The sequence below is a fragment of the Carica papaya genome, chromosome 6 (genome assembly GCF_054855325.1).
Source record: "Carica papaya isolate Zhongbai chromosome 6, ASM5485532v1, whole genome shotgun sequence".
Taxonomy (NCBI): Eukaryota; Viridiplantae; Streptophyta; class Magnoliopsida; order Brassicales; family Caricaceae; genus Carica; species Carica papaya.
Genome location: NC_142314.1, coordinates 33,845,557 through 33,962,075, shown reverse-complemented (window position 1 = coordinate 33,962,075; position 116,519 = coordinate 33,845,557). Strand labels below are relative to the sequence as shown.

Sequence of the window (116,519 nt, the reverse complement as noted above, 5' to 3'; positions counted from 1 at the left end):
GCGGGTTATTACCGCCGGTTTGTCGAAGGGTTCTCCAGTCTAGCGGCCCCTCTAACCCGACTCACAAAGAAGAATGCAAAGTTTGATTGGAATGAGAACTGCGAAAGGAGTTTTTCCGAATTGAAGAAGCGACTGACTACTGCACCCGTGCTGGCTCTACCGAGTGGATCAGGAGGGTATACAGTCTATAGTGATGCCTCCTATCTGGGCTTGGGTTGTGTCCTAATGCAGCATGGAAAGGTTATAGCATATGGGTCTAGACAGCTAAAGAATCATGAGAAGAACTATCCTACCCATGACTTGGAGCTTGCCGCAATCATACACGCCTTGAAAATCTGGCGCCATTATTTGTATGGAGAGACCTTTCAGATCTACACCGATCATAAGAGCTTGAAGCACATCTTCACTCAGAAGGATCTCAACATGCGTCAGAGAAGGTGGATGGAACTCCTCAATGACTATGATTGTGACATCCTGTACCATCCAGGTAAGGGCAACGTAGTAGCCGATGCCCTCAGTAGGAAGAGTGCAGGCACCCTAGCCCATCTGATGGTTTCGGAATGCAGGTCCATTGGGGCTACGCAGCAGGTTCGACTGTAAGATCTGAAGAGGGCCACATGTTTGAGCCACCTAGCAGTCCAACCCGAGTTAATCCAAAGAATAAAGGAAGCCCAGTCAATCGACCCCGCCCTAGTAAACCGCAAGAAGGATGCAGAACAGGGAGTGAACTCAGAATTTCAGATCTCTGCTGACGGATTGATTCGTTTCAAGGACAGAATGTGTGTCCCAGACGACAATGAATTAAAAAGAGACATCATGACAGAGTCCCATAGTTCAAGGTTCGCCATGCATCCAGGAAGTACAAAAATGTACCAAACTATGCGACCCCGATTCTGGTGGAATGGGATGAAGAGAGATATAGCCGACTTTGTATCTAAGTGCTTGGTATGTCAGCAGGTCAAGGCAGAACATCAACGCCCAGGGGGGTTGCTTCAGCCTTTACCGATTCCAGGATGGAAGTGGGAACACATCACCATGGACTTCGTATCGGGACTACCCAAGGCACGATCGGGACACGATGCCATATGGGTAATTGTTGACCGACTCACTAAGTCTTCCCACTTCCTGGCCATCAGAATGACTGATTCGTTGGACAAGTTGGCAAGAATGTATGTCCGGGAAATAGTCAGACTGCATGGGGTCCCAGTAACAGTGGTGTCCGACAGAGATCCCAGATTTACTTCTCGGTTCTGGAATAGTTTCCAGCAAGCTATGGGAACAAAGCTGTCCCTTAGTACTGCCTTCCACCCCCAAACCGATGGACAATCAGAGAGGACAATCCGTACGCTGGAGGATATGCTCCGAGCTTGTGTCCTTGACTCCGGAGGCCATTGGGACGACCATCTACCCCTGATAGAGTTTGCCTACAACAACAGTTACCAAGCAAGCATCGGCATGGCCCCATACGAGGCGCTATACGGGCGTCCGTGCAGGTCACCGATTTGTTGGGAGGAAGTGGACGATAGAAGATTGTTTGGCCCGGATTTGGTGGAAGAAACCACGTCCAAGATAGTTAAGATCAAGAAGAACATCCAGACAGCTCAGAGTAGGCAGAAGAGCTATGCTGATACCCGGAGGAGAGACCTGGCCTTTGAGAAAGGTGACCGGGTGTTTCTTAAGGTCACCCCCTTCAAGGGAATTAGTAGGTTCGGCAGAAGGGGAAAATTAAACCCCAGATACATTGGACCCTTTGAAATCTTAGACAAGATTGGTACCACTGCCTATAGACTTGCACTGCCCCCTGAGCTCTCCCGGGTTCACAATGTGTTTCATGTATCTATGCTGCGCAAGTACAATCCGGACCCTTCTCATGTCGTGGCTCATGAACCGCTTTCACTCCGAGAGGACTTGTCTTATGAAGAAGTACCGGTCAGTATCACGGACCGAGAAAGCAGAATACTCCGTAACCGGGAAATATCATTTGTAAAAGTCTTGTGGCAGAACCACACGCCTAGGGAGACGACTTGGGAGCTGGAATCAGAATTTAGGACCCAATATCCTTATCTGTTTGATCAAGAGTAATGAGGCAAATTTGGGGACCAAATTTCTTTATCGGGGGGAGAGTTGTAGCACCTGGAAAGGAGGGAAAAAAAAAAAAAAAAAAAAAAAAGAAGGGGGGGCCACGTCAGCAGCCACGTCAGCAGGCCCGGTCAGCAGTCCCGGCCAACCGGGGCCTGCCACGTGGCAAGACCGCGTCACTCCGAAAGGAGCCACGTTGGCGATCCGCGTGGGTGCGATCCGACGGCCCAGATCAATCGCGCGATCGGACGGCCCAGATTCAATCAAAAACGAACGGCCCAGATTAAAACGAAATGAACGGCTGTGATCAAAAGGCAAGGGGTTATAAATAGAACCCCCACACCAGACCACAAACCCTAGCCGCCCGCCGCTCGCCGGAGAAGACGAACCAGAGGCCGACCCCCGCCACCCGCCGCCGCACCGGGGAAATTTCTGACCGCCGATCGAGGTAAATTTCATACCCCCGACTCGTTTTTCTCCGTTGATTCCTCCTATGGCCAAATTGAGGCCGAAATCCCGGCCAAACGGCCGGAATACGCGGCCGAAACCCAGCGGCGCCGCCGCGCCCCTCTCGGTTTTTGCCTCCGACGAGGTCCTTCCCGGCCTCCGTTCGATGCAATTTTTATATCACCGTGATCACCATTCTTTTCTCTACAGGTTGACCGAAGCCGAATCACCAAAACACGAACCTCGCCGGAGAGCCGTCGTACCCGAGAGCGCCGCCGCCGGTAAGCTCCGCTTTTCCGTGATTTTTGGCCCCCCCGGGGGCCCTAGGGTTGTTTTCTGACAAGGACCAATGCGAGTGTGGCCGAAAACAGCCAACCTGAGGCGACTCGCCGCCGCCAGCGGCGGCGCCGTCGCCGGAGCACGGCAGCGCCGCCGTGCCGGAGTTGCGATTTGGTCCGAAAGGGGCCCTGGGCCTAATTTGGATTTTTTTGGAACACGTGCAGGTACTGTTAGTGTGTTTCAGTTCCCCGGGAAAAATTCAGGGAAAATTAGGGACGGCCTGCAGGCGCACTGTGAATCGTATTCGGATCCCGAAAACAAGTAAGGACCCCTCACCCTATTTCCTATCACGGTATTAAAGTTCAAAATGATAAAACGGTATTTCTTGAATTAACGCATGTGTGAAATTGCTTAAGGTTGCTAATGGAGCCCGAGTCTAGTGTGATTGATGATTTACTGTTATTTGGCCTGTTTTACACTGTTTTACAGCTTTAAATGCATTATGGGGTTTGATGTGTTCATTTTATAGTTTCGAATGCATATATTACTGTTTTATTAATTATGGGTTGAATGACTGAAGAACTGATACTGTATGTTGTCTGTTCGGCATGAATTACGATTTGCTTGTTTAAATGTGAATTGATGATGCTTATTGAGGAAAAAGGGAAATGAAACATTGTATAGACTGATAATTGTATGATGGGGTCAGCCTGACTAGATATCCTGGGAGATGGTGGACGGACCGGGTCCGTAGGGAACCCTACCGGGATTGTGGTCTCACATGCCGGACGGGGTATGGGGATCTTATGGTTTTGGCGCCCATACCGGACGGGGTATGGGGACGGCCCTGGAAACTGATTATGAATGTTAAAGGTTAACGGGTAGCGGGACCCCTAGGGACCCCCATGGATACTAGTAGGCTGGTAAATGAGAAAAGGATATGTTGTATAATGATCGAATTACAAAAGGCGTGATAAGTGCTATGTTGTACAGCTTATATTATTCCATGATTGTGATAATGTTATTATTTTTTTTATATTGTTTTCATAAATTCCACCGAGGTAAGTGGATGGTAAAGGTTTTCATGTTAATAAACGAGTTTATTGTAAATTATGCTCCATTGGTCTTTTTGTGTTTTTCTACCCACCTTTACCTCCGTGACGGTGAGATATCGTGATGTTCTTACTGGGCTAGTGTAGCTCACTCCTTATTTAACCATTTCAGATCAGGAAGACATGGTTCCCGAGCCCGTTCCGCAGGAGGACGACGAAGGGGATACCTAGAGACTCTGTAGTCATACTCATAGTTTTATTTTCGAGTTTCTCTCTTAGTTAGTTTAATCTTTTATATTTTAAGTACGTTTCTGGTTTTTCGTGTAAGGGATGTTAACTGAAATTTTGATCTCGCTTCCGCATTTGATATATTTAAATACTCATTTCATTTTAATATTTCCGGGGCCGTTACAAAAATTGTATTGTCCAACCCGTAGACTTCTGCCACAAAGTCAATAAATTGTGCTTGCCATCTTGGTACCACAAAGTTTTCACTAGTTCATCATCTTTTTCATACAGAAAGGTAGAAAAGTTGCATGACTAATTGAGCAATAAGGTTTGCCTCATTAATCTGGTCTCACATTAAGTCATATATCCTTCTACAATAAAGAAGAAGAATCATCTCCACTTTATATTAAATATCACAGAATCTTGGGTTTATTCCAAAATACATGTCATAGCACATCATTTAGCTTCCTTTTAAATTGCATATCTTGTGGTCAAAATTACTTTTTGAAAACTATTGAAATTTGTTTTAGAAGTGAAGACTGTTAGACAAATAGAGAAAGTTTAATTTCTGTTTATTCGAGTGCCAGGAAGCTGAATTTATGATCACTTGACAAAAAACAAGGTACTTGGAGACACCTCGAGGATAAAATCTGAAGTGACTTGGGTTCATATAAGCTCTACATAAATTTTGTTATTTTCACGGATAGATTTTGTTTGACGATGAAGTTTTAGTTGGTGAAAATAGTGTAAATTAAAGTAATTTGATGGTATCGGAGTAGTGATATCCTTATGACAGCAATAGTAGGTAGTTTAAAACAATGCAAGTCATATGGCCAAGATGTGTAGTATTACTTTGATTTGTTTTCACTGCTTGTCCCTTTATACTGGATTATCTTGGCTTCTGAGATGCTTTCTCCTGGAAAAACATTGAAAAAATATTATGAATGGTATGGTGAACTATTAGTTAATAAAATCCGAAGTCTGATTAAATCTTTATTTTGGTACTCTATTTTTTGGTGCAATTCATTAGTACATTAGCACTTAATTCAGTCAGAAGATTATATCCGCTATGTTCATAACAAGTTTAACATTTATATGAATTACTTATTTTAAAAAAGTAATAAGAGTATATTTAAAATAACAAAAATTCAATTTTTATGAAATTACATATGCAATTACAAAATATTTTTAATATTATTATTTTTGATAGAATTTGAAATATATTGTTTCAATATCATCTAGAACTTGACACATACTCAAAAATTTTTTTTAATAAAATTTAAGTAGACTCTAATTATTTTCTAGTTACATTATAATTCATAATGTTTTGAATAATTAATAGAGAACTTATATTTTTATTCTAAAAATAGTAAATACAACCCATCAATTATAATTTTACAAATTACCCATAGAGATTTGGTAAAATCTTCTTATAAAAGAGAAACCTTAAATTATAGTTTAGGAAAAATCAAAATAAATTGGAGTGAATATCAAGCCTTTATATGGAAGGGTCTTAGTGCGATTATGCATCCCGTATAAATTTAATATGATATTAGAGATTAATTTTTTTTTTTGAAAAAAAATTATAATTTAAAATATTATAATTTTTAATATTATAGTTGAAATAAGTAAACTTAATATAAAAATTTTAATATTTTATGTTATGATTGTTTCAAACCATGAATTTTTTATTTTGAAATATATTTTGTGTGGAATTGGACGAGTGTGTTTTAAATTTATCAAAATTGAATTTGAAAAAATATAAAATGATTCGAAAATTGTACGCATAATAAATAAATAATATATAATTAATTTAATTTCTGAAAAATGACGGGTAAATTCTGAATTTTTAATTTCTAAAAAAATTATATTTTTAATTGGAAATGAGAGCGGGGGGGCCTCTTGACTTTTTGACTTTTTGAAGTATTTTGACTGTGCGCCCATTCGAATATAGCGCGGTACAAAACGGCGGGAAGTACAAATACATATACATATATTGGAAGACGAAATTACCATGTGTGAAATGACCAAAATACCCCTCCCCAGGTCCAAACATTTTGACCGACTGGCTGTTTTTATTACACAAACGAAACAAACAGATGAGATGATGATGATGAGGCACGCGATCCAATTTGCGTCCGGTCCACGTGTCCAGCCACCTCATCAATTCAGCTTTCCGTTATTTAAAAATGATAATAAATCTAATATATCATATAGTATTTAATAATTTATTTAACAAATTTGGTCCAACATAATATTTAATATGTATATATATAAACGTCATGTGGTATTTAAATAAAAAATACTTAAATAATTGCTTTGCAACACTTTTAAATTAAAAATAAAAAATTAAATTCCGAAAAATAAAATCAATTTTTTTAAAGATAAAAAAAAAAATTGAAAAACCCGATCCGGCTTTTTTTTTTTTTTTTTTAATGTAGAGGTGCGTGCCAAACACATCCGGACTGTCACCATTTGTCGTTATTAGTTCGTATCAGAAAGAAAAGGGTATTATCGTCAAATCAGTCTAGCGGGAAATGGGCCCCACCTAAATTAGGGATAGCGGTGGAAATAAATAGAAAGATTTGAATTTCAACGTATATTCTCAAAGCTTTGGTTTTTTTTTTTTTTTTTTTGTACATATCTTAAGAAATAAAAAAAATTTTAAAATTGACAATCCCCAAAACACGGAGATAATAAATGAAATAAAATCTGACAGAGAGAAAAATGCGAAAACCCTCATCAAACCCTCCCATTTAAGCCCACACCTGTTCTTTTTTCTTAATTTTACGTTCGAAAGTCTTGAAATTTAGAAGCTTTTGCTTTTCTTGGTTTACGTTGACAAAAGATAAGGGAGGAGTGAAGCAGCAGGAATATTGCCAGTAAATGAAAAGAGTGGAAGCAGATTCAACAGACTGCTCCGGAAAGAGGTAAGCTTTCTTTTTAAGTTTCGATTCTCTGTGGTTGTCCTGATGTTCATTGTTTGTCAACAGGGATTGTTGAATGTTCGTTTCTTGATTTTGGTTTCTTCTTTGTGATTTCAGTTAGAGAGCAGGGTTTTCCTGTTTTTCTGGGTTTTGAAATTCTCGGGCTTTCTGTGATTTAAGTCTATCCGGCGATACCCATATGCTAATCTGAGCTCTTGGTTTGTGATTTCACTTGATTTTAGCGTATTGCGGTGTTTTCTGTTTGCTTAAGTTCTGTTTGCCATTTTAGCTTAAACCCTTATATACCCATTTGGGACTCTTGATTATTGTTTTTGGATTTTACCTTCTCTGTTTTCCTCATGTAGTCTGATTCGTCATGTTTGGTTATGGGAAAATTATAGTGCAGAAAATTTCCACTTCTATTTTCAGGATTTCTGACTTTTGGTTTGTTGTTTCTTTTTCAGTTTCCTGATCCTTTCTGGGTCAATTCTCAGAGTACTTTTAGGTTTCTACTGTAGTAACTTGGTAAATTTCTTTACGGATTGTCTCAACAATCCTTTGTGTTATTTTGATTCAGGATGGTTACGGGTAGAAATCTTAGTCCAATATTACGGCGAGAGTTGGCAAATCTTGATAAAGATGCTGATAGCCGTAAATCAGCAATGAAGGCACTGAAATCATATGTGAAAGATTTGGATTCAAAGGCAATCCCTGTCTTTCTTGCACAAGTTTCTGAAACCAAAGAAACGGGATCCTTGTCTGGGGAATACACAATATCCCTTTATGAAGTTCTTGCTCGTGTCCATGGAGTCAACATTGTTCCTCAGATCGATAGTATTATGACTACTATTATAAAGACACTGGCCTCAAGTGCAGGGTCTTTCCCTCTTCAGCAGGCATGCTCAAAGGTGGTGCCGGCAATTGCTAGGTATGGGATTGACCCAACAATGCCAGAAGACAAGAAAAGGCACATAATTCACTCTCTTTGCAATCCTCTTTCATACTCTCTCTTAGGTTCCCAAGAGAGCCTTACTTCAGGGGCTGCACTTTGCTTAAGGGCACTTGTGGACTGTGATAACTGGCGATTTGCTTCTGATGAAATGGTAAATAAGGTTTGCCAGAATGTGGCTGTGGCTTTGGAGGTGAAAACCAATCAGACAAATTCACATTTGGGTCTTGTTATGTCTCTGGCCAAGCATAATGCTCTAATAGTTGAAGCGTATGCAAGACTGTTAATACAATCTGGATTGAGAATATTAAATGCTGGTGTTGCAGAAGGAAATTCTCAGAAAAGATTGTCTGCCATTCAAATGTTGAACTTTCTAATGAAGTGTTTGGATCCAAGGAGCATATTCTCTGAGGTGGAGGTGATAATTGAAGAGATGGAAAAGTGTCAATCTGATCAAATGGCATTTGTCAAAGGAGCTGCTTATGAAGCTTTGCAAACTGCAAAGCGAATAGCAGGGGAGAAGGAATCAAAATTTGAGAAATGTTCTGTTTCAGTTACTGGTTCCAACTTTGGTAGGAGAGACCACAGTAGGAGAAACTTATCTGTGGCTGGTGATTCCTCTCCTGCATCTGTGTCACCTGAATCACAAACCCTTGATTCCTTTATGGAATACGATTCTTTAGTTGAGTCACCCTTATCAATGACTCAGGCTTCCAACAATTTAGACTACGATTGTAGGAGTGTGAACCGGAAGCTTTGGAGCTTTGAAAATGGAGGGGTAGATGTGTCTCTGAAGGATGGTTTCTTCTCAGAGGTGGCTCAAGGAAGTTCCATTTCTGATTCACCTTTGGTGGACCATGTATATACTGATAATGGTGCAGGTTACTCACATGAGTTTGCTGGGTTTCTGCAAAGAAGTCCTAGAAATAGGCTGCTGAGAAGTGCTACTCCCAGTCCTCAGGTAAAATGCTTTCACTTATTTTTAGATTTGCTTTGCTGAGACATCCTTATCTGAAGTGTAATATCAGCAATAGAATTATATCATGATTGCTTGAATATGACTAGAAGCATGATTGATGAGTTTCTGCTGTTGGCTGGCGCTGTAGAAAATAAAATCTAATAAAAAGTTTTCTAAAAAAATAGCAATAGAACTACCCACATATGCCTAAATAGTAAACAACAAATTTGGTGCCTGGCCAATTTTAAGAAGGTCCATTCATTTAGTTTATTGGTAGTGAGTGTTGCTTATAGGATTGTGAAGCAGTGATGCTTAACTGCTGGATAATATAGCAGTTAAAATTACAATTCTACTAGTAGTCACTTGCAATAGGTTCAGCATAGCAGCTTGTTCAATTCACAGCTTTATGGTGTTGAACTTTTCTGACAGTATTAGTCTTATGCTAACTTCATTTCTGTTTCATTTTGCATCGGATGTATGCTGTTATGACATGAACATTTTGCTCTGTTTTAATTTCTGATGTTGATGCTAATTGCTAATATAAATTGTGTTTCTCAATCTTCTGCTTCAGAGATCACGTTCTAGGATTAATGTTGACAACGTTAACATCTTTACGACTCCAAGGAAGCTTATTCACTCTCTTCAGGATCCTACTGATATCGACTCAGACTTCTCAGGGAGACAACCTCGGAGATTCAGAAGTCCATGTTCAAGAAACTTTGATAGGAAACCAAAACTACACCAAGACTGTTTTCAGCATGATTCAGTTCATGACTTCGAAGGGAATGGGAATCCTTGTAATGCTGGTGAGCAATCTCGATGTGTATCTGAATCAGTGTCATCAACAGATGAGGTTCCTCTTGATGCTGATGCACAAATCCCCCACAAGGCTATTCCTCAAAATGTAACCGAAGTGCAGAAAATTTGCATGGGAAAGGCCTATGGAAAGGCTGTTTCAAGATTAGTTTTTGGCTTCTTCATTCTACTTGCTGTTCTTGCTTCACTTTTCTGGATTGATGGTCATGAGGAACATTATCTTGTTCCAACTTGATTAACCTGTCTATTGTGTTAGATTCTTTTCTTATTTTAGTAAACTAGTGTACGTTAGTGTAAGGAACCTTTCTCCAATAGATCAACAAGCGTTTATAATGTCAATCTTTCATGTTTTTGTAACAATGTTCAATACTAATGATTTGGCCATGAGTTGGCTGTTTGATTAATGTGCTAAATAGATGAATTTATGTTTATTTCTTTCTTGTGTTCCTCAAGCAATTTCTAGTGAAGACGAGACAATAAATTTAGATTTTAACTAAAAGTAGTAATATTAATCTTATTTTACTTGAAAATAGTGTGGTTTGTTATTGGCTGATGAGAAGTGTGGAAGAATAGATATAATGTTGGAAGATTGAATTTTGGATATCTCCATATGAAAATACTCTGCTGAAGCGTTGGACTATTAGAATTCTTTCTTCTATGCCAAATTCTTCTGTGATCTCTATTCCCAACTCTTAACTCCAAGCTCTTAATCAATTTGTATAACAAAAAAGCTAGTTTTTGTATTTAATATATGATTACTTATTGCATATATTATTCCTTTAATCTTCATTCCCTCGTCTGCATCCAAAAGCTTTGTTTATTTTGCATGTTGTTGTGGTAAGCCTAGGAATGGTGAAAATCAGTTCTAGAATAATCTAGATGAATTCATAGTTGATTCACTAAAGAAGTTGATTTGATTCTCATCTATTCCTTCCTTTTTCCCAACTCAAAATAATTTCTAAATTTTCTCTCTATTTTTCTCCTATCTACTTTCAGTATCACAGGGTCCTGACAGCTTGATATCGGAACCCTGCAATTTGGATAAACCATCGCTTCAACTGCTGCTATCGCGGAAAATAAAGGGAAAATAACAGTCATCGATCAACAGCATAGTCAGCAGCTAGATTAGTTGCGTAAGGCTTTTGTATCAGAAACTGAGATGTTATATTATGATACATACATTGCGAGCAGCCTCGAATCAACTCCATGAGATGCAACCAGAAGATCAATCACAACTGTAACAATGTTTTGATCATTTTACGAAAAATTATGCATATGTTGGAGATGAATATTCAGGTGCATTGAGTCTCCTAAGCTTTTAATTCTGCTAGGGGAATTTTGCCCACTCCTCGAACCCAAAAAGGCTGGTGGTAATAAATATAGCCTGAATTCTTCCTTTAAGCCTCCCGGGAATAATGCTCCATAGTTGGAGATCCCATTGTTTGATGGCAAAAATCCCAGGGTTTGGGAAAGGAGATGTCAGAAGTATTTTCATCATACGCTTCCTAGACAACCAGAAGGTTGAGCTTGCAACTTTGTTTTTGGCGATAGAGTCAACTTGGTACCAAGGCTGGCAAGTTCAACAGGTTGAATTTAAATGGAAAGACCTTGTGGAAGATCAACAATGGAAGTAGTGGAGAAATTTGATGAACAAAGAATCTATCCTCAGTTATCAAAAACAATTTGGGTAGTTAATTAGAACAATACATCTCAAGCTTCATCACTGAATGTTTAAAGCTGGAACCCTCAGTTTAGCCTTTGAATCAGCTTAACTGCAATGCAAGCCATTGATTCATACTGAAGGACCATAAGTTTCCCAGAAACTTGTTTATACATCCACCCAGAAACCTTCTCCATACACTCTTAAACACCTAACATGATTCTAGGGGTGAATTTCATTGAAGTAGTTCAACCCTGTATAATTTGGCCTTGTGCATAAGATATTAGTGTGCCATTTAAAAGTTTGGAAGGAAGTTAGAACTGAAAATGAGAACATCCATTATATAGATGACATCACAAACATAAGTGAAACATGTTCAAGCATGATTCAAAGATTTGGGTTGTGTAAATGTTGCACTCCTCTCCATACATCACCAGCTTTCAAGGTAATTGGTTTCAGCATGGCTGATTGGCCTATACATACAAACGCATACTTGCTGTAGTATTCATGGCTTGACCCAGGACTGAACATGTACACTTCATCCAACCCTTCTCTTCCCACTACAACTGAGCTTCTCCTACCCTGTTCCATTATAACAAAAATCGTATTGATGTTACTAACCCATATAGGCATCCCCATAAAGATGATTGGTGCAAGACAAGTAGATGAGATAGAAGTTTCCGAAAAAATTTTGAATCTTCAAAATTATTTGCATATGTATATAAAATGAGTATTGTGATTGTTTCAATTTTGAATCTTTCTAGTTTTTAATCAAGTCGAAGGATATAGAAGAAAGTTACCCTGTCAATTAGTGTGAAGCTCTGAGGTGCACTTGTATAAATCCTGCTCATTTTCTCATGCAACTGCTTATAGTTTTCGTTCTCTTCACATTCATTTCCTTCTTCACTTTTTCTTCTGGTGTTTTCTAGTTCATTAGCACTACTTTTTGCACTTGAGACCAAACCAGAAAAAGGTCCTTTATGAACAATTTCATCCCACAATTGGCCAAAACCAAGCTTTTCTTCTTCTTGAGGAACTATACCAAATTTTGACAGAAATGGTGGCCTGCTGATGAAATTAGACCCTTCTAATCCGACTGCATACGTGGCATCCGGTGTGCTTACTGTCAGATGGCTTAAGAAAGACCCTGACAATTGGAGTGCTGAAGAAATTTTGTTTGTGATCACAAGCTCTGTGCTTAGGATGTCTTCTTGGAGATTTATAATGTGTTTCATTTCAACCTTCTCTTTGTGAGTACTAATCAGCTCGACCTGCATTCGTCCAATTCAAAATTGACGTTTTAGTCCTCAAGTTCCAGTCAGCAGCGATGAAGAAAGGAAGACAGGAAGAGGGGTAATTAAGAAGTCAAAGAAAGACCAAAGTGAACTAATTTTATGGCTGATTAAAATAAGCCAATTCACAAGACTCCTTAGCTGACAAATGGCGAAAGAAACTTGCCAAAACCTACAATGATATTTGAGAAGTAACCTGAATAGATTCTTGTGAATTTCCTCTAATATCATGAAGAGCCCAAGTAGTTGGATACCATGAATTTTCACCATCACTTTCAAACTTGAAGGCTAAGGACACCCCGCCTTCTATCACAGCACCACCATCCTCTCCTTCAGAGACTGATGTGTGCAGCAGCTCGACTTTGCCTCCATGCCACATGGGAACTTTGTAAGAGGTGATCAAGCCACTCGGAAGCATTAAGCTGGCTGTGCTGCCGTTTTCTAGCACCAGCTTTGCGATGCAGCTGTCAACAATATCCTTAAAGGTGACTCCGTGGCCGCTGAATTCTCTCTCCAGGTAATCTACATTGATGGGTTGATATGGGATTGATGCCACTGATGGCAGGGGGAATTCTCTCTTGGTTTTTATGCATTGGAGGTGAAAAGGATGCTGAGGATGGAAAGAAGAAACGTTCTCAGTAGGCCTTTTAGAAGAGATATGAATAATTCTGGATGAGAAGAGAGCAGTATAAACCATTTTTATGCTTTCCTCAAACTACAATTCTTTTTTTGGTCTTATACGTATGGCATTAGCAGGTAGGTGACAAGTGACTTGGAAAAGGAAGAGGAGAGGAGGTCCCCTTATCCTTACTAGGCCTCTTTTTGGTTGGTTCTGGTTAATTAATGACTTAAAAGATATTTTTTTGAAAAACCCTTTTATCCTTGGAAATTTTGACAGGTTCTTTGTCTCTTTTGATTTCTTTTTTTTACAGCTTCAGTTTGCTTCTTTTGGTGCTATTCAAATACCAAAACTCAGAGCCAAGCAATCCAACGTTATCCTTTCAGATAGGAGAAAGAAGCATTTGGTGGCACTTTATTTTCACCCCTTTCTCAAATTTGTATTTATCTTTCTCAATGTGTAGAAATCAACAAAGAAGCTAAAATAAAATGTGTTTCTTCTGTGTTTTCTCATTACCATAACAGCTAAAATGCTGTAATTTCATCACTTTTGTGTTTTTCCATTTGGGGCCATTTTAATATATTTAGGCAGCCAGTTGAAAAAATGGTTCAAATGGAAAATGCATATCAACAAGAACTTGAACCGTTTAATACATTTTATAAGCATAAACCTCTTTGATTTCTACATTGATGATGACCCAAGAAAGCTTGGGATTACAGTATTGGTTTCAGAAAGGAAAAACTAATTCTACTCCCCTGCAAGCAGGAAAAAATGAAGAGAAAAGAAGAAATATTTTGGTATATGTAAGTGAAAGCTATAATTACAAGTTGTCATGCTCAATGACCTGTGCTCCTTTCCACTTCTCACTGGGTTTGATAACCACAGGAACCAACATTGAAGCAGGGCCTGTGCAGATAAAATAGTCCTTCCCATATTTTTCTGAGATTGAACCAGGGCTTGACAAGTATATATCTTCAAAACCCATCCGAATCATCCTGAAGAAAAGTTCTCGCCCCTGAAATTTGAAGGTAGCCAGTGACAAATATGAGTAAAGCTGCAGATTATGCTAACAATCTTCTGATACACAATATGCAGAGAATGATTACTACATTGAACTTTTAAGGTACATGGGTAAGAGCCAATGAAGCTGAATGATGTGATCTTATCAAAGAAGATGGAGCAGACAAGACGAATTTTCATCCTCAATCCTGTGTTCTGCAATTACCCTTGTGACAAACTGTAACTAAATGGTAATAAGGTTGGTTATGATATTTCTTCATAAAATATCCAAATGTTGCAGTAATGTTAAGGCCTTGGATGATAATATAAGACAAACTATGTGATCAAGCCACAATTTTCATTGTCGATTATTATAGCATCCACTCTGAACATAATTAGAAGGAAAGAAAAAGATACTAGGTACTTAAACCAAAACTATATTGCATCTCTGAATATAATTAGAAGGAAAGAAAAAGATACTAGGTACTTAAACCAAAACTATATTGCATCCTATTAATCTCGAACATTCTGGAAAAAGAAAATGTCGATGTTACCTGATCGAGGGTTTCGTATTTTGATGGTGGAGTGTTATAAATTGCCTTCAGTCTCTCTGATGGAGGAGCAGCATACACTCTGCTAAGTTTATTCTTCAAAATGGTCATTGGTACATCTTGGACAGTCCATGAACCTGGTTTCTCTTCAGGGTCAAAGGAAAACCATCCAGAAGACTCAGATTTCATTGCCTCAGCTGGGGATATTAGTTCAAAAGGCGAAGACAACGGAGGATGCGAACAATAAGAACATCCGCGTAGTCCTTGAATAGCCGATCCCCCTCTTTTCTTGAATTTCAAATGGCTAAGTATGGCACTTTTGAGTGTCACATCCTTCCGGCCATTGTTCTTCACTATTACTGCTGTTGCCATGCTAAGTGGATAGAGGGAAACCACATAGGTTATATCAAGAGTTCCAGTAGTGCAGCTCAATTCAACCTACAAACAAGCCAGACGAAAAGAAAAAACCATTTTCCTCTTCAGTTTTCAGCAATGCCAAAGAAGAACAATTCTTTCTATTCAGTATTTCATATGCTGGGAATGGACAATCTCTCTATGGCAATTCTATATATCACCATCATGATTTGGATTGAGTAGAAGAACTGGCTACTAAATCTTATCAAAAAAAGATAAGCTGCTTCCCAAGAAATGATTAGCCAGTAGAGCTTTTCTCAAATGGTAAACTGGGTAGATGTAAATCTTCACTTATTTTGCTTCATTATACTAACAACGCTACTACAGATCAATATATCTCCATTTATCCCAGATTTTCTGACATACCCATTTGCCAAAAAGCAGAATTCAAACCAGAGAATATGAAAACAATAGTGGAGTACCTGGAGAGCATCAATGGCGTCAGAATCAGTGTCCTTAACAGTCCAATCAGATGCAGAGAAGAGAGAGGTTTTTGAAGCTGATTCAGATGCATCATTGATAACCAAACCAATCCCACCCTTGGATTTGGTAGAGTCTTCCCCACCAGCAGGAACAGTGTAAAGCACCTCCTCAAAGCCATCGTCTTTCCAGTAGACTTTAGGCCTGTAGGAAGTGAGATGAGCATCCGGAATTCGAAGCCTTAACGAGCTGCCATTTCTAACAGTCAGCTCAACGAATGGAACCTTGTTAAACTCCAAGAACTTGATGCCCTTCTTGCCAAATTTTTCTTCAAGGCTCTCTGGAATTGATGACGTAGAGGTAGATAAAGCAGAAGAAGAAGCTTTGGTTAAGTTTGGTTTAGGAAGAGAGAAGGAAAGAAGAGCAGCCATTGGTGGAAAAAAGTGTTCTGCAGCTTCCACAGACACACCAGTGGAGTAGTGAGCAAAGCTCATCCCTTAAGAAATATTTTGTTTGAACTTGTATTTTGGCTTTATTCCTTTTATTACTTTTACTATTATTATTATTTTCGGCCATCAAAATACCAGAGAATCGTACTTGAAATTATTTAAAATTAAATTATGCAAAAAGGTATAGTTTTACTATCAGATCTGATCTTATTGTAATTCAATTTAAGTAAATACATTATATGTATTAAAATAAATTAAAAAAATCAAAAGAAAAAAATTAAAATATATCAGTTGTTTTTTGGGTACACAAATTTTGTAAATTTTTTCAGCTACTAAACATCTGCCATGAACAACTTAATTACCCTATTGCATGATTATAACAAACAAAAAGGTAATAGTTGAAATAAGAATACTGGGACATAATATATATATATATATATAACATGACTATAAATCTTAATTACAGCTGTTCTTCAAGAAACAATTTCTATTTATATGTTTTTATTGAATTTTTTTTTTTTAAAAAAAGATATGATTATATTTTATAATAATACTTTGTCTAAATATCTAACTACTTAAATAAAAATTTATTTATTTATTTAAAAATAATAATAACTCTAAGCACTCCTTTAAACACATTCTTTTCTTCAATCCAAAATCTAAAAAAAAATTCTCTCGACAAACAGTAAATCTCTCCCAGACCCAGGGCAAGCATTCAATAGACCTAGTAATAGAACCTTCTTGTCAAGTTTTACCAACTAATATGCAGTTTATGACAGACTGAAAATAATTTATCATCTACTGACATCAAGCTCTAGATGGGAGTACAACAACAGCTCTTTTCTGGTGAATCCTACAGATATATAACTATCCAACCAAAAGAAAAATAAGACTCCTAGCTTAACAATATCCGAAGCTGTAAACAAGGAGACAATCCACCCTTAAAAAAGAAAGCATACTTCCCTTTTAAAAAAAGGGAACTACTAAAAATTAGTACCAAAATCGACCAGGGCACTCACTTGCCAGGATTTCAATTTCAAGACTACGACACGATCATACCACTGATTTTCCACATAAACCTTGTCTTAGAGGTGGAATATACAAGCATCAAATGTTAACCCTTCTCTATCACTAAACAAAATTTTCTCTGACATGTTTTCGGTCTCAGAAAGGGAAACAAATAAATGCTTAACCAACTCAAAGGCAACCAACAAGGGTACAAGACAATTAAATGACAGAATGACACTAGTCCTCGTCCATCCCTGCAGGTTGTTCTCTCTTTGGGCCACCTGCTGGTTTTGCCATTATAATCTGCAACATGCAAGACGTGGTTAAATAGCTAAAGAGGACAAGGAGGAATTACAACTAAAAGAGAAACTTGATGGCTTCTATATTTGATTTTAGTTGATGAACTTTAATTCCTAGTTGATCTAAAGCAGAGATGAAAATCTATTAGTCTCAATAAAGGTCCTTCCATGGAAGAAATTCACTTCATCATCGCCCATCATAACCATGACGAGTACAGAAAATAGGCCAAGGCACAATATAGAGAATCACCACTATTTAGGTGAGTAAATGAAATAACAAAGAACACATCCAATTATCACAGTTTAGTACCTGGTCTACACGTAACACCGTGCAGGCAGCATCTGCAGCATATTTGAGAGAAAAGAACCTGCCAACAAATTCACCAGTACAATTTGTTTACTGAATACACATTCTTAAGAAAGGGCAGCTTAATTCTGGTTCTGAAATTTATTATTGTTAGACAAGTAACATAGATCTGCCTAACTCTTCCAGATAAACAAATTGCACTAGGTAAAAATAAATGAAATAGAACAGGAAAAACTCAGAAGCAGAAGAATCAAATTTCAGTTTCAGCAACATGAACTATCTGAAGCAATATTAATTAGAAGTCTTCCTAATTGATCTTGCCTCATAATTGTTTCCACTGAACAATATGACTGACGACTACACCCACATATCCAATCAGGACTTTTTCTTTTTTTTTTTGTGAGAGAAAATAGAATTACATTAACATCCTACCAAGGAGAGTGCCACCCAATTACAAAGTTATTCCTGTGCAACAACGCACTGCATGCACTTAAGCAATGCATTTACCAGGATAGATACACTCCAAGTATGAATCCTGGATTGCCAAAAACTAAGAAAGCAGAAATAAAATACTTATTCTTGTCAAGGACTTCTAATATCCATAGGAACTTACTTGGTGACATAGAGATCCCAGATATTCATTTCTGACATATCCTTACATGTGCCTTCCTCCAAATCAATGCCCACTTTTGCCTTTCCAGATGCATGTTCAGCATAAAGAGACGATATAATCTCCATTGCATTTAGCCCAGCATTCTCAGCTAGGGTTTTTGGCACCATCTCAAAACTTTCAGCAAATTTGGAAATAGCATACTGATCCAATCTGAATAGCAAATACAAAATAACATTATAAACATGTCCAGACTATGTCTAACCAAATTAAATGCAAACAGACAGGTCATGAACTAAAATCTGGAGGGAATATTTATGCAAATTTTATTAGCTAATAGAGATTGAATAAGTTACATTAGAAACATGTTTAAGCATACGGAATGCAATTAGCAGACACAATTCCAGCTAAAGGAGAGAAGATGAAGCCTTAGCTCATCATGTTATCTAGAAAATACTGACATACCTAAAACAGTTCTATCAAATTCCTAAGCCACAATTTGATATGTCCCATGAATACACTCATCCATCCTCCTGAGAACTAAATATATACATGGTCATCTCTTCCTGTTGTGTTTTCTCTATCCACTGTTCTGCTCTCTCTCATGAGTTTTCAAAATGGATAGAGAGAGGAATTGGTGTAGAATGGATTAGACTTAAAATTTATAAATAGATTGCCAACTGTTTCTAGCTAATGTACAATCTCTTGTCATAATGCGAGTAAGATTAGGTTTGTTCATTGTTTAAATTCTTTTGAGTTCTAAATTTTCTATCAGAATCCTATAATCATAATTAGATCAAAGTTTTATATTTAATTGTATAAATGCCTTTTATTACTTTATAAATCATTTTGAAAGTTTGCCTATATCTTGGTTGTGAGATGCAATCATGTCTTAAGCATGATGCTTAAGAACCCTCTTTTTTAGGAATGATGTCTACATTTATCACAAATTCCTAAATAAGTTAATCAACTCCAATTTGTCATTTATATGGTTTGGACAAGGATTAATTTTACCCAAAAATTTGGAAAAAAAAATCTAGGTACCACACGTAGAGTTCTTAAATATTACATCTAAGATTTGATTGAATCACACACTTAGGTATTGAGAAATTCTCAAAATATTTTACTGAATAACCGAACAATGATCTTAAAGAAGATTGAGAATACTTATATACTGCCAAGTAATCCTTTCCCAAATAGTATTAGACCAAGAATTACTAATACTAATGAAATCAGAAATGCTATTCCTAATAAAGATTGGAAAAGAAAACATAAATAAACTGGAAAACTTAGAAAAATAACTTCAATGATATAATTTTTAAATAGTCAATTCCTTCTATTCCTCTGTGTAATCAATTTACCAATTGGTATGAAAACCCAAAGTTCTTACACACGAAATCCCAAAAACCTCCATCAAAACAGATCCCAAACATCTGAGAGGGAAAAATTCTTTTTTCTGAAATAGAGAGGGAAAAAATTCTTATACGTAAAATCCCAAAAACCTCCATCAAAACAGATCCTAATTCATCTAGCCAAAAAAGAAAAACCCACAAAGCCTAAAGATAGTCAACCTCCTATCAGCCGCCAATAGCAAATCATCAACAATCAAACGACAGGGGCTCATGCACCAGGGCCACCAGCTTCAGACCAGATTAATTGACCCTTCCCCAATCTCAGGCCTCAAAAACCATCAGGAATCACAGCACTAGCCACCACAAATTCAGCAAGCTGCTGCACCACCAGATTACCATAGTAATGGCCAAATCACTGCACACAGCCTGCAAATCTGTAACCACCACCCCAAGCCAAGCCTATCACCAGAAACCTGATTTGCCATCCAGTGACTGGAAACCCACAAGTCAGCATGCATAGCTGCAAACAGGATTTGTCAATCTACTTTATTTTGACCCTTTACCACCCAGGTTTGACCAGACTGGTTCACCCTCTTCCAAAATGGCTTTCATTGGTTCAGACTAGTTCCCAAGTGCTTTTGTATTTTTGTTTTTTTGCAGCTGATTTTATAAGATTCTCACTCTACAATCCTCTTTTAAAGAAGGTCTTGAATATTGAAACATGATGACAATTGAGGAAGGGAATTAGCAATACCTTAGAGAAAGTAGACTTGATACTTCTTTCTTGACTGTAGTTAAACATAACTAAGCAGCTAAGGTGACAGAAGATTCGAAGCATCTCCAATTTTTCAAACCATAAGTTGTTTCGGACATCAAAATAAAAAGACTGTTATTCAGGAAGACTATTGCATGAATGAATCTTGTTTCAATCTTTACAGTTGAATGGCACAATCACAAAATAACCACATTGACAATCGTAGAAACAAGCATGGATGAGCATTCCCATAACTCAACAATGTCTTATTTCTATGCTGTGGTGCTTTCAGCAATGAAATCATGTGTCATGTGGTCCCAAGAATGGCCATGCATATTCATCTAGGTGAATCTTGGCACTATGAAGAAGTTGGAACCATCAACGTCAAATTTTGATCAATATGTCAGGATGGAGCAAGAAAAGAGTCCCCAGCAGATGCCAATGAAGACAAACTCTCACCTAAAGAGGTTAAACATAGGACGAAATCCACGGGTATCAATTGGGATGTCCAGCGCAAGAAGGAACTCACCAGTTTCTCAATTCATTGATTTTATGTTATCTTTAGGTTTCATACGCCTAGCGAGTTGTATGTTTCTGTTATTGGCTCCTGGTGAGCTTAACAAAACTTGAAGTTTGCCAAAATTATTTTTGGATGTTTCAAGGTTCTGTTTTTGGATACTTCTACCCTTCAAGACTTGAGGTGGGTTTTCTCTAAGCAGGGAGAATGATGTAGAATCTTAGACAGGATTTCTAGTTTTTTAAGATATTGCATCTCAGCTAATTTACAATTTATTGTAATAGTAAACTTTATTAAGTTTTTAGTAGCTTTGGGATTTTATTCTAACTAATTCACCGTCATAATTTCACTGTTGAGATAAGCCATGAGTGAACAAATGATTCTGAGACTTCTCCATACTGCTTGATGCAATCATATCTTTTGATGCTCAGGAACCACTTTGTTTAGATATCATGTCTAAGAAACTCGAAATGCAATTTCTAAGTTCATCCCAAATTCCTAAGAAGGCAAATTACCCTTAGTTCTAGATAAAAATGCTCTCCTTCCTATCATCGTGTTATGAAATTAATGGCAGAGAATGTCCATCAAGAAGCATATTTACCCTGTTTCTTTAAAAGAAAATTCCTTCAGTCTTCTAGCCAACTCTATTTCAGTAGCAGCACCACCAGGTACTATCCGACTGTCCCTGCACATGGCCTGAGTAAACAAACCATTCAGAAAATGCAATCATAGAGAGGAACCAAAGCAACATGCATTTGAATAACAGAAAAAACTGATATTTAACATCTATCACCTTATATGTATTCACTCCATCATCAACTGCTCTTTCAAGGTCATCTAATATGCTATCAGTACTTCCCCGCAAAACCACAGTAGAAATAGAGTTTCCACCTTCTTCATTTCTCACAATAGTAACCTACATGACATTATTTTCAAAGGAAATACTACATGGTTAAAAGCCAAAACATAAAATGAAAGATAAAAATAAACAAAATGGGAACCAATGATTAGCCCCAAATTCTTTAACATACCCTTGAACCACCAATTTCCTCAACTGATATTGAATCAACATACCCCAAGTCATCTGGGTTTGGTTGGCTAAGCTTCAACTGTCAGATGAATAATGAGTATTAGAAACCAAAAAAGCAAAAGAAACAAGCTTGCTCCTCCATGAACAGTGTAACTTACAATAGCAACCGCTCCTGTTGTACGGCAAAATCGTCGTAATTCAAACTTCGAGCTGATTTTAATGACCATTAGCCTAAAAAGTCCAAAAAGTAAAATTAGAAATGAAACTAAGTATCTGGCTCGGTAAACAACACTTGCACATCACAATATGATCCAAATTTCTTCAAATTAAATATTACGTGATTTTATGCAACAAGTAACCTATCTCATGTATAAGCATGCTTGAGATGATAACAAAACCTATAAAGGTAGAAAGACAAAGGATCACGTACTTATAACGCTCACAGAAGTGTAACGCCATTTCTCCAACTGCTGCCCCGCTAACGATAACTTTAGCACCTGAATCTGCGACTGCTTTGATGAGCTGCTCCACTTTAGCCTCTTCAGTTTTTGCATAGTTCTCTAGCTACAAGAAGATATCAAGGTAAATGGTGTTAGCATCGCATAGAAAAGAAGCCTTCCATTCAATCACTAAAATGAGATACTGAAGTCAAATCCCAATAAAACAAGAAATTTCAATTATAACAGTCATCCTTAAAATTCCAAGAAAACCAATTTCAATCCAGTAATTAAATAATTATAAGTTCCCAGATAACCAGAAGTTTACAGTATTTAAATGGTCAGAAATCTCCAGAATTTCAAGATTGTTCCAGTGAGATATCTTTCTCTTTTTTTTTTTTTTGAAAAATATTCCATTTGCTATGTGAACAATATATCAATTTACATGTAACTGCAAAGGCGGGGAAACCTCATCAGCCATGATAGAAAAATCAGCTTAAACCTAGCTAATAAAAAAAGAAAACTGGAGCCAATTTGTAATAAAAATTTAGCTACAGACTGCATTGAAGAATAATGAGAAGAAAGTAGAATCAAATTATCACCTAAGCGCACAAAAGAAATAGTAGAAGTTAAATCCTCAGAAAGCCGCTAAAATCTAAACTAAAAATCGAATTCCCACCCAAAATAAATCAACTATGCTTCAGAAACTTGGCCTTTGGGCCAAGTGGTATCTCTCCATCTCCACAAGTCGGAGCTTCGAGGTCTCAATGCCTGAGATCTTGAGTACATTAGAAATGGATTTTGATGAAACAAAGATCCATGTGTTATTGATCCTTCAAAAGAAGGTTCATTTTCTAAATGTATGCATATTTTCCCAAATTTTCAGTGAACAAAAAGGAGAAAGGATTCCTCATTGCAAACTCACATTAAGCTTAAGAGTTATGTTAGTACCCATGAGGAATGAAATTTGTATGAGACCATTGTCCATAGAAATCTAAAGGAAAAACAGAAAATTAACAATTACCAATACATACAGATTCTGATTGTTGTAATAGGTATTCAGCACCAGAACCTTAATGGCTACAGAGAATCATGGTCAGAATGGAATTAAACTTTGAACTATTTCTATCTACCAAAGGCATTCAAAACTATATCTATATATAGTGAGTTCCAGAACTCAATTGAGTAACCAAATATTGTATGTTAATGTTCCTCAAAAAATAAAATCATGTTACACAGATAAAGGTTAGTGGAACCTACTTTATTTATCAGAAGGCATGTTATGTTGAACTAACCTCATATGAAGAAAAAGAATATAGAACATCTAATAATTGGAAGTTTGAAATGTTCAAAGCATCAATAAAAAATCATGTTGAAAAGCTGCATGTAAGGAAAATGGTCTACAGAGCTTACTCTAATTGACTATAAATAATTCTTAGCTTGAACTTGATATCATTTAGCTTACTTGCTTTGAATAGGTCTAACTATTAGTAAGATTTCCATTCAGGCCAGAAAAAGGTTTTAAAATTGGGTTGTACCACAGAAATAAATCAAACTAACTTGACAACCCAGTTGACAGTAGATGGCAGAATTAATAAAAGTAATGAGATATTCCTAGAGATCAGGACAGGTGGAAAAAGTAGTTGTTCACAACTCAGACTGCAGAGTAACATCTAGAGAGCAGAGCGCGGTAGGGTTGGGTTTGACGCAATTCCAGAACTGCCCATTACTATCTCTAACTGAAAAATTACAAATATTTTATACTATCTAAGAAGAGCTACTAAAATATACCTGCTCAGCACTGTGAATTAAGACAGTGCCTTTTGTTTCAGTTGCAGAGGTATCAACACCACTGGCAAACACAGCAACCTGAGAAAAGGGCAATTAAAAAAAAATAAGTACATGCCTTTCACCTTCAATTCACATACTAGCATGAGAAGAGATAGGAAAATCGATAGTTAACATGAAAATGTGATGCAACAAACCAACTAGATTTGGTAAAACATATTAATGGTGCACCGGAATCAATGAACATAGGAAGGTAGGATCCAAACTATAAGCAACAAAGAGAGACAATCAGAATAGAGAGCTATGCTTAACCATTGATAAGTGCCTATATACAAATTGAATTTATCAATCTCAGCAGAAGTACAAAGAATCTAATCATAGAACCACAGGATTATCAAGATGACCAAACCATCACCACAAATCATATTTTGTAGGCAGCAATCTTCCACCACCAGTAAACATGCCTCCAATATAAATCGCAGGCAATTTCTTCTCCATGCATATTTTAATTATCATGTTCTCTAATTACCACATTCAAACAAAGTTTGTGCAATCTTTATGGAGACAAGATGTGACCAGACATTCATTACTCCACTAACACTCTAGTTTTTGTTACATAAAAAAAAGGTCACTGCATCCTAGAAGTTGGTCCCTTGATGGAAAACAACCATTCATGCAAATACCCAGTCTGAATATCAAGCTTAAAAATCAAAAGATATCCACATATTATTTCCAAAAAAAAAAGACATCCACGAATATACAGGTACAAGATGAAAGTTGAGAGAGTGAAGCAAAATTTATATTTTCTCTCAGAAGAAAACCAGTAAGTAAAGTTTTCATATACAACGGAATATAAGGAAGATTAAAATGCATCCCAACCTTTGCCTTTTCCATCCGCTTTATGCTCCCTTGAGCATCACCTTTCATAACCATCCCTCTAACTATTGTACAATCATGCAAGCCACCTCCCAAAAGCTTTGCAACACGAACGTTATCCACATTGAAGTTAGCTGGATTCTTTGGGCAAACTTGGATACATGCCTGCATATAAAAATAATTTAAACAGGAAAAAGAGTTGTCACTTTCAAGGAAAGAAGATACAGCAATTAAATAGTGCAGATTTAAAAAGACAGAGTCAACATAATTACATCCGCTATAAGAGAACATAAAATGTCTTCTTGGCCAAATTGCTTGCTTGCAACAGCAGATTTCATCCGATAAACAACTTCTTCCTTGTTACGCACATCCATATTTTCAGAACCTTGCTCAACGAGCTCATCCAAGATTTTAATGGTCTGCATGTGTCCCAAAAAAGGATTATGAGAATGACTTCAATGTAAATTTCCCAAACCAAGAGAAAAGTTCATCTAATCTATAATGGAAAAATATTAGGGGACCTCATTGATTGCTTTGGAATATCCAATAATGATCTCACTTGGATGCAGACCCATCCTGATAAGCTCCTCGGCATTTTGCAGAAGCTCCCCGGCAAATGAAATTGTCAAATTTGCTCCATCACCTATTTCTTCTTGTTGGGCCTTGCCAGCTAATACCAAAATCTTGGCTGCTGGATGCTGAACCTCAAGTTCATTCACAATGGTAGCAGCATCATTTGTGACAAAGAGCTTGTCCAAATGATTGATAACCATCTTATTCATACCTGCGCACATGATAGTTTGATAAATAGCTTAAAAGATTAATAACTTAAATTTTCTCCAAAAATTTCAATTTCAGTGACTACTTAGGGAAGCACAACCCTTCTCCAAAACAAGGGAATAAAAAATTAAAAAAAAAAGAAGAAGAAATCCTGCATTAGACCTCATTCCATTTCCTTTCCTCTTCTGAAAGGGAAAACTTATTTTCTAATTTGCAACTTCGAAACTTCCAGTTAAAACTATCTAGGAAATAGCGCGTTCCAAGCTCCATTAATAGTAAGTTACAATAGGACCTGCCAGTCCATCGTCTTTGCGAAGAGTAATATGATCATTGAACCAGCTTGTGAACCATAGTACTTAGAAAAACAAAACGATGAAGTTCACATAATTCCCCAAAATTATTTCATCCAACAGCGACTTGGACTAGGCACTAAACAAAAACACCAAAGCACCAAAAAAACAAAATATCCGGTGATCCAGATTTCCACCTTCCTCCCTTAAGCAGTAAAAAGTGAACAAAACACAATAGAACCTGTGAAATAACCAAAATGCACAATGGCTAATAGATCGTGAAGAGAAATAACTACCATTGGGGCCAAGAGAAGTGCGGGTAATTCCGGCAAGGCTCTTGCACGCATCGATGTTCTTGAGCACTGCCTCTTCAAGACCAGAGAGGTGTCTGTACCCTTCTTTAAGCATCGATTGTATTCCATATGGTTGCATTGAGAACCCCATTTCCTACTTCTCTTTTTCCTTTTTACTTTTCGCTTGCTTCCTTCTCCTTCGTCAACGAAATAACCGAGAATCCCCAACCCTAACCTTCGAAATGAGCTACCAGCGCTTGCGAGTGAAGTGAAACCAGAGAACCAACAAGTCAGATTGTCTCTCTCTTATAACCAGGAATGCCCTAGAAGTTGCTCCCTTTTTAGTTTAAAATGGCTTTATTGTACTGGGTTGAAATGACGTCGTTTTAAGCGTCAGTTCACGAAAATGCAATTTATTTATGAATACTACGTAAAAACTCACTAAATTTTACTACATGTACCACTTCAAATTAAAACAGTTAACAAATTAATGTAAAATTTATATTTCGCCATTGAAGAAAAATATTTAAACTAGTTAACAAGTTTTTTTAATTTGATGTATTTATACGATGCATGTTGAAAATATAAATTTTATTATTCAATTAAAATTTTGGACATTATTTTTTATATATTTAAAAAAATATTTAAATTTTTAAATAATATTTAAATTATTTAATATTGTATACTCAAATAATTATAATTTGCTTACTAACTAAATTACTATAAGAAAATATTTATATATAGATATTAGAAAAACTTTTATAACCAAACTATATTTATTTTAGCATAGTTTTTAGTTCATGTATTTAGAATAACATTAGATGGACATAAAGATTCATTGAAAATAAATACTAAGATCCATTTTTTAGATTCTAAAGATGAATTTATATATAAAAAAATTATATACGTGGATTAAGATCTTAAAATTTTAAAGTTAACGATCATATTGATATATTTTGTCAATAAATATCGCCAACAGTTGATTGGTATATTATATTTATGTCAAGTATAAAAAGAAAATGATATTACAAGTTTAATTTGAAGTGTTTTAACAGTTCATTGTTAAATCAACATAAAACTTAATTTAATTTTAATTTGAACATAACACTATTAAATCTATCAAAACTAAAATTAAACTAAGTATCATATTGAATATTACATTCACATATAAAATTTTTAAAGAATACATATTTTCATAGTTTAACATATTAATTTATCATATTCTATTTTTTATATTTAATTTAGTGTCTAACTTTATTTCTCATCGAGTCGATATTTGTACTTTCATAAAATGTTCGCATTAATATATTTTCATTAGTTGTTTACTGAATGTAATATTATCTGATATCCATTATTACTAATCGTAATACGTAACAATTTTTAGTTGATCAAAATTGTTACGTATACTCAAACCTATTTAAAAAATAAAATATATGGTATTAACTAGTTTCAGACCAATACATTTCACTTAATATTTAACATAAATAAACTACAGTTAATATCATTCGACATCATGTGTTAAAAGGTGTTAGCGATAACCGATAAAAAAACTAACTCGATCTTTCTTTTTTTTTTTTTTTGAAAGTAAATAAAAGTAATTTATCGCAAAATCGAGACAGAATTCCATATGTCCAATAGATTGCTAAATTCCTTAATTTTCTCTTTTCTTTTGTTTATAATGCTTGTGAGAAGCATCATGAAAAGGCAACAGAAACTCCTGCCTTCAATTTCCATTAGAAGAACTAACAGAGTTTTTTTATGCTCAACTAGTAAAACTGGTGGGGAACAAAAAACGAAGGGAGATAAACGGCAAGTTTTGAAAAAAGAAAAGAAAAACATAGAATTTGGTCTCCATATGCTAAACACTAGTAATTGCAAGCTAATTTGCAGCCAAGATTGATTTCTTTCAAAAAAACAGAAAAATAAAAACTACAACTCTATGCTAAACTGAAATCAATATACTGTGAGAAAATTAGCAAGCACTAGCAACTCCACTAGCAACTCCATTTGAAGTAACTTTCTTCTCAGACAACACAACGTTTACAGCACCCTCCGTTGTTTCTTCAACATCCTTGGTGGATACGCCATTCTGTTCGAGCAGCCTAGGTTTCCCATTTGCCTCAATTACTTTAGCTGGTGTTTCACCTACCAGTTCCTTTTGCGGTGTTCCATCCAAAGATTTTTGCAAACTTTCTTTTCCTAAAGATGTATCTTTAATCCTATCATTCTTTTCTACGCTATTATCAGTCTTCCCATCTAAAACCTGTTTCAGAGTATCAAAGTTTCTGGTCAGACAATTTAACAATCAAGACTGCATCCAACTTCTAAAAAATCAATAGGAGCAAATGTCAGATGCAAATTTATGAAAAAACATCCATCTCTTACCTGTGTCTTTAAATGCTGCTGCTTAGCCTTTTTCTCCTGAATCTTCTTCTGCCGATCTTCATAAAATTCAAAATCATCAAGGATGGAGGTCTTGCTTGAATGATCCTTGAATATTTTGATAACTTGTATACCCTTCTCAAAGTTAACCTGCATGAACCAGAAGGCCAACACCAGACTTAGTATGGTTATAACATCCAGCAACAGCATACAGGAAGAAGAGATAAATCTCTGAAGAACAGAGAAGTACATAGAGTGAACTACGAAAGAGAAAAAGCCACAAACCTCCTGAGTATCCCTGCTATTTGTGACTGGTTTATTCTCATTGTTTTCAAGAGTTATGTGCCTCAATAAATTGTTTGGTACATCCTTAATCAGATGCCACTTCACGGGGAAGCAACCAATCCACTTGTCCTGTTGCCAGTACTCCACTGTTTTGTTAAAATCAACAGGTCCTACCATCTCTGCTATTCCAACAAATTGTCCACTGGTGTTTACCTGGAAGATACAGCATGACTCAGAATGATGGCCAAATCTAACATAATAGCCAAGTCACACCTCCAAATGACACCAAGTTAATCATACTTACAGAGAAAAATAGAAATACAGGACACCCATCTGGTTTCTCTTTTGCTTCATGATAAGCTGCATCCAGCTTTTTATTGCCATTTGGTGTGCTGGACCATACATTATACTTGATGCTCTTATGGATGTCATCCTCACTGTAGGATTTGATGACAAAGAACTTTGCATTTAAGTAATCCCCAGGAAAATCCTCTCGGTTGTACTGTTGCGTATCAAGAAGAGGCATATTATTTTCTTTGAACGTTTCACTCGCTGGAAATTTCTGCTCTTTAGCCGTAAGTGCTACAGGTCCAACACCTTCTTGGTTCCTAAAGCCCTTTGCTCTAGGTCCTCGGTTTAGCTCATTTAATCCATCCATATTCTCTTTTCCATAGCCGATAACACCATAACCGCGACTCCGGTTTTTGTATTTATTATCAGCACCCCATCCTTGCCCATTTTTCCAAGAAGAATCATATGCATAAGATCCAAAGCCAGAACCAGCACTTATCATGTTTCCATAATGTCCATACATCCCGTGACTAGGGTACATGTGATTCATGTATGCATATGACTGGCCCAAACCAGATGCCGGTCGAGCATGAGACGCATTCTGCAATCAAATTGAAACTAGCTATAAATAACATAACAAAATTAAACATCAAACCACAGAATTAGATGAGTACATTCCTCAATCGCACACAAGAGTATGAGTAACTAAATTACAGTTGCCAAACATATAACTAAATTAATATTCAGGAAAATGGGAAACAGGGATTTAAACATATATATACACACACACATAAGCTAAATATTGAGACCACACAGGACAATAGATCAATCTATTTATAATGCTATGTAAAGGGAGCTTCAATAAAATTAGTACAACGTTAGCATGCAGATCTAGCATACCAAGAAGTGTGGAAAGAGATGAAGATTGTTATTCCTCCCAGAAGCAAGGTGACTCCCGTCAAAACTCATCCTTGGATCTTGATAAGTTGGAGAAGGAACACCTGTTTGGTAGCCTCCTCTTCTGTAGGAACTGTTTGCATTTAAAGATGAGTTCTGGTAAACTGGTCTCGGTTGGTTTGGCCCCTTATTTCCACTCACACTTCCACCATTTAGTACAACATTTGGTTTTCCTTTAGTTCCTTCAACTGATAAAGATGCTTGATCAGCTGCTAGTGACACTGGAGCCTCCACAAGAGGAGCACCGGCTTGGTTAGGACCTGAAGGCCTAATGTTTTGAGTTGATGACTGGTAATAAGGACTTGGATAGTGATATTCTTGTAAGCCAAGCACTTGACCGTCATTTCCGATAGCAGGAACAGATGAAGCTGGAGAAGCATATGCTCCATATGGCACAGCACCATAATTCTGCTGGTAGGTGAGAGAGCCATTCTCACCATAAATGGCCTGAAAAAGACACATTTTAAATGCAATATTCACTAAATGCAAAAATGAACAAAAACTGTACCAACCACCAAAAAAAAAGAGATACAACTTGCAACCACCTACTTCCCCCAACAAAAGTAAGTGGTTTTCAGGAAGAAAGACTTTTCTCCTTAAAGTATAAAGAGGTTAGTGTTATTATTCTTCTCAAGGTTGAGAACTTCTCCATTCAGCCATAAAGATAGAATTTTGCTAGAAGTTCCCACAAATTAGTTTCGCTGCATGCCTCCATGATTAAAATTCAGTTAGAATACAACCAGCATCCTTGTTCTATCCCAGACTCATCATATCATCAGTAAAAAATTGACGAATAGACATAATATGGGATATAAAGAAATAGGTCATCCAAATCCTAGCATAATAAATCTAGAGCAGCACTCATCACTAACTCTAGAAACCTGAAGAAGAAGGAACATTCACAATCCATAGTTCATCTCCTATTTCATTACTAGTCAATTCCTAGTCCAAAATTTCTTATAAATCTTGACATGCAGAATTACAAGATGTTTATTATATGTTGGTTACCTTAATTCCACTTTGAATTCCCTGAAAGTGAAAACAAAATTCTTGCTTTCCAAAGTAGAAATTGAACTCCCTTACTCCAGGAATTCGATGAAGGCAGTTTGGTAAATATTTTTTAGAGGGGATGGGGGGTAGTTCAAATATAACAAATCATTTTGTAATTATGCACATTAAGACTAATATAAAAATTATAACTTGGAATTAACTAGGATTTGAATGAAAATGAACCAAATGAAACCTCAAGTCCTTCAAGAGAAAGGCCAGTATAAAAATATTAAAATTGATGAATTAGTTGGAACCACTATTCCATTTACATGGGAGACACAAACTAAAAAAATCTGGAGTAACAACATTATCTTCATTATGGACTCACAGGTCTTAGGTACGGGTACATTACAGAGTGTACGACTCATCTTTTCATGTAAACCTCAAAACCATCTACATGATCCAAGGAAATAATCTATATATTCAGATCTATGTCAACATAGTAAATAGAGATAAAACAAGGTTGATGGAAGTCCTACATCTTAGTATAAGTGAACAAATTGAAGAGACTATCCAAGTCAATGTTACTAATTTTCTAAAAACTAAACAATTGGCTTTTCATACAATCAGGCAAGTCAACTGAAGCATAATATAAAGAAATATATATGCATGTACAAGATCAATAGTTCAACTATAAAGGTAATACCTCATTTGTGGCCTCAGGAACTTCAACAGCCTTATTCTCTGAATCCAATGACAACTTTTGCAGCAAATCTGCAGCTTCTGTAAGAATGAAAGTGAAGGAATACACAACCATGATTCCACAAACCAACCTCACATTTCACAAGTATCTGAATTTCAAACATGAACATACCACCTTACCCCAAATCTATTGCTCAGAAGTAATCCAAAACGGTGAAAAATCGGAAAGAGAAATCCATACGATTCCCACAAAATCAATCAACAATCTGAACACGAGAACTATTACAGGGGCGGTTTAACACACAGCCAAGATAAACACTCTTCTAGATAATCCAGTAATCGCCAAAGGAAACAAAAGACCATATCGACTGATTTCAATAGACCCACATATTAAGAACATACGAGTACTCGATAAATCTATGCATAAACCCTCATAAAACCCTTACACATAAACACATCAGAGACAAGAAATTCACCACAAAAGAGCGAATTTCAATACGCAAACACATCAAACACCAAAGAAATGCCTCCATCCGCACATATAAACGCAAGAATTACATACATGTATACGTTATTCATAAGCGTGCGTGCGTGCGTGAATAAGAGCATACCCAGATTTGGGAAGCTAGCAAGGATACGATCAGAGGATGAATTAACAGCATCCATGGCGAGATCAGTGAATGGAGATTTAGTCTAGAAAGAGAAAGAGAAAGAGAAAGAGAAAGAGAAGAATAAGAAGAAAATGAGAGAGAGAGAGAGAGAGAGAGAGAGAGAGAGAGAGAGAGGGGTGGTAGAGAGAGAAAAACCCTAGAAATTTAGAGTGACAGTTTACTCAATAATGGGGGTTTCTCGCTAAATCTTGGGAAAGGAGGTAGCCGCCAAAACACCCCCCCCTCCCCCCTAAAGACTTTTAAAGGAGTCCCCTAAACTGAGCTCTTTTATTTTACTTCTGAAACCTGACGCGTAAATTAACAACTACTTTTTTTTTTTTTTTTTGTCTTTCTTAATTAATTTTGATTAAATTATTATTATTTTTTCTTCATAAATATAAATTAATTAAAACATTTGAAAAATGAAATTAATTTAAAATTTATATTAAAAATTACGAGAAATTAAAGGCTCTGCTTTCCAAGAAAAGGATATTTTATTTTTTTTTATAGGTTTTCTGGTTACTTCTTCTGGGACTTTATGGGCTTTGAAGTGGGACCCACAGTCCGCTGTCAACGACCACATTGCCATAAATGAGGGCACCCATTGGGCCGATTTTGATGGCCCGGGCCCAGGCCTTTTTAATAGTGGGGGCAAAAAATCAAATTCTGTTTTTTTTTTAATTTTTTTTTTTGTGTATTTATTTATTTTATTCCCACGAGGAATAAAAACAGTAGACAAAAAATTATATTGGGAGCCATGCCCAAATGATGAGGGCAATTAATTTCCATGGGAATAAAAATAATATTTCTGGCTTTTTTTTTTTTTAATAATAATAATAAGAATAAGAGAAAGGCATATTAAGAATTATAGCGGAATGCATCAATAAGAATATATAAATATTTTTCGTATATATCTAAAGTTTTCATTTTTTGATAATTTGTTAACTAGCTGCTAAAAATGTTGATGATATCAAATAATCTTTTACGTCTTTAGATTAATGGGAGATTGTTATCACAGCGCCAAAGTCTCGAAGATAACGTACAATTTTCGTAGAACGATGAGTAACAAGAATATCTTGTAATAATATGCTTAAATGAAAAGGGTATTGTTCTAAATTTTCCATAATGTTGCAATTTTATTTGATGCTTTCTTCTTTTATTGCTCAGACATTCTTGTTCTAACCTCTCCCATTGAGATTTTATGCAAAATTTGGTAAGGTTTTACTGAACGCACGGGAATCACCATAAAGCATTGGATGCCATTTTGCCACATCAACTTTCTGAATCCATCGGGCTCCTACCCATCATGACATTTGAAAATAAATAAATAAATTTGGAGATATTAAGCAAAAGATATTTCAATCCATGAAATCCACCACTATAAACACTTTTCCCATTTATTGCGTTTTTAGTTCTATAAACTAAAGCAACAAAGGTTGAGGAGGGGGGACATGGGAAACTTTTTCCATCTGCAAGCTTCCACTGAAAAAGATTGTTCACTTTTTTCGTTGCCTGCAAATTACAATCGATGAGCTTCATCCTTCTGTGTATACAAATCGAGGGTACAGAAAATAATCAATAATTGCACTCTCAAAAAGAGAGAGAGGGAGAGCGAACACTTTTATTCGTGTGATTTAGGTGCTAACGCACGATTACGACTAGTTAAACCACTAATTTGGAACATTAACTTCTCTCAAAACTTTAGCTGCATCCTCAGGGAAAACAGGATTTATGTAACATCCTGTTCCAATCTCAAAGCCCCCTACAACACCCAGCTGAGGCACTATCTGTAAGAACCAGTGATAGTATGGTAACTGCGAGTCTGTAACTTTAAGGGGAGAAGTGTGAATCGCGAAATTGAATGGTGGATTATTTAACTGAACAGACATCTTTCTTAGCATGAGTTTCAACAATCCTCCAAGATCGACTGCCTGCAAGATTCGACATAAACTTACAAATCATGAAAAAAAAGGATGAATCCAAGAAAGATTTAATTTTTGAAGTAGCAGTATTGGCAAAATGGAACTAATCCTTTCTACAGCTTCCTTATCCATACAAAACCTTTAGTTTTTGTTTATGTTTTAATATCAGAACCCTTTTTTCTTTCCTAATAATTCAGAGCTCATAACTCATAACTCCACTTTTTTATCCAACGATAGTTACACGTAACATTCTTCCATTTCGATACAAACACCATATACTGTGCCGTTCCATCTCTGCAGGTCTTTGGAACAATCTATTGCCATTGCTCACATTAATGTAATTACACTGACCTTTTTACCCATTCTTTAGGTGGTTACTAGTTGTCACAATTTCAAGCAGCAAAGCATTCAAGTTTGCATTTGGAAGTTTAAAGCCATTCTTCCAAGGGAAATTCTTTAGTGTTCCATCTAATAACAAACAAGAGACAAAAGCATAAAGTACTTAATCCAATCTAGTTCCCATGAAGTTAATATGCAAGAAAGCAGAAGTGAGAAACAGAAAGCAAGGACGATTTACCTTTTCGACATCCAGATCATGGAAATGAGAAGAGTGATACTGGGGAACAATCCAGATCTCAAATGGAAACGCAGCAGCAAAAGGAACAATTGAAATGAAATAGCTTGATTTGTCAATCACAATGTTCTCTGGTTTAACTTCACAAAGGCTACATCTCCCTGTCTGATCAAAATATTCCTTCATACCATCAAGCCGGGAAGAGACGGTGGGAGGAACAGTTGGGAGAGACAGTATCTGGCTGTGAGAGTGACTCATTGATGCTCCAGCTGATGCTCCGTGGTTCTTGAACACCTTTAAGAGCATTACACGAAACATTATTTACAGATTACAAATACAGGCGAAAGAAAGGCAATTCACTCAAAAAGCACGCGCTTGTGTATGAATAATGAGAAAGCATGCATGTAGAGAAGCAAATATTGGCAGACATGGGTTGATTATAGTGCTTCATGAAAATAGTAAAAATAAAAAAACAGGAAATTTTATGTTCATCATTTTAAGTGCCTATTGCCGGGGCTTTTGTTTCTATTTTTACTGCCAGAAGCAAAAATCTAGCCAAACATCAAAGGAAAGAAGCATTTTAGATAAAAAGCAAAATTTGTTTTTGCCTTTTGATAAGGATGAATTACAGCTGAAAGTAGATATTTTTAATATATGACCTGTGATATAGGAAGTAAATAATATTTTAATGTTTCTTAACTTTATGTTTTAATAATTCAATAATTTAATATTTTTATATAAAAAATATAATATTAATTTATTGTTGTTGATTTGTATTTAGTTATAAAGTATTTAGATAATTTTATTTTGAAAGAGATATTAAATTAAAATAAATGTTTTTAAATAATTTAAATTATTAGAATAATTTTTTATTATAATGCAACTTTTTTCATTTGAAAGTTCATATTAATTTCATAAAATAAATAATTAAAACATGATATTACATTTTTTTTAAATACAAAAGATTCCATGATTAGAAAATATGTGGAACAATCTATCTCGCACTGCTAAAATTCTGGCAGTCGAGAGCTGGTTATGCAGACCAATTTTGATGTCGCAGCTGTTTTAACTTACCGCCTGGGTAATACTAAACCCAGCCAGTTCGGCCAGCTGCGCATGATAGTACAGTTTATATTGAAAAGAACCAACAATTTTTTCTTATAAGAAACCAATATTCATGAGCATCAAGGGTTGCAATCATATAGAAAAGAAACTTATAGGTCAAACAAAATGTCTATAAGACCTCTTAAGTCCTTGCTAGAATACAACTGGTTACTCTCGAGCAAAAAGCTTAGAGTATAGAACCAATAATCTTTTGAGCTGTCAAAATTAGACTCTATATGCTAAAAAATGCTCCTCTTCCTCTCCTCTTTCTCTTCCTCTCCAGTGCCAATGCAAAATTTGCCAGGATGGACAGGGGAAGGTACTCCAATGTTTTAGCTAGGCCACATGGGAAGGGACCGTGGAAAAAGATACGCACGGGAAGAGACATCCGAGAGATATCAAATGGATGATCGGGAACGGGCAAAGAATTGGTTTTTGGAAGGATGTATGGATTGAAGGGGGAGCCTTCAAGGACAGATTTACTCAGATTTTTGCTATACCTAGATACAAGGATATTTTGGTCAAAGAGCCTATAAAGATAGAGGAGGAAGAAATTGCCATGTTGAGGTTTTGAGGAACCTCAACAATTGGGAAATTAGTGAATATGAACAGCTTTTGAGGTCTTTGTGCTCTGTATCTCTCAGCGAGAACCATGATCAACCGGTTTGGTCTCTTAGCACAACAGGGAACTTCACAGTTGGCTCTTTTGTAGACATTTAACAAAATATGAGGTCATTGATAACAATTTCCCATCCAGGCAGATTTGGAAGGTGAATGCACCTCCCAAGATCACTTTTTTTTTGCTTGGGAGGCATGTCGTGGATGTATTTTGATCATAGACAAGTTGATGAGAAGAGGGAAGGCCATGGTAAATTCGTTTTTTTATGTAAGAGAGCAGAAGAGACTTGTGATCACATTCTACATCGATGTCCCATAGCATATAGTTTATGGACAATCGCGTACGGGATCTTGGGATATAGTTGGGTCATGGCAGGTAGTGCAAGAGATTAATTTTAGGCCTGAATGGTATAACTGGGAAGAGAAAACAATTGGGAGTTATACCATTGAAAATTTTTTGGGTCTTATGGAAAGAAAGAAACAGGAGAATTTTTGATAGGGTAGAAGAGGATATTAATAAAATTAGAGCGACATGATTTCAGACCCTAGGTTTTTGTGTAGTGGGTCAACTTTTGTACACTATGGAGGAATTTGAGGATTTGATAGATAACATCACTGATTTGTAAATATTTTTGTACATGGGTTTGTACCCCCTTGGTGCTTATACTTAATGATAACTTATACTTTTTATTTCAAAAAAAAAAAAAAGAAAAGAAAACTCTCCTCTTTCTCTCATTTTATAGCAATTTTACTGAAACCTATACTGATTTCGCCTCAAAGCTGTTTTTACTAAAAAACTATTTTTGAAGTACCTTTAGCAGCTCATAACATAATCGCTACCTTGACAGAATGAACCAAATGTGGAAATAGGCATATTCATACTAGAAGAAGAGTATGTTTTCTGGGCAGGAGGGAGTGAATGTTATCATTCCATTTCCCTTTATTACACAGTATTCCTATTCTTCCAAGTTTCAGCGAAATGAACAAAACTCAACTTAAAAAATTTTAAGGGTAAATTTAACTTTGATTCTTCTTTTGTTTTATGGCTTTTTGACACAAGCAATCCCCCCTTCTTTGTTTCACACTGCTATTTTACCTTGCTTGGATATGGGGGTTTGTTGCTTTCAGATAGAACTGTCCTCCTTGATTCTGCATCTTTTCTCCCTTTCCTTTTATCAGATTTCACTGCCTGAGGTTTCCATTTCTTATTATTAGTTTTAATTTTTTAAGTTTTGTTTCTCATACTGACGTGCATGTTTGCTGGTTTGTCTGATCTGGTTTGATCATAACGATCTCTTGCTCCTTTTTCTACTTGAAGATTTGTTGGGTGAGAGGAAGAGATAGAGATAAAGAAGGTTCCATGCTTTTATAACTCCTTAAAAATCTTGGTTACTTGTAGAGCTTCACAAAAGCTGTAGAAGGGGAAAAAAAAGAAGGAAAAGGAAGAGGAGGAGGAGAAGGTTGAGAAACGGATGTCAAAAACATTGGCGGCTGATGACTTGGGAAACAGGGATCAAGATATTGGTGGCCATCGGTGAGGAACAGTGGTGAGGGAAAGCAAAAGGCTAATGCTGGTCATTATTGCTTTCCATCGTGAAGGAGAAGAATTAGAAAAAAAAAGAGAAATATGGAAGACCATGTACTTGAGGGTATGGGGATCACCATTTTGATGTTTTGCTTGTCCAACAACAAAATCTTTTATAGACCTTATAGATCTAACAACTACCCCAATAGATGTTTAGAAACACTGCTCCAAAAGCTTCCACAGCTATTTGCTAGTTATCAAACAAATCACTAAGTAAAACACGCTATTAAATAATTTATAAGCTTCTAAAAATAAGCTGAGCTAGACACATACAGTTGACATTATTCCACTTAAAGGTTCGATTACAGAACATTATACCATTAAAACAAAAAAAAAAAAAAAAAAACCTTTAGAATTCTACTCTTGACCAAACCTAGCTCACAAAAAAAAAAGCTTTAGAATTCTACTCTTAACCAAAACTAGATCAACTTACAACATCAAACTAACCAAAACTAGATCAACTTACAACATCAAACTATTACGCCTTTAAGCATATTTATGCGTGAATACATATAATGACGCCCCAGAATCAGTCCCTCATTGCTGCTAACCCGGAACCTCATTTTCCATTAAACATTAAATACTTGTCTCCCTATCCATGTCAGACGAGATCATGATCTGATCAACCAACGGATATTACTCATAAATAGTAATAATTAGACTTTCAAATGGGAGCTTGATAGTTCGAAACATAATGATGAGACTAGAGACTCTAAATCAAACTAAACCTAAAAGCACCCAGCCAATTCTAGTCAGAAAACACAGAGGAACAAATCTACCATCATACTAACATAACTAACCTGAACGTATTCAATGAGATCACAGCTCGCAATCTGCCCAATCCTCTTCTTATACGCAAGCAACACATCACCAACTTCACTCGGACCTAAATCCGACAACTGAACCGAATGATGCGGGTTTTCGATCACCACATCGTGGAAGCCAAACCCGACAAGGACTCTCCCTGACGTTCCGGTTTCTTCGCGCGGGTTATTTCTCTCGACAACTGGATTCTCGATATTCCTGCTCAGAGCAGGGTACAAATTCTCAATTACCCTAATCTTCCACTGCCGTTCGTCCGGTACTCTGAAAATCTCGGGAGCGCACTCGTGTTCGTGACCGACGCAGAAGGCGCATGAGGTAGGGTTAGGATTAGGGTTTTGTGGCGACTTGGACTTGAAATCGGTAGGTCTCTTGGCTCGAGCAGGTGAGAAAATGACCCACCGGTTGGTCACCGAGTCCTTCCTGAGTTGAGGAGAATGAGTGGCAGCTGCGTCGGTGCCGAGTTGCGTGGCTTGACTAGATGAACCCATTTTCGCTTCGTCAGGGTTTCAAATCTCAGTTCGTACTTTGCACTTTGCCCTGTCTCTACCATACCGAACCAGGGTCTGGGGCCGCAAAGTCTATACTCCATGCTTCGTGGAATATAAATATTTAAAAAAATGTAAAAAGATAAATAAATTTCTCTTTATTTTATATATATATATATATTTAAATAATATGTGATTATTTTTTATATGTATGTATGTATTAGGCTGAAAAACAACATGGGCCGATTTGGGTAATGGGCTTAAAATTAATTATATCCAATCACTTGCGGCTTATAATATATTTATATAACGACAAAATTCAACGTCTTAAATAAAATTTAAATTCGTAATATTTAATTAATTTAAATTATTATTTATATTTTTTTAAATATTTTTCATATTAATTAAAGTTTATTTTTGTTATTCTTTATTTTATTTATTTTACTAGAGTTATTTACTTTATTTTTTTTTTAACATTAAATGATTTTTCAATAATTTTGCTAACCCTATGTAACAATGTATTTCATAATATAATAAATTATATGGGTATGAGCTTGAAAGCTTTTTTTTGTTTTTTTTTTTTTAAATCCTTTGATCATTTTGTTTAGTTATATAAATTAGATGTCCTATTCATATGATGAATACATATAAATGCACACATTAATATATATACACATATATGTAGATAGCCATTCATATTTAATGCATATAATATTCATGTATGCACGTATATCCAAACCTACCACACACTATGGCACAAATTTTGAAATTCAATTCTCACATGGGTATCTTTGTCATTGTACACATGCATTATGTGTAGACAATATCAAGTCTTCCTTTATGTCTTTGCCAAGTCTATACAAACAACCCATTTATGATTTTTTGGTTATAAAGATGCCACATTTCAATGCTTTATTTTTATTATTTTTAAAAAAAAAATTCATACGAAGCTCATAAACTTAATTAAATTATCTTTAAAATCCCATAAATTCATTTCATAATTTAAAAAATATACGTGATAGTTAATAATAAAAATAATATTTAAAAGTGCTAAAAATTAGTATTTAAAATTAGTAGTTTTATATATGTTTTTTTATTAATGTATATATGTGTGTGAATTTCAAAAGTTAAAAAAAAAATATTTTAATATTATGTTAAACTAAATTTAAAAATGATGTAAAATTTATCTTAAATTATAAAAATTAAATTGATATAAATTTTATATTAAATTAAAACAATGCATTGTAAATTTCATTACATCTAATATGATTTATAATGTATTATTCTATTTAAATAAATTATACATAAATTTTAAATTTGTTCACAACGTAATATTAAATTATTAAACACGTACAAATAAAATCTTAAAAAAAAAAAAGAGAATCATCTAAAATTTTCAAAAAATCCACAAATATATATTTTTATTCTATAATTTTATAGGAATAGATTTTTTATTTAATTTTAGAATAAAAATATATTTTTTAATGATAAAAATTCAAAAAATTTAAATATATATATGTTTTTTTTTTTTTTCTCTTACTTTAATTTAAACACGGTAATGAGGGGAAGACACATCACACAAACAAGAAGAAGAAGAAGAAGAGCAGCATCACCTCCACCATCACACGCACACACATTCACATACACATGAGATAAAAAGGCCTCTCTGCCCAAATCTCCACCTACAAAAAAAAAAAAAAAAAAAATCAGATAAAAATTTTTTTCAATCAAATCTCTCTCTCTCTCTCTCTCTCTCTCTCTCTCCAAATTCCGTCCCTTTAACCCTAAATTTTCCGCATCTTCTTCTTTTCTTTTAGCTTACATTCAATAGAGGAGACCGTAGTTTCATCGTCTTGTCCGTTTCAGTTTCCCGTGGGAATGTGTTCACTCTACTTGACGAAGATCTAAGTTCTGATCGCTCTCGGTTTCCGTCTCTCTCCGATCATTCACTTTCTGCAGTTTTCGGTTTCAGGATCGATCTGTGAGTATTTTTTTTTCTTATTTTTTTTTTGTTTTTTTTTTTGAGTTATTCTGTGAAGAGTACGATGACTGATGAGTTATTTTCACGATCGGTTTAATTTTTTCGATTTTTTTGAGGAAGTTAGATTTTTATTTTTATTTTTCAATGATCGGATTAAAGATTTTTTGGTTTTTGGAGAATCCGTGTCGTTCCATGTCTGAAGTGTGATCTTTTGATTTTTTATCCTTCATGATGGTCGTTGCTGTTGCTTTGTTTGATTGTTTAGGTTGATCTGATTGTTGTATTCTTGGTATTAGACGCGTGTTTTTGATGTTTGTTTATGGATATGTCTGTTATAGAACCAAACATAATTGTTCGAGTGATTTTTGGTCAGTGTTTGTTTTTGGTCGAAATAATTATTAAACCTGAAGGAGGAGCCAAGTGGATTTCATAAACGGAATGCGTAAAATGCACAGATTCACGTATGCTTTTTAACTACATTAGGTTAATCATTTGCAGGGTGCGTGGAAGAATCATTCTTTTTATGTGTTTGTGGAAAATGGTACCTTTTGCTCAAGATTATTGTGTTTCTCAGCGCTGGAAGCCTTGGACCTTTGATGTTATGCATCTGATTCTCTATAGATAAAAAGCTAGTGAAAGAGTGGAAAATTCTGCTTCTTTCAGTTTTAATTTTTCTGACTTAGTCATTATTATTGTGATTTGAAATTCTACATTGTCGTTGCAAGAGGGGTTGATATCTATTATATACATATTTTGCATAAGGATAAGCTTATAGTTTAATGCTTGCTATTAATGAGCTCTCCATTTGCGACGTTATCTAGTTTCGTGCTTGTAACCTGGATGTTTCTTTGCTATTTTGACGTGGCAGGTGATCTGAAGGAACACAAACCACAATTGTTTATGTGATTTGCATGGGGTGACGATGCCAGAGTTGCGAAGCGGAGCACGGAGATCCAAACGCCTTGATGATATTCAGCCGAACCCTCAACCAATTGATCAAGGAGAGAATTGGGTATTGCCACCCCAAAATAGAACAAGGAGAAGAGTTGGTGGTGGGAGAGGAAGGGGTAATGCTACAGCTTTAGCAAAAGCGCCTTCACCAGCTGTACCTGCAAGGCCAACTGCTGCAGGTAGAGGTCGGGGAATCAGGGTGATAAATTTGGACCCAGAACCTTGTGAAGCTCTTCCTGAAGCTGGTGCTGGTGCTTTAGCAGCTGTTGAACCTGCTTATAATCGACTAGAAGTGGTGGCTGATAAAGATATTGCCATGGAGGGGGGAAGTGCAGAGAAGATAGTGGGGGTTGAGGAGGAGGCTAGCAATACCCCGGTCCCTGAAAGGGTAATCACTATATCTGAACATTCTGAAACTATATCTTAATGAGTGCAGTTGTGGAGCGTTTGAGCATTAGATAGAAAATTGCTGGGCTGAACTGTTACTACTAAGAAATTTGCTAATTTTCCAAATTTCCTCGTATTAGCAACCCTTGTCATAATTACTAATTGAAAAAATTTTAACTAGCTTGCTTTTCACTTTCAAGGAAAGCTTTCAACAGAAGCTGTCTTTCCTGTGCAGGTGCAAGTGGGTAATTCTCCTGTATATAAGATAGAAAGGAAGCTTGGTAAGGGTGGTTTTGGGCAGGTTTATGTTGGCAGAAGGGTGAGCGGTGGCAGTGATAGAACTGGGCCAGATGCCATTGAGGTATTACCACAAATAACATGGCCCCTTCTAGAGACCGAAAACTGAAAGGCTGAATATACTGTGGGTTAAAGTCTGATCTTTCCTCTTTTTTCAGGTTGCCTTGAAGTTTGAGCATCGAAATAGCAAAGGCTGCAATTATGGGCCTCCTTACGAGTGGCAAGTGTACAAGTTAGTACCTTGTCTTTAGTATTTGAATTTCTTAGTAATTCTAACCTTCTTAATTTAAAGGGTTTCGTCTAATTCGATAACTTTTCTTTCTCTTTTTAAGTACTCTAAATGGTTGTTATGGAATTCCTTGGGTGCATTTTAAGGGTCGCCAAGGAGACTTTTATATTCTGGTAAGTCTTGAGCTGGAGTTCCTTGATGTTTAAATTTCCTTGAATATCGTGCTTTAAGGTGATTAAATCAAAATTTCAGGTGATGGACATGCTTGGTCCAAGCCTTTGGGATGTCTGGAATTCTTTGGGACAATCGTAAGAAATTGAGAGCTTTTGCTCTCTCTCTCTCTCTCTCTCTTTCATTTAGCATATTCGCAAGCTTGTACTTTGTTGTACCTATTGTGTGCGTGTGCTACCGACCAGATTTGTTTTAATATGTTAGTACATGTGATAGGATGTCACCAAACATGGCAGCCTGCATTGCAGTGGAGGCAATATCAATTCTTGAGAAGCTTCATTTGAAGGGGTTAGTTCTACTATAACTTCTATGTTTTTGCTTTTTGCACACTATCCCAGATTATAATACATACTGAGAAATCTAGAACTAATTGTCATTCTTTATGGATTGATCTCTTCTTAAACAAGGTTTGTTCATGGAGACGTGAAACCTGAAAACTTTTTACTTGGTCAACCTGGAACGGCTGATGAGAAGAAGCTGTATCTTATTGATCTTGGCTTGGGTATGTTCTTCTTCCTCCCCTTTTACTTTCTATGGTAATCAATCATGAGTTCACTATGTAGCTTTAACAATTTGAGTGATTTTCAACGGAAAAATTCATGTCATTCTATTCTTGCTCCATGGTCCAAGTTAGTCTCGCTAAATGCTTGTCTATTGATTTATTGGCTTGTGCTACTAACACATGTCTGTTTCAGCATCAAGATGGAAAGATGCCCATTCTGGTCTGCATGTTGACTATGATCAGAGGCCTGACATATTTAGGTGTGTTGAATGTTTTATTTCCAAATATTCATAAAAAATTTCCCAGGTCTTCTATTTGAGTATATTCCTTTTGCAGGGGAACTATAAGGTATGCAAGTGTACATGCCCATTTAGGTCGCACAGGAAGTCGAAGGGATGATCTTGAGTCATTGGCGTACACATTAATATTTCTCATAAAGGGAAGATTACCATGGCAGGGATACCAGGTAAAGTTTTTGTTATTTTCCTCTTTCTTTTGTTAATCCTTTTCTCTCTAGTCTTTTCAAGATCTGCAATAAAGGTTTCTTTAATCTTTTTTCTTTTTATCATTATTCCTTTCTTCTCATTAATAAATATATACTGTCTGTTTTCCAATTTGCAGGGTGATAATAAGAGTTTTCTTGTTTGTAAAAAGAAGATGGCCACTTCTCCAGAGATGATGTGTTGCTTTTGTCCTGCTCCATTTAAACAATTCCTTGAAGCTGTTACAAACATGAAGTTTGATGAAGAGCCTAATTATGCCAAGCTTATATCTTTTTTTGATACCCTAATTGAACCATGCGTGTTGTCTAGACCAATTAGAATTGATGGAGCACTTAAGGTCGTTGTTTCTTGTTTCTAATTTGTTTTTTGTTTTTTGCTCTCCCTCACTTTTAAACAGGATAGGTTTCTCTGATTTGCTAACCTTTTATTATTGCTTATTTGCATAAATAGGTTGGCCAAAAACGGGGAAGGCTGCTTATAAATTTGGAAGAGGATGAACAGCCAAAGAAAAGAGTAAGATTAGGTAGTCCTGCCACCCAATGGATTTCGGTTTATAATGCCCGTCGTCCCATGAAGCAGAGGTAACGGGTCACTTCCCAACATAATATTGCAATTTATGCATGTGTTTATGTCATAACTTGCCCAGATTAGCCTTCTTTGTTATTAGTTCTGAATATGAATGATAGATACTGGCTGATAATCAGTACAGCCATCTTAGTTTTTGGAGGGGAAAGTCTGAGGGCAATGCATGATTTTACCCCGGTTATTGGGCTGAACATGAGCTGCGGCAGGCTGCTCAACTTAAAAGAAAAGCATTAAATTGGTGGCAATAAGTGTGGCTCTACTTTTGATTCTTATGATGCCAATACTTTAAATTTTCAATAATGATCTGCTTGACCTGAAAGGGTATTGTATTTAACTGTTGGTCAACTGAAACTTCAATCTTTTGTTTTTTTTTTTTGAAATAGTTAATGGAATATAATGGATTTGGAAAAGGATGGTTACGGTATTAATTAATGAGATAAGACAAGAACATAAATTAATAATATGTGATTTATTGTAAGAGTTAATACAACAATGAAGTTGAATTTTCATTACATTTAATTATTTTCATATCTTCCAATGATGTTGCCTTTTTAGTATTTATTAATTAGGTCATTAGAGAGGAAAAATCGAATCCAAGGTTAGTTTTATGTTCAATCTTAAGAATGTGATACCTGATATGCTACTAGAGTCTTATGCTGTATGAAGTTTATTCTTTTTGATAGAAAAAGAAAGTATTACCAAGATTAAAGAAAATACGGTAAACTTGTATAAGGTATTATCGTATAAGAGGCACCAAAATAGGAAAGAAACAGAAGTGGATAAGGTGGAAAAAAATTTCAATGTAAGATACCCTGGTAGTTCTTCTGCATAGTGGAAGAACCTTGTTACTTGGTCCATAAAGAGACATACAAATCATTCTTATTGCAAATAAAATGAGTACTCTTAACACGATGACTTTACACTCAAAAGAAAAATTAACATGTTGACTAAAAATTCTGGCGTTAACTTCCAGCCACAAAACTGAGCACCCAACAGAGGGTACCCTTTTTGTTATCATTCTATGCTCCTCTTACTCATCCTACCTCTTGGACGTTGAAAACCATTTAAGAGTGTGTGGGCAACCCATTACTCCCAGAGGAGGCAAACAAGCATCTTATTGCAAAGCCATGAAGCCACCTCATAGTTTGGGGACAAGTGTCTTATTGTCGTGAGCCCTATAGCACATTACATTATTAATAGAAGAATGCCCCTCTAGAGTACTTTATGCTCTATTATTTGCCCCCTTGGTGGTGAAAAACATCTCTAATATTGGGTGGGTAAATCCAACCTTCCCAAATAGGCAGCAAAAATCAACTTATTACACTGCTGTAAAGGCAACCGCAGTGCAGTAACAATTCTCTATTGGTTTTTGAAGCTTTAAAGACAATCACACTATTATCGGGAGAAAAAGTCTTTTGGCTTGCAACATTCACCTTATAAAGGTAAAATGCCAAATTGCTAGAAGTAGGGTTATGAATCAAGAAGTTGGAAAAGGATTTACAAGAGATGGACACTTATGCTTTATGAACCTATTATATTGCTGTTAAGCCCCCTCGCAGTGGGGATGACATTTTTCTATTAGTCTTTGAAGCTTTAAAGACAATCAAACTATTATCAGGAGAAAAGTCTTTGACCTGCAACTTTCACCTTATAAAAAGGTGAAATCCAAATTGCTAGAAGTAGGGTTATGAGCAAGAAGTTGAAAAGGAATTTACAAGAGAGTGGACTCTTATGCTTTATAAACTTGGTATTGAGAGTTGCTAAGAATTCATTTAATGCTTGGTGGTACTTGAATCTACTAATGCACATTTCAAGAAATTGGTCTCTGGGTATCAGATAAGATATTTGATGCCATTACATTAAAATCATGTAGGAAATATTGGCCTTTGCTTAGCATTAAAGTAATTACTGTGTTTATTGGGTGTGTAGATATCACTACAATGTTGCAGACACAAGGCTGCGTCAGCATGTAGAAAAGGGGAACGAGGATGGTTTGTATATTAGCTGTCTAGCATCTGCTGGTAATCTCTGGGCCTTGATAATGGATGCTGGGACAGGTTTCACCTCTCAAGTTTATGAATTGTCGGCTGTGTTTCTGCACAAGGTAGTTGAAAGGCATTAGTTGATATCATCTATAATATGTTCTTGTGGCTGTAATCATTGATTATTCTAATTGTTTGAACTTTAACAGGATTGGATTATGGAACAGTGGGAAAAGAATTACTATATAAGTTCAATAGCTGGTGCAAGTAATGGGAGCTCTTTGGTTGTGATGTCCAAAGGTTGGTTGCTATGTCGAAGAGTACTTGTGGTTTTTTTAGTGGAATTATTGCTGTTCATTTCTATCAATATTTTCTAAGATATTGTGCATAGGAATGAAGGTCAAAGCTTGGCTCCTTTCTTTTTGTGTTTAGACATTGAAATCTTACGTTACAATAGATCAAACTGTTTTGTGATTAACCAACCAGTCCTGAGGTTTATAAAATTCTGCAATTTTGCAGGAACTCCTTACACCCAGCAGTCTTATAAAGTGAGTGAGTCTTTTCCTTTCAAGTGGATAAATAAGAAGTGGAAGGAAGGGTTTCACGTGACCTCCATGACAACTGCTGGTAGTCGTTGGGGTGTGGTAATGTCGAGGAACTCTGGATATTCTGAGCAGGTATGGACTTAGTTTAGTTTCTCCGTAGTGAAGACATGTATATGCATTTGCTCAATTGCTGATTTTGCTGTATCTTTGTTTTATTTCATCTGTTAATTCAAGGTTGTGGAACTAGACTTTTTGTACCCAAGTGAAGGAATACATCGCCGGTGGGAGAATGGTTTCAGGATAACAGCCATGGCTGCCACATCAGATCAAGCAGCTTTTGTGTTGAGCATACCAAAACGAAAGATGCTGGATGAAACTCAGGAAACTCTGAGAACCTCTGCTTTCCCGAGCACCCATGTTAAGGTAGAGGTTTAAATGCTTTTGAGATGTTGTGTCTAACTCCAGAAGAGAATAAATTATCTTTCTCCTATTTGAGATAATGATTAATTGTTCTACCATGATCCTCTTTCAGGAAAAATGGTCCAAAAATCTCTACATCGCATCAATCTGTTATGGCCGTACCGTCTGCTGATCTCGAAGATGTAAATGTTTTGTATGTTGCCTTTAAAATTTTGAAAGCAAAGAAGACTGTCTTGAGATAATTTCACATGTGCAGATTTAACTTTCATATGGAAGTTAAAAAGGTAATCCAGCTTCTTATATAGGATGATCCCATATGTGAATGTAAAAAGGAAAAGAGAAGAGAAATGATAGAATTGAGAGTTGGAAAACATGGTTTGCCCGAAAGCTGATATGCGCGAGCAGGGCAACGGTTTGTTAAAACATATCTACCATAGTAATCTGGTCATTGCTTACCAGGCTATGGTTCTTGACTGTCATTTTACTTTTAAATTATCATAAATGAAAGAACAAGGAAATGGGATAACATTTCCATGTCTCATAAAATTTTCCTTCCTTCAGAAAATTAATTTTACATGAATGCATGAAATGATCATATTCCTGCTGGAAAACTGCTTTGAAGGTAGTTTCTTTGTTTCAATTTCTACACCCCATTGTTGATATTCCTAGACAATCAAATTTCTTTGGGTTTTTTCTATGACTAGAATTCTTGGAAGGATAATGTTGCAGAGATCTTGAGTTTATAATTTTATTGCATTTATTGTGGGTAAGAATTTTCTAGCCATGGATCTTAATTTTTTTGGAAGTAACAGTTTTTAAGAATTATAATCTATGTTGAAATTGATATTTAACTTAAGTATTTTATAATATTATAATTTCCAAAACAGACTAGTAAAATTGTTTAAGAAAATGGTATTTATATATGAATGTGTACATACAATAATAACAGTTCAACACAGTATGATTATTAACATAATTAATTGACATTAATTTCAGCTTAATGTTAGTAAAAGAAAAAGAAAAAGAAAAAAAAAAGGATACCATGTGGCAGCCATATTAATAAAAATTAATAACATACTGCTACATTAATTATATTTATAAGAAATTTAAATGAAAAATAAATAAAATTATTTACACATTACCTGAATTGAGAAATAAAAAAGAGTAAAATTATAACGACTCCGGAAATTTAAAAGGAAATATATATAATAATCTGAGTGCGGAAGCAAAATAAAAGATTAAGGTTAACATCCCTTACACAAAATTTAAAAGTACTAAACAATATCACTGAATAAGTTCTCTAAAAGAAATATGAGAAATAGAAAAAATAAAGGAAAGTATAAAGTATCTAGCATCTACTCGCCGTCTTCTTATGGATCAGGCTCGGGAACCAGGTCCTCATGACCTGAAATGGTTAAATAAGGAATGAACTACATTATCCTAATAAGAACATTACACTATATTACCATCACAGAAGTAAAGGTTGATAGAAAACTGAAAACAACCAATCGAGCACAAATTTTAAACCAATACAATTATTTAATATAAAATCACTTACCATTTTTCTTACTCTTGGAGAACTTGTGAAAACAACCTATAAAAATAATAACATTATACAGATAATAATTTCATGCATAATCAGTAACATAAATTATATCATAAATCTGTATTCATTAACAATAACTGATTGTCATATTATCTCGTTTTCACCAACCTACTAGTATTCATGGGGATCCATATGGGTCATCGCTACACATGAACCATTACCTTTAAACAATCTTAATTCTAGGGCCGTCCTCATACCCCGTCTAGTATGAGCGCCAAAATAATAAACTTCAATACCCCGTCCGGTATGAGGGTGAAGCGGACTGTCCCCATACTCCGTCCGGTATGAGCGCCAAATGACCAAGTCTCCATACCCCGTCCGATATGAGACAACGTTCATGATAGGGTTCACTATGAACCCAGTCTGTCCACCATCTCCCAGGATATCTAGTGAGGCTGTCATCTTATTCATTTATCAAATCACATCCCATTCCTATTTGTCTTTAGTTTCCGTCACCAACTCAAACATAAATATATAAACAAGTAACATGCATCCAACAAAGCAAGCATATCTTAGATTCCCAAAATCAAACAGTAATGAAGTAAGCAGTGATTCAAACCATAAAATAGATAAACCAGATATCATAATATATTTAAACTGTAAAATAAATTAAGCAGAAATCGACAAGGAATAATGTCCGATTTCGGGCTTCATTAGTAACCTTAATTAATTATGCATATCTATTAATTGCACAAAATACAGTATTACCATTTATTCGAACTTTAATTCTATGATAGAAAATAAAGTGAGGGGTCCTTATTTGATTTGACGTCAAAAACTAGATTTTTACTGCGCTTACAAGTGGTGCCTGGGTTCCTTGAATTTTTTATCGGGAACTGAAACACGTTTACGGTACCTACACATGTCCCAAATAACCCAAAAAATTAGACCCAGGGTTTACTTGGCCAATTTCAGAATTTCGACATGGCGGCGATCCGCATCGGGTTGGCTATTTTCGGTCGAATTCAGCCAAACTTGCATCGGTTCCTGTGAGAAAACACACTTAGGGCATTCGGTAGGCCGAAAATACGTGAAAAATCGAAGCTCACCAGTGGTGGGGCTCTTCGGTGCGGCGGCTCCTCCGGCTCACGTCACGGTTGGGTGTTTTGCTCCAGTCAACCTGTAGAGAAGGAAACGGTGATCACAACGGTGAAAAAATTATATCGAACGGGAATCGGAAAGGGCCTCATTGGAGGCAAAAATCGAGACACCCTGCGGCGGCGTCGCTGAGCTTCGACGGCGTTTTCTGGCCAATTAGCCGATACTTTCGCTCCGATTTGGCCATAGGTGGGTTTAGAATCAAATTTTGAGCAAATGGTAGAATTTTTACCTCGTTTGGTAGCCAGAAATTTCTCCAGTACGGCGACGGGTGGCGACGGTCGGCTCCCCGGCGGTTGGGCTGTCTTCTCTGGCGGGTAGGGTTAGGGTTTGGGTGCAGATGAAGTTATTTATACCCATCCACTTTTGATATCAGCTGTTTATCATTTTTAATCTGGACCGTCCGATCGCGATTAAATATGGAATGAATCTGGGTCGTTCATCGCGATTCAATCTGTGTCGTCCGTGCGCGATTCAATCGGGACCGTCCGTGCGCGATGCAATCTGGGCCGTCCGTGCACGCGGGAACGGATCTCAGCCGTTCGATCGTGCGCACACGGATCGCCCACGTGGCTCCCTTCTGCGTGGCCTCTCGCGTCAGTGTCTCTGTCACCTGGCATGTCCTGGTTGGCCGGGGCTGCTGATCGGGCAGCTGACGTGAGACAACTTTTTTAAATTGCGTTTTGACCCCTTAGTTTTCGATTTTTCTTTCAAAAACACCCCAAAAACCCAAATTTTCACCCATTTTTTTCAAAATTATTTTCAATTAAATTCCTAAATAATTTTTATCAATTATTATTATTATTTTCATTAAAATAAAATAAAAATAAATTAAATTCTATTAATACTAAATTATATTTATATAGAATAAAATAAAATAAAATAAAATAAAATAATATAATAATAATAAAAATGAAAAGAAATTTTTTTGGGTGTTACAAAAACTAAAAGAAATTATTTTCAGGAAATTAATTTTATCTTTTAAAAAATTAATAAGATAATATTAATAAAAAAATAAAATCTTAAATTTTTAATTTTAAAAAGGGCAAGATACGGGTCAAAATATAAAAAAAGAAAATAACTGGTCAAATTTGAAAATAATTATACTCCAAAGTTATGGACTTGCTTTAACCATATAAATGGAGGCCCAATTTACGGCCCATGAATCCAACCAGGCAGGCAGGAAGCACAAAACCCTACGAATGTTTGCTCGAGGGGCTAAACCCTTTGGAAGCCACCACTGACGAAAGCAACTCGAGGAAACAGCGAACAATGAGACCTCCAAGAGGTGGCGGTAGCTTCCGAGGTGGCCGAGACGGAGGTCGTGGAGGTCGTGGCGGAAGAGGAGGACGTGGATTTGGTGGACGCGGCGGGTTCCGTGACGAGGGACCTCCCGATGAAGTTGTCGGTCTGATCACTATCCTTTCTCATGTACTTTTTATTTTCTCCCTTGTTTTGTCTTGCTTGGTCGTTGGAAAGACTCGATAGGAAATAACAGAAACTACACCAGTTACGGAGGAGAAATGAAAGGGCATTGTTTCTAGGTTCTGTTCTGTTTTTGCTGGTTTATCTGGCTTCACTGACAACAGATGGAACTGAACTTGCCTGTACTATTTGTATAGATCCGCACATATGCAAAAAGTAAACGCAAATAAATGTTCTCTTTTAGTGGTTGCGCTAAGTGGGCGTATAAGCTTATCTCTTCAGAGATCTATTGCATTCTAAAAAGAATATTTCTTGTTGTCATAAGCTAAGCTATCCCATTTTCTGAACTGGTGATCGAATAAAAGTTTAAAGTCACTAGATTTTCATTATTCATTTCAAGGTGTTGACCCTGTTATAACAAGGCTTTGTTGTTGTCTTTTATAGAGGTTTCGACATTTCTTCATGCATGCGAGGGGGATGCTGTGACCAAGCTGACCAACGAGAAAATACCCTACTTTAATGCCCCAATTTATCTGCATAATAAGACGCAAATAGGAAAAGTTGATGAAATCTTCGGTCCAATCAATGAATCTGTGAGCTGCCTTACAGATCTTTTATGTTGCTAATGCCTTCTGTTTATCTTGTTAGGGTTTTTATGCGGCTTTTTGTCTGTCTTCATGTTACAGTATTTTTCTATCAAAATGATGGAAGGCATTATAGCAACTTCATATTCAGCCGGTGATAAGTTCTACATCGACCCTGCTAAGCTTTTGCCACTTGCAAGATTTCTTCCGCAGCCAAAGTAAGCTATCCCTTTAATTTCTTATGGGTGATGTTGTCTGGTTGAATCCTTTCGTCAAGGGAATACATATAAAATTTCAGAAAGCTTCTAGTTTTAGATGAAACAAATCTTTTTGATGTGCTCCCTGTAACTGGTCTTGATAAGCTGCATAATATTCTATATGAAAAGTTAGCGGATACTTATTTAGGAATTTACTGGATGCTTGACATTTTACCATAGGAACGTCAAATGTTTTGGAAGCTTTTTCTGCTGGAATTGGTAAAACAGTTGGGTTCCTGAGATTCTTTGCTTCCTCTATTTGAAGGAGCATTTGTGATGCTGAAAAAATTTCTTTTAGATGAGGCATGTTGGAACATCATTAGATTTATTATATTCACAGCATAGACAAGTGTTTTTTGGTTCTTGGGGATGTTATAGTGGCAACACTGGAGCAGCTTTTTGATTGTCTTGAAACAGAATATTGAACTTTTGCCTCTATGGTCTAGTTGACTCATTAGTTAAAATCTTTCTAGGTCAATGATGGAATGTTGAGATTTTTCTATCATCTGATTGAACAACAATATGGATAGCATACAACAAGTCTTTGGTATTTTGTTTCGTAAACATGAAAAATTTATTTGCTCGATGAAGTTTAGATACATTGCATGCTCTATGTTAGAAGGACTCCATTGATTAAATGCTTTTGAACAACTAACAAGTCTTTTTATGCTTGAGCACCAAATAACCATATTGGAAACTTTTGTGATTTATTGATCTTATCTTTTTATGCTTAAGCACCAAATAATCATATTGGAATCTTCTGTGATTTATTCATCTTTGGTGATTGCATTACTATTTGCTTTGCATATATTATGATTTTTTGTATTTTTTATGTCAGCACTCATATTTATCCTGAACTTAAGTATTCAGTTCATTATAGACTTATTGCTGAAATCATGGCTCTATTGCACGCTACTCAGTTTGATTGAAGTTGCTTGTATCCATCCATTTTAATTTGTATTATTCATGTCCTTTCCATGCACTTTACAGTATTTACATAATTACAGAGGTTTGCTTATGTGGCAAGTTCAATAACTTGCTTTCGTAATTGCTAGGTCTAATTTAGAATTTGAAGTTTTGTTATCAATTGAATTTTAATGGTACAAGTCCTTTGTTTCAGAGGACAGCCTCAAGCTGCTGGAAGAGGTGGTGGCCGTGGAGGACGAGGTGGTGGTAGAGGTGGTGGTCGTGGAGGTTCTTTTCGTGGAAGAGGTGGTCCAAGGGGTGGCAGAGGTGGACCGCCCAGAGGTGGTCGTGGTGGAGGTTTTAGGGGCAGAGGGGGGAGATCATAGAACAATATATCCTGTAACACTAGCAATGACAGTGACCATCTTTTCCCAAAAAATGCTTTAGAGACATGACCATAAAAGTTTGTGTTAGTTAATTTGGTTTGTCAATGGAGTTAAATTTGCTTCACATATTTACTTGAATCTTAGTTGCTCTGCCTGCTTAGAATTTACTGATTTACCAAAGGAAAAGTATGTGTAAACGCATCTCCATTGTCAAATTCCCAATGGTGAGGAAAGAGCAAAGGCCTAGCAGCACGACACTTTTATTACTTGCCCACAATCCCTTTTTTCCGATTTAGGTTGCTTCCATTTCGCTTGTGGCTACTATGAGAATCACTTTTGCTTTCGTTTTTTCTGGCTACTAAGTTGTTTCAGTTTGTTAGGTTGTCTCTTATCTGTACATGGATTTAACAGCAGTTTGAAAGGTTGACTTATTCGAGAATTTTTGGATCTACACTTATTTTTAACTTCCAAAGCATTTCGTTGCTTATTATGTCCTTCCTCGTCTTTAGGTGTCTAGGCTTCCGCCATAAGCCTATCCCTATTTGTACTTTGTTCGTAACTTTAAAGTTATGTTATTCTAAGGTGTTGCTAAAATGGAAGGATTTTATTTTATCAATATAAATAATAAAAAATTATAAATTGAAGTGTCAGAATCGAAAAAAATTGGTGTTATCGTATCGCTTTGTACTGATTAAGTTCATAAATTGGAGCTAAGTGGACTCGAACTGCTGACATCAGTCACAGGATAAATCACCGTTTATCACTGATTCTATTATAAATGTTACATAATTAAACCTGAACAAATAAAATGTTGAATTCGTACCAGTTTATAGTGGGGGTTATTACTTATTTTTTTAGTTTTTTTATTTTTTCAATTAAAAAAAGAAAAAAAAAAAAGTAGAATAATAAAATAACTAATAGTCTAAATTTTTTTAATCTCATTTAGAAGGATCATATATTATAATTATTTATGACTGTTTATGTTTATAGTATGACCACTTGATGGAATATGGAGTGAAGCCGGATAGATGACTAATATTACTGAAAGGATTCTTCTGGGTACTGTAATTGATATTCATGTGATTGGTTTAGTAGACATGGAAGCAATAAGAACTCAACAGGGCCCCAACTCTTTTTTCTTCGTCTGATTCGAGGGGAAGGATGTCGTTGAATTCTTAATAATTATAAAAATTTGTTCATCTAAATGACAAAGAAGAAATTATTATTTTTTCAACGTTTCAATAAAACTCCATTTCCATATATATATATATATATATATATATATATATATATATTATTTTATATTTCATTGAAGAGGTTCTATTTTTGAGATGAGAATTAAATTTATTTACTTCCAGGCGGGTAGTGGCTCTAATGATCAAATAATTAATTTTCCTGCACTTTTGACTGAGAATTAAATAGTTTATGTTTGTAGCAGTAATTTTTTAATGAGGAGAAAAGGAAGAGTTGAATTTTAATATTACATTAACATAAAAAAGAAAAAAAAAGACAGTCCCTGCACTTTGAACGACATTTTGAATCTCTATAACATCTTGTCCCGGTATGAAGCGTTTAAATATTGGCTTTTAAACATCATATCATAATCTCCGGAGATGTCTGCTCCAAGTCACACTTCATGGTTATCTATAGGATTAAGCAGCAATTATCATACTTAATCATTCCCCCCATATATATCATATACCTTTTATGAGAACTTCTTTAGATGAAAATTAAATATATAAATTAGCACCGAGACAAGATAAAAACGACATCCTCTTTTCAGTTTCTAATCCACTACGGTAGGTAATCGAAAACTACTGGAAAAAAACAAATATGGGGCCTTTATTTGGGTGTCGATTTTATTCAAGTGCAAATTATCTCAGGCTTCCCATCCCCGGAGAACAGTTGCCCGGGCAACGCGGTTGACACCGAGGGTGAATGCACCCATTCGAAGATCGCAGTTGTGGGTGTTGCACATCTCCTTCACATCCTTAAAACCTTTGGTCATGTAAGTCCTTAGCTCATTGTTCACTTTCTCCTCATCCCACATGAAGCCTTGGATATTCTGCAGTGCACCAATTGCCAGATATAAAGTAAACGTCAGCTTAAGCAAAAAAGGAAGAATGAGAGTTTTATGGATCATTTTTTTTCTGACGAAGCAAAACAAGAACATGAAAATTAAAACAAACAGCCGGTGCTAGACTGACAGCAGAATGGAAACAAAATACAGTACCTGCACCCATTCAAAGTAACTGACAGTGACTCCTCCTGAGTTTGCATATATATCTGGTAGAATAACGACCCCTTTCTTTGACAATATCTGCAAAAGGCAGTAACTATTATATTGCATGAAATCAAAATGGAGATTTGATTTGTGTAACTCTAGACTTCAAGTTTATTCTCACCTCATCAGCCTGTGGGTCAGTTGGATGGTTAGCAGCTTCCACTATAAATTTGGCTTTGATATCATTAGCATTTTCCCTTCAACCGGACAAGAAACATTTACGTAAAAACATTTGGCTAACCAAGATCATGAATCATAAAATATTTAAAACATTATCAAGAACCTAGAAAAAAACAAGACGTTGATGAAAATCATTTTGATTTTTGAGAACCCTAAACGATATGTTTTACTTTTTGGTTATTAATATCATCTAGAAGGAGTTACTATCCTGCAAAAACAACCTGTTGATGACGCCTCCAAGGGCTGCAGGAATAAGAACGTCACAATCCTCAATTAGTATTGACTTTGGATCAATAGAATCCGCGCCATGGAATCCTTTGACACCCTTATTTTCCTTTACATGTTTGAATAAGCTTGGGATATCAATTCCCTTGACGTTCTTTATTGCTCCAGTAATGTCACTTACTGCCACAATCTTCCCTCCTTTCTCATGAATAAGGTGGGCAGCCCAGGAACCCACGTTCCCAAAACCCTGAGTTGAAACACAAATTTCATGTCACTTACAATTATGACCATAATCTTGAGCATATTATGTTCCAATAGTACAATGGAGATACCTGTATTACAAATCTTTGTCCAGAGATTGTCTTCCCATACTCGTTAAGCAGGGCCTCTGTTGCAAAGAGCACTCCTCGTCCTGTCGCTGCATCTCTCCCTAATGATCCACCAAGATCCTGATAAATGAAAGATTTTCAAATAAATAAAAATTCACAGCGAAAAGAATGTGCACTATTCTGCAGTGGAGGAGCGGAATCAGTTCATAAATTTATCAGTTGTTTCCAGGCAGAGGAGGCATTTGGAATAACTGTCATCATGACTGTCTTATTTTGGAAATAATCAATCTAAGGAATCAGTTTATAAGTTTATCTGTTGTTTGTAGGCAGAGGAGGCATCTGGAATAACTCTCATCATGACTGCCCCATTTTGGAAATAATCAATTTAAGGAATCAGTTTATAAATTTATCCGTTGGTCGTAGGCAGAGGAAGAATTTGGAATAACTGTCATTGTGACTGTCCTATTTTGGAAATAATCAATTAATGCTTAAAAGACAATAAAAATAAGACAAAAAACCGCAAATTTATGTCGCAGGTAGCGATATGTCTGCTAATAAGCAGAAGAAGCCTACAGGAAATAACAATCAAAGTTTAAATTGAAGTTGGAATGCAAAAATTACAATAGGTTTTCCGGTCACAACTGCAGGAGAGTGGCCATGAAACTTGGAGTACTCATCTAGTATCCATGCCATGGTCTGTTTCACAACAAAAAAAGCAAGAAAAAGTGATTGAAGACAGTTCATAATTACAGAAAAAATTACCAAGCTAAACACATCAAATATACTAGACAATATCTGATACTTTATGTTAAGTTTATATGACCAACCTGTGGACCAGTACCCATATCAGGTGCAGGTACATCAGTGTGGATTCCAATCAAATCATGTATTTTTTGAGTGAAAACCCTAGTTAGTCGTTCTAGTTCAGATATGCTTAAAGTCCCTGGATCACAGCCGATCCCACCTTTAGCTCCTCCATACGGGATATTTGCTACTGCTGTTTTCCATGTCATTAGTTGCGCTAGAGCATTCACCTCATCTGGGTCAACCTGTTTTAAATAGAATCATCAGAAAGGATAATATGTAGGTAAAGAAGAACTTATCTTCCAGGCAAAAATCCTTCCATTACTATTCTAATCTGAATTATTCATGAAGAAACTTCACAACATGTTAAAGTTCCAAATCAAGGTACCATTTCCACATTTCAGGTTATTTAGGAAATTCCACGATTTTATTTTTATCTTCCTCCTGAAAAAACCAAAATACGAAGAGCATTACAACCTCTGGGTGGTATCTGATCCCTCCTTTCATGGGACCTCTTGCATTGTCATGCTGAACCCTGAACCCAACATAAGATGCCAAAGTGCCATCGTCCTTTGGTATGGTACACTCAACCTGTAATTTTGTTGGACAGGAAGAACTATGCTCATTAAAATTGTCACATAATAAATGTATATATAATTAAAAATCAAGAAAATATAAAAATATTTGAACCAGTTTCATTCTGGTGTTTACCATGAATGATTTTGAAGGAATAATATGAAAATCTTGAACATCTCCCCCCACCAACCCAAGAAAAAGGACGAAAAAAAAAATATTATGAACATCAGGCAAATGGTTTTTTTTTTTTTATAATCAGGCAACTGGGTACTTAATCCAATAGGAATTTGAACACTAAATACTAAGTTGCAAAAAAAAAAAAAAAACTACAGATACTAAGGGATCCTTAGGAAGAGCTAAAGAACAGTAAATTGGTCACCTTGATTTCCCTGAATGGAATCAGTAAACTCTTTTCAAGCTTCGAGTCTAACCCCAGGAGCCTAGCTGCCAGCTTGAAGTTTCTGTTGGTTGCTGCTAAGGCATTCATGATTGCACTCTATAAATCTGAGAAAAGCTCAACAAATAGTATTTTCTCACTTATGGATGCAAAATTAGGGGGTCTGATTTATTTAAACCACTTTCTTCAGAGAGGGGACTTGGTTAGCTGGAGAAGAAGAACAATGATGGAAAAATGTGAATGACTTGAGGTAAGTTTGATGTAATTTAATATTAAAACATGCACAATTTGGGTTAGTACAACATATCATAAGATCTAAAGAAAATAAGCAAAAAAGTAGCAGAGATAGATTTCGGTTCTTCACTTCTCATCTCATATTATAAAATTCAGGAACATGATACATTCATAAAATTTCATCTTCCAAAAATATTTTTTAATTTATAATTGACAAGTTTCAAAGAAAGAAGTAGGAAGCCTCATCAGCAGACAAAACTACATGTTTCGTCAAGAGCATGTCTCACATGGTTTCCCAATTAACCAGCAAACATAAAGCCTGAAAAATTAATTAAATCTCATATAATAAATAGGATTCCCAGATAATAACGATAAACTTCCATGACATGGCAGCCATTTGATTAGATAAGCCTTCCTGGCAATGCACATTGAATCTAGCAAGGTTTATGTTGTCAATCTTTATACATCCCTTTAATCACACTACATAGAACCCTAATTTGTTTTATACCCTGTGTTGACTTTTGAGTAATTTAATAATTATAGTATTTAATCTTGTTTAACATGCTTAATCAACGCTGATGACCTGGAAGTCTCATCACCAGCAACACACATTTTAAATCATTGCTTAATATTTAATAAGCATTAGTCTTTTTATGGTAGCAAAATCTAAGCAGACTCTGATAGGAATTTGACAATTCTTTTTAAGATAAATTCGTCAGCATCCGACTTTTCCAATTTTGAAAATCTTGAAAGCTAAAGCTGATGCACTCATATATCAAATATTTGCTCTTTCAAAAGACAAACCAGCATGGTCTTCACCAGTTAAACCTGCCAAGAATCATATTAACCATACAAGCAACAAAGGAGCTTGTGGACTCTCAAGAGACATAAGCACAGTAAAATTTTGTAGATTAGCTAGGCAGAGGCAACATATTCATCTTTGGAAATGAAAAAAATTATAAACATAGTGGACCGCAAAGATTGTATAAGAAAACTAGTAATTGTATGGGGTCTATTTAGCCATCAGGAATGTAAATGCTGATTCATTAGATAATAACAATTATATCCAAAAACTCCAAGAGGATAAGATCAATATCTACGTAGCGATTCATGATTATTCAATGCTACCAAGACAACCAGCGACGCAAGGACAAAAGAACAATATGTACATATATATAGATAAATATGAAATGCGGTATGCAGCTTGAATTTTAAAAATTATCCAAGAGTACACAACAAGAGCAAACTCAGAGAGGAAATGGAGAGCCTCATGAAAGACCAAAATTTGGTGGGCTCTCAACCTTAGTCTGTCTCACTTCCAGACACACACACAAACACACCCCAGGCCCCATTGAACTTGAGAGCTTTCACCATCAACAGAGATTACATTGGAGCTCAAATAGTCAATGAAATCAAATCAATTAGCAAGAAATAACCAACCAAAAAAAAAAAAAAAAAAGAAAAAACAAATGGAAAAGAGAAGAACGGACAATTGAGGAATTTACTCGTTTGAGGAATTACCTAGTAGAAATAGTACGGAAGGCAGCAATTCAAAATTGATCTTGATCTTGAAAAGGGAGACCTAAATTGAACTGAATGAATTGAAGTCCGAACCTTAAATGGATAAATAGGGAAAGAGGAAAGAAAGAATCAGATTCAAATTCTCCAAGAAAAGACTCTTTCTCCGATCTCATCACATGCAAAAATCCCAAAATCATATACACACACCCACAAACATAAATGTATCTGCATATCAGCATCCAAAACAAGAATAGATGCTTACCTAGACCAAGTAGCAAGCATCAGCACCGACTCAACATAAGCTTCCATTAGCTCAACCAGAGAGGTTTATGTAGGGCAACCGGAGGGAGATAGAGACAGAGGACACGTGGCTTAGCATGTTTGTGCCCTTTGAAAGTGAGATAAGCTAGAAATAGGCGAGGAACACGCAAAACTGAGTCTATACGAACATGAATCCAACGCGTAATCCATTAGTTCCTGCATTCGATTTTGTTGGATTGAAATTCTTTTCATCTATCATCTTAAATCTCAACATAAAGCTTTGTAACGCATAAATCCAAAATTCGGAAACACTTTTCCCATGAAAAGAAAATCAGTGTCTACTCACTTTTTTTGAGAAGATTTTCCTCAAGCTTTTTCAATTGATTTGAATTTACACCAAATTTCCTTCTTTTTCTTTTTTTGAGTAAATGAATTAATTCTTCATATTCATAGTTTAAATGGCGGCGTGGAATCTCTTCTTACCAAACTGGTTCGTGCTTTCTTACAGCAGCCGCCGATAATCCTGCATGTTATCTTTGATTCTCCCAATTACTAATTAAAATTCCAATTAACATAATATAAAAATATCAATAATTATTTCTTTTTATGTTTTTTTAAATAAAATTAATTTGATTCTTTTAAAGTTAAATCTAATATATAAAAAAATATAATCTTATTTTTAGTTATTAATAATATTTTTATTATGTAAATTTATTTTATTTTATTAGTACTGAGCGGTGTGACCTTAATAAATAAATAAAATATAAAAAATAAAAAATTAAAATAAATTGCTTTTTTCACGTAATTTCTTATTGGCGCCAGTATGAACAAATCAAAAGAGAAAAAAAAAAAAAAGATTTTTACGATCAAACAAGGAAAAAAAATAATTTCTTCAAAATCGAATATTTTATATTTGTTTAATTTTAATAAATCTTAGATATATTATTTTTCACGATATGCAGATTCTAAGATATATTCCGTATATATATATATATATATATATGAAGATACATATGAATTTATTTGAAAATATAGTCAAAAGATCAATGAACTTTGATCCTGTGGTTATGTTAGTTTTAGTTTAGGATAAAAATTTTAATTTAGGATCTTGTATAAAATAAGATTATTATATAAATGTAAAATAATATATATATATATATATATATATATGGGGCGAATTACTTTTAATCCCTTAACAAGTAGCCAACTAGCTCAGGAAGACCATACGAAGGACCATTTCCAAGAACCATTAGTAGCCTCTCTCTCTCTCTCTCTCTCTCTCTATATATATATACATATACATATATTATTTGTTCAGTATTTACATATAGCTAGTGGCTGAAGAATTGTATATATAAATCAGCGGTGAGCAACAAAATCTAAGCAAATTAGTAGGAAGCAGATCATGAAATTATAATTACGTCCATTTTCATATAATACATGTATGTTTTCGTGTGTGTGTGTGTGTGTGTATATGTATGTAAAGGTGAATGAATCAACATGCAATTGTTAAAGGTGATTCCATTAGACAGAAATCAACAATAAAGCATTTTGTATAAATAGAATTTGTACACAAATGGAAATGGAGGGTCAACGTGATGAGCATGGATTCCACTCTGTACCCCTTTAAGCTTTTCTTCCCATTGAAGTGTTTTCCATGACACAAACTGAAGGAACATATATACATATATATATATATATATAAGTGCAATTATCCAATCCCACTATATATATATATATATAGGGAGAGAGAGAGAGAGAGACGCGCGCACACACACACACACACACACACACACTGTATATATATGCATGTATAAGACTAAACCCTACCACCTCCAGCAAGCTTCTTCTTCCTCAATAATACTGCATTATTATATAGTTTATACAAATTAAGTATAATAATCTGAACTAATTCAAACACTAAAAATCATTACACATAATGTTATAATTATACTAAAATGAATATTATTGAAAAGGGTATTTAGTTGATTACATGTGATTTTTACAATTCTTTTTTTATAATTTTTACTTTCGAAGTTAAATCAAAATAAATTATAATAATTAGATATAAAATTAAATTAACATAATTAATTTATTTTAATAAATACCTCGATAAATATTTATATAATCTAATCAACTGTAAAAAATTCGTAACAATAATGAAATTAATAAAATTATATAGTAACGATAATTTTTTATTACATTAATATTTATTAGTGTTAACTAGTGATTTGGTCTCAATAAATTTTTTTTTTTTAATGTAATTACATGTTGATATTAATTCTATATTTTATTTATATGGATAAAAAAAAGATAATTATATTGTAAAAATAAGAAAATCAACCTTTTTCATATATACAAAATCTTTTTTTTTAATTTATTATAAAATTCATAAATAAAGTTGTAAATGATAAATTATCATCTTGGTTTAATTTTAATTATGACATCATACATACATACATATATATATATAAGCAAACAGGAAAAGGAAAACATAATGCGCCAAGATGTTATCACAAAGACAAACAAAGATGCGAAGGAAGAATCTTTTAAGAGATGAAAAATTGGAAATCCTTCTCAGAATCTACAAATATATCCACTCTCATCGTGTGTGTTTGTATATATATATATATATACAGATATTTATTTTTTTAATTAAATTTTATTTATGAAAATCAAGTGATGTAATATATACATATCATATTTTATTAAATGTTTTAAAAATACTTTCCTTATATCTAATAAATTAAAATCGTATATTACACAGTTTGAGAAAATCTTTAAAATTATTATTGTTAACATAAATATCAAATTAAACGCTTAATTAATTAATTTTATAAAAAGAAAAATTACTAAAAAATCCATTAAATTTTTTTTACAAATCTTTTTTCCCAAATTTTATTTTTCTCTCTTTTTTAGACAGTGCTAATTAAAGTAGCTTAGCTTAAGATTGCTTAAAAAAATTATATATAATTACAAAAAAAAAAAGCAATTATAGAGGTGAAGTGCATATATACATCACTAATTAAAATTAAACAAATTAAAGTTTAGATCAATAATTAATAATTGTCTGCCACTTTATTTTTAATTAAGTAACTTTAAAAAATTTCAATTTTTTAAATAAAAAATATATATATTTATTAATTACGTAATACACAAATATATCAATTATAATATAATAAAAATAAATATAAAAATACCGTCCAAAATAAAAATCTCTCTATAAAGAAAGATATATATTAATATTCAACTAAATACTGATTAGTTTTTTATATACTATATATTAACTATATGGACTCCTCAAATGGGTAAAAAAAAATCCTTCTATACTTTTATTAATTTTTAAGAGGAAGTGAACTAAAAGAAATAAATTTACAAAACTCAAAGATGCATTCCCAAAGAAAAAAAATGTATAAAATTTAATTAAGTATAATTAATAACATAAAAATGATTGTTTAAAAGAGTATATCAATGTCATTATTAGCTATAATTAATCTAATTTTTTATTTTTATTTTTGTTGGATATTATTATAAATAATAAAAATGACCATTTAAAAAATTAATAACCAATTAATTATTATCCAAGGCTTTCTGTATGTATAAATATATATTTTAAGTTCTGTCCATAGCCATAAAGATAAGCTTACGTTGAGTTGAGGAAGCTTCCATTGAGTTGTAACTCGGTCCAAAAAGCAACACACGCGTTTTCAACTGTATAATCAATGAGTGAAGGAAGGAATGAATAAATAAATAAAACAAACAAAGCATTCAGCAAAAACTATACACTAAATATAAAATAAAGCCATTAGAAAAAGCTGGTTCATCATTTTCTTAGGTTGTCATTTTGTATTCCAATCTCAAAACCCTAACTATCTCAGCAAAACGGTAACACTGTTTTTTTTTTTTCGCCATTGTTAGGCTCCTCAATCTCTTCTTGAGTTCTTTGTTTTTTCATATATTATTTGGATATAATTAGCCAAGCTCAGATATCATTAAAAAAAAAAAAAAAAAATTTGCTGGGTATTGATTTGAATTGGAAACATCAAAGATGTGCCCTTTACGGTTCATTTTGGTGTTTCTCTCTGCCATTTTGGCAGGGTATTTTGCATGGAGGACAGTTCGTTCTTCGCCAGAAATTGAGCAGGTTTGTGATGATTATCGCATTGAGAAAAACAAGTTGAAAGATGAAGAACAATTCAATTTCAAAAGGGTATGCCTTAAATTTTCTCCTGATTTCAGTGTTTTTCTGTGTTTTCGTTTGTTAATTTTTATTGGGTATTGTTTGTTTCTCATTGTTTTTGTTTTCGTGTCTTTGGAAATGCAGATGATTCAAAATGGGTTTTGGGTATTCGTGGACATGGCAAGCGGGAGGTACTTGTGGAGGAATATGAGGGAGATGAGAAAAGATAAGAAAGCAAAAAGCTGATGGGGGGTTTCTCTGCAAAATTTAACACCTGAAATTCTGTAACCAGAATCGTTTTTATTAGAAATCTTTAGCTTATTTGTTAATTTACTGATTTTTCGATAAATTTTCTTTGTAATTTAGATCTCACACCATTGAGAATTGTATACAGAAATCCATACATATATATATATAATCAATGGAAAAAACACTGAAAACCGTTCAAAGGATACGTGAGTCTAAATTGTTGATGCTTGGATCAGATTGACCAAACTGCTCTTTCAAAATTCTTGCAAGTTATTTCACTCTTACAAGATCTTTTATTTTTTTGTTTTTTGTTTTTAAATACAAAGCGAGAAAAGTATCATTAACAACCCCGCACCAAAAGAGTGCCAACGTGCATACAAAATATTTATAAATATACCAAAATATCAATATATTTCACTCTTACAGGATAGACAATCATAACAAAGCATACCAGGTTCTATATTTCATGGAGGAACATCTGTACAATCAAATTTGGGGGAAAAGGAAAATTCATTACAGGGATATACCAGCCAGTTTCAGTTAAGATCAACTTGTAGCTTAATAGACATATACACAAGGGTAAGAAGGGCGCCTTGTGGTAGGGGAGCATATCTTGCAAGATTGGAGCCTACCCACATGGCAACAACTACCAAAACTACTAGGCTGCTGCTGGTTTTTCCACAAACCCAGCTTGCAAAGGAGAGGCACAAAGTGAGCACAATCCCACCTCTTCCGCCCAAGATCCATGCAATTACATAACCAATCTTGTATCCAGCATCCAACTTCTTGTCAAACAAAGCCATCAAGCAGCTATATGTGAGTGATAATAGACATCCAAATGTTTGTAATAGAAACAAAGATACAAAAGCAGATTTAAGGACTTCAATGAAAGAGCCTCTCTCTTGATTGAGGATTTCTTCTTCAGTCTCCTCATCTGATTCATCATAGAATGATGAGTTTTCCTCCTTCACATTATGATGTTCCTGATATCTGCCATACTGCATTTTCTGTCTCATTTCAGCCCATCTATAAATCCTCTCCCTATCTTCAAACTCAGCATTGTAATTCCTCCTTGCTCTATATGACCTAGCATCTTCTTGGTATCTAAGGGCTCGATCATACTGAATCCTTGTAACTTCATTAGTCAATACCTATTCAAGAGTTGGGAAACATCTCAGAGTTTTTGTTATTCGGCTTTCTGAATATTAGCCCATAATGAGGAAACAGGGAATCATTAGGTCATGGAAACCAGCTACCATGTCCAGGTTACCCCAACAAAAACAGAATGTTACACAGACAGGTAAAAATATCTCTAACTAATAGCTTATCATCATTTCTTTTGTAAACTAGATTGCAGGGAAGAAGATAGTAATTAGGGCAAAATAAAGTTGTTCTTCTGAACAACCTATTGAAATAGCTACTTGAAATTAATGTACCACAAAGGTGCAAGGTTCTCACTTCATAGGCACAATGGATGCGCTTGAATAGCTCCCCAGCTCTAGAGTCCTTGCTAACATCAGGATGAAACTATAATAACATGAAAATACTTTTAAATGTTAGCATCGTTAGCTCCCATCTCATAACAGAAACAATACCAAGGTAAATTTTTTTATGAACACCCTTGAGTTAACTTGTTAACTAGAAAAAGGAAAAAAATCAGCAGAAAAGCCAGTGACTAGAACCTACATGTAAAATAGAATCAGATTACTATGATAATGAAATTGACAAAATGAAAGAACACGGTTTACTTATAAATTTGGCAGACACTACGATAATTTTTCAAGTGCAAGGCATAATAATGCAAGCAAACCTAAAGACTCAATTACTCGACATTTCTTAGGCATTTCCTCATAAGCAACATATTGGTAACTTCTAACATTCCGTTCTTCATGTATAATAATAGCTTACAAATGAGTGATGGTGCCAGAACAAGCAGCGAGACAAAGAAACTGAAGACATGATGGATAAATAACTTACAAAGTAATGTAGAATGCTTTCAAACCATTTTCATTAGAAACAAAGATTCATTAGAAGAGAGGCATTTTCGGATGAAATACATCCATAAACATTCACCCTATAACATTAGATGGTAAAGTTAACAGTGTTGGGGAAGTATACCTTGCAACAGGAGGAAGCTCCAAGATTCCAGTGGAATTAACCACGGAATCAAATGTATACTATCTTGAGATACCATAATGAAAAGTGAGATAACACATGCATGAACACAAACTTGTCGCATATCACACAAAGTTGGGATATACAGATTTATACTACTGATGAAACCATATTAAGTGAGATCAGATATGCATGAAGAGAAACATGTGTTCTAATCAGATGAAGTCACAAATTAAAACACATTCCCTATGAAAAGAAGGTGCTTGTGTATAAAGTATATTCTATAAACTCAGGTCCGAAGGTTCTGCTTTTTTTGCAGGAGATACTGCATGGAGGAAGAACTCGAACAGGGATTATGACCGAGTGTCCTAAACTCCTGCTTTTAGAACATTTGCTCCTCTAATCACTGGTATAGTTCATTCTATTCATATGTGGTATTGTCACTAAAACCATTACACCCGAAGTACAATACTTTTCCAATTCACAGTAGCATGTCAAACTTAAGTTCACGCCCACGACACAGCTCCAAGTTAAATCTTAAAGAAATTATTCGAAAAAAGAAATTATCTGCTTTGTACCACCAGATAAGATTAAGGATCCAGGGAAATTCACTCTTAACATTAAACTTTCTTTCACATAAACATTACTTGTACTGAGAAATTCAATGTAATTGGTTTGAATACTAAATCTGATTTAAAAGAAAGAGTCTATCATTAGTATGTACCTTTAGGGAATTCTTTATGGAGTGTTTTACCATTTAGTTTGTAGATAATAATATAAGATTTTCTTACATAATAGAATACTAATTTTTATTTGACGAACTTCCGGTTCCGCTTGTATAATTGTGGAAAATAATTGAGAATGGTCACTGCTACACAGTAGAGAAAGGAAATAACATCACTCGTTCATCATCGAACCAATAAAACAATCTAAGACGGAGTAACAATTACAAATCTCCTCGATTTTCCTTCACTTTTTCGCCAACCAAACAGAAATTGTGTGTGAAAGCGTATACCTTGCGAGCGAGAAGGCGATAGGCTTTTTTGATATCGGCAGAAGTGGCGTTGCGAGTGACACCTAGGATGGCGTAATGATTCTGCTCGCCGTTGATGGTCGCCGGTGACGATGAAGAAGATGAAGCAGCTACTGGCACTTGACGGCGGCGATTATGGCGCGACCGGAGGTTACGCTTCCGGTAGTGAAGCAGACGATGCCAATGAACCGGAAAGATTGAGGGTTTAGCGTTGATGGGAGAAGAAGAGGAGAAGGAATGAGAGCCGTTGATGGGAATCGGTCCCACCAGCAGGTTCGCCTGCATTATCATTCATGCACTCTTCTTTCTCATTTCTCCGTCTGTTTGTTCAGAGACCCCTTATTAGCAAGTGTTGGAGAAACGTTATTCTCACCGGGGCTGTCACTCCACTGACTCCATTTTTCTTTTTTTATTTTTAATTTAATAATTAAATTATATAAAAATACTATTTTTTAAAATAAAAAAAATAAAAAAATAATATTTTTTACTGAAAAAAATTATAATATTAAAATTAAATATCATAAATCGATCCAGTTCAAACAAATTTTGCCTCTGTGTCAATCGCTCCATGCTTTCCGGTTAGCATTCACGTAAAAAGCTAAAACCAGCTTTCTATCCCTCAAGAGCAATTAGTAACTTGCAGAGAGAAGCAACGCATGTCATCGATCGGGTATTTGATTTTCTCTGTTTCTTCGTCTGGATGCAAACTTTTCTCTACTTGTTTTCAATGTTGCTTGTCTGATTCTAACCATGCGTTTGCTTTATCAAGAAAATGTGATGATTCTGTTCATTACTTACAATATCTCTTTCATTGTTCGTACAATTGTGTTTATACATCATCTCCATTTTTTGTTGTTATTTTGCTTTAGTCTAAAAATTTGATGCGTGTTAATGAGGTAAGTCGGTTTAGCACGGCTCTGTGAAAAATTTACTAGGTGATGTCTATCTTGATCTCTCTGTTTGTAGTAGAAACAAAATTGCATTATGATCTCCATTTCTTTCGGTTTCTGTGTGGGAAATGGTAGTTAAAAGAAGGAGGTAGAAAGGAATATGGAGGATGGAAACATAATATTGAAGAAGATAAGGGAATTTTATCCTAGATCTGTATGGCTAAGGTTTGAACCTGATACAGAAACAGTACTGAAATAGGCATAATCGTATAGCAAGTCTTTATTGCAAAAAAAAAAAAACATAATTTCATGGAGCTATTACTAGGTATTCTAAGAAGTTCTGTGGTTCATCCTTAAATTTTTGTTTTCGTTAGACCACTGCAAGTTTTTGTTGATTTGATAAAAAGCTGAAGTGGTTTAGTGAGACCGACGATCTGTTACTCTCTCCATTTTAGATCACAGCTTCCGCTTTGTAACACTGTTATTTTTCAAGTTAGTTCATGTCATTAACCTGTTTTTTTGTGATTGTTATACAATCTTTTAGCCTTATTTGAAGAGACAGTATATGGAAGGTGTATTTTCTAATATGGTAATCTTTGGTTCAGTTGTCCAGGCTTAGGGAAATAATAGAAAGATAATATATTATAATGTCTACTGTTGGCAATTCAACAAACATATTTTGGCAAGAATCGCCTGTTGGGAAGCTTGAGCGGCAGGCACTACTTAATCAAAAGGGATGTGTTGTGTGGATTACAGGTCTCAGTGGATCAGGTTGATACTTTTCTAACTGTAAATTTCCTACAGAAGAAAAATTATCATATAGCCTGGAGTTTAAACTTTTGCAGAATTTGTCACTTGTCGGGGATTTATCCTTGAATGATTTAAATATTCTCTGTATTTGGTGCTTTGAAAACCAACTTTGCACTTGTATATACTATATGTGGCAATTATAATTCCTCCGCATTACCAGTTTTTGCAATTATCAGGAGCCTGCTGCTTGCCTTAGTGGTCGGCTGCTCAGCATTTGGATTTAGAATGTGATGGTGCTAAAAGCTTAATGGCAACAAGACATTCTTATTATCTTAGAAAGATTAAGCTATACAAATAGACTGTGGAAACCATATTGTTCGGCTAGCGAGTGCCTATTATGTGGTTTTGAATTTGTGTACCGTGGCTCTGTTACTGATTTTCTTGTTCACTAAGTTAATATGTCACTAATATGGTGATTGACATTATCTTTTGTCTTTGAAGTGCCATGTTCACTTTGTGAAACTGTTTGAAACAGGAAGCAAAATGAATCCGGAAGTAAAACTTGAAAACATTGTAGATAGTTACGAAAAACTAATAAAGTATTGACTGGTTTAGTACAAATCACCAGAAACAATTGCTAACTAGCTCATTAATCAACTGTAGTAACCAAATAAAGATAACCAGTGAGTAGACTAGCTATTGCTCAATTTCCTAGGTTTGAGATATAGAGAAGCTCTCTATTCTTACTGCCTAACTAAGGCTGTTGAACTGATAAATAGTTCTTTTTGGAAAATAATTTTTTACGATATCATAATACAGTAATGAATATCAGGTACTGGGAAAGGCTGTAGTTTGCATTATGTTCTATTGAGCTCATTCTCTCTTTCCCCATCTCTCTGCAATTTTCAGGGAAAAGCACTCTGGCATTTTCATTAAGTCGAGAACTGCACTCCAGGGGAAAGCTATCTTACATCCTTGATGGGGATAATCTTCGGCATGGACTAAACAAAAACCTTGGTTTTGATGCAAAGGATAGAGCTGAAAATATACGCAGGGTTGGTGAGTTTACTCATCAGATGACAAATTACTCATGGTTAAGATGAAAGGAGAATCTGAGTCCAAATATTTAGGTGCTTCTCTAGCATGTATCATTTCATGGTATGCATGTTAGTGTGTGCTGGCATACACACATTCTATCCATGACTCTGAACATTTTTCTCTGTGGCTAAATTGAGATTGCCACAAATTACTCAAAGTGTCATTGCTCGGGAATCTTTATGGTTTTAAGTACGTAATATTGACATACAATTGCATATCTAAAATTTCGGTGGAGATTTTTGGTTCAGCCAGTGAAGTTTACCTTTCTATGCATGCATACCAAAACATCTTTGTGAATTCCTTATATAATTAATAGGAATTAGTTGGTTGGCTGTTCAGGTGCTGTATGCGTTTGTGTTTTTTCAGTGTCAATATATTTGAACATGTAACTTCACATAATATGTACGTATTGAAGATAATAACAATATGATTAAGTTTCAGATCTAATTGTCATAAATGGAAAATTTTTAAATTGTGCAGTACTATTGAAGATTGTACCTAATAGAAAATTAATGAGCTTGTAGAAAATCATCTAGCAGTTAGAAGCCTAAAATATGGTTACCTTGAACTTTGATAAATTACGAGGTACAACTGTGTAGGTTTGACCTAATGCTTTGTGCGTTAGATATTCCTAATAATTGTGTCTGATATAGGAGAAGTGGCGAAGCTATTTTCAGATGCTGGTTTGATCTGTATTGCCAGTTTGATATCACCATATAGAAAAGATCGAGATGCTTGCCGTGCAATGTTGCCAGATGCAAGTTTTATTGAGGTAAGTTTCTTCGCAGATTTCTCTTATCATATATTGCTTTATATCTTAAAAATGGAATAACACCTTCCTTGTATAAATGCAGGTTTTTATGAACATGCCTTTAGAATTGTGTGAGGCAAGAGATTCAAAAGGCCTGTACAAGCTTGCACGAGCTGGGAAGATTAAAGGTGTAAATTTTAATCTAGCTTGTGACTTTAATTGGTAAATTAAAATATGCTGGCTATTCTTTCCTATCCTTCTTTATATTCTTTAACCATGCACATGATGCACTTTGAAGGGAAACGACTGGGATGAAGCAGAGAGGAGAAAAAAAAAGTACAAGCACGTAATATGTTTGCCTATGAGCTATGCAACAATGCTAAGAACTTAAAAAGAAAAGCATGTTTAGACAGTTCATTGCGGTAAAACTAGAATTAAGCAATGAAATTTTTAAGGAAGGTTGATTAATCATTTTATGTGCATGTCAACATTGTGTTAGCTCCTTCTTCCTGCCATATTTTTAAAGAGGGAAATTATTAGAGAGTTGGTTAGTAATGTCAAGAATCTAGTGGTGCATACTGCTCTGACTGACACATGAAAGAAAATATCACGTTATGCAGGTTTTACTGGAATTGATGATCCATACGAACCGCCACTGAATAGTGAGGTAAGTTTCTAGACCAACACATAGACCTATCATGATGAGCTAAACATGATTCTTGCTATTGAACATTGTTCTAAATTACTAGTGAGATACTTGGTATTGGATGTAATTTCTTTAAATCATGAACTGGGGAGTCTCATCATTATTCCAGATAGAGATCCAACAGAAGGATGGAGTTTGCCCCACACCGGGAGACATGGCGGCGCAAGTAGTAACTTACTTGGATGAAAGAGGATTTTTGCATTATCAGTGATTTATCCTTGTTGTTTCTTATCTGCATTTTGACTGCTGCCGTACTAAAGGTTTCGTCTTTAGCCTTGATCATCGTCAAGTTCGATTCAATTCATTTCTTTAAACTAATCTACCTTACATGGTAATTTAATACAAGCAACATTTTACTAGTAAGTTTTGTTGTGGAGATTGAGAGAGAAAGGGACTTGAATTTTGGGAGTGGAATTTACAAGGTGTTGAATCAATGTCACCTTTTCTTCTGAGTCCTTCACTGGTTTTTCCATTATATATTTCAGGAGAAGATTCAAATATAAAAAGAAAGATGTATAGACTGGATATGCTCTAATGATATTTTCTTAACATCATTACCCAGATTCATCAATTTACAGTTCGTTAGTTTTTCACTGTTATATGGCAATTGAATTATCTGATGAACTAACTATATATAGTTTCTTCTCTGTGCTGTGTCCTTCACAAGAAGACTATTCTGGTAATGTGCTCTAAAAGCTTATGACTGATTTTATTTTAGTATAAGTTTGTCCTATATATTATATAGGTGATACATATACACTAATTATAATATGATCTAAATATAAGGTTAGACTCGGACTTATAACTTTTATAAAGGAAAATATCAACAATTTAATTAAAAAATAATAGAGTTTATAAGCCAATTAGAGTTAAGATAAATTATTTATTTATAGCCATTTTTATCTACTGTTCTCATAAATCAAAGTAATTTCCAAAAAAAATTTATTAAAAGCTAAAAAATTTCCAAGAATATTCTCTATAATATTCTATTTTCCTATTGCATTAATGTCATTCAATTTTTATAGAAAAAAATATTTAATAATTGATTACTATAGCTTCCAATTTGGTTTCTATTTTCCAAAATAACCTACATGATCCTGTATTGGTATAGGGGTAAACCTCCATAATACGACGTAGTTTCAGTGTGCAGATCAGGATACAGCCACATTTAAGACCTTTTCAACGTGGAAAAAGATTTGTGAAAGAGAAATCGCGTTTACCAGTTTTATACAAAGAAACAAACGACCAGATCAGAGGGAGAGAAGAGAGAAATAAAAGAGAAGAAAATTGTTTTACAGAGAGAACGAGATGGTGTTAAATAGCTCTGTGGTGGTGAGGATTGCGAATCTATCAGCGAATTTGTGTCAGTACATAGCATGCAATCCGGAGAGATTGAGCAGCGACCAAGTCTTGTACCTTCTCTTCTGCGTCCCTCTCCTTGAGTTTCGCCGTTTTACTCTCTCCTTTTTATCCTACTTGTGCTTTGATCCTCACGCATTCACCTCCTCAGATTCCTCTTCTTCTTCTTCCGACGACGACGAAGACTATTCCCACTCTGATTGATTGCCTGTTTACTTTTCATAGTCAGATCTGATATTTGTTTGATTCGGTTCGGATTCGGGTTCGTCGCCCTCCTCTCATGGTTTATGTAAATTTCAAAGACGATATAATTTAAGATTGTGTTATGGCTTTTAATTCGAGAAAAGGTTAATCCATCATTCGGATTTGTTTCTGGTTTCTATTTTCTTTGATTTGGTTAATTATGCGTTTGTCTTGGTGCTTAGTTCTCGTCTGTTTCAGATCTGTGTTTCCTTTGTCATTACTCTCTGTCTAGTCTCTGTGGGTGGAGCTTGTTTGCTGGGTGGGATTAGATTATCCTCCACCGGAATAGGATATCAAGACAAACAAATCCAACAAAGCAGCAGCAGCAGATACGAACAGGTTCTGGTGTTTGGGTATCTGACTCCCACTCAACGACTACATTCTTTTTGTTAGGTACTTATAATGATTTAAAATTTAATTTAATTATTTATTCATAAAAAATTACAGGTTGTGAAATTTTGGAGTTAATTAAACATTTTATTTTTTTTTCTTTCGTTTAATGTTTAAAGACAAAATAGTATGTATACATGGATACCATGCAAATTTTCCAAAATAATTGTTGAAGTTAATGAATTGTAAATTGGTAAAGAATATATTATGATTATGTTTGGTGGTTCAACTTATATATATATGTATTAATTATGTTAGATTTATGTACTAATGATGTAACATTAATAAATATGTAATTTTCTAATATGTACACCCATAACCTAAGATTTGTACTTACAATTTTATAATTTAAGATTTTAACTTATAATTTTATAATTAGCATGTGAAAAAATAATATATATATATGTATTAGGATCATTCTATACAAACTATTGAAAGAGAGTTTTTGCTTTAGTAAAAAGTTATGTTATTAATTAAGTTTATTTGAGTATCTTTAACAACCAATAGTAATGTAATATTTTCTTAATATATTCACATAAAATGTACAACTTACGACTTGAACATGCCCTTTTATAGTTAGTACGAGGCAAAGTAAAGAAAAATAGAATTGTTTTTTTTAGTGAAAATTAAAAAAAAAAAGAATAATTTAATTCATGAGAAATGTTGAATGAAGATGCATATCTTTCTCGTATATGATGAAATAATTATCGAAGTAGTTAAAATTTTACAACCAAACAACTTTATGAAAATAATTAAAATTTACAACTAAATATCTTGATGAAAATAGAACAAACTATTTAACTTCAATTGTAATGGAGCACAAAGAAATGAAAATGAACAATATATATATATATATATATTGCTAAGTGAAGGGATATAAAAGAACAAAAAAGGTGAAGACTAGTATCCCATTCTATGTGCCTAAGCAATATCGCTAAGTGGGTCAAATCACTTGGGATGTGAGACAGTTTGATAAGATCATTCAGAGTTAGATGGACCAAATAAGTAAGGTGGTAGCAAACATTATTCTCCTAACGGACATGAGAGACTTTGGCATTCAAATATTTTCTTATTAGATCAAAGAGCCTTGACTCATCCCCCATGCCATTACACCTACTGTCAACACGACCCTTTAACTGTGTTTAAATTGGGAAGAGTTAACCTCAACTAACATTGCAGAAGTTATAATTTTGTGCAATATGGAGTCCCTCCATGACTCACTAATCTCGGCCTAGATCAGGTTATTAATGCTGATATTAACTATAGAGCTTGTAGTTCAATAATTATTACCATCTTTAAGGAGGTCGCGACTTGTTAAGTTTGCAGCAAGGTTTTGTGAAGAAGAGTCAAGTTTTCTATTAAACATAATTGCCTAATATATAGGCGAATAAGTTTACATGGACTTCGAAAATCAAGGTTAAGATATATATAATATATATGCTGTATATATACAGGAGATATGAGGAGATCGCCCAAGAGAGAAGATTACATTCGAGACACATCACTACTCCCCCTCAAGTTGGTGCATGAAGGTTGCGCATACCCAACTTGTGAGACAGGTACTGGAACTGGGATCATCCGAGTGCCTTTGTGAATATATCAGCAACCTGATCGGAGGAACGTACATGTGCTGTAGTGAGACGACTAGCCAGGAGTTGTTCTCGAACAAAGTGGCAGTATATTTCAATATGTTTTGTTCGTTCGTGAAAGACCAGGTCGGAAGCTATGTGTAATGCAGCTTGGTTATCGCAGAACAGATGCATAGGTTGAGTCATAAAAACTCCCAACGAAGCCAAAATGGATTTTAACCAAGATAATTCACATGTGGCTACAACCATAGCACGGTATTCAGCCGCGATGAAGGAACGAGCAACGATAGGTTTTTTCTTGGCCTTCTAGGAGATCAGAGAATTTCCTAACTTGATGAAGTAGCCTGTAGTCGATGGACGAGTGAGCAGGCAACCAGCCCAATCAGAGTCACAGAATGCGGATAGTTGAAGAGAGTTGTCTGCAGGCAAGAAGATATCGTTACCAGGACTACCTTTGATATAGTGTAGGACGCGAAGGACAACATCCAAATGCTTTTGACAAGGTTCATGAAGAAATTGAGATAAAATGTGAACGACATAACAGATGTCGGGCCGAGTGATAGTGAGATAAACAAGATGACCAACTAAGCAGCAAAATCGAGAAGGATCAGCTAAAAGAGGACTGTTGGGGGTTGCCAAAGTGTGATTTTGCTCGATGAGAAAGTCTGCCAGTTTGGAAGCTAGTAAACCAGCTTCAAACAAGATGTCAAGAGCATATTTACATTGTGATAGAAATAGATCAGAGGGTCCACGTACAACTTCGATGCCGAGAAAATATTTTAACTTACTAAGATCCTTAATGTGGAAACACCCATTTAGGCAGCGTTTGAAAGAGGCACAAGCTTCGGGATTGTTTCCGACGATGATCAAATCATCAACATAAAAAAGAACAGAGAAGAAGATACTCTGGCGATGATAAGTGAACAAGGTATGATCAGCATGTGATTGGAAAAAGTTATAGGTGCGTAAGGCGGAGGCCAATTTTGCAAACCAATTTCTGGGAGACTGTCGGAGGTCATATAATGATTTTCGCAAGTGAAAGACCTTATTTGGACTAGAAGTGAGTAACCCAGGGATAGACACATGTATATTTCTTCCTGAAGATCACCATGTAAGAATGCGTTGTATACGTCGAGCTGGTGTAACTCCCATCCTTTGACCACAGCAACAACAAGTAGGGTTCAAACACTGACCAGCTTGGCGACTGGAGCAAAGGTCTCAGTATAATCAAGGCCCTCTACTTGAGTGTCCCCACGAACCATGACACGGGCCTTGTATCTTTCGATGGATTTGTTTGAGTGGTACTTAATCCAAAAGACCCATTTAGAGCTAACGAGTTTCTTTCTAGGAGGAAGATCTTTGATAGTCCAGGTGCCGATTCGCTCCAGAGCAGTAATTTTTTCTTGTATGGCAGCGCACCACTTAGTCATGGGCAGCCTCCGAATAGTGTCGAGGCTTAACGCAAGTGGTAACAGCAGCTAAAAAATGAGTTTGTGCAGTAAAAAACCAATCACAAAAGACATAGTTGGCTAGTGGGTACTAGGTGTCTGTTGAATGACTTCCACTGGGTGTCAAAAAACGAGCCGAATGACAGACAAAATCCTGAAGTACGACGGGGGGGCGCTTGGTTCTCTTACCACGACCAAAATCTGTCCCGGAAACATCGACTGTAGGTGAGTAAGGGAATGTGACTCAAACGAAAATGGAGAAGGGGCAATGCTGATAAGAGCTCCCCCTGTCGAGGAAACTAAACTCGAATAATGCCAATCCCATTGAGTTGCAGAAGGAAAAGGAGAGGGAGACGAGGATTGCGACCTCGACTTTTTATCGGAGTGAATATGAACAAAGGGGAAGATAGTTTCTTTGAAGAGGACATTCCGAGATATGAAAACTATAAAAGTTTCCAAGTCCAGTGCCTTCTAACCCTTTTTGCTGTATGGATATCCGAGGAAGACACAACGGCGGCCGCGAGGAGCAAATTTGTTGGTTGCTCGAGGATTTCCAACAACATAATAGAGACATCCAAAAACTCGAAGATGGTTATATGCATGGGAGATGGAAAACAAAATTTCATGTGGACTTTTGCCATTGAGAACATAGCTAGGAGTGCAATTAATAAGATGAGCAGTTGTGAGGACACATTCTCCCCATAGCTCAAGAGGAAGATTGGCTTGAAAGCGTAGAGCTCGTGCAACTTCAAGGATGTGTCGGTGTTTTCGTTTCACCTGACCATTCTGCTGGGTGTATCTATTAGCAATGTTTGATGGAGAATACCAGCTGAAGCGTAAAATGACTGCATCATTTGAGACTCAAATTCGGTCCCATTATCACTCCGGATGATCTTGACAAATTTTTTGAATTGTTATTGGGTCATTGAGCAGAAATTGTGAAGTAAACTATTGGCCTGACTCTTATCAGTTAGTAAGTAAACCCTTACTGCTCGACTACAATCATCAATAATGGTTAGAAAATGACGAGCTTTGGAAAGTGTACAAACACGATACGGTCCCCAAATGTCACAATAAATTAATTCAAAGGATTCGTTTGCATGAGTACAACTAATCAAAAATTAAAAACGTGTTTATTGCCATTACAACATACATCATATAAATTATTATCTTTTGAAAAATTAACATTAACACCAGGAAGATGAAGTAGCTTTCGGCGGAAGGGATGACCCAGCAGTTGATGCAGAGAGAATAAGATTCCAAAGTAGTCACAGCAGCAGCGGTAGCCACCAGTATAGGACGGAAAAGGAAAACACCCTTGTGTGGTTTATCCAGACCAATCAGGTTCTTTGTAAAACGGTCTTGTATAGCACACATATGAGGATCAAAGATTATAATATAATTTGAATCATTTATCAGTTGCTCAACAGAGAGTAAATTGATCGAGAGGTGTGGAACAAATAAAACATTGCGAATGAGAAAACTCGGGTGAAGCAACACCATTCCCTCCTTTACCACCGATGTTTGCATGCCATCAAGAAATCCTACTAGAGTTGGAGCTATGTCATGAATGGCAAAAAATAAAGCTATATTGCCAGTCATATGATGAGAGGCTCAATTGTCAATGAACCAAGATACAGTGGAAAGATCAGCCTTACCAGCTAGTGACTCAGAGGTAGATGGTGGCAGTTCAAGGAGTACAAGTAGGCACTGCATTTGTTCAGGTGTCAAGCCAGTCACATTGGGCAGAGACGGTGCGGCAGGGACAACAGTCTGGCCTGCGACTGCTAAAGCAGGTTGGGACTGTATCTGCTGCTGTTGACCGCAAGTTGATGGATCAAGATTTAGGTGGTGAGGTTTACTTCGGTTGAGTTCGCATACCTATGGGGAAACACCAAGTCGGGTGAAACAACGATCGAATATGTGGCCTAACTGGTGACAGTAGGTGTAGAAGGGACGACCACTTGGAGTGCTGTCTGTAGAGCCACACACGGGTGCAGTTTGATGTGACTTGTCAGCTTGGATAATAAAACCTAGTGCAGGTATGTCATTACGGGTACTAATAACTCGCTGATGAGATTCTTCCTATGAAATCATAGCATACACTCAGTCTAGGGATGGAAGAGGACCATGTTGATGATCTGCGTCCTGAGAGTGGCATAGGCACCGTCCAATCCCATCAGGAATTGGTAAATTTTAGATTTTCAAACCAAGTAACGATCTTTGTTCCTTGCCCACATGAACACGGAGCTATGGGAGAAAAGTTGGATAATTCATTCCATTTAGCGAAAGTGTTTATCGATGCTCTAATACCATGTTAAGTTTGCAGCAAGGTTTTGTGAAGAAGAGTCAAGTTTTCTATTAAACATGATTGCCTAATATATAGGCGAGTAAGTTTACATGGACTCCAGAAATCAAAGCTAAGATATATACAATATATATGCAGGATATATACAGGAGATATGAGGAGATCGCTTGAGAGAGAAGATCGCGTTCGAGACACATCATTACAACTGAGGAATGATCATCCTAGCTTCTAACAAATCAATCTATTTAGATCTCGATCAAGTCCAATAAGAAAACCGTTTATCTCATCTTAGGATACCTCTAAGGATCCTCGTGTAGATCAGTTGGGCCAAGTCTATTGTAACTCTTTTGTGCTTTGGAGCTATCTAATTGATATCATAGCTACTAGGGCATTTGGTAGTTTGGTTTAACAACATCGATGAATTCATTGAGTTTGATCCAAGTAAAAGCTTTCATTTTCTTTTTGTTGTTTCATTCTATAATGATTTTAAAGAAAATCTAGCAAATTGAATGAATCAATCAATTTGCTAAAGGGGAAAAAAGTATTTGGAAAGATAAATTAATCTTAAAAAAGAAAATTTATTCGAAGAGTGAGAAACTTTCTTCATCTCACATTGTTACGGTTTTCTTTTTCTACAAGTTCACTCTTTTTATTATTAAAAAAATTATAGTTGTCGAACAAATAATAATTTAAGATAAAAAAAATTTAATATTTGGTAACATTTCTTGTAAAAAATATCCTGAAAGTAAACTATGATACTATATTTAGTTATTATGTTATACAACTAGTAATAAATATGGGGGGAATAAAAAAATTGCATACAATCAAAAAATAATAATATTAGTTATTTAAATAGTATTATATTTTTAAAAATATTTTAATAAGTTAAATCATTTTAAAATATTTACTTTGGCTTATATTATTTAATATAAAAACTAATACTAAATTGTTATTTAATTTTTAAATAACAGATATAAATTTATTGATAATATATTGATATTATATTTTTATTTTAAAAAAATTAAACTCTTATTTAATAAGTTTATTTTATTTTTGTCTAAAAATACTTTGTTTTTTTAGCACTTATGTGTTTTAACAACATAAATAAAAACATAAAGTAGTCAAAACAAGCACAGAGCAATAACATTTATAAAAACTTTTTTTTTTTTAAATTTTAGTATGTAAAGATTTACAAAATATAAATTCAATTAACAAAATATCTTTTTTTTAAGGAAACTTTTTTTTAAAAAAAATAGGGCTTTGGTTGAGACAGAGAATATGAACCATTCTAAATTCGACTTATTATCGTTTTTATATTTTCACCATTGTATACACAATCTACTCATATCTCATTAAAAAAACTTACCTAAATAATCAAATCCTAGTTTTGGAATCTTAATTATTGTCTACATATATAGTATTTATGTTTAGATTTTTTCATAATGTTACATTAAAAACTTACCCATTTTGCTCATTGGGCATTAATGTTGCTACCATTTTTGGAAATTTTCATATTAGGAATTTTGGGAGAAACATTAGTAAATACATCCAACATAAACATAAATGTACATTCCAAAAAAAAATTAATGTACATTCTAAAAAAAATTAATTTAATATCTTTTCAAAACTATAAATAAGTACATAGAGCGTTGGATTGTTTAGGTATAAACAAACAAAACTTCTATTTTGTCTTCCAAGTATGAAGGGAAAGAAGGTGAAGCTCGCTCTCATTTCTAATGAGTCAACCAGAAAAATAACATTTCAGAAAAGGAAGAATGGATTAATGAAAAAGGCAAGTGAATTAGCAACATTATGTGGTATTAACATGTGTATGATTATTTACAGTCCTTACAACACTCAACTTGAAGTTTGGCCATCTCCTTCAGGAGTCCAAAGTATTCTCAATGATTTCAACGCAATGTCAAAGATAGATCAGAGTAAAAAGATGTTGAATCAAGAGGCATTCATTAGGCACTCTATGAAAAAAACAAAGGATCAACTCAACAAACAACGTAAGGACAATTGTGATAAGGAGATTATACAATTCATGTTCGACAGCTTGAATGGTAAGCCTTTGTCAAACCTAACAGCAAAAGATCTTAAAGATCTCGGTTGCAAGATTAAACATTTCTCAAAGGATATCGATAAAATGATTGATAGACTTACTATAGCTGATCAAAAATTTGAGAATGCACAAATAAAGACATCAGATATCAATCTAAATGATGGAGACAACCTTCAAAATTCATCAAAGAATGATCCATGGCTCATAGATTTTGGACTTGGAAAGATGATTATGCCTATGGAAGACAATGACAATGAGAACATCGAGAACAATAACAACAACAATGATAATGGAGCTGCTTGAGAAATTGTTCTAAGCGTTTATGTCTCTTTGCATATCATATGTCTCTTTATATATGTGTGTTTTACATGTAATGTTTATCAATAAATCGATTATGGTAATAAAATTCTCTTATTTTTGAAATTTCATTATGTTTAGCTGTTAAGTTTATCATGCGTGGAAATTAATTATTTTTGCCATTTGACAAAGAAAATAGTCATAAATAAATTTTTGTTTTATATATCAATGAAAATATTGGCAAAATGCATTTCAAACGGCCAATATAAATTTTAATTTTTTAAAGATATCATTTTTTAGATAGTTAAAGTGGTATAACTTGGAAAAAAATTATAATCATTCTAAGATATATATATTAATAAAAATGTACATCAATGTATTTACTAGTTAAGTGCTTGGGTTACAGCTTCGCTATTTATGACTTCCCTCTTTGTCTTCTCTTTCCCTGTCTCTCCCTTTGTTCCTACTCTTATAATATCAGCGACTTTGTGTCAGTACAAGGCAAGTAATCCGGAGAGATTGAGCAGCGACCAAGTCTTGTACCTTCTCTTCTGCATCTCTCTCCTTGAGTTTAGCCGTTTTACTCTCTCCTTTTTATCCTACTTGTGCTTTGATTCTCACGCATTAACCTCCTCAGATTCATCCTCCTCTTCTTCTTCTTCCGATGACGACGAAGACTATTCCCACTCTGATTGGTTGCCGATTTACTTTTTGTTCTTAGATTTATTTATTTTTTATTCGATTCGGATTCGGATTCGTCGATCCCCTCTTTCGATTTATGTAAATTTTAAAAACGCTGTAGTTATAAGTTTGTGCTGCGATTATCAATTCGAAAAAAGGTTCATCGATCCTTCGAATTTGTTTCTGGTTTTTACTTTCTTTGATTTGGTTAATTATGTGTTTGTCTTCGTGCTTGGTTCTTGTCTGTTTTAGATCTGTCTAGTCTGACTGTGGGTGCTGCTTGTTTGCTGGGTCGGATTAGAGTATCCTCCACCGGAATAGGATACCAAGACAAAACAAATCTAACAAGAGATTATCCGTTAAAAGTTTACAACCAAACATCTTTATGAAAATAGTTAAAACTTTTACAACTAAATAATTTGATGAGAGTAGAACAAACTATTTATTTAACTTCAATTATAGGGGAGTAGGAAGAAATGAAAATGGAGGTAGGGTTCATATATATACATATATATATATATACATGTTTTTTTTTTGCTAAGTGAAGAGATATAAAGGAACATAAAGGGTGAAGACTAGTATCCCATTATATATGCCTAGGTAATATCTCATTATCCATACAAAATAAGTATGTTAAATCATTTGGGATGTGAGACAATTTGATAAGATCATTTAGAGTTAGATAGACCAAATAAGTAATGTAGTAGCACAAGCATTATTCTCCTCATGAACATGAGAGACTTTGGTATTCAAATCTTTTCTCATTAGATTGAAGAACCTCGACTCATCCCCCATGTCATAATACCTGCTGTCAACACGACCCCTTAAATGTGTTTAAGTTGGAAAAAGTTAAGCTCAATAATTTTGGCCTAGATCGGTTAGATTTCAATACATGACTCCACTAATCTTGGCCTAGATCAGGTTATTAATATTCATATTGACTATAAATCTTATAGTTCAATAATCATTACCATCTTTATGGAGTTCGTAACTGAGGCATGATCATCCTAACTTCTAACAAATTAATCTATTTAGATCTTGATCCAGTCCAATAGGAAAACCATCCATCCCATCCTAGGATACCTCTCACGATCCTCATGTTGATCAGTTGGCCAAGTCTATTGCAACTCTTTTGTGCTTCAAAGCTATCTAAATGATATCATAGCTACTAGGGCAATTGGTAGCTAGGTTTACCAACATCGATGAATTCCTTGAGTTTAATCGAAGTAAAAGATATCTTTTTCTTTTCGTTATTTCATTCTATGATGATTTTACAGAAAATCTAGCAAATTGAATGAATAAATCAATTTGCTAAAGGAAAAAAATTATTTGGAAAGATAAATTAATCTCAAAAAAGAAAATTTATTCAAAGAGGGAGAAACTTTCTTCATCTCATATTGTTACCAGTTTTCTTTTTCTACAACTTCACTATTTTCATTATTAAAAAAATTATAGTAGTTAAAAAATAATAATTTAAGATAAAAAATATTTTAATATTTGGTAACATTTACTGCAAAAAAATATCCTGAAAGTAAACTATGATACTGTATTTAGTTATTATGTTATACAACTAGTAATAAATATTGGAAAAATATAAAAATTACATACAATCAAAAAATAATAATATTTGTTATTTAAATAGTATTATACTTTTAAAAATATTTTAATAAGTTAAATTATTTTAAAACATTTACTTTGATTTATGTTATTTAATATAAAAACTAATACTAAATTGTTGTTATTAATTTTTAAATAACAAATATAAATTTATTGATATTATATTTTTACTTTAAAAATATTAAACTCATTACTTATTTTTGGAACTTACGTGATTTGCAAAATATAAATTCAATAATTAACAAAATATTTTTTATTTAAAGGGACTTTTTTTATAAAAAAAAATAGGGATAGGGTTGAGACAGAGAGTATGAACCATTCAAAATTCGACTTTTTGTTATTTTTATATTTTTATCATTATATACACAATCTACTTAGTATCTCATTAAAGAAAAACTTACCTAAATAATCAAATCCTAGTTTTTGAATCTTAATTATTGTTTATATATATATATAATATCTATCTTGAGATTTTTTCATAACCTTACATTAAAAACTTACCCATTTTGCTCATTGAGCACCAATGCTGCTACCATTTTTGGAAATTTTCATATTAGGAAATTTTGGAAGAAACATTAGTAGATACATCCAATATAAATGTACATTCCAAAAAAAAGTTAATGTACATTCCAATAGTTTGATGTCTTTTCAAACTATAAATAAATATATAGACCATTTAGGTACAAACAAAAAAAATCTTTCTATTCTGTTCAAAATCTTTTATTTTATCTTCCAAATATGAAGGGAAGGAAGGTGAAGTTTGTTCTCATTTCTAATGAGTCAATAAGAAAAACAACATTCCAAAAAAGGAAGAAGAGATTAATGAAAAAGGCCAGCAAATTAGCAACTTTATGTAGTAGTAACATGTGTACGATTATTTACAGTCCTTACAACACTCAACCTGAAGTTTGACCATCTCCTTCTAGAGCCAAAAGTGTACTCAATGATTTCAAGGCAATGTCAAAAATAGATCAAAGTAAAAAGATGTTGAATCAAGAGGCATTTGTTAAGAAATCTGTGAAAAAACCAAAGAATCAACTCAACAAACTACGTAAGGACAATCATGATAAGGAGATTACACAATTCATGTTCGACAGCTTAAATGGTAAGCCTTTGACAAACCTAACAGCTAAAGATGTGAAAGATCTTGGTTGCAAGATTAAATATTTCTCAAAGGATATTGATAAAATGATTGATAGACTTATTATAATTGATCAAAAATTTGAGAATGCACAAATAAAGACATTAAGTATCAATCTAAATGATGGAGACAACCTTCAGAATTCGTCAAAGAATCATCCATGGCTCATGGATTTTGGACTTGGAAAGATGATTATGCTTATGGAAGATAATGACAACGAGAACATCAAGAACAATAACAACAACATTGATAATGAAGCTACATGAATTTTTTTTTTAAGGGTTTATGTCTCTTATTTAAATTATGATTTAACTCCCATGGCACGGGCCATTTTATCAAAAGAAAAAAGTTTATCTTGTTTTTGTTTGAAAACACTTTATTTTTTTAGCACTTACTTGTTTTGACAGCATAAATAGAAACATAAACTAAGTCAAAATAAGCACAAAGTAGTGACATTTGTAATTTTTTTTTTTGACATTAGTATTCAACAATTTGCAAGATATACATTCAATAATTAAAAGAATATCTTTAATATAGAGGAACTTTTTCAAAAGAAAGATTTAGGGTTAAGGTTGAGGCAGCTAGTATAGAATCATTTCAAATTTGATTCATTGTCATTTTTATATTTTCACTATTTTATATACAATTTACTTAGTATCTCATTAAAAAAAAAATACTTGAATAATTAAATTCTAATTTTGGATTCTTAATTTGTTACACATATAGTATTTATCTTGAGATTTTCTCATAATCGTGCATTAAAAATTTATCCATTTTTCTTATTAAGAACTAAATTCGATACCTTTTTGAAAATTTCACAGTAGGATTTTTTGAAGAAATATTAGTAGATACATCTAACATAGATGTAGATTTAAGAAACATCTTGAAATTATTAATTTGATGTCTTCTCAAAACTATAAATATGTATATAAAGTTTTGGGTTGTTTAGGGACAAACAAACAAAATCTTCCAATTCAATTCAAAGTCTTCTCTTTTGTCTTTCAACTATGAAGGGAAGGAAGGTGAAGCTTGCTCTCATTTTTTGATGAGTCAACTAGGAAAACAACATTCAGGAAGAAGGGATTAATGAAAAAAGCGAGTGAATTGGCCATTTTATGTTGTATTAACCTATGTATGATGATTTACAATTCTTACAATACTCAACTTGAAGTTTGGGCTTCTTTTTCAGGAGTTCAAATGTAAAGGCCCGGAACTTAAAAGATATGAATTTGTATTTTAAATGCGAAAGAAAAAAAAATATATTAGGGTTTACATTTCTTATACAGTAAATTGGAATGCTTAATAGGGCTATTGGAATGTCCCTTTTACAATGGTTCATAAATAGAAGCGAATAAATGATTAAAACAAGTAAATAAATGTCATAAGAGTTAACATCCACTAGCACTTGACAGGATCCGGGAGGTTAATCTACTCACAACCCTCCTACTGATCAGGATCTGTATCTTAGTCTTTTTGATATGAAATGGTTAATAGAAGAGTGAACTATACTAACCTAGTAAGAATATCATGTTAATCATTGAGACAGAAAACTAAAAGTTTGTAAAAATCATAAAATAACTAATGGAGCCCTTAATTTGAGTAAATTCATTTAACATAAAGAAAACCGTTTATTCCATACTTATCGTTGTGAGTTTTTTAAAAACGATATATGAAGACAATAAATTTGTATATCATTCTTATGATACATTTACATGAATAATAATAGTAAACTTACCTTATTCCCTGCTTACCGGTACCTCTAAGGGTCCATAGGGATATTTTTCTACTCGTGAATCGAATATATAGATTTGTCAATTGACCCGACCGTCCCCATACCCTGTCCAGTAATGGTCGCCAAACACACCATCGCCTCAAAATTCTGTCCAGTATGAGGGTGAACCATATCTCCCAAACCCTTTTGGTATGGGACTTCTCAACCCTGTCTGACTAAGATAATGTCCACAGTAGGATTCATTATGTACCGGGTCCGTCCACCCATTCCTAGGGTACTCAGTAGGCCTTTTATATATAGATCCCCATCAACAAAACGACCATCAATCGATACCAACATCTTATTTTATATTCACAGATCAATCAAACGGTATTTAAACAAACAATACAATTTCATACATCAACAATTAAGAATGTAATTAGGGTCTTTATTTCAAATCAGTCAATCAGATAAAAATCATGATTAGACAATCAATAAATGAGAAAGCAATTTATAAGTAATAATTGAAATTACACAGTGGAACAATAAGCAATTTAGGCAATATAAAAAATAAATAGACAACACAGACAAGATAGGAAAATCGTACACTAACCAATTTCTAGCTCCACTAGTGACCTGTAATTATTTTTAGAATTTTTCTAATTTTTCACAAATATAAGATATTCGATTATTAAGCCTCAGTTTACCGTAATAGGGAGTAGGGTGAGGGATTCTTACCTAAATCAGTGTTTCGAAATGTCGATCTATCTACTATGCATCTTGATAGTCCTCGGATTTCCTAAATTTTTTCTACAAAAATTAAAATACCCGTCACGTACCCAAAAATACTCCAAAAAATCAAAATTGATGTCAAAAAACCTTTCCATCACATTTTAGGGTTTTGGCAAGGCACTGCCGTACTCCGGCATCGGCTCTGCTGTCCACGACGGCAGTTCGCCTCGGCCTGGCTAGTTTTGACTGGTTTAGACTATTTTTTGCTGATTTTACATGTATCCCTGTAAAAAAATACGTTAAAAAACCTTAGTTGACCGAAAAAGTAAAAAACCGAAACCTATCGACTGGGGGAAGGGGGTCTTCGGGTGCGGTAGCTCTGCCGGTCATCTTTTGTGGAATGGTTCTTCTTCGGTTAACTTGCATAAAAAAGAGACGGTGAACACGGTGGTCAAAGAATTGTATGGAACGAAAAACAGGAAGGGAGTAATCGGAGAAATTTTTAGCCATAGCAGCTCTGCCGAACTTTGCATGCAATTTCTTACTCACCTGCTATCTCTTTTGCTCCAATATGGTCACGGAAAGACTCGAAATTGAATTTCGAGCAGAAAGGAAATTTTTTTACCTTTTTCAGCAGTCAGCGGTGGCTCTGGTACTACGACAGCCGGTGATCGACCTCCTTCTCCAGCGTCTGGTTCTTCTTCTACGGCCAAGGTTGGTGCAGCTGGGGTTAGGTTTTCCTAGAACGCGATGCTTAAATACCTACTCCGTGTCGATCTGGGACCTTCGTTTGGGAATACATGGTCCTCTCTCATTCGTTGGATCTATCTTATTCGGAGAATGAATGTAGGTTGAATGATCGAATTGAATATGACCGTTCGATCGCATCTAAAGAAGGAATGCATATGGGTCGTTCACACGTGCAGGATGAGATCTAGACCGTTGGATCGCCGGGCATGTGGATTGCTTGCGTGGTGCCGATGTCAGGGTGGTTGCCCTGTGATGTGCTCTAGTTCGTCGGGGTTACTAACAGGGCTATCCAACGTGGTCAAATTTTTTTCTATAATTTAATCTCCCATTTTCAATTTTTTTTTTCAAAAATACTTCCCAAATTCACAATTTCGTCCCTTTTCTCTAATTTTTTTCAATTTTATCCCTAATTCATTTTTATACAAAATCCAATAAAATTAAATTTAAATAAAATAAATTAATTATTTATATAATTTATTATAAATAAAAATAACTATCCCGAGCTTATTTTCTTGTCCAGGTATTACAACTCTCCCCCCTTAAGAAAAATTTGGTCTCTCAAAGTTTTTACCATCCCACTCAGTCGAACAACTGTGCGTACTGGACTCTAAAGTCTGATTCTAGTTCCCAAGTGACCTCTTCCTGAGTATGATTCTGCCATATGACCTTGACGAAGGGAATTTCTCTGTTACGAAGTACTGTGCTCTTCCGGTCTACAATACCTACCAGCACCTCCTCATATGATAGATCATTTTGAAGTGAAAGAGGCTCGTGGGATAGGATGTGTGAGGGATCCAGTTTGTACTTGCGTAGCATGAATATATGAAGCACATTATGGACTCTGGATAGTTATGGAGGTAGTACTAGTCTGTAGGCAGATGTACCAATCCTGTCTAAGATTTCAAATGGTCTAATGAGCTGGAGATTTAATTTTTCCCTATTGCCAAACCTGTTGATCCCTTTGAAATAAGTGACCTTAAGAAACACTCACTCACTTTTTTTAAATTCCAAATCCCTCATCCGGGTGTCCGCATAACTCTTTTTCTTGCTATGAGCTGTCTGGATGTTCTTCATGATCTTAACTATCTTAGCTGTAGTCTCCTCTATAAGATCCAGGCCAAATAATTTTTTATCACCCACCTCTTACCAACAAATTGGTGATCTATAAAGTCGGCCATATAATGCCTCATACGGAGCCATACTGATACTAACTTGATAATTATTATTATAGGTGAACTCTATCAAAGGTAGGTGATCATCCCAATGGCCCCCGAAGTCTAGAACACAAACTTGGAGCATATCCTCCAGTGTGCGAATCATCATCTTTGATTGTCTATCGGTTTGAGGGTGGAATGCAGTGTTGATGGACAATTTCGTTCTTATGCTTTGCTGAAAACTAGACCGAAATCGAGAAGTGAACCTGGGGTCTTTACCGGATACTACCATCACTAGAACTCCATATAGCCTGACTATCTTTCAAATATAGATTCTTGCTAGCTTTTTTAAGGGGTCAATCATTTTGATAGCCAAAAAGTGAGAGAACTTAGTGAACCGGTCAAAAATTACCCAGATAGTATCATGTGCTAAGCGTGCCTTAGGCAACCCTGTCAGAAAGTCTATGGTGATATATTCTCATTTTCACTACGAAGTCGGTAATGGCTAAAGTAGTCTGCCTAGGCATTAATATTCTGCCTTAACCTACTGACATACAAGACACGTAGAGACAAAGTCGGTTATCTCTCTTTTCATCTGGCTCCACTAAAACTGGGGTCATATACTTTGATACATTTTAGTACTTTCAGAATATATGGTGAACTTTGAGTTATGAGCCTCTGTCATGATGTTCTTTTTCATTTCATTGTCATCTGAAACATATATCCTGTCATGAAATTTGATAAACCCATCGGTAGAGACCCAAAATTCTGGATTTACCCCATGTTCTGTATCCTTTTTGCGAGCTGTTAGGGTGGAATCGGTTAGTTGGGCTTTCTTTATTCTCTGAATCACTTCGGGTTGGACTGTCAGATGGGCCTAACATGTAACCCTCCTCAAGTCCTGAAGTCATATTTACTGTGTAGTCCATATTATCCTGCATTCAGAAATAATTAGGTGAGCCAGCATACCTACACTTTTTTTGCTAAGTGCATCAACGACCAAATTGCCCTTTCCCCAGTGATACAAAATCTTATAATCATAGTCATTGAAGTGTTCTATCCAACACCTCTAACGCATGTTGAGGTCTTTTTGAGTGAATATATGCTTCAAGCTCTTATGGTTTATGTAAATCTTAAAAGTCTCTCCATACAAGTAGTAGCGCCAGATCTTTAAGGCGTGAATAATGGCGACAAGTTTCAAGTCGTGGGTGGGGTAATTCTCGTCATGACTCTTCAATTGTTTGGACCCATAGGCTATGACCTTCCTATGCTGCATCAGAATATAACCCAATTCTAGATAAGAGACATCACTATACATTGTGTATCCACCCGTCCCACTCGGTAGAGCCAAAATAGGTGCGATGGTCAACCACTTCTTGATTCTGTAAAACTTATATCGTAATCCTCGTTCCACTCAAATTTAATGTTCTTCTTTGTGAGTCGTTCAAATAGGCAGCTAGGCTAGAAAATCCTTCCACAAACCTGCGGTAAAAACCTTTCATTCCTAGAAAACTATGAATCTCCTTAATCGAAGTCAATTTCTCCCAATCGAATACTATCTCAACTTTTTCAGGATTCACTAACACTTCATTCTTTGATATGATGTACCCTAAGAAGGTAGTCTACTCGAGACAGAACCCACACTTACTCAATTTTGCATACAATTTTATTTTTCTGAGAACTTGAGTCAGGTGGTGTGTGTGTTCCTCTTTGCTCTTTGAATAGATCAGGATATCGTCAATGAACACAATAACGAACTGATCCAGGAATTGCCTAAAAAATCATGTTTTTCAAGTCCATAAATATGTCTGGTGCCTTAGCTAGCACAAGAACTCATAGTGTCCGTACCGGGTTTTAAAAACTGTCTTGAGAATATCCTATGTCCTGATCTTTACCTGATGATAACCCGAACGCAAGTCTATCTTGAAAAAAACCTATACACCTTGTAACTGGTAAAAAATGTCATCAATTCTGGGGAGGAGATACTTATTCTTGATTGTGATTCTATTCAATCCCCTATAGTCGATACATAATCTCAATGTCCCATCCCCTTTCTTTGTAAACATGACTCCAGCACCTCAAGGAGATACACTGTTTCGGATGAACCCACCATCCTACAATTCCTTGATCTATTTTCTCAAATCTTCCATCTCTACACGACTTATGCTGTAAGGGACAACTGAGATAGGCTGAGTACTAAGTTGAAGGTCTATGGTGAACTCAACTTCCTTATCCACTGGCAGTCCGGATAGTTCATCAGGGAACACATCCGAGAGTTCTCAAACCACGAGGATCTCTTGAATGCAAACTTCTTTCTCAGGTTTGCCTTGTATCACGTCTGGGTTGCCTTCAGCATCCTGCTGAGTAAGGTTGTATGCTATGCCCTTGATAGGAGGTCTGACCTGATTCTGATTTCGCAGGCACTCTCTCGCGTAGTATTAGGCACTCCCACATATGCAGCAAGTACTGTTGAGATGATAGTAGGGTCAGTTCCTATAATCCTTACCACAGTGCTGCCAAGTCCTATCGTATCCTGTCGCCGGAGCCTGAGTCACTGGGCTAGGCCTCTTATTCTACTGAACCGATGCAATGGGTACTGGCCTATGGTGTGGAACCGGGGGTCTAGAATTTTTTATTACTGGAGAAAAAGTAAGAAAGTTCCTCTCTAGTAGTTGTGCCTTGCCTAGAACGGTTGAGTAAGTGTTGAGCTCATATACATACAGCTGCTATCTGATCTCGAGACGGAGGCCCCACTTGAACTTCCTTACCTTTTTGCCTTCATCCATCATACTCTCAGAGGAATATCGGCCCAATTTTAGGAACCTCCGACTATACTCTGACATTGTCATATCACCCCATACCAGGTGTGCAAACTCCATCTCATTTAAATGCCGAAGGTGCTCTAGGAGATACTCCGCATTGAAGGTTCAAGATTTTTTTCCTAGTGACTTGAACAGGTAGGGTGACTTGCTTGAGTTGCCACCAGCGACCTGCCTCTCCCACGAACATATAGGTGATAAACATCACATTCTGTTCAAGAACCACCCCAAGAGCCACGAAGGCCTTTTTTGTCCCAAATAACCAATATTCGGCATTTTCAAAAGAGGATGCCCCTGCAAAGGTTGATGAGTTTAGTCTCTTATATCTTTCAATGTAGCCTAGGTCCATTATGGGTAGAACCGAGTCTTGTTGAAGAGGGACTGGATTGTGTTGGGGAGGGGTCGGGTGGTCATGTGGCGGCACCTGGTTGTATGGTGGGGGCACTAGATTGTACTGTGGTGATGCTGAATAATATGATATAGGAGTAGGGCTGTATCGGGGTGCCACCAGATCTTTTTATTGTAAGGGTGGCTCAAACTATGGTGATGGGGAGTGTCAAGCAGCTCCCTCCTTTCCTCTTGAGCTTATTGGGCAGAGATGAGTCTCTCCAGCATCTCAAAGAGTCGATCAACATCCTCTCGAAGCAACTCATCCCAAGTTGCTCGGTTTAATGGGGGCCTTCCTCTCCTCATATCCTTGTACTGTATTCCACAAGAAAGGGTTGAACGATAGTTTGTATTTTATTTTTTTAAGTCTTTGTGTAAGGAATGGTTCTGAGGAACGCGGCTCTGATACCAACTGTAAAGGCCTGAAACTTAAAGGACATGAATTTGTATTTTAAATGCACAAGTAAACAATAATTTTAGGGTTTACATTCTTTACACAGTAAATTAGAACGCTTAATAGGGCTACGAGAATATCCCTTTTATAGTGGTTCACACAGAGAAACGAATAAATGATTAAAACAAGTAAATAAATGTCATAAGAGTTAACCTCTACTGGCACTTGACGGGGTCCGGGAGGTTAATCTACTCACAATCCTTCTGCTAATTAGGATATGGATCTTGGTCTTTTTGATATGAAATGATTAATAGAAGAGTGAGCTACACTATCCCAGTAAGAATATCACGTTAATCGTTGAGACAGAAAACTGAAAGTTTGTAAAAATTACAAAACAACTAATAGAGCCCTTAATTTGATTAAATTCATTTAACATAAAGAAAATCGTTTATTCCATATTTACCGTTGCGAGTTTTTTAAAAATGATATATGAAAATAATAAATTTGAATATCATTCTTATGATACATTTACATGAACAATAACAGTAAACTTACCTCATTCCCTGCTTATCGGTACTTATGGGGGGGTCCATAGGGATATTCCCTTATTCGTGAACCCAATATATAGAATTGTCAATTAACTTGGCCGTCCCCATATCCCATCCGGTAATGGGTGCCAAACACACCATGGTCTCAATACCCCGTTCAGTATGACAGTGAACCATATCTCCTAAACCCTTATGGTATGGGACTTCTCAGCCCCATCCGACTGAGGTAATGTCCATAGTAGGGTTTCCTATGTACCTGTCCGTCCACTCTTTCCTAGGGCACCCAGTAAACCTTTTATATGTAAATCTCCATCAACAAAACAACCACCAATCACATACCAACATTTTATTTTATATTCACAGATCAATCAAATGGTATTTAAGCAAACAGTACAATTTCATACCTCAGCAATTAAGAATGTAATTTAGAGTCTTTATTTCAAATCAGTCAATTAGATAAAAATCACGATTAGGCAATCAATAAATGAGAAAGTAATTTAAAAGTAATAATTAAAATCACCCAGTGGAACAATAAGCGATTTAGAAAGTATAGCAAAATAAATAGGTAACACAGACAAGCTAAGGCAATCGTACACTAACCAATTTTTGGCTCCACTAGTGACCTATAATTATTTTTTAGGTTTTTTTAATTTTTTACAAACACAAGATATTCGATTATTAAGCCTCAATTTATCGTAACATGGAGTAGAGTGAGGGATTCTTACCTGGATAGGTGTTTTGAAATACCGTGCTATCTACTATGTATCCTGACGGTCCCCTAGTTTCCTAATTTTTTCATATGAAAATTAAAATACCCATCACGTAGCCAAAAATATCCCAAAAAACTAAAATCGGTGTTGAAAAACTTTCCGGCGTATTTTAGAATTCTGGCACGGCGGCACTATCGTACTCTGGCACCAGCTCTATCGTCCATGGTGGTAGTTTGTCTCAACCTTGCTGATTTTGGCTGATTTTACACGTATCTCTATGAAAATATACGTTAGGAAGCCTTAGTTGGCCAAAAAAGTCAAAAATCGAAACCTACTAGGAGGGTCTCTGGGTGCGATGGCTCCGCCGATTCTCCTTCACAGCTGGAGTTCTTCTTCGGCTAATCTGCACCATAAAGAGACTATAAACACGGTGGTCAAGGAATCGTGTAAAACAAAAAATGGGAAGGGGGTCATCAGAAAAGATTTTGGGTTTTTGCCGCAACTGCTCTGTCGAGATTTGCCCGCAATTTCCAGTTCACCCAGCGTCCCTTTTGTTCCGATATGGCTACGAGGAGACTTGGAATTGAATTTCGAGCGAAAAGGAGAAAATTTTAAATTTTTTAGCTGTCGACAGTAGCTCTAATGTGGCGGCGGCCGGTGGTCGACTTTCTTCTCCAGCGTCTGGTTCTTCTTCTCCAAGGAGGGCTGGTGCAGCTAGGGTTAGGATTCCCTGGAACGCAATACTTAAATACCCATCTTGTATCGATATGGCCTGTTCGTTCAGAAATATGTGGCCCTCTCTTGTCTGTTGGATCGATCTTATTCGAAGAATGAATCTGGACCACACGATCGAATTGAATCTAACCGTTCGATCACATCTAAAGAGGGAATGCATCAGGGTCGTTCACGCGCACGGGATAAGATTTAGACCGTTGGATCGTCGGGTACGTGGATCGCTCACATGGTGTCGATGTCAGTGGGGTTGCCACGCAGCATGCTTTGGTTCGCAGGGGCTATTGACCGAGTCGTCCCATGTGGCCAAACTTTCTCTTTTTGTGATTTAGCCCCTGTTTTTACTTTTTATTTCAAAAACACTTCTCTGAATTCACAATTTCACCCATTTTCTCCAAAATTATTTTCAATTTCGTCCCTAATTTATTTTTTTAAAAAAATCTAATAAAATTAAATTGAAATAAATTAAATTAATTATTTATATAATTTATTATAAATAAAAATAATTATCTCGGGCTGATTTACGGGTATGGGTATTACACCAAAGTGTACTCAATGATTTTAAACCAATGTCAAAGGGTGATCCAAGTAAAAAAGATGTTGAATCAAGAGGCATATCTTAGGAAATCTATCGAAAAAGCTAATGATCAAATCAACAAACTATGTAAGGCCAATCGTGATAAGGAGATTACACAATTCATGTGCGAAGGCTTGAAAGATAATCCTTTGACAAACTTAACAACAAAAGATTTGAAAGATCTAGATTCCAAGGTTAAATATTTCTCAAAGGATATTGATGAAATGATTGATAGACTTATTACTACTAATCAAAGTTTTGAGAATGCACAGACAATGACATAAGGAATCAACCTAAATGATGGAGACAATGTTCAGATTCGTTGAAGAATCACTCGTGGCTCATGGAATTAGTATTTTGGAAAGATGATTACACCTATTGAAGACAATAACAAAGGAAACATTGACAACAACAATAACAACGATAATAATAGAGCTGCTTAAGTATTTGCACTAAGGGTTTATGTCTCTTTAAAGTTCATATGTCTCTCTATGCGTGTGTGTGTGTGTTTAATATGTCATGTTCACCAATAAATTGATTAAGGTAATAAAATTCTCTTATTTTTGAAATTTAAAATGTAAAAGTAAAATTTTATTATGTTTAGTTATTAAGTCTACCAATACACACACAGAGAAATAACTTTTTGGTCGTTTGAGAGAAGAAAAACTAGTCAAAAATAAATTTTTATTTTATATTTCTATTACAATAGTGACAAAATGCAAATGAAAGTGCCAATCTTTAGTATTTCTACAATTAAGAGTGCAAATTTTATTTTGAAAAATTATGTATTATACATATCTTTAATAGCATTTAACTAAGTATTTTTTTTGTAATTTTTAATTTAATAGTGTTAGAAATTATAATTATTTTAAAATAGTTTTTTTTAAATATCATTTAAAAAAATAATTAAGTGGTATAACTTGGAGAATATTTATAATCATTTTAAGATATACATTAATAAAAATGTACATCAATGTAAGAAAGTCACTTTTTCTTCCTTTGGGGATTGTACTTCCTAGTTAGGTATTAAGGTTGCAAATTTGTTACTTATAACTTAGTTTTCATCTGTGTCTTCTCTTTCTTTTCATCTAACTTTTTGTCTCGCCCTTTATTCTTACTTTTGCTTCGACATCATCAACAGAAACATAAACTAGGTCAAGACAAATACATATTTCCTTCTAATTTTGTTAGGTTTCTTCTGAGTAAGAATAAACTAATGAAAGAACAAAGAGAACCTTTGTTATAACTATTTCTTTTTTCAAAAAACTATGTTGTATTTTACTAGTGGTGAATAAAAATTATTTAATATCTTTTACAAACCTATAAGTATTCAATTCTTTTAAATATCCTAAAAATAAAAAAGAGATTCTTATAAATTATTTAAGAGAGTTTTTGCTTCAGTATAATTCATACCTACTAGTTATGTTATATTTATGTACTAATGATGTAACATTAATAAATATGTAATATTCTAATATGTACACCCATAACTTAAGATTTGAACTTACAATTTTATAATTTAAGATTTTAACTTATAATTTCATAATTAGCATGTGAAAAAATAATATATATATATATTAGTATCATTCTATAAAAACTATTGTAAGAGAGTTTATGCTTTAGTAAAAATTCATGTTATTAATTATGTTTTTTTGAGTATCTTTAACAACCAATGATAATGTAATATTTTCATAATATATTTACATAAAATGTATAACTTACGACTTGAACATACGTTTTCATAGTTAGTATGAGGCGAAATAAGGAAAAAGAGAATTGGTTTGAAGATGCATATCTTTATAGTATATAAGGAAATAATTATTGAAGTAGTTAAAATTTTATGACCAAATATATTTATAAAAATAGTTAAAATTTTACAACTAAACATTTTGATAAAAGTAGAACAAACTATTTAACTTCAATTGTAGTGAAGCATGAAGAAATGAAAATAGAGGTAGGGTTCGCAGGTATACATATATGTATGTATATATATATATTTTTGCTAAGTGAAGGGATATAAAAGAACATAAAGGGGGAATACTAGTATCCCATTATATATGCCTAAGTAATATCGCAGTTATCTAGACAAAATAAGTGGGTTAAATCACTTGGGGCATGAAATAGTTTGGTAAGATCATTCAGAGTTAGATGTACCAAATAAGTAAGGTGGTAGGGCATGCATTATTCTCCTCATGGACATGAGAGATTTTGGCATTCAAATCCTTTCTCATTAGTCAAAGAATCTCAATTCATGCCCCATATCGTTCTATCTTCAGTCAACACGACCCTTCATATGTGTTAAAGTTGGGAAGAGTTAACCTCAATAATAACATTGCGGAAGTTATAATTATGTGCAATATGGACTCTCTCCATGACTTCATTAATCTCGGCCTAGAACAGGTTATTAATGCTCATATTGACTATAAAGCTTGTAGTTTAATAATCATTACCATCTTTAAGGAGGTCGCATATGAGGCATGATCATCCTAGCTTCTAATAAATCAATTTATTTAGATCTTAATCTAGTCCAATAGGAAAATCAAGAACCAATCCTAGGATACCTCTTAGGATCCTCATGTAGATCAGTTTGGCCAAGTCTATTGCAACTCTTTTGTACTTTAAAGCTATCTAAATGATATCATAACTACTAGGGCATTTGGTAGCTTGGTTTAACACAATTGATGAGGGTTTGATCCAAGTAAAAGCTTTCTTTTTCTTTTCCTTGTTTCATTCTATGGTGATTTTAAAGAAAATCTAGCAAATTAAATGAGTCAATCAATTTGCTAAAGGTAGAAAAGTATTTAGGAAGATAAGTTAATCTCAAAAAAAGAAAATTTATTCAAAGAGTGATAAACTTTCTTCATCTCACATAATTACCAGTTTTCTTTTTCTACAAGTTCACACTTTTCATTATTAAAAAAATTATAATAGTAAAAAAAATAATAATTTAAGATAAAAAATAATTTAATATTTGGTAACATTTACTGTAAGATATATCTTCAAAGTAAACTATGATAATTGTAATAACTTACCATAGGTGAATAGGGGAGAGAGAGAAAGTGAGAGAGAGTAGAGAGATGGGATGGACGGTGGAGATTTAAGGGAGGGAGTTTCAACAGATAGGATGTGAGTTGGGTGGGGTATAAAAGGGGAATTCTGGGTTAAAAAAAAGGAAAGAAAAGCAAAAGAGAGGAAGAGGAGAAGGAGAGCGACTGAGGGAGATACAAGGGAGAAGTGAAAGAGACGATGAGGGAGAGTGAAATCACAGGGAGAATTCAAAGGACCGGAGGAGTTGAGTGAGCTGTGGATGAAGGAGAGGAAATAGAGGTTTCTAACTTAGTATGGTAAAATAAGATAAATTCTACATGTATTTCCTCTTTTCCTAGAATCGGTTGAATGATGTGATCGGGAGTAAGGGAGGAGAGATGCGGATAAAGTTAGTAAGTGGACTGTGGATGTAGTAATCTCCACTATGAGGAGGTTTGGTGTGGATAGAGTAGAAGCGGTCGGATGAGTGTATAGGATGAGTGAAAGTTGTGTAGGCTAGGGAATGGCCATAAGATTCAAGTATAAGAGGCGAATTGAGTACTCTGGAACGAGGAAGGGCTGCGATGCGGTAGGTGTGCGTGTGTGACCATTACAGACCGAGTGTGATAGTGTGAGCGAGTGGTTCAGTGTGGCGTCTCGTATGTGCGTGTGTGGCAAATTCTAGCTGAGGATTATGGGGATTGAGTAGTTGAATTTATGTGATTTGGTGTGTGTGTGTGAGTGTGTGTGGCTTCAGAAGAGTCGTGACAAAGTCGGTGTACGTGTGTGGCCATTATAGGCCGAGTGTGACAGGGTGAGTGAGCATTCTAGTGTGGCATCCGGTGTGTGTGTGTGTGGCAAAGACTGGCCGAGCATGGTAGGAATTGAGTAAGTGAGTTATGTGATCTGGTGTGTGTGTGAGTGTGGTAGCCTTTATGGTTGTGGTGGCAGGTTGGGTAATGGATATGCAAAGGCCCTTCACTGGCCGAGAGTTGTGAGGGAGGAAGTCATGTGATACGGTACTTCATGTGAAGGGGTGGCTTGGACAAGCTGTTTGTTGTAGTTGAGATGGAGGTGGACTAGGTGTGTGTGTGGTCTTTCTAGGTCGGGCATAACCGGTGTTGATATGGATTAGGGTGTTGGTATGTGTGGTCTTTACAGGCTGTTGTCCTAGGTTGGACATGGAAAACTAGTCAGTTGGATATGTGTGTGTGGCCTTTCTAAGCCAAGCATTGCCGGTGTTGGTATGGGCTGGGGTGTGTATGTGGGGTCTTTTTAGGCCATTGCCCCAGGGTTATTAAGGGATAACTGACTGAGTGGTGTGTGTGGGTGGCCTCTCCAGGCTGAAAAAGTGGGAAGGTGTTAGTGTGTGGTCGGTAAAGATTGATTGGTTTTGATACTTAGGCTGAGTAGTGGACATAGGCGAACTGTGAATGCATGTATAGGCCTTCAGGACCGTAGCTATGGGCGTGGGGTGTAGGAGTATTTCGGTGTTAGTAGGAGTAAGTAGTAGGTGTAATTAAGTGGATATAGGTAATGAAGCTCTTGGGACATGGCAATCTTAGGGTAGAGATTGGAGAGTGGATAGGTGGGAGTAAGGGTTTAGGTGAAAAGTATTGGAGTGGGAAGTTTCTTGATTTCCATACTGTTAGTCTTAAGTTCTATATTTTCTTACTTGGCCTATTGATGCTCATTACTATTATTTTCAAATGTGTTAGATCAGAAGTCGAAATCAGAATGCATAGCGATGGAGCCCTACACTTAAGTAAGGGACGCATGCTAGTATAAGATGCTCGTTTGATATACATGAGTGCACACACTTTAGCAACATTGAGATTATAGTTGTTGTAATATCGAATTATGCGAATTGACCATGTACTCTCTATATGTTAAATTGACAGGAGGTGATTGTTACTTTTGAAGAATGAAATGATATAAATTTATTGTATGATGGAGAATGTTCTTGAATTGGGATGATAGGTGTTCGTAATGCCTCATCTTTGGGATGGGGCGTTACAATAATATATTTAGTTATTATGTTATACAACTAGTAATAAATATTGGGAGAGTAAAAAAATTGCATACAATCAAAAAATAGTAATATTAGTTATTTAAATAGTATTATACTTTTAAAAATATTTTAATAAGTTAAATCATTTTAAAATATTTACTTTGGTTTATGTTATTTAATACAAAAACTAATACTAAATTGTTATTTAATATTTAAATAACAGATATAAATTTTTTGATAACGTATTGATATTATATTTTTACTTTAAAAATATTAAATTCATTACTTAATTAAACACAAAATACTTATTTAATAAATTTATTTTGTTTTTGTCTAAAAACACTTTATTTTTTTAGCAGTTATGTGTTTTGACAACATAAACAGAAACATAAACTAGTCAAAACAAGCACAAGACAATAATATTTAAAAAAAAAAATTAATATTAGTATGTAAAGATTTACAAAATATAAATTCAATAATTAACAAAATATCTTCTTTTTTTAAAGGACATTTTTTGAAAAAAAATAGGGCTAAGGTTGAGACAGAGAGTATGAACTACTCTAAATCCGACTAATTGTCATTTTCATATTTTTATCATTGTATACACAATCTACACATTAAAAAAAAAATACCTAAATAATCAAATCCTAGTTTTGGAACCTTAATTATTGTTTACATATATAGTATTTATCTTGAGATTTTCTCATAATGTTACATTAAAAACTTACCCATTTTGCTCATTGGGCATTAATGTTGGTACCATTTTTGGAAATTTTCATATTAGGAATTTTGGGAGAAATATTAGTAGATACATCAACATAAATGTACACTCCAAAAAAAAATTAATGTACATTCGAAAAAAAATTAATGTACATTCCAAAAAAAATTAATTTAATGTCTTTTCAAAACTATAAATAAGTATTTAGTGCATTAGATTGTTTAGGTACAAACAAACAAAATCTTCTATTTTGTCTTCAAAATATGAAGGGAAGGAAGATGAAGCTCGCTCTCATTTCTAATGAGTCAACTAGAAAAACAACATTCCAAAAACGAAAGAAGGGATTAATGAAAAAGGCCAGTGAATTAGCGACTTTATGTGGTATTAACATGTGCATGATTATTTACAGTTCTTATAACACTCAACCTGAAGTTTGGCCATCTCCGTCCGGCGTTCAAAGTGTTCTCAATGATTTCAACGCAATGTCAAAGATAGATCAGAGTAAAAAGATGTTGAATCAAGAGGTATTTGTTAAGCAATCTATGAAAAAAAATAAAGGATCAACTCAACAAACTACGTAAGGACAATCGTGATAAGGAGATTATACAATTCATGTTCGACAGCTTGAATGGTAAGACTTTGACAAACCTAACAGCAAAAGATGTGAAAGATCTTAGTTGCAAGATTAAATATTTCTCAAAGGATATCGATAAAATGATTGATAGACTTACTATAGCTGATCAAAAATTTGAGAATGAACAAATAAAAATATCAGGTATCAATCTAAATGATGGAGATAACCTTCAGAATTCGTCCAAGAATCATCTGTAGCTCATGGGTTTTGGACTTGGAAAGATGATTATGCCTATGGAAGACAATGACAATGAGAACATCGAGAACAACAACAACAACAATGATAATAGTGCTACCTGAGAAATTATTTTAAGGGTTTATGTCTCTTTATATGTGTGTGTTTTACATGTAATACTTATCAATAAATAGATTATGGTAATAAAATTTTCTTATTTTTGAAACTTAAAATATGAAAAAAAAATTTCATTATGTTTAGCTGTTAAGTTTACGATGCGTGGAAATTAATTATTTTTGCCATTTGACAAAGAAAATAGTCATAAATAAATTTTTGTTTTATATTTCAATGAAAATATTGGCAAAATGCATTTCAGGCCAATATAATTTTTAATTTTTTAAAGATATCATTTTCTAGATAGTTAAGTGGTATAATTTGGATAAAAATTATAATTATTTTAAGATATATATATATATATATTTCCAAGTTAGGTACTTAGTTTACAGCTTCGCTATTTATGACTTCCCTGTTTGTCTTCTCTTTCCCTGTCTCTCCCTTTGTTCCTACTCTTGTAATATCAGCGACTTTGTGTCAGTACTAGGCAAGCAATCCGGAGAGATTGAGCAGCGACCAAGTCTTGTACCTTCTCTTCTGTGTCTCTCTCCTTGAGTTTCACCATTTTAATCTCTCCTTTTTATCCTACTTGTGCTTTGATTCTCACGCATTAACCTCCTCAGATTCATCCTCATCTTCTTCTTCTTCCGACGACGACGAAGACTAAATTATGATTATGTTTGGTGGTTCAACTTATATATATATGTATTAATTATGTTAGATTTATGTACTAATGATGTAACATTAATAAATATGTAATATTCTAATATGTACACCCATAACTTAAGATTTGTACTTACAATTTTATAATTAGCATGTGAAAAAAAGAGATATATATATATATATATGTATATTAGGATCATTCTATAAAAACTATTGAAAGAGAGTTTTTTTCTTTAGTAAAAAGTTATGTTATTAATTAAGTTTATTTGAGTATATTTAACAACCAATAGTAATGTAATATCTTCTTAATATATTCACATAAAATGTACAACTTACCACTTGAACATACATTTTCATAGTTAGTATGAGGCAAAGTAAAGAAAAATAGAATTGTTTTTTTAGTGAAATTTCAAAAGAAAAAAAAATTGATTCATGAGAAATGTTGAATGAAGATACGCATCTTTCTCGTATATGATGAAATAATTATTGTAGAAGTTAAAATTTTACAACCCAACAACTTTATGAAAATAATTAAAATTTACAACTAAATATCTTGATGAAAATAGAACATACTATTTAACTTTAATCGTAATGAAGATGAAAATGAAGGTAGGGTTCATAGATATATATATATATATATATTTTGCTAAGTGAAGGGATATAAAAGAACATAAAAGGTAAAGAGTAGTATCCCATTCTATGTGCCTAAGCAATATCGCAATTGTCCAGGCAAAATAAATGGGTCAAATCATTTGGGACGTGAGACAGTTTGGTAAGACCATTCAGAGTTAGATGGACCAAATAAGTAAGGTGGTAGCAAACATTATTCTCCTAATGGACATGAGAGAGTTTGGCATTCAATTTTTTTCTCATTAGATCAAAGAACCATGACTCATCCCCCAAGTCGTTACACCTGCTATCAACATGACTCTTCAAATCTATTTAAGTTGGGAAAAATTAACCTCAATAATGACATTGCAAAAGCTATAATTCTGCGTAATATAGAGTCCCTCCATGACTCCACTAATCTTAGCCTAGATTAGGTTATTAATGCTCATATTAACTATAAAGCTTGTAGTTCAATAATTATTAACATCTTTAAGGAGGTTGCGACTTTTTAAGTTTGTAGCAAGGTTTTGTGAAGAAGAGTCAAGTTTTCTATTAAACATAATTTCCTAATATATAGGCAAGTAAGTTTACATGGACTCCAAAAATCAAGGCTAAGATATATACAATATATATGCAAGATATATACAGGAGATATGAGGAGATCGCTCGAAAGAGAAGATTGCATTCGAGACACGTCATTACAACTGAGGAATGATCATCCTAGCTTCTAACAAATCAATCTATTTAGATCTTAATCCAGTCATATAGGAAAACCGTCCATCTCATCCTAGGATACCTCTAAGGATTCTTGTGTAGATCAGTTGGGCTAAGTCTATTGCAACTCTTTTGTGCTTCGGAGCTATCTAATTGATATCATAGCTACTAGGGCATTTGGTAGTTTGGTTTAACAACATCGATGAATTCGTTGAGTTTAATCCAAGTAAAAGCTTTCATTTTCATTTTCTTGTTTCATTTTATAATGATTTTAAAGAAAATCTAGCAAATTGAATGAATCAATCAATATGCTAAAGCGAAAAAAGTAGTTGGAAAGATAAATTAATCTCAAAAAAGAAAATTTATTCAAAGAGTGAGAAACTTTCTTCATCTCACATCATTACCGGTTTTCTTTTTCTACAAGTTCACTCTTTTTATTATTAACAAAATTATAGTAATCGAACAAATAATAATTTAAGATAAAAAGTATTCTAATATTTGGTAACATTTCTTGTAAAAAATATCCTGAAAGTAAACTATGATACTATATTTAGTTATTATGTTATACAACTAGTAATAAATATGGGGGGAATAAAAAAATTGCATACAATAAAAAAATAATAATATTAGTTATTTAAATAGTATTATATTTTTAAAAATATTTTAATAAGTTAAATCATTTTAAAATATTTACTTTGGCTTATATTATTTAATATAAAAACTAATACTAAATTGTTATTTAATTTTTAAATTACATATATAAATTTATTGATATTATATTTTTATTTTAAAAAAATTAAATTCATTACTTAATTAAAAATAAAAATACTTATTTAATAAGTTTATTTTTTTTGTCTAAAAATACTTTCTTTTTTTTAGCACTTATTTGTTTTAACAGCATAAACAGAAACATAAAGTAGTCAAAACAAACATAGAGCAGTAACATATATAATTTTTTTTTTATTTTACTACGTAAAGATTTACAAAATATAAATTCAATAACTAAAAAAATATCTTTTTTTTAAGGACCTTTTTTGAAAAAAAATAGGGCTAAGGTTGAGATAGAGAGTATGAACTACTCTAAATCCGACTAATTGTCATTTTTATATTTTCATCATTTTGTACACAATCTACTCAGTACCTCATTAAAAAAAACATACCTAAATAATCAAATCCTATTTTTGGAATCTTAATTATTGTCTACATATATAGTATTTATGTTGAGATTTTTCCATAATGTTACATTAAAAACTTACCCATTTTGCTCATTGGGCATTAATGTTGCTACCATTTTTGGAATTTTTCATATTAGGAATTTTGGGAGAAACATTAGTAGATACATACAACATAAACATAAATGTACATTCCAAAAAAAAATTAATGTACATTCTAAAAAAAATTAATTTAATATCTTTTCAAAACTATAAATAAGTACATAGAGCGTTGGATTGTTTAGGTATAAACAAACAAAATCTTTCTATTATGTTCAAAATCTTCTATCTTTTCTTCCAAGTATGAAGGGAAAAAAGGTGAAGCTCGCTCTCATTTCTAATGAGTCAACCAGAAAAATAACATTCCAAAAAAGGAAGAAGGGATTAATGAAAAAGGCCAGTGAATTAGCGACTTTATGTGGTATTAACATGTGCATGATTATTTACAGTCCTTACAACACTCAACCTGAAGTTTGGCCATCTCCTTCCGGCGTTCAAAGTGTTCTCAATGATTTCAACGCAATGTCAAAGATAGATCAAAGCAAAAAGATGTTGAATCAAGAGGTATTCGTTAGGCAATCTATGAAAAAAACAAATGATCAACTCAACAAACAACGTAAGGACAATCGTGATAAGGAGATTACACAACTCATGTTCGACAGCTTGAATGGTAAGCCTTTGACAAACCTAACAGCAAAAGATATGAAAGATCTTAGTTGCAAGATTAAATATTTCTCAAAGGATATCGATAAAATGATTGATAGACTTACTATAGCTGATCAAAAGTTTGAGAATGCACAAATAAAAACATCAGGTATCAATCTAAATGATGGAGATAACCTTCAGAATTTGTCCAAGAATGATCCGTGGCTCATGGATTATGGACTTGGAAAGATGATTAAGCCTATGGAAGACAATGACAACGAGAACATCGAGAACAATAACAACAACAATGACAATGGAGCTACCTGAGAAATTGTTTTAAGGGTTTATATCTCTTTACATATCATATATCTCTTTATATGTGTGTGTTTTACATGTAATGCTTATCAATAAATCGATTATGATAATAAAATTTTCTTATTTTTGAAATTTAAAATATGAAAGAAAAATTTCATTATGTTTAGCTGTTAAGTTTACGATGTGTGGAAATTAATTATTTTTTCCACTTGATAAAGAAAATAGTCCTAAATAAATTTTTGTTCTATATTTCAATGAAAATATTGGCAAAATGCATTTCAAATGACCAATATAATTTTTAATTTTTTAAAGATATCATTTTCTAGATAGTTAAGTGGTATAACTTGGATAAAAATTATAATCATTCTAAGATATTAATAAAAATGTACATCAATATATTTCCTAGTTAAGTACTTAGGTTACAGCTTTGCTATTTATGACTTCCTTGTTTGTCTTCTCTTTCCCTGTCTCTCCCTTTATTCATACTCTTGTAATATCAGCGACTTTGTGTCAGTACAAGGCATGCAATCCGGAGAGATTGAGCAGCGACCAAGTCTTGTACCTTCTCTTCTGTGTCTCTCTCCTTGAGTTTCGCCGTTTTACTCTCTCCTTTTTATCCTACTTGTGCTTTGATTCTCACACATTAACCTCCTCATATTCATCCTCCTCTTCTTCTTCTTCTGATGACGACGAAGACTATTCCTACTCTAATTGGTTGCCGATTTACTTTTTGTTCTTAGATTTATTTTTTTTTATTCGGTTCGGATTCGGATTCGGATTCGTCGGTCCCCTCTTTCGATTTATGTAAATTTTAAAAACGCTGTAGTTATAAGTTTGTGTTGCGATTATCAATTCTAAAAAGGTTCATCGATCCTTCGAATTTGTTTCTGGTTTTTACTTTCCTTGAGTTGGTTAATTATGTGTTTGTCTTCGTGCTTAGTTCTTGTCTGTTTTAGATCTGTCTAGTCTGACTGTGGGTGCTGCTTGTTTGCTGGGTCGGATTGGAGTATCCTCCACCGGAATAGGATACCAAGACAAAACAAATCTAACAAGAGATTATCCGTTAAAAGTTTACAATCAAATATCTTTATGAAAATAGTTAAACTTTTACAACTAAACAATTTGATGAAAGTAGAACAAACTATTTATTTAACTTCAATTATAGGGGAGTAAGAAGAAATGAAAATGGAGGTAGGGTTCATATATATATATATATATATTTTACTAAGTGAAGAGATATAAAAGAACATAAAGGGTGAAGACTAGTATCCCATTATATATGCCTAAGTAATATCTCAGTTATCCATACAAAATAAGTATGTTAAACCATTTGGGATGTGAGATAATTTGATAAGATCATTTAGAGTTAGATAGACCAAATAAGTAATGTAGTAGCACAAGAATTATTCTCCTCATGAACATGAGAGACTTTGGCATTCAAATCTTTTCTCATTAGATTGAAGAACCTCGACTCATCCCCCATGTCATAATACCTGCTGTCAACACGACCCTTTAAATGTGTTTAAGTTGGAAAAAGTTAAGCTCAATAATGACATTGCAGAAGTTATAATTTTGGCCTAGATTGGTTAGGTGGTCAATATATGACTCCACTAATCTTGGCCTAGATCAGGTTATTAATATTCATATTGACTATAAATCTTATAGTTTAATAATCATTACCATCTTTATGGAGTTCGTAACTGAGGCATGATCATCCTAACTTCTAACAAATCAATCTATTTAGATCTTGATCCAGTCCAATAGGAAAACCATCCATCCCATCCTAGGATACCTCTCACGATCCTTATGTTGATCAGTTGGCCAAGTCTATTGCAACTCTTTTGTGCTTCAAAGCTATCTAAATGATATTATAGCTACTAGGGCATTTGGTAGCTAGGTTTACCAACATCAATGAATTCGTTGAGTATGATCCAAGTTAAAGCTTCCTTTTTCTTTTCCTTGTTTCATTATGTGATGATTTTAATGAAAATCTAGCAAATTGAATGAATCAATCAATTTGCTAAAGGAACAAAAGTATTTGGGAAGATAAATTAATCTCAAAAAAGAAAATTTATTCAATGAGCGAGAAACTTTCTTCATCTCAGATCATTACCGGTTTTTTTTTACAACTTCACTATTTTCATTATTTAAAAAAATTATAATAGTCAAAAAATAATAATTTAAGATAAAAATATTTTAATATTCGGTAACATTTACTGTAAAAAAAATCCAGAAAGTAAACTATGATACTACATTTAGTTATTATGTTATACAACCATTAATAAATATTGGGAGAATAAAAAAGTTACATACAATCAAAAAATAATAATATTTGTTATTTAAATAGTATTGTACTTTTAAAAATATTTTAATAAGTTAAATTATTTTAAAACATTTACTTTGATTTATGTTATTTAATATAAAAACTAATACTAAATTGTTATTAATTTTTAAATAACAGATATAAATTTATTGATATTATATTTTTACTTTAAAAATATTAAACTCATTACTTATTTTTAGCATTTATGTGTTTTGACAGCATAAACAGAAATATAAACTAGTCAAAACAAGCATAGAGCAATAATATTTACAAAAACTTTTTTAATATTATTATGTAAAGATTTGCAAAATATAAATTCAATAATTAACAAAATATCTTTTATTTAAAGGGACTTTTTTTAAAAAAAAAATAGGGATAAGGCTGAGACAGAGAGTATGAACCATTCAAAATTCGACTTTTTGTTATTTTTATATTTTCACCATTATATACTCAATCTACTTAGTATCTCATTAAAGAAAAACTTACCTAAATAATCAAATCCTAGTTTTAGAATCTTAATTATTGTTTACATATATAATATTTATCTTGATATTTTTTTCATAACGTTACATTAAAAACTTACCCATTTTGCTCATTGAGCACCAATACTGCTACCATTTTTGGAAATTTTCATATTAGGAATTTTGGGAGAAACATTAGTAGATATATCCAACATAAATGTACATTCCAAAAAAAAGTTAATGTACATTCCAATAATTTGATGTCTTTTCAAAACTATAAATAAATATATAGACCGTTTAGGTACAAACAAACAAAATCTTTCTATTCTGTTCAAAATCTTTTATTTTATCTTCCAAAGATGAAGGAGAGGAAGGTGAAGCTCGCTCTCATTTCTAATGAGTCAATAAAAACAACATTCCAAAAAAGGAAGAAGAGATTAATGAAAAAAGGCCAGCAAATTAGCAACTTTACGTAGTATTAACATGTGTACGATTATTTACAGTCCTTACAACATTCGACCTAAAATTTAACCATCTCCTTCCAGAGCCCAAAGTGTACTCAATGATTTCAAGGCAATGTCAAAAATAGATCAAAGTAAAAAGATGTTGAATCAAGAGGCATTTATTAAGAAATCTGTGAAAAAAATAAAGAATCAACTCAATAAACTACGTATTGACAATCATGATAAGGAGATTACACAATTCATGTTCGACAGCTTGATCTTGGTTACAAGATTAAATATTTCTCAAAGGATATCAATAAAATGATTGATAGACTTATTATAACTGATCAAAAGTTTGAGAATGCACAAATAGAGACATCAAGTATCAATCTAAATGATGGAGAAAACCTTCAGAATTCGTCAAAGAATCATCTATGGCTCATGGATTTTGGACTTGGAAAGATGATTATGCCTATGGAAGATAATGACAACGAGAACATCAAGAACAATAACAACAACATTAATAATGAAGCTACACGAGAAATTGTTTTAAGGGTTTATGTCTCTTATTTAAATTATGATTTAACTCCCATGGCACAGGCCATTTTATCAAAAGAAAAAAGTTTATCTTGTTTTTGTTTGAAAACACTATTTTTTTAGCACTTACCTGTTTTGACACCATAAACAGAAACATAAACTAAGTCAAAATAAGCACAAAGTAGTGACATTTCTATTTTTTTTTTTGTAATATTAGTATTCGAAAATTTGTAAGATATATATTCAATAATTAAAAGAATATCTTTAATATAGAGGAACTTTTTTAAAAGAAAAATTTAGGGTTAAGGTTGAGGCAGCTAGTATAGAGTCATTCCAAATCCGATTCATTGTCATTTTTATATTTTCACTATTTTATATACAATTTACCTTGTATCTCATTAAAAAAAATTACCTGAATAATTAAATTCTAATTTTGGATTCTTAATTTGTTATACATATAATATTTATCTTGAGATTTTCTCATAATCGTGCATTAAAAACTTACCCATTTCGATTATTATGAACTAAATTCGATACCTTTTTGGAAATTTCACAGCAGGATTTTTTGAAAAAATATTAGTAGATACATCTAACATAGATGTAGATTTAAAAAAAATATTGAAATTATTAATTTGATGTCTTCTCAAAACTATAAATATGTATATAAAGTTTTGGGTTGTTTAGGAACAAACAAACAAAATCTTCCAATTCAATTCAAAATCTTCTCTTTTGTCTTTCAACTATGAAGGGAAGGAAGGTGAAGCTTACTCTCATTTCTGATGAGTCAACTAGGAAAACAACATTCAGGAAGAAGGGATTAATGAAAAAAGTGAGTGAATTGGCCACTTTATGTTGTATTAACCTATGTATGATGATTTACAGTTCTTACAACACTCAACTTGAAGTTTGGGCTTCTTTCTCAGGAGTCCAAATGTAAAGGCCCAGAATTTAAAGGATATGAATTTGTATTTTAAATGCGAAAGAAAACAAAAATATTAGGGTTTACATTTCTTATACAGTAAATTAGAATACCTAATAGGGCTACTAGAATATCCTTTTTACAATGGTTCGTAAATAGAAGCGAATAAATGATTAAAACAAGTAAATAAACGTCTTAGGGATTAACATCCACTAGCACTTGACGGGTCCAAGAGGTTAATCTACTCACAACTCTCCTGCTGATCAGGATCTGTATCTTAGTCTTCTTGATTTGAAATGGTTAATAGAAGAGTGAACTACACTACTCCAGTAAGAATATCACGCTAATCATTGAGACAAAAAACTGAAAGTTTGTAAAAATAATAAAATAACTAATGGAGCCATTAATTTGAGTAAATTCATTTAACATAAAAAACTATTTATTCCATACTTACCGTTGCAAGTTTTTCAAAAACGATATATAAAGACAATAAATTTGCATATCATTCTTATGATACATTTACATGAACAATAATAGTAAACTTACCTTATCCCCTACTTACTAAAATCTCTAAGGGTCTATAGGGATATTTTTCTACTCGTGAACCGAATATATAAATTTCTCAATTAACTCGATCGTCCCCATACCCCGTCTAGTAATGACCGCCAAACACACCATCGCCTCAATACCCCGTCTAGTATAAGGGTAAACCATATCTCCCAAACACTTATGGTATCGGACTTCTTAACCCTGTCTGACTAAGGTAATGCCCACATTAGGATTCCTTATGTACCAGGTCCGTCCACCCTTTCTTAGGGTACCCAGTAAGCCTTTTATATCTAGATCCCCATCAACAAAACAACCACCAATCGATACCAACATCTTATTTTATATTCACAGATCAATCAAATGGTATTTAAGCAAACAATACAATTTCATACATCAACAATTAAGAATGTAATTAGGGTATTTATTTCAAATCAGTCAATTAGATAAAAATCATGATTAAACAATCAATAAATGAGAAGACAATTTAAAAGTAATAATTTAAATCACACGGTGGAACAATAAGCAATTTACCCAGTATATGAAAATAAATAGGCAACACAGACGAGATAGAAAAATCGTACACTAACCAGTTTCCAACTCCACTAGTGATCTGTAATTATTTTTATGATTTTTTTAATTTTTCACAAACATAAGATATTCGATTATTAAGCCTCAATTTACTGTAACAGGAAGTAGGGTGAGGGCTTCTTACCTAGATTGGTATTTTAAAATATCGATCTATCTACTACGTATCCTGACGGTCCCTGGATTTCTTAATTTTTTCCTGCGAAAATTAAAATACCCGTCACGTATCAAAAAATACTCCAAAAAACTAAAATTGATGTCGAAAAACCTTTCTATCATATTTTAGGGTTTTGGCACGGCGGTGCTGCCGTACTTCGGCACCGGCTCCGCCGTCCACAGTGGCAATTCGCCTCAGCCTGGCTAGTTTTGGAAGGTTTAGACTGGTTTTTGCTGATTTTACATGTATCCCTGTAAAAAAAATACATTAAAAAACCTTAGTTGACTGAAAAAGTCAAAAATCGAAACCTATCAGCTGGGGGATAGGGGGTCTCCGGGTGCGGCGGCTCCGTCGGTCCTCCTTTGCAGAATGGTTCTTCTTTGGTTAACTTGCATAAAAAAGAGACGATGAACATAGTGGTCAAAGAATCATGTAGAACAGAAAATGGGAAGGGGGTAATCGAAGAGGGTTTTGGCCACAGCAGCATCGCCGAACTTTGCATGCGGTTTCTTGCTCACTTGCTATCTCTTTTGCTCCGATATGGCTATAAGGAAACTCGAAATTGAATTTTGAGCAGAAAGGGAAAAATTTTACCTTTTTCAGCAGTCAGCAGTGGCTCTGATGCTGCGACGGTCGGTGATCGACCTCCTTCTCCAGCGTCTGGTTCTTCTTCTATGGCCAAGGTTGGTGCAGTTAGGGTTAGGTTTTCCTAGAACGCGATGCTTAAATACCTACCCCGTGTCAATTTGGGCCGTTTGTTTGGGAATACGCGGTCCTCTCTCGTCCGTTGGATCTATCTTATTCAAGGAATGAATATAAGTCGAACGATCAAATTGAATATGACCATTCGATCGCATCTAAAGAAGGAATGCATCTGGGTCGTTCACACGTGCAGGATGAGATCTAGACGGTTGGATCGCTGGGCACGTGGATTGCTCACGTGGTGCCGATGTCAGCGGGATTGCCACACGAAGTGCTCTGGTTCACCGGTGTTGCTAACAGGGCCGTCCCACATGACCAAATTTTTTTCTACAATTTAACCCCCTGGTTTCAATTTTTCTTTATCAAAAACACCCCCTCGAATTCACAATTTTATCCCTTTTCTCAAATTTTTTTTCAATTTCACCTCTAATTCATTTTTTCTACAACATCCAATAAAATTAATTTTAAATAAATTAAATTAATTGTTTATATAGTTTATTATAAATAAAAATAATTATCCCGCGCCGATTTTCTTACCCGGGTATTACAACTCTCCCCCTTAATAAAAATTTGGTCCCTCAAAGTTTTCACCATCCCACTCAGTCGAACAACTAGGGGTACTGGGCTTTGAAGTCTTATTCTAGTTCCTAAGTGACCTCTTCCTGAGTATGATTCGACCATATGACCTTGACGAAGAAAATTTCTTTATTGCAAAGTACTCTGCTTTTTCGGTCTACAATACCTACCAGCACCTCCTCATATGATAGCTTCTATTGGAGTGAAAGAGGCTTGTGGGACAGGATGTGTGAGGGATCCTGTTTGTACTTACGTAGCATGAACATATAAAACACATTATGGACTCTAGATAGTTCTGGAGGTAGTACTAGTCTGTAGGCGGACGTACCAATCCTGTCTAAGATTTTAAATGGTCCAATGAACTGGAGATTTCATTTTTCTCTATTGCCAAACCTGCTGATCCCTTTGAAATAGGTGACTTTGAGAAATACTCACTCACATTTTTCAAATTCCAAATCCCTCATTCGGGTGTCCGCATAACTCTTTTGCTTGCTCTGAGCTATCTAGATGTTCTTTTTGATCTTAACTATCTTAGCTGTAGTCTCCTCTATAAGATCCAGACCAAATAATTTTTTATCACCCACCTCTTTCCAACATATCGGTGATCTACAAGGTCGGCCATATAATGCCTCATACTGGGCCATACCAATACTAACTTGAGAGTTATTATTATAGGTGAACTCTATCAAAGGTAGGTGATCATCCCAATGGCCCCCAAAGTCTAGAACACAAATTCGGAGCATATACTCCAGTGTGCGAATCATCATCTCTGATTGTCCATCGATTTGAGGGTGGAATACGGTGTCGATGGACAATTTCATTCTCATGGCTTGCTGAAAACTAGACCAAAATCGAGAAGTGAACCTAGGGTCTTTGTCGGATACTACTGTCACCATAACTCCATGTAGCCTAACTATCTTCCAAATATAGATTCTTGCTAGCTTGTCTAAGGGGACAATCATTTTGATAGCCAAGAAGTGAGAGAACTTGGTGAGCAGGTCAAAAATTACCCATATAGTATCATGTGTTGAGCGTGCCTTAGGCAACCCTATTACAAAGTTTTATGGTGATATGTTCTCATTTCTACTACGAAATTGATAATGGCTGAAGTAGTCTACCTAGAGGTTGATGCTCTGCCTTAACCTGCTGACATACAAGACACGTAGAGACAAAGTCAGTTATCTCTCTTTTCATCCAACTCCACCAAAACTGAGGTCGTATACTTTAATAAATCTTAGTACTTTCGGGATATATGGCAAACTTTAAGCTATAAGCCTCTGTCATGATGTCATTTTTCAGTTCACTATCATCTGGAACACACATCATGTCCTGAAATCTGAGCAAACCATCGGTAGAGACCTGAAATTGTGGATTTACCCCATGTTCTATTTGTTGTAGTTGAGATGGAGGTGGACTAGATGTGTGTGTGTGGTCTTTCTAGGTCGGGCATAACCGATGTTGATATGGATTAG

General features: G+C 34.6%; 12 protein-coding genes across 23 annotated transcripts; 5 read left to right on the top strand and 7 right to left on the bottom strand.

Moving 5' to 3' along the window:
* The first annotated feature begins 6,741 nt into the window (after nucleotides 1-6,741).
* LOC110814853 (ARM repeat superfamily protein) lies at nucleotides 6,742-10,166 on the top strand. 3 transcript variants are annotated; one of them, XM_022042435.2, is made up of 4 exons: nucleotides 6,742-7,015; nucleotides 7,130-7,230; nucleotides 7,590-8,922; nucleotides 9,491-10,166. In XM_022042435.2, the coding sequence occupies exons 3-4, from the start codon at nucleotides 7,591-7,593 to the stop codon at nucleotides 9,968-9,970; spliced, it is 1,812 nt and encodes a 603-aa protein (XP_021898127.1). In that variant the 5' UTR covers nucleotides 6,742-7,015; nucleotides 7,130-7,230; nucleotide 7,590; the 3' UTR covers nucleotides 9,971-10,166. The 3 variants fall into 3 exon arrangements, with proteins under 3 accessions (XP_021898127.1, XP_088079598.1, XP_021898126.1); XM_088223472.1 differs by lacking the exon at nucleotides 7,130-7,230 and having other exon boundaries at nucleotides 7,477-8,922; XM_022042434.2 differs by lacking the exon at nucleotides 7,130-7,230 and having other exon boundaries at nucleotides 6,743-7,015.
* A 1,543-nt stretch (nucleotides 10,167-11,709) lies between these two features.
* Nucleotides 11,710-13,451, bottom strand: NDF5 (NDH-dependent cyclic electron flow 5). Its single transcript, XM_022042510.2, has 3 exons — nucleotides 12,884-13,451; nucleotides 12,196-12,666; nucleotides 11,710-11,977 (listed from the first exon to the last, which is right to left on the bottom strand). Exons 1-3 carry the CDS (start codon nucleotides 13,382-13,384, stop codon nucleotides 11,783-11,785), a joined length of 1,167 nt encoding a protein of 388 aa, XP_021898202.1. The 5' UTR covers nucleotides 13,385-13,451; the 3' UTR covers nucleotides 11,710-11,782.
* Nucleotides 13,452-13,943: 492 nt separating this feature from the next.
* On the bottom strand, nucleotides 13,944-16,253 carry PNSB2 (NDH-dependent cyclic electron flow 1). Of its 3 annotated transcripts, none has more exons than XM_022042430.2 (4): nucleotides 15,693-16,253; nucleotides 14,860-15,294; nucleotides 14,416-14,521; nucleotides 14,061-14,321 (listed from the first exon to the last, which is right to left on the bottom strand). In XM_022042430.2, the coding sequence occupies exons 1-4, from the start codon at nucleotides 16,182-16,184 to the stop codon at nucleotides 14,281-14,283; spliced, it is 1,074 nt and encodes a 357-aa protein (XP_021898122.2). In that variant the 5' UTR covers nucleotides 16,185-16,253; the 3' UTR covers nucleotides 14,061-14,280. The 3 variants fall into 3 exon arrangements, 2 of the variants coding, with proteins under 2 accessions (XP_021898121.2, XP_021898122.2); XR_015821303.1 differs by having other exon boundaries at nucleotides 14,183-14,321; nucleotides 14,416-14,549; nucleotides 15,693-16,248; XM_022042429.2 differs by lacking the exon at nucleotides 14,416-14,521 and having other exon boundaries at nucleotides 13,944-14,321; nucleotides 15,693-16,233.
* Nucleotides 16,254-17,056: 803 nt separating this feature from the next.
* LOC110814893 (TCP-1/cpn60 chaperonin family protein) lies at nucleotides 17,057-26,809 on the bottom strand. The gene is made up of 13 exons (XM_088221855.1): nucleotides 26,484-26,809; nucleotides 25,639-25,901; nucleotides 25,390-25,536; nucleotides 25,121-25,282; nucleotides 24,245-24,322; nucleotides 22,447-22,580; nucleotides 22,175-22,247; nucleotides 22,018-22,095; nucleotides 21,780-21,902; nucleotides 21,588-21,682; nucleotides 18,367-18,576; nucleotides 17,757-17,814; nucleotides 17,057-17,450 (listed from the first exon to the last, which is right to left on the bottom strand). Exons 1-13 carry the CDS (start codon nucleotides 26,629-26,631, stop codon nucleotides 17,385-17,387), a joined length of 1,635 nt encoding a protein of 544 aa, XP_088077981.1. The 5' UTR covers nucleotides 26,632-26,809; the 3' UTR covers nucleotides 17,057-17,384.
* Nucleotides 26,810-28,177: 1,368 nt separating this feature from the next.
* On the bottom strand, nucleotides 28,178-32,992 carry LOC110814894 (YTH domain-containing protein ECT3). Of its 2 annotated transcripts, none has more exons than XM_022042476.2 (7): nucleotides 32,699-32,992; nucleotides 32,092-32,168; nucleotides 30,339-30,842; nucleotides 29,452-30,039; nucleotides 29,148-29,360; nucleotides 28,866-29,012; nucleotides 28,178-28,743 (listed from the first exon to the last, which is right to left on the bottom strand). In XM_022042476.2, exons 1-7 carry the CDS (start codon nucleotides 32,751-32,753, stop codon nucleotides 28,453-28,455), a joined length of 1,875 nt encoding a protein of 624 aa, XP_021898168.2. In that variant the 5' UTR covers nucleotides 32,754-32,992; the 3' UTR covers nucleotides 28,178-28,452. The 2 variants fall into 2 exon arrangements, with proteins under 2 accessions (XP_021898168.2, XP_088078964.1); XM_088222838.1 differs by having other exon boundaries at nucleotides 32,726-32,992.
* Nucleotides 32,993-34,093: 1,101 nt separating this feature from the next.
* LOC110814971 (putative galactose-1-phosphate uridyltransferase) lies at nucleotides 34,094-39,954 on the bottom strand. Of its 2 annotated transcripts, none has more exons than XM_022042569.2 (3): nucleotides 39,341-39,953; nucleotides 35,237-35,527; nucleotides 34,094-34,668 (listed from the first exon to the last, which is right to left on the bottom strand). In XM_022042569.2, the coding sequence occupies exons 1-3, from the start codon at nucleotides 39,851-39,853 to the stop codon at nucleotides 34,408-34,410; spliced, it is 1,065 nt and encodes a 354-aa protein (XP_021898261.2). In that variant the 5' UTR covers nucleotides 39,854-39,953; the 3' UTR covers nucleotides 34,094-34,407. The 2 variants fall into 2 exon arrangements, with proteins under 2 accessions (XP_021898261.2, XP_088079266.1); XM_088223140.1 differs by lacking the exon at nucleotides 34,094-34,668 and adding an exon at nucleotides 34,917-35,127 and having other exon boundaries at nucleotides 39,341-39,954.
* A 1,478-nt stretch (nucleotides 39,955-41,432) lies between these two features.
* Nucleotides 41,433-49,009, top strand: LOC110814859 (casein kinase 1-like protein HD16). Of its 2 annotated transcripts, none has more exons than XM_088222209.1 (17): nucleotides 41,433-41,831; nucleotides 42,700-43,170; nucleotides 43,405-43,530; nucleotides 43,625-43,698; nucleotides 43,799-43,868; nucleotides 43,948-44,003; nucleotides 44,143-44,214; nucleotides 44,334-44,428; nucleotides 44,622-44,688; nucleotides 44,765-44,894; nucleotides 45,050-45,271; nucleotides 45,382-45,512; nucleotides 47,446-47,620; nucleotides 47,708-47,798; nucleotides 48,018-48,175; nucleotides 48,278-48,466; nucleotides 48,576-49,009. In XM_088222209.1, exons 2-17 carry the CDS (start codon nucleotides 42,754-42,756, stop codon nucleotides 48,633-48,635), a joined length of 2,133 nt encoding a protein of 710 aa, XP_088078335.1. In that variant the 5' UTR covers nucleotides 41,433-41,831; nucleotides 42,700-42,753; the 3' UTR covers nucleotides 48,636-49,009. The 2 variants fall into 2 exon arrangements, with proteins under 2 accessions (XP_088078335.1, XP_088078336.1); XM_088222210.1 differs by having other exon boundaries at nucleotides 41,434-41,831; nucleotides 45,050-45,268.
* Nucleotides 49,010-52,372: 3,363 nt separating this feature from the next.
* On the top strand, nucleotides 52,373-54,849 carry LOC110814910 (putative H/ACA ribonucleoprotein complex subunit 1-like protein 1). Its single transcript, XM_088222247.1, has 4 exons — nucleotides 52,373-52,575; nucleotides 53,037-53,185; nucleotides 53,279-53,394; nucleotides 54,554-54,849. Exons 1-4 carry the CDS (start codon nucleotides 52,440-52,442, stop codon nucleotides 54,723-54,725), a joined length of 573 nt encoding a protein of 190 aa, XP_088078373.1. The 5' UTR covers nucleotides 52,373-52,439; the 3' UTR covers nucleotides 54,726-54,849.
* A 1,591-nt stretch (nucleotides 54,850-56,440) lies between these two features.
* On the bottom strand, nucleotides 56,441-62,057 carry GDH1 (glutamate dehydrogenase 1). 5 transcript variants are annotated; one of them, XM_088222244.1, is made up of 12 exons: nucleotides 62,020-62,057; nucleotides 61,538-61,752; nucleotides 61,276-61,368; nucleotides 59,503-59,727; nucleotides 59,025-59,138; nucleotides 58,571-58,792; nucleotides 58,365-58,439; nucleotides 57,747-57,863; nucleotides 57,411-57,661; nucleotides 57,131-57,206; nucleotides 56,959-57,045; nucleotides 56,441-56,790 (listed from the first exon to the last, which is right to left on the bottom strand). In XM_088222244.1, the coding sequence occupies exons 4-12, from the start codon at nucleotides 59,608-59,610 to the stop codon at nucleotides 56,605-56,607; spliced, it is 1,236 nt and encodes a 411-aa protein (XP_088078370.1). In that variant the 5' UTR covers nucleotides 59,611-59,727; nucleotides 61,276-61,368; nucleotides 61,538-61,752; nucleotides 62,020-62,057; the 3' UTR covers nucleotides 56,441-56,604. The 5 variants fall into 5 exon arrangements, with proteins under 5 accessions (XP_088078370.1, XP_088078368.1, XP_088078369.1 ...); XM_088222242.1 differs by having other exon boundaries at nucleotides 61,883-62,022; XM_088222243.1 differs by having other exon boundaries at nucleotides 59,503-59,627; nucleotides 61,883-62,022.
* A 3,220-nt stretch (nucleotides 62,058-65,277) lies between these two features.
* On the top strand, nucleotides 65,278-66,168 carry LOC110814950 (Methyltransferase-related protein). Its single transcript, XM_022042546.2, has 3 exons — nucleotides 65,278-65,421; nucleotides 65,585-65,746; nucleotides 65,861-66,168. The coding sequence occupies exons 2-3, from the start codon at nucleotides 65,585-65,587 to the stop codon at nucleotides 65,960-65,962; spliced, it is 264 nt and encodes an 87-aa protein (XP_021898238.1). The 5' UTR covers nucleotides 65,278-65,421; the 3' UTR covers nucleotides 65,963-66,168.
* Nucleotides 66,169-66,336: 168 nt separating this feature from the next.
* Nucleotides 66,337-69,468, bottom strand: LOC110814952 (Chaperone DnaJ-domain superfamily protein). The gene is made up of 3 exons (XM_022042548.2): nucleotides 69,096-69,468; nucleotides 67,424-67,492; nucleotides 66,337-67,116 (listed from the first exon to the last, which is right to left on the bottom strand). Exons 1-3 carry the CDS (start codon nucleotides 69,402-69,404, stop codon nucleotides 66,502-66,504), a joined length of 993 nt encoding a protein of 330 aa, XP_021898240.1. The 5' UTR covers nucleotides 69,405-69,468; the 3' UTR covers nucleotides 66,337-66,501.
* A 156-nt stretch (nucleotides 69,469-69,624) lies between these two features.
* On the top strand, nucleotides 69,625-75,026 carry APK3 (adenosine-5'-phosphosulfate (APS) kinase 3). The gene is made up of 7 exons (XM_088221957.1): nucleotides 69,625-69,783; nucleotides 70,609-70,774; nucleotides 71,663-71,812; nucleotides 72,505-72,623; nucleotides 72,706-72,790; nucleotides 73,223-73,269; nucleotides 73,418-75,026. Exons 2-7 carry the CDS (start codon nucleotides 70,651-70,653, stop codon nucleotides 73,517-73,519), a joined length of 627 nt encoding a protein of 208 aa, XP_088078083.1. The 5' UTR covers nucleotides 69,625-69,783; nucleotides 70,609-70,650; the 3' UTR covers nucleotides 73,520-75,026.
* The last annotated feature ends 41,493 nt before the right edge of the window (nucleotides 75,027-116,519 follow it).

Coding starts and splice junctions, on each gene's coding strand:
- LOC110814853 (XM_022042434.2), top strand. CDS start 6,972: ATGAAAAGAGTGGAAGCAGATTCAACAGACTGCTCCGGAAAGAG. Junction 7,016..7,589: donor ACAGACTGCTCCGGAAAGAG/GTAAGCTTTCTT, acceptor ATTTTGATTCAG/GATGGTTACGGGTAGAAATC. Junction 8,923..9,490: donor GTGCTACTCCCAGTCCTCAG/GTAAAATGCTTT, acceptor CTTCTGCTTCAG/AGATCACGTTCTAGGATTAA.
- NDF5 (XM_022042510.2), bottom strand. CDS start 13,384: ATGGTTTATACTGCTCTCTTCTCATCCAGAATTATTCATATCTCTTCT. Junction 12,667..12,883: donor ATTCACAAGAATCTATTCAG/GTTACTTCTCAA, acceptor GGACGAATGCAG/GTCGAGCTGATTAGTACTCA. Junction 11,978..12,195: donor GCTTCACACTAATTGACAGG/GTAACTTTCTTC, acceptor ATAATGGAACAG/GGTAGGAGAAGCTCAGTTGT.
- PNSB2 (XM_022042429.2), bottom strand. CDS start 16,184: ATGAGCTTTGCTCACTACTCCACTGGTGTGTCTGTGGAAGCTGCAGAA. Junction 15,295..15,692: donor ACGCCATTGATGCTCTCCAG/GTACTCCACTAT, acceptor GCTTGTTTGTAG/GTTGAATTGAGCTGCACTAC. Junction 14,322..14,859: donor AATACGAAACCCTCGATCAG/GTAACATCGACA, acceptor TTCAAATTTCAG/GGGCGAGAACTTTTCTTCAG.
- LOC110814893 (XM_088221855.1), bottom strand. CDS start 26,631: ATGGGGTTCTCAATGCAACCATATGGAATACAATCGATGCTTAAAGAA. Junction 25,902..26,483: donor CACTTCTCTTGGCCCCAATG/GTAGTTATTTCT, acceptor TCATGTGCGCAG/GTATGAATAAGATGGTTATC. Junction 18,577..21,587: donor TTTTCTTTTAAAGAAACAGG/GTAAATATGCTT, acceptor TTTGCTATTCAG/ATTGGATCAGTATGCTATTT.
- LOC110814894 (XM_022042476.2), bottom strand. CDS start 32,753: ATGGATGCTGTTAATTCATCCTCTGATCGTATCCTTGCTAGCTTCCCA. Junction 30,040..30,338: donor ATCTCTTTCCACACTTCTTG/GTATGCTAGATC, acceptor ATTTGATTGCAG/AATGCGTCTCATGCTCGACC. Junction 29,361..29,451: donor CTGTATTTCTATTTTTCTCT/GTAAGTATGATT, acceptor TGTATCTTCCAG/GTAAACACCAGTGGACAATT.
- LOC110814971 (XM_022042569.2), bottom strand. CDS start 39,853: ATGGGTTCATCTAGTCAAGCCACGCAACTCGGCACCGACGCAGCTGCC. Junction 35,528..39,340: donor ATCTCATTGAATACGTTCAG/GTTAGTTATGTT, acceptor ATGCTCTTAAAG/GTGTTCAAGAACCACGGAGC. Junction 34,669..35,236: donor ATGATCTGGATGTCGAAAAG/GTAAATCGTCCT, acceptor CGAATCTTGCAG/GCAGTCGATCTTGGAGGATT.
- LOC110814859 (XM_088222209.1), top strand. CDS start 42,754: ATGCCAGAGTTGCGAAGCGGAGCACGGAGATCCAAACGCCTTGATGAT. Junction 43,699..43,798: donor TACGAGTGGCAAGTGTACAA/GTTAGTACCTTG, acceptor TCTCTTTTTAAG/TACTCTAAATGGTTGTTATG. Junction 44,689..44,764: donor CAGAGGCCTGACATATTTAG/GTGTGTTGAATG, acceptor TTCCTTTTGCAG/GGGAACTATAAGGTATGCAA.
- LOC110814910 (XM_088222247.1), top strand. CDS start 52,440: ATGAGACCTCCAAGAGGTGGCGGTAGCTTCCGAGGTGGCCGAGACGGA. Junction 53,186..53,278: donor TCGGTCCAATCAATGAATCT/GTGAGCTGCCTT, acceptor TTCATGTTACAG/TATTTTTCTATCAAAATGAT. Junction 53,395..54,553: donor AGATTTCTTCCGCAGCCAAA/GTAAGCTATCCC, acceptor CCTTTGTTTCAG/AGGACAGCCTCAAGCTGCTG.
- GDH1 (XM_088222244.1), bottom strand. CDS start 59,610: ATGAATGCCTTAGCAGCAACCAACAGAAACTTCAAGCTGGCAGCTAGG. Junction 57,207..57,410: donor CTTGGAGGCGTCATCAACAG/GTTGTTTTTGCA, acceptor GTCCGGTTGAAG/GGAAAATGCTAATGATATCA. Junction 56,791..56,958: donor GTTACTTTGAATGGGTGCAG/GTACTGTATTTT, acceptor GGTGCACTGCAG/AATATCCAAGGCTTCATGTG.
- LOC110814950 (XM_022042546.2), top strand. CDS start 65,585: ATGTGCCCTTTACGGTTCATTTTGGTGTTTCTCTCTGCCATTTTGGCA. Junction 65,747..65,860: donor AACAATTCAATTTCAAAAGG/GTATGCCTTAAA, acceptor TTGGAAATGCAG/ATGATTCAAAATGGGTTTTG.
- LOC110814952 (XM_022042548.2), bottom strand. CDS start 69,404: ATGATAATGCAGGCGAACCTGCTGGTGGGACCGATTCCCATCAACGGC. Junction 67,493..69,095: donor ATCGCCTTCTCGCTCGCAAG/GTATACGCTTTC, acceptor ATGTTATTATAG/TTTCATCCTGATGTTAGCAA. Junction 67,117..67,423: donor GCATCCATTGTGCCTATGAA/GTGAGAACCTTG, acceptor ACTCTTGAATAG/GTATTGACTAATGAAGTTAC.
- APK3 (XM_088221957.1), top strand. CDS start 70,651: ATGTCTACTGTTGGCAATTCAACAAACATATTTTGGCAAGAATCGCCT. Junction 70,775..71,662: donor TACAGGTCTCAGTGGATCAG/GTTGATACTTTT, acceptor TGCAATTTTCAG/GGAAAAGCACTCTGGCATTT. Junction 73,270..73,417: donor AACCGCCACTGAATAGTGAG/GTAAGTTTCTAG, acceptor TCATTATTCCAG/ATAGAGATCCAACAGAAGGA.